We start from the raw sequence: 144,179 nt of genomic DNA on the forward strand, positions 1-144,179 counted from the left end.
CCAGGATGCTAAAAGTAGTTTAAATACCATTGGGAGGTAATTGAAACCACTGCGTGTTTCCACCTCAGATCAATAAAACCCACCTTATTTGTGAAACAGTGTGTTAATATCAGCTTGAAAGGGACCGGAGGGTGCTGGCTGATGGAACATCTGCTCAATGGCCCACCCCAAATCCAAACCCAGTGTCTGAGCGCTGCCCAACCGCTCCCTGAACTCCGGCATGGGGCCGTGCCCACTGCCCCGTGCAGCCCGTTCCGTGCCCGCCGCCCTCCGCTGCAGCCCCTGTCCCTGACCGCCACCCGCCCCTCCCCTGACGCAGCTCCATGCCGTTCCCTCGGGCCCTGTCGCTGTCACACGGAGCAGAGCTCAGCGCTGCCCCTCCGCTCCCTGTGAGGAGCTGCAGCCGCCATCGGGCCTCCCCTCAGCTCCTCTGCTCCGGGCTGCCATCGAAAAATTCAGCTAAACCCTACACGAGGGAAGGGGTTTGCCCTCTCCCGGTGATGGGCAGCTGAAGCACACCCAGCTGCCTCAGAAACACGGGCACTGCTGAAGTTGTGGCGGTTCCCATCTGTGGCAGCACTTCCTGCTGCTCCTCTCACAGCCTCTGCAGGCAGGGCACTTCCAGCCACTCAGCCCCTAAAGCATTCGCATCTCAAGAGCCACTCCGTAAAATGACTTCCTATAAAACACTATTAAACTTCTCTCGCAGGCAGCACCCAGGAAATGGGATTACTTTGACAAGCCCAGTCAGTCTGTGAACTATGTAAGAAACGGGGCATCACACCCCTGTTGGTTGCTGCTGGAGGACAGGCGCTGGCTGCAGAGGAGCAGGGCTGTGCTGGGGCTGGCAGCAGGCAGAGTGGTTGCAGGAGGGGATGGGGTTCTGTGGTTTCCAGTGCATCTGGAAGAAAAACTTCTTTTGCTGTCATCTAGTTAGCCAGACGCACTGAGCTATGGAGCACCATGTGCCTCAGTGTGTGTGATACACCAAACAATGACAAATACTTTTCACAATGATTAGGAAACACGTTTTCCAAGAGACAGCCCTTGTTTTAAATCTTCGGCAGCTGTGAGAACACTCCTCAACCCAGAGGCAGGTGGATGAGTTCCCCTCTGGTGGGGATGGCGACGGGTGGGAGTCAGTTGACTCTTGGAGTTCCTGGGTCTACAACTCCATTCTGCACTGGCTGAGATTGCTGGTGAATTGATTTCTTCCCTCATCGCCTGGGAATCTTCTCTGGGAAGAAAGGAGGTGTTGAGGTTGGCTCTTGCACAGCAGCTCATTCCAGCCAGGACTTGCCCTGAGCAGGAGGTATCGGCTCCGATCTCTGCCACCCTGCAACACAACACGGCTGCCCCATGCTGCTTTCACAACTGATGGGCTTTTGCCTCCTAGGCTCTCATTTGTTAAAAAAAAAAGATAAATGGTGGGAATCAAAATGGTTTATGAAAGTGTTTTACTGAAAGAGGCATGGGCCAGTATGCATCAGTGCCTTGGGCACACGGGCACAGTGGGAGCAGATTTGGGTGCCCCATGCTCACCAAGGTGCTACTATCAGAATTTCCACTGGGTTCCCAGGACGCTCCAACATGCCAGGAGATCAGGATGGGAGAAAGTCAGCAGCTCACCTTTGCCTCCATTAAAGATGTCTACCTCTGTGTCTCTCCACTGACTGTAGGACATCAGTTCTCCTTAAACGAGGTGCTTCTGCTTGGTTACATGAACCCAGGCCACTAAGTCCAGCCAACAGAGGAAGCAGGTGACCGCTTCTCTTTTGGTTGTACCTTGATGCAAAATCCTGCTGATATGGAGAAACCTATAAAGGAGAGGTGATCTGAGGGCTCCAGGCATGCTCAAGCTCAGCCTGTGTCTTTTGTAGACTTGCTGCAGACTGCCAGGGAGGAAGGTTCTGCCCTAAATCCTCTCAGGAGTTCAACTCTTCTCCTGATTACTTTGCTTGAAGAGCCAGATCTGGTGCATCAAGAGGGATCCTCTTTCTCACCCACTTGTTTGAGATCAGATTCCTCCTTCCACTTGAGAGTTTTTGCATTTGAATAATTAAGATAAGTCTGATAATCCTGCCCCAGCACTCTCGTGAATCCTTCCCACCAAAGTTGGGCAATTTCACATTGACACTTAAACATTCTGCAGAAAAGTGGTGAGGAAGTAAGAAAATGTGTACACCTAGGAAATGGAAGACTGAAATACTACTGAAGTGTACAACAGATTAATTTTCCTTCCTCTCCCTATTAATCTCAAAAAATCCACTGAAGTGTACTTCCTCTGTTGGGATTCCTCTGCCAAGTTTGTTTGGTTACAGATTGAAAATCTGGGGCAAACAAAGGAAGAGAGAGAATGATTAATAAACTCATATCCATTTTGCTGATGGAAAGCTGACCTGAACCTATCTATTCCAGGAGAGCTGGACTGGGGCTGAAGTCATACCACTACTCTTACACCACATTTGTGTCACCAGCAGGCACTACCCAGAAGTGTAAAAGCTGTATGCACTGTTTGCTGATTATTTTGTTCAGTCTCTGCACTTGTTTTCTTGTAGCACGGGTTCCTACTTTCTTCTTATTGGTACACTTTCTGGGCTCACTCATAGGAACTCCATCCCCACGCCACAACAACAGAGATATTATCTCATACATAGGAATATTTATTTTTTTCCTTCTTAAAAATGTACAAAAAATAAAATAACTGTATTTACAGTTTATCAAACCCCTCTCCCAGTTGCAACACTATTAAGTTACATGAGCTATTCCTTAATATAAAAGCACACTATTTATACATAGTTTGTTGTTTGTCAGAGCGAGGGCTTGTTACAAACTTTGGCACAAACACTCGTTTGTATCTTGTCTCAATTCATAGGAAATGGAAGAGCATATAAACATTTCATAAGCTTTACATTTAAGGCCCTAAGATACTCCTTCCCAGTTTCATACCAATCAACATACAGCTTCTCTGACAGCTGGAGGGCTGAGTTTTTACCAATCATTTGAATTCATTTATAGCATTTAATCCATCCACAGACTGAAAGAGGAAAATGTACAAGAAAGGCTCTTGATCTCTGAATTCCACTGACCAATGACTTAATGAGAACACACAGAAAAAAGAAAAAAAAACAAAGGAAAGAAAAAAAGAAAAAAAAAAAAGGAAAAAAGAAAAAAGAAGCTATTTTCTTTGTAGTTAACATTCAGTGATAAAAAGTCCTCCAAATACCCTGATGGGAACGCTGCCATACATCAACGAAGTTTCGCTGCAAGGAGGCACTACATTTTGGGGATATAAGCACCTGACTGTGTGAAAGGAAAGCAGAGTCTGAAATTTGGGTTTCTATAGCAAATGATCAAAAGGGCAGACACAGTGCCAAATGTGCAGCAGGAACAAAGGCCACAGCTTAGAAGGCTACTCTGCCTTTTGCACCACTGTCAGTCTTTCACAGGACATCTACAGACACTGCACTGCTCTCTTTGTATGGAAACAATGCTGAGCAGCCTCGAGGCTGCACTAAATTCCAGCCTGTCCTCTTGTAGAAGGAAATCGGTTTTGTTCTCTTGAGTAAACAACCATAGCAGTGCCACAAAAGGAGGCAACAAAGACGTTCCTGTCTCGTGCTAAATGACAGCCAAATCTTACTTCCATTTAACTCTTCATATTTGGAAGACACAGCATTAGTCAGACTTCTTCATGAAACAAAAGCAACACATACATTTTAAACAACAGACTGAGACTTTATGCTCCTTGTGGCCTTTGAATGGGTCCCTCCTTCAGAAGTCTGCATTTTTGGTGCTGGCCCTTCCCCAACACTGATGTCCTGATTTTGAGCAACAAACCCTCAGAAGTGGTGAACCCTTGTAGCTGCCATGACCAGCACCGAGGTTCAGTGCTACTGAGGCAACTGATGCTGTAACTACACTGACCCAGTGCAGGGTGATTTCCTCTTCATAATTATTTACATGCTTGTGATGCATTTGGCATATGGAGCAGAAAAACAAAGTCCTCAGGCCCTGGCAGGTAAATGAACTTAATGAAGATCATCCCTAACTAGCTCCAGTAGTTGTTCTAAAATATTCTTAGTGCCTGGATAAGTGCTATCCATCCTCCTCAGCCCTCTTCTCTACAGTGAGACTGTAAGATGGAGCTAAAGGCAGGGGGATCAGCTCTCTTGCTACTGACCAGGAATTTGTACACTTAGAGATATATTTAGAAAAGCTTTCAGTTAATCTTGGAAACAACTTTCCTTCCCTGGACAGTGCCTGACCTAAAGCTCCTAAAATGGCATTGGAAAGGCAGCTCTGCTCCTTAAGCTCCAGCATTTCCTGAAGCATGGCAGCTTTTGCTGATCCTATACTGTGGGTTCTGGTGAACAAATGTTTGACAAGCCAGCAGTGTGCCTTGCAGCCCAGAAGGCCAACTGTACCCTGGGCTGCACCAACAGAGGGGAGGACAACAGGGCGAGGGAGGGGATTGTCCCCTTCTGCTCTGCTTTCGTGAGGCCCCACCTGCAGTACTGGATTCATGCCTGGGGCCCCCAGTACAAGAAGGATGCAGAGATGTTGGAATAGGTCTAGAGGAGACCATGAAGATGCTGGAGCACCTCTCCTATGAAGAAAGGCTGAGGGAGCTGGTGTTGTTCAGCACTGGCACAGCTGCCCAGAGAGCTGTGAGTGCCCCATCCCTGGAGGTGCTCAAGGTCAGATTGGATGGGCCCTGGGCAGCCTGAGCTAGGAGGTGGTAGCCCTGCTCATGGCAGGGGGCTGAGGATGGGTGTGCTCCAAGGACTCTTACAATGCAAGCCATTCTGTGATTCTACAATACTGCTCCTCAGAGCTGGACGTTGCAGCATGTAGCAGAGCCTAGCTCTAATTACCAAAGGGAATTCCACCTCTATGTAATACAAGGATAAAATACTAACAAGGGTGCTGGTGCTGCCAGGACAGTCCCATCCTTCTCTGTGAACCTCAAATTCTCACTGACATCCCCTAATGCGGCACACCACAACTCAGCCCCAGACACCACAGTCACTGATAGAGGCAGAACCTGGGCTCAGATCTTGCATGTGATTACTGCTGAGCTTAGCACACAGCCTCTGCTGGGACATCGTGACCAACTGAGAAATCTCAGTTAAATTCCTTGGAATCCCAAACACCATTAAATAAGAGATAAATACAAGAACCAACAGCATTGCTCACAAGTCTTGTGTACTGGCCCCGGTTCTTAATGCTGCCTGTCAAAACTGTCCTGTTTTTTGGGAGTGGAAAAGTATCTGGGCCATGTCAGCAAAGACTTTTTATCTGAGTCTGAGCCAAGCAAAAATAAATGAAATTACCCAAATCCACTGTATCCACTGTATCCAATCTAAGATGTCCATCCTTAAGCAATGTAGCAAAAGCATTTTACTGGGGTATGTATCCATAAAAAGACAATGGAATTACTACACAAGACTGCATCAGGAGCAGAAAGAACACACAACAGATGAGTAGAAAAGGAGAGAAGACAGACAAAACAGACACTTTGCTTTCCAGATGCGTATGGATTCTGAAGTGATAACCCTGACACAAGTAGCAGAGAGCTTCCATAGGCTCTGACAGTGCAGGAGCTTTGACAGGTACCTGACATTTGTGTTTGAAGATCAAATTTTAATGGGATGCTATCACTAATGAAGTTAAGAAATTGCAAGAGCTTGCAAGACAATTGATGCAGAAATATGATAGAATCAGATTGGTTAGCTTTTCCAACTACTTTGCTTGGATGTAAATAGCTCCCACAGCTCAAACCACGAGAGAAGGAGCCCCATTAAACTCTGCAGTGTTTCTTTACGTCATTAACCAGCTAATGAAAAAATACTGTGACTAAGTGAAAAAGAGTCTTTAGAAGGAAGAACCAATAAAACTCTAAAGGTTGTTCGTAGGAAAGGCCTCACATTTCTGCCTGTCTCATGGGATCCCTGCACAGTGCATGGGAAATGAAATGCTTACAATTGAAAACCACAGGATTGTTCACTGTGTGAGGAGCAATCTAAGACAGGAAGAGGAACTGAAAAGTAGAGAGACAGGTGCCAGGTTTGCATTTGCTGGGGACATCCAGGCCTTGGACTCCTTTCCTGGTATGATTAGGCTGTAGCCTTTCTCTCTCAGAATTCCTGTGACAGATGTGGAACTTGATGGTGTGACTGCATAGTTCACCCCGGGTTCAGATCCAGCCTGTAAAATATTTACATCAAGCCCAACTTTTTACCTCATTGAACTGCACTAGGAGTCAAAACAGAATCATTCCTTGGAGATACAAGAGCAAACTCCCTTAAGAAGATGTCTGAAGTTTCTTGCAGTGTAGAGGAATGCTTTAATGAGCAGTTTGTTGGGGTTTGAGACAGGCTCATTTTGAGAGCCCTCGCTTCACTAAGAGAACAGGCCTCTAGGCACACCAGACACAGGGGTGCTTCTATGATTTGGTGAAAGCTGGACGGAGTACTCAGGTGTCTGTGTTTGAGACCTGGGCACCAAAGGTGGGTCCCACAGTGTCAGTGCACTCCAAATGCTGTAGCACTGTTTGCTCCAATATTTCAGTATAAAACTGGGTGGGCAGGGATGGAGTGCACAAATGCAGACTCAGATTCTCAGTACACACTCCTTAACAGATTGCAGAAATCTAATCTTCTAGGAAATATTCTGTTAAACCCTAAGCCCAATACATACAAAAACATAGTGGCAATAAACGTGCCCACATACAGTAGTTAAAATATATTATTGCATATTATAAACATTATATACAAGGTTAAAATGGTTTCTTTACCATTTACTTACAAGTGACATTTGTAGCTGAATGCCTTACTTACAAGTCCTCATTGCTACATGCTGAGAACTACCAGAGGTATTTGGCAAGACTATACACTAGAGAGAGATATGGATTGGTCTGAGCAAGTGAACTCTGTCAGCCACTTTCCCCACCTTTAGCACTGTTTTTAGCGAGAGGAGAGAACTACTGGCAAAGAGATTTACATAAGATTTCTGAAGCTGGACCAGCAAAGTTCCTCACTATATTTTAGAATGAGGTTATCCACACTAAAGCATGGACTAAAATGCTGCATTTCACATTTGCAGTGGGTCATCTGATTACAAATCTGGGGGCTGGTAACTGCTTGTACAATGGAGAGTGGGGAGCAATAAATAAGGGACCAGGTTAACATGAGTGGCCTTGTGCTTGACGAACCCAAGCCTGTATGCAGTAGGTGTGCATGTGCAGAACGGACAATATTTTCAAAGCAGTCTTGTAACAGTTTCTCTGATCAATGTCTGTCAACTTCCATAGGCATCTTCTGCTTTCCAAGAAGAATGAAATGCTGTGGGTTCTTTACGAAAGGGCTCTGGTCTGAGGCTAGATCTCAGTCAGTGTGATCTTGAAGCCTTCAACCATGCTTTCCATGTGCAGGATGAATGTGTCCTCATTGGAGTAGTGCTCAATAATGTTGTCATCCATGTTTACCAGGATACTGGTGACAAAGGCAAAAATCAGTATTTTCACATACCAGAACAGCAAAAGGGAAAGCCATGCACTCCACTGCATGCACACACTCCACTGACTTCAACATGAAACAATAAGAGACTCCAGCACGTGCCAGTACAGGGACAAGATGGGAAATTATCATCAAGGTCTGCCCCATAGTCCCTTCTAGCCTCTGGATTACAGGTTGCAACTTGTGAAAGTATTTAGACATGTGTCAGGGCTGGGACTTTACGACTTTACCCACTTCTGGAATTGCCTGCAGATGCACACCAGATTTGGTGCAGACTCTGCCAGCATTTCCTATGTGCAGTGCCAGATCCCCCAAGTGCATCTCTTTTTCTACTCCCCAGCCATGCCACAAAAAAGCTGCTCCTCCTCCTCCATGATGTGAGTCACTGACATGGGAAAGTAGTGTAATTGGTGCTGTGCACACAGCTCACAGAACTCAGCTCGGGTGCAAGAGTACTAGTACTGGTGGATAGGAGTGTCATCCTCACTCTTTACCATAAAGGATTTCTTCCAACAAACACATCTCTTGGAAACAGTGTAAGAAAGAAGCAAAACATGACAAGTCTCACCTGTATTTTCAAAAGCAAAATAAATCATCAGACAAAACACTGCCCTAAGTTACAGTTAGAGCCAAAAATAAATGACTGACTTAAAATGATGTTGCTAGAATATTGATGTTATTTAGCAGTAACAAAAAGTTAGAATAGAGAGATTCAGATTTATGATAAAGCATAGTAGCCTAGCTATTATAAAACTACAGCTGTGATGCTCATGTCTAAATTTACTCAGTTGAAACCCTGCAGCAAACAGCGCTCTCCCTTGTGCTTGCCTGCCTTTCAGATTCAGGCAGCGGCCCATTTCTTCTTAATGCTGCAGGGAAACTCCATGCTGCATTCACAGCAAAGGCTGTGCCTTTCCCATAGCACTCTCCACAATGTTGTTAAGTATATAGCCTGTAAAACAGGCTTTACGCAAATACATTTTCCAAACATAAATACTGCTCCTTCACAGTAAGCCTATGAATGCCAGTCAGAGACAGGCTGGATGTTTCTTCTTTTGCCACCGTTTGCTTTTTCCATAGACAGTAAGATTTTAGGGTTGTGGGCAGGTCTCCTAGAAGTGTTTGTACTGTCTAGTATAATGATGCCCCAGGCATAGTTGGGATCCCTGACTGTCACAGTTAGTTTACTTATGGCTTACTTACCCCTTTTTGCTCTTCTTATAAAGTTTTGCAATCTTTTCCACTGGCAATCCATATTTCTCAGAGATCTGAAATCATCAAAACAAAGGAAATAAAGACTAATGAGGAATAGCACCTCACCTCTTCGCTTTACATAAGGCAATTTAAACACTGTCTCTGCAAACTTCGACAGGATAACTATGAAGAAAAGTCTCAAGAGAAAAGTTACGACGACATTATATCTTTATTTAAGGATGATTCGGGGAGAAATAATCCTAAAAATCTTCATTAAAAATACTAACTTTTCTATCCAGAAACTTGGAGACTACAGTTTTCACAGATATGATTTATCATTGCCTCAGCATTTTCTACTGATCTGCTTGAGAATTAACACACTCCCCAGGTTCAGATGCTACCCAGGAATTTCAATCCCATCAGCAATCTTTCTGCCTTTCCTTACTCTGATTTTCTGGACTCATGGAAGCAAATACACCTCACCCAAGGCAGAAGACAGGTGAGCAGCAACACAACAGGACACCTACTATTTCTCAATGGCATTTCAATATCTGTTAAGCTAACAGGACCCTTCGTGGCACTCCTTTGGCCTGAAAAGTATCTTCTGGGTCCCTTTTCTGGTGGGAGGCCATGGTACTGCACAGACCATATTGCTGGGGAGGTGGCTCAATTACTAGGGTTGCAAAACGAGAATGCTGTATCACAGAGCATCACCTGAATGTGCTCATAACGAGATGAGATGCCTCAGAGAAGTCTGTTAACATGGTAAGGGACTTTTAAAATCAACCCCTTTACATCCACTCACATGATAAAGTAAACAATATAGCAAAACTTTGAGTGAAGAATATAGCCAATAAATTGCCAGCATCAGCAAGCATCCTTCACTGCAATGTTTTGGCCTTAGTTTGCATCAGTGTGTTGGCTCACTCTAAAACAAACCTATGGTGCATTCCTGGAGCTGATGTTCCTGAAAACTGAGAGCTTCCTTTCTAAATTATGACTTTTCTTTGAGGGAATGGGTCTCACCACTCACACTTTAGAACAGGATTGTCCCAAGAGGAAGAATAATTATGGAAAAAGGACCTTTTAGTCAGTGATTAATGAACTGTGGTATGCTACTGCCAACAAAAGTAAGCTTCTTGCTCTTCCCAGGTTAAATGAGGTTGCAGCTAAATAGCTGACTCTTTTCTTCTGCATCAGAGAACTGAAATGCACAATTAAAAATCCACTAAAACCTGTCAAACATCAATCACTGTGAAATCCTTTCCTTGTGTTTGTGCTCAGATTGCCATTGAGAAAAGTCATATTTTAGAAAAGTAAATGAAAGCAATTATGAAACAGAAAATGAAAAGCAAGCAATGGATAAAACTCAGCATCAGGGACAGACTCAAATATTCTCAGGTTAAATCTCGAACATGGCTCTCATCCAGACAGCTAGAAAATTAATTAGCCTGTACCTGCCTACATCACCTATACTTGTATAACTGCCATCTTGCCTAACACAGAATTTTCTATTTAGGAAGTACAGCATAACTCCCAGATATGACAAGCCAATGAAACTTTGACACCACCAACAGTTTCCTCTGCTTGCAGTTTCTATCTGTGGCTAACAGGGGATGATGTATTTAAGGAGCATCTGGTAGGGTTCACCAGACCCACCCACTCCATACCTCACTTTTACTTGTGCCAACATGTTTCACTGCCCTCTTGGATACTGTGCTGGAGATATGTGAAAATGTCACAACTCCTGTGTGAATATGAGGAAATGCTGTATCTTCTTTGGCACGTTAACCCTGAAGCCTAAGGATATTGTAAGATCAATGCCGAAGACTTGATACAAACATTCTTTTCTCAAAGAGGCTTACTAGCAGTTAATATACAGCATTCTGCACGTTCCAGCATCAAACTTTCCTAGGATACTTGCGATGCCTAACACTCTTGCATATCAAATGTTGCTCAAAGTGGTTTGGGACCCTGGGACACCACTTCCTACACAAGCTATGAGTGGTGGGGCCAAGAAAGTCTTGCTTGTCACACTGCCTGTGACAGGTGTGGGATTTATATGATATGAAGGGATTAGTGAGCTTTGAGAAAGACTTCCAGCCAACTGACTAAGCACATTTCTCAGGAACCCCTAAGGATTCAACCAATTATACTAAATGGTGAGCTGTGGAAGCAAGGCTTGAAGCAGGAGAATGGGAAAGCCTCCCACTCAGAGGCTCAGAAAGCAAGTCTCCAGTACAAATGTGCTAAGTCCTGCTGCAGAATCTGAGAAAGCAGAAAGCTAGCATCTGCTAGGGCATCTCACTTAACACCCTTTTCTGAAACAGGTTTGTTGCCAACTCAGGGGGAAAAACACTACTGCCAACCTCCACATAAAACAGGATTTCGTGTCTGATCACAAGCATGCTACAATACAGAAATAAAATATATCTTTATTTGGAGTATTTTCCCTTATAATCTCTATTGTGAAATATTCTGAGCAGAGAATTCTCTGCTTCCCTTAGGATGCCTGAAGCTGTGGGACATCCTTCAGAGTGGTACTGAAATGACAGGCTGGTTATCCCTTTGGGCTGCAGCCCCCTGGCATGGCAGCTCTGTCTGTAGCACACATCTGATTGCAGAAGCCACCAGAAATGCTTTTTCTGCTCAAGTCAGGATGACACAAAAGACACAAAAATGACCTGGGCTGGTAAAGGAATGCAGGAAAATATCTCTGCCAATTTATTCCTATGGATTCCTCTGTTGCCCTAAATAGGTTGGAAGAACACATACATATAGACATGTACAATAAACTGTGGTCTAGCAAGCTCTGTTGAACTCAGCTGGTTTTAATTTTAGAAAAACATTGGAAGATGCTTGAATTTCCCAGTTTAGATCATCCTCTGTCATGTTAGACTGCAGCACCTACTAGATCCAAAGAGTTAACCACTTTGGATGGAATTTGGATGAGTCTGAAAGCAGGATTTGGATCTGGGCAGTCACCAGATCTTCAGTTTCTTGAATCCTTGCACTGAACTTAGAATTGAGTATTTAGGATGTGCACAATTACAAAATTGCATTATTTGCTGAAAAGATTGCAGAGAAAGTAGTTAGGAGTATATAATTTGACAGCTTTTTGGCATTCACTTATCTACTATATCCTACCAAAGAGAATTAAAATTTTATGAATGTATTCCTTCCAGTGATCTGGGACATTTTACAACAGATTAGATTTCTCTGGTGCCGAAAACATGCCACTGAGTTAGCAGCTGTGCTGACAGAAGTATACAGAAACCTTTCCTGTTTCTGGACCAGCTTTATTTTTATGGTACAGAGTAGCTGGATACAGGCATTAAGAGGCACAGAATACCAAAGATAAAATGTTAACGTTGGCATGAAGTGTTATGGAAGAATTAAAACTTTCTTTTAACTTTCATATAAAGACAAGATAACATCATGTTCCAGTTTCACCATAAATCAGATTGCAGCCCCTTCAAGTGAAGCCTTCCTATTATTATACATGTGCATTCTGCAATGGTACAGCTTTAGCAAAAGAATCATTAGGCCATTTCTGTAACGCAGCTGACTCACCTCAGAGATGCCCTGATCTGAGTAGGTGCTTGAGACAATCCCAAAATCCACAAGATCTTTTTGTCTTGTACTTCTGGCCAAGTAACTCAATCCTTACTGCACTGTATTTGATACGTGCTACAAGACACTGATGATTTTATGCAAGCACAAATATATATACTTATAGCACTCAGCTGAGCTCTCTAGAGGCATTTTCCTCCATTCCCATCTTCTCAGGCCAGGCAGTTTCTCTCTACAGGTCAGTCTCATATTAGTTCCCCACCTAAGCAATGAGACACACAATTGCTTCTTCACCCTTCCCCCACCAAATTCCACACAGATACTAGCCACCAGCTCATATAAACAGTATTAACTATAAAAATATCCACTCACAACCACACATAACACGTAACAAAGAAAAACTCAAGAGAAAGATGCATCTTGACAAAGAGACAGGCTTGAGCAGGTCACAGTGGGAGCTAGGGCTGGATAAGGCGTGTGAGACAGGAGTATGAATGACCTGCCTGCATTGGCTCATGACCTGTCCCTTGTGTGCTGAGACAGCACTGCACAAAAGCCAGATGAAATTCACATGGAAACAGTGCATCTTTGGTCCTCTTCTTTAAAAGATGGCTCTGAATGCACCAATGAGCACTGCAGAACATTCAACAGGTTCTGAATCAGCAGTTCAATAAGAAGTGTTTCAGAAAACGAAGCCTTTATTTCCCCGCTTTCTTGACATTGGTTAATTACTGCCATTCCTCAAGGGTTGGCTCTCCAATAAACCAGTTCTGTGAGTCTATTTTATCTCAGTAACTTGCTGACAGCATTCAGTTTAGAACATGTCAACATTTCAGAGATGTGCTCCGAAAAGCCCTTAAGCTTTTAATATATCTGAGAATAGCTTCATCTCTCTATTTTATTTTATCTCAGCAACACATTGAGAGTCTCAAAATTTTCTTACTAAGAAAGATAAAGTAAGGACATTGGATACTTACCGCTTCCATTAGCCCCTTCACTGTGGGTGATTTCAGCATCAAGGCATCAAACACCTCATCTGTCTCCTTCCTCACATATAAAAGCACTGAAACAGAAAAAAGTCAAACTTGGAGCAAGTCCAGCCAACTAAACAGATGAAACACCTCACATTGAGTAGAAAAATGAAATGCTGAAAATGGTTTGCTCTTAAAAAGAAAAGAGGAATTCCCTATCAACAGTGATCCAAACACGGAAAACACACCATGGCTGCTCTGAAAACACACAAGGGAAATGCAATGAATTTAGTTCAATGTGGGAAATCTAGGCATTCAGGAATTTAAACCTCCATGTACGCAGAGAAAAGAAACCCCAACAAAAAATGTTTTGTCCTGTGACAAAACGTGCAAGCAAGGACTTCCTTTCTTGGCTTGCATCTTCTCCAAACTTCATCCAAAAGACTGGGAAAGACATTAAAAAAAAAAAAAAAGGCAAAACTACATGGCAAAAGCAAACTAAACAGGTACAAAAAAGGTGACCTGTAGCCAATCCTCACAGACAAGAAGCAATAAGAAGGAAAATAAATGCTAATCACTGACAGAGAGACTTGCTGGTTATCTGGCAAAAGCAAAGCAGGTGTGTATAAAATAAATAGAAATAAACATAACTGAAGACTGTACCAGCATGAATTCAGGCATATTTGCAGCAAATTGTAGCTTTTTTGCCCATGTTTTCAAATGATTGGAATAAGGCTTAAAACATGGCTGCCCAGATCAGTTTCCTGTCTTGGTCTACAAAACCAGGTGTCAGAAATAATGGCAATTTTTGCATCTTCAATTTAAAAGTATTAGCCTCAAATTGGCTCTGCATACCTGTTGTAGCAGTCTTTTTACCTGTATTTGGCATTTGAAAGAGTCCTTTTTGGTGTCAAAGAAGCTGAGATAACTTTGGCTCACAAATTAAACAATGGTCAGAATGTAAAGGAACAAAAATTTTCACAGCAGTAGTTAAAACTTGATTGGTTTTGATATTCTTACTTGCATGAGCAAGCACTCTTTTCAAATGTTATTTTTATTTGTACTGACATATTTACTGTTTCAGTAATACTTTTCTTGCAACTAGAGGGCTGTCCTGTAACTTCCAGCTTTTCAAACATCTGAACCATCTGCCAACCTTAGTAACTAAAAACGTGTCTGAAAAGAGGAAAAATCCCTCAGTCTGAGGCTAAAGATGGGGTCACGGTACAAACCAAGCACTCAGCTTTAAATTGCTCTGTTGTGTTTGGCATCTCAGGGAATGTTATGCTGAATGAAGGATCCATTACAAGGATAACAGGCGACTTGAATCACTATTACACACACAGAGAGCCAGGATTAGTAAACATATTGGAAGGGAGGGGTGTTGGTTTTCTTTCCCAATAACAGGTGTGAAAAGCCCAGTTTTGATCCACTAGCACACTTTTCAATAAATGACTCCTGGCAGCATCAGTGCCTTAAGATCCTGCCTCCTCTCTGCTCTTGTGCTCCATTATTCTGGCCCCTGTGAATCCTCCTGTACTGTGAACAAAAAGAGCAGATGCATGTGAAAAAATAGCCCAGTTCTGTGAGCTGTTCTTCAGACTGCCCTCTGCTCCAGTTGCCAAAGCAGCCCGGCAAACCTTTGTGTGATGATGTGACTCAACCAGCACTAGCAGCCTGTGCACCTATTGTCACCACCTCCATGCCACCTTGACAATCTCACTTCAAAAGCAGAGACTGCAATATTTGGGGGAAAAAATATCTTGCATCAGGCAGTGAGTTATTTTTGACAGAGTAAGACAAATTCAGATTTTCCTAATCTCTGCACTACCTGGACTTGGCTTTCAGTGTTCTTGTCAAAGCTGCGGCCCACAATACTCCCTAATGCTCTTTAGATGTTAAAAGGAGTTGCAAAAGGCAGAAGTGACAAATTTATCTTCAGGTACTTAAAAAATAGCACTGATTCACAAAAACACACCAGTAAGCAGCTTTCGTTGAATGTAAGGCAGGCTGTTGTATCTGGGAGATTTCTGGAAGTCAGGCCACTCAACAGGGGTTTTAAACATGAATGTGAAAGAACAATGTCAGACAGCTCTTCTGAAAGTGTCAACAGCTTGGATCTCAATTGGCAAATCTGCCAAGGTGGAAAACCAACAGCAGACATGGCAAAAAGGAAACTAAAAACGTGATGAGAGAGGAAGTCCTCTACTCAGACTGGCAAGCTGAGCACAGGTGTCACCAATGCCCAGCCTCACACTGAGCAACCAGGGCACTTTGTCAACACATCCCTGCATGGAGATGTGGCACATTTCAGACAAGGAAAGTAGGGCTAGTAGCTGTCACCAGGCTTTCCTTTTCTACACTTGGAGTTTTCATTGATCGGCCAGATACCAGTTCTTCAGCTAAAAGACTTAGAGAATGCATTCATAGGGATGGTTCACCAAACCTTATCTTTTTTGAACCCAAAATGGTTTAAAGTGTTTAACACAACACTTCAGAGAGAAAAAAAATATGACAGGCTGAGAATGACGAGATTGGAAACCAACCTGATTTGTAACAGGGCTGCTGGATTTATAATGGGAAACTTCCATTGAAATCTGCACATAGTGCACATTAACATCCTCTACATTTCTGTGTTGGACACTTGTACTTTCCACAGAGACCAAGGACATGAAAGATACATTCAAACAGATGCAGCTATCTGTGTGAGAATATGAAACTTGTCTCACTGATGGTTTGTAACCCCCTTCATAACCCTATTCTCTTGAGGGCTGTCCCTTGGTACTTAGCTCCAAGAGGCAGAGGGGAAACAACACACTGTCACTCTAACTCTTCATTTGCACTTGAACCCCTCACTGGGCCCAAGCTTCTAGAAATGCTGGACTGGGGAAAACAAATGGAAGAGTAATGCCCAGAGACTCCTGTGGCAAAGACAGTATTGATAAGTGGGCAGACTCAGCTGGAGCTCTCCATCAGTACAATCCCAGATGTAGGGTTCCTGATGGCAGGAAGCTCACCAGAGCAAAGGCCATGCTGGAGGAGGTTTGGCCTCCCGCCAGCATCGACCAAGTTGCAACAAATACTGAACAGGAAGGGGATGTGAAGAGAGCATCCTCCAGCTTCTCTGACTCCATGCCTCTCCTGGATTTAATTATTTAGCATAGTTTTGTCGTCAGCTGAAAAACATTTTTTTCTTTTGCATCTTCCCGTTGAAATAGTTGCAATTCCTGGACAATATTAAAACAACTTACCACAGCAAAGGACAGGAATATTCAAAGCAAAGCAATATCTCCCTGCAGGCACCTCTCCAGGCTTCCAGCTGGGAAACCCAGGTGAAACTGCAGTAAAAGACAGTTCTTAATGCAATCCTTGTGGCTGTCCCCTTCTGCTTGATGTAGCCCAGAATGATAATGTGAGTTTCATCAAGGCCTTGAATCAACCAGATGCAAGCCTGTGGTGAGTGCTGATCTCATATTATTCATTGAAAGGATTAATTAAAGGAATTATGCTTACATTCATTCTAGGAAGACACTACTCTCTGTCCTGTAATCTTGTATGCTTCCCTTGGTGCAAGCATACTACCTCACCAACAGAAATAATTTGCAAATACAGGATTATGGGAAGTTGAATCTTACAAATGGTGTAGCTGAGAACAACCGAGCTCACTTCTATACCTTGTTACCCTGTTGTCTCACAAACTGATAGGTGAACCTCAAAAAATGAATAAGCTTGATCTACATGGGTTGGTCAAACCCCAGGATTCTCCAATAATCTTACATTACAGAACTAATGAGATTGAAGGAATGGCAAATATTCTTCAGAGTGCCTAACTATGGCAGAGCAAGGCATTATCACATATAACTTTGTGTTGTAAAATACAGCTCACAAAGCATATCTTGTGGACAAAACCACCTTACATTCATCCTTATCTTCTCGCAAAGTTGACAGCTCTATCTAAACCACTGTTTCAATGTTATTCAAGCTAACTTGCACTGGTATGAACTTGAAAATGGGTTAGACTGATAGAGCATATGAAATGAACACAACTGTGGTAGTATTCTCTCAATGCAGCGAAGAACAGTTAAGGGAAACAAACTTTTAAATAACTTAGCTATGTCAACTGGAGGATGTCTCTCCATGCCTTACATTTCGAATTGGGTAGAAAAGTTCTGAGATTTCATTCAGGCTAATCTCACTCTGCAGACAGCACAAGCTTGCCTGTGTAATGTCTCTGTATCTGACCCAGTGCATCTTGCATATTGCTTGTGATCCCAGCCAGAACAGAAAAGATGAGCAGAAGTTAAAAATAAACAAACACAGACTCGCTACTGGAACATTTCTGAACTATGTAGTTTGGCCGAGGGCCAAGAAACCTTCTAATTTTTTTGCATCTTCTACACTTGTGTCCTGATCCCTTCTCGAGATTGTGCATGGTTCTGTCTCTTTTTCTGCTTTTACATCATTATTAGCAATTGCTGAAGTGCCACCTTGTATACTGGGCAGGTGTGATGATATCTTCTCCCATCTGTACTATGTTTGTATTAGCATCAAACAACTGTCTTTGTCTAAGCCAGACGCACCTTTCATTGTCTGAGAGTAGGACTCCCAGAACAGTAGTTTTAACCACTAAGAATTGATAATTACCTCTTTTCAGGCCTTCTTCTTTCATTTGTTTCAAAGGGGATGGACCAAACTCCTCCTCCACAGGTCGGAACATCCTCTTGACCAGGACACTGCTACTAGAAAACACACAACAGGTGCCATGTCATGGAAAACTGTGCTCCCACCAACAGGAAAGAGACAACAGCAGCAGTTACACTCAAAGTACAAAGGTACTCTGGCAAAAGCCCTGCTACCTACTCAAGTAACAGACCAGAAATTGCATGGATTTAGCTTTTCATGCATATCTGAACTCTCCAAGCTTCTCAAATTGCCTAGACTGACTGACTGGGACAGGTGACAGGAAATAATATATTCAGTGTGACACATTATTTAGAAAACATTCAAGACTCTTAACTGTTTAAATACACATTTAGGCACTGGAAGAGTTGGTGAGGAAGAAGCAACTGAGTAAAGAAGTGAATTCACATTTGTATATGCATTCATCTCTTTTGGGAGAAATGCACTTTGCATTCTCTCTTTTTGGAGAGAGCCTTAGAAAATACCAAAAGCATTTCTAAAGTCCAAGGCCACACAGCACAGTGAGTTTCAAAAGGAATAACACCTGGAGCCAGATCCAGCCCACAGCTGTGACAGGCCCTGCCGGGGAGCTGAGGGCTTATAGCATGATGGCCATGAGAGAGCTAAGGCTTACATGGTTAGTGCAATAACACCCTTTGTTGCTCAAATTCCACTGTGAGTCTTATGAAGAACATCAGATTCACAGAAGGAACAGAAGGGGCCTCGTGTTTTGAAGTCAATGTTAGCTGTTGGTGCTCAGCCACCACCAACCACAGTCCACCTTTTGTGACCACTGGTGAGTTCAGCTGTCTGTCTCCAAACTCTCTGATTGGAGTTTGCTCCCTTGAGATTCAACCAGCTTAGAAAGGCGTGAGGGATGCATGCCTCATAGTTAATACTGGCTGAACTCCAGCCACACATGTTCAAGTCCTTGTTTTGTGACTATTTTAGCGACTTTCTGTAATTCTTCCAGTTCCTCTAAAGCCAGACAGTGAGCACTCCCATTTCCAGTCTTCTCCCTTCCCAGGATCTCCCATTCTATTTCCTTTCTCTTCTGATATTGGGGCGTTTGCTCTGCGTTTGCTCTATTTGTCACATACACAAGTGCTGTTAAACAGCTTCCAGGAATGTGAGTGAATTTTAGTGCTTCATTAAACAATTCATGGTTTTATGATTATTTGAAGACCATTACATAAAAGACTCTTTATTATCAAATATATTGCCCTAACCTTGTGTTGAACCTTACAGCTCTTCAAATTGTTTTACACAGAAATGTAAGAAAAAATAGGTATGAAAAGAAGACAGTTCACATAAAGGGAAATTAAGCTGCTATACATTAAACCTTCTCTCTACTATTTCTACACAAAGTATTCACCTATCATTGGTGATGAGAGAACATGAGGAAAGGGGGAGAGTGGGATCAGTATTAGTTCATATTTTTATGCCTGCTTTCTGTGAATTTGTACTGCTAACTGCAAAGCTGATGAAACAATAAATGTCTTACCCTTCTCTCTCATCATCTGTATTATAGTAAACCTAGAAGGAGAGAAAAAGAATTATTCCAAAAACTGACACATGCCTAACAAAGTAACTTTGAATGGGAGAAAAGAAAAGTGGTTTGCAGGTTCTTAATCTGTTAAAAATCCATCTTCTATGAAACACACACATCTCCAGTTCTAATTTTGGCCAGGATGAAGTGCAGCTTTGAAAAATTGCTGTTGAATATCATCTATTTGAAATATATCTGAGTATTTTGACAGACTTTGTCCTCTCCTCTGGTTTACATAATTTTTCCATTTATTTTTTTTACAATTTTCTAAATCAGATCACTAATCACCCAAATTATCCTTAATATGATTTAAGCCACAACACTCAAAAGCTTTTTATACGTATTTAATATTGTCTGAAAACCTAATTAAACAATCAGAACCAATATTAAACCAGAGCCCAAATGGAAATGCAATTGCTAATGGTACAGATGATCTTTTTGCGCAGGCTGTGGGCAGGAGAACAAGTCCAGATCACAGTTTTGTGTAAATCAGTGGGACCAGATTTACAACAGCAACAAATATGGCCAACAGGAGCAGCAGAGGTATAAAATCACAGCCCATGACAGAAGGCTTTACACAACAGTCAGCCAAATTCCTCATATGATGCCTGCAGTGTGGGTCTGTACCAAGAAGAACACCCGTATTTCAGCTGCTGAACTACTGAGCCAGTGTGGGGTGAAGGCAGGGCATTGGAGCCCTGATGAGATGCAGCACACATTTGGCTGTCACTTGAAGGTTTGACTTCTGAGCCTGTACAATTTGTACAGATTAACACTCAGAGGTGTGTGCAAAGCTGAACTCTACAGTATCTGAAATGCATTTTAAGTCCAGGAGCTACAAAACACTGTCACAATAAACTGTTCTAATATTAACCAGCATGCAATACAATTTTAAAAGTTCAGGCTAGTAAGAACACTGATATTACAACTTATAGAGCAGAAGACAAGGATGAACATTGCCTAAAGCATCTTCTAGTTATTTGGAAAATTATTTACAGGATTACATACACTGAAGAACACTTCCACCTTCTTCTGTTATGAGACAAATCCACTCTCTGTTTTGAAAGCCATGAGGACAGAAGGTACCAGCACTGATATGTGAGTGGGCGTCTTTCCAATTTGGGAGGGCGAGTCAGTGACAGCTGTGATTGCAACGTCTGCACTCTTTGTGCTCTGCTCTACCGCAATCCTCTCAGCTTTACAACAAATAGCAATTCAAACTCAGTATCATTTCACCTTCGTTATTTTAATGTCTTGCTGTGAGGTGTCTGTAAAGTTTCATCATCTACTATTTATCTTTATAAACACATATAGAAATGTCTCATTCCACTTCCTGAGAAGCTAATAAATAACAAGCTCATATTTGAAAAAACTGTCAGAGCTGACCCGAAAATTCAGGTTTGCAATTTCCCACCAAGTAATAAAGTAGGTCTTAAAAAGTCAGGTCAGGAGACTTCCTCATACTTACTGGTGATAATGATTCCATGACTTCAGCACTAAGCCGAAACTAAATATGTTTTATTATGCATCAGTATGATGGAATTTTACTTCCCATACTACACTGTATACTTCCTTCTAAAGAATTGCCACATCTCCAGGTGATGCCTATAGAGAATGGGCAGTCGTGTTTCCTAAGTCTACCCTTGTACAATGAGTTTAGTCTTTGTTTTCAGTCTTTCCAGACAGGGAGATCTCTTCTGCCACCAGGTGGCACTTCATCTCATCAAGACAAATCAAACGTTCAAAAAAGACTTCTAGTCACTCATACTACTAGTTCCAAAATTCTTGACTTCTTCCATTCCTTACTAGCAAAAGAATGTCAAAATCATAACAAACATAGAATAGTCTGTTATTAATGAAGTATACATTTATTTTTGGGCACCCAGAACTAAGAAAAGCATTTGTCTCCTGCAAGCTAAATTATTCACCAAGAGCTGCATTTACCAAAACCAAGAGCTGAAACAAGCAACCACCAATAACAGTGCTTTGTATTTATACAGTCTGCCTCAGAGCACATGCAGTCGGATGGCAGGTGGGCACCTGCTCGTCCCATTATTATTTCCTACCTGTCCAGTTCTTTGTAGGTTTCCAAAGTGAACGTCTGGTATGAAGAGAACTGGCTGGGAATCCAGGTCAGTCATTGTTTTGAAGAAAGTTATATCACTCTTTTTTTGCAGAGGGAGCGCACTCAGCTTTCCTTCAGCTGCTGGGAGGATCACAAAGTAATGCAGCTATGAGAGAGGGCATGCGAAGCATGACTTAGCCCAAAACAGAGAGGCCCATCTTACTCACAGTTATTACAGGAGGCTTGGGATGCTTGGCCCTTGCCTTTCTTCCTATTCTGCTTCCTTTCTTCATCTCGGATTTTCCTTTCTGCTCCCTGATGCAGAAAAGACAACCCACAGATATTATTAGCCTAAGAGGAACGAACCACTGAGAGCATCATGCCCTGCAATCAAAAATGCACAAATGGAGAATGGTTATCCCATTACAGCTAAATGCAGCCAGGCTGTTGGGGAGTGTGGATGGTCAGCCCACTCTCTGTTAAGCACCTGTATCTGAAATTTAGGCTGGCACCTAAATCCAGCAGCCCCCAGGGTTGAAGACAGAAAGAGGAATAAACCAGTGTGCATCACTGCTATTGGTGTGGAGGAGATAGGACCAATGGCTTCAGCAGCATGAGGTCTGGAGGAGGCCTGTTGCCAACACCCAGCACAAAGGGCTTTGTGCATCCAGCATCTCAGCAAAGGATGGAGCTCTCAGGCCACATAATTCATGCGTGTACATAAAGCATCTGCAGGATTCTGTCATCTTAGATCACGTCTGTGCTAAGCTTTTCCCTAAATTCCCTTCCACCCACTTTGTTTTGGGAGTAGGATTGCTTTATGCTGGCCAGCTCCATAAAGTCCTTTGAGATTAGCCAGTACAAGAATACTACACCAACAGCTTGTTTTCAATGCAAAGGCTCATTACAGAAACCTACAGGCATTTCAAACAGGGAGAAACCCTGGAGAAACTGGAAAGCATCATAACATTACCCTATTAGGTCCCAGGAACTCCTGGGAAGTTGCAGGCCCCTGTTGTGTAAATACTTTCTTGGTAAGTTTAGAAAATAAAAGTTGTTATTGAAATAAAAAGCAGTAACACCTCCTTTGAAGTTCTCCTAATTTACATTATAAATATGAAAACAGTCATCTTGTGAACTGTATTAAAGATCCATATGCTCCCAGACTATCGGCATGCAAAACTTAAGGATTTTTTACGAATTAATATTAGAAGTTTCTCTAAAAGAAAGCAAAACATTTTTTCTCAAGAAGGCAAAATTCACACATAAGCCAATGAATCAAGCTCAAAAAGGATTAAAGAAAATATCTGATTCTGGCTTTAAACTATCAATGACTTTCCAAAGGAAGAGTGGTGGAAGAAACATCTATTTAAAAAACATGAAGGTGTCCAGCAGAAAAACTGCCTTTGGACCCAGGCCCCAGCCCAGTTCTCACTGAGATCAGCCACAGGTGTTGCGTGAACTCCGAGGGATTCAGAGTTCAGCTCTTACCAGAACTGCTTACAAGGCTTCCTGCTATTTGACGAAGGCAAAAATATGCCCCACTGCCAGTGTTCTGAAGGCCTCAGCCCTACCTCTCAGTGTCACAGCTGACTGCTCGCAGGTGTTGGGACAGGCTTTGAAAGCAATTTTTTTTCACACGGCAGCAAGCAGCTGTTTCAGGAGAGCAGAAGCTGAGGAGGACTCAGCTTTTTATACACAATAAATAATGCATGTTTTCAGACCTTCCTCAACTGTCTCTTTAACTATGAGCCCAGGAAAGTATGGCAGCTTTGTCCTCACATGCTTAAGATGCGACACCCTGCATGTGACCGCCAAGCATGGCAGCCTTCCCTGCCTACCAGTATTATTGGTCTAACTTCAGCAACGCAGTGACTGCGATTCCTAAGAAAGCCAACAATCTGAGGCAGGCTGGATATGAAGCCTACTGACATAAATGGAAAGGTTCTCACTAAAAATGCTGGATAAGATAGAGAAGTGCTTGGCAGTTTAAAAGATTTGCATAATATAATCCACTGACACCACCATTAGGAGGCACAGTGGGAGGTGAGACAGGATGGAACTGCTTCTGGACCCCCAAAACCACCTGCTGGCCCTTCAGAGCAAGGAGCAGCCTATAAGGCACTGTGCAGGGCCAGCCAAGCCTGCACAATGTATGTACTTGCTACAGGTGCTGACACAATGGACCACATCAGGATTTTTGCATACCAGTATTCTTGCTGGACCATTTTCACAGCAGAGACATACGACATATTGAATAAATCAGAAATTGCTTATCAGGACAGAATAAGAAATAACCCTGTCATAGGGGGCTATAAATCAGGCTGTGACCAGTCAAACTACATAGGGAGCTTTTCATTTTTCATTGGTGTCTGGAATGTGTACAATGCAACTCGTTCTACCATCAACAATTAGCAAAACCCAGCCTATGAATTTCTGCTGATTCAAAATATGGTGGTTTTTTTTTCCCCCCCAGTCTTCAATTCCTCCAAGGTTATGTCTTTCAAGGTGTGAAGCACTCTAGCTCCAGCCCAGCAAAGCCTTTACCATCGTTAGGCTCACTCCCATCACCACCACAAACTCACATGTACACCTTTTTCTAGATTAAGGCCAAAGAATTCGCACCTGGTAGGACAGACCCATAGACTGCAGCCTTTTTCTCTCTACAGCTGAAGACAAGCAGGTAATTACAGTTGCTCAGTACCCTTTAACAATCCACGGAAAACAACTGCAATTTTACTTTGGAGTGTTTGGATATTTGCCCAATCAAGCGCTTCTGCTGCTTTTTAGCAAAGCTAATCACATACAGAAAATCAGAATGTCCCTGAATTACTAGTTCCTTCACACTCAGTGGCTAAAGCATCTTGCAATATATAAATAGGGCTGGCAGCAAGTTTCCTTGACAACATACTTAAGGAATAAAAATTATATTCTCTTATCTTAATGTAGCATAAGAGATCTGCATGTGATAAAAAAGACCTCAAGGGCAAAACGGATTAGCACTGAGAAAACAAAATGTGCACTGTAACAGCTGCTTTCAAGACTGTCTACTAGAAAATAAACACAGAAAAAAGGTTGGAGAATGAAGAGGGAACAAAAATGATTACACCACTTGCAGCCCTCATCTGCATACATTTATGTTACATAAAGAATACATTGGATCTGTGTGGCTTTCTAGTTTAAATGTAAAAGAACACTAAATTTCAGTAAGTGCTCAAGTGAATACTAATAGACAGAAAATATGTGCTACTTAGCTAGATGCAGTTCTATTTCTTCAGATACTCTTTCCACAGCGTGTGTGCTATGTTTCAGCTGAAGGATGTATTTTATCAGCAATGTTTTCCTTAAAACTTACACACATCTACCTGTGTTTTAACTAGGATAAACACATCCACTGCTCTGAAAGAGGCACCACAGCTGCAGACAGACCATTTATAAAAACAGACAAAAACAAATACTTCTTCGTCTCTGTTTCAAACTAAGATACATTTCAGAACTTCAGTGGGAGGAATTTACTGTGCAGTTCCCCTAATCCAGACAATTTTAATAAATCAATCACTTTTCTTACCAGCTTCTCTTTGTGGTTGCCACACTGGGGTATAACGGTTCAATTCAGACTTTTAGAATGTATCAAATGATCATATGCTTGCTACTTACAATCCCTCCATAGTATTTTTTTTAATTAATCACAACAAATTGGGCAAAAAATTGTCTTTGCTCTGTTGCCTTTACCAAGCAGACACTGAGTCCTGTCATTTTCACTAAAGGGTGAGTATAAGACCTGGAGGAGCGACCCTCCACCCAGCATTGTGTCAGCCACTGCCAGGATATATTCTGGCACCTTGAAAAGATGGCCATGTCCAGCTCCATCAGCTGTCTGCAGCTGAGTGCAATGTGCAGTTGTGAGAAACACAGGATGGCTGCCATGTGGACAGGAGTGCAATTGCCACGCTGAGCTGGCACAGGAGTTTTGATTCTCCAACCATTTATTGATGGACAAAAGCATAATGAGAAACTGATGTCAGTAAAGATAGGCCAGTGTAAAGTGAGAGGAGAATTGGGCTTCAGCCTCTTTCCAAGTGCCAATGAACAGAAGTTGTCATATGAATTGACCTAGATAATTTTCATTCAGTTTTATTTACTTAATTCATTTTCAGCCTTGCATTAAGTTGAAAAGCCTCGTGTGTGTGTGTATGCATGTATACATTTATTTTATATGGATACACATCTCATTATCAATACCCTTGAGCCCTCCAGTTCCCAGTTTCAATAGTTTTGATACGCATAATGCTTTAATTACCCCTGTGATCTCTTCTTCTACTTTGAGACAGTTTTGATTAGAAGTCTTAACATTAATTTCCTGCTTCCTCATCTGGATGTTTGAAGTACCAATTAAGCCAGTAGATGCAGTGAGCATGTATTATTCAAAATCTCCACCAGTTGTGTCTGCGGGTCACCCTTGATGAGTTTGTGTTCTGAATTTCCTTCCTTTCTTTTAATAATTCAATTTTTTTCTAATTGCTTTTCAAAAACAGGTAGATGAAAATGACTTTCTACTTTGGTATTTATGGAGCTTTTAATATCTATCTGCAGCTTCAAATCTCCAAATATTTGACATTCAAAGTTACAATTAAAAGTGTAACACTTTGACTGCAAGAAGACCTCGGTGCATACATTTACATTCATTACTCTCAAATTTTTTACTCCAGTAATACAACTGACCAATTAGCCCCCACGATCCCGTTGTCAAGACAGCAAGAACAGAACTAACTGAAAAAGGGGAAGGAGCAGTAGCAAAGACCTGGAACAGTTGAACTCCTGCCCTTTCCATTATAAAGTTAATTCCACCTATTGCCTGGGGGCAAGGCCTTTTGACTTTCTGCTCCCATCTGTAAGATAGGAAGACTAATTTGGATAAATTTCCAAGTCACATAAAAAGATGCAAGCTCCTGAATCCCTGAACCTTGACGAGAATCCAGGCATCAACCCTCCCTAGGAAGATCTTTCCCAGCAGGGATGCCAAGCGTTAAACACAAACGAAACGTAGTCATGCTATACATTAAGAATTGTCATCACAGAGATAACATTTCAGAACAGCTCTTTCTATCTGGTGATAAACAGCTGACTATGACGTTGTCAGACTCATTAAAACATGATCTATGTTTTGATATTGAAAAGTATCCTGCCAAATTTTACCAATCCCTACAAAGGAACGAGAAAAAAACCACTGTAAAGGAATAAATTACGCAAAAGAAATGAGCAAGAAACAAAAGATACTGAAACACAACATGACAATGTTTAACATATTTTTGCAGTTGGTTTTGAATAAGAAAATTCCAGTGATGAAAATTTTCATTCAAGCTCTCAGAATAACTGTTTGTAATCAAGCAGTAAAGAAGCCATCAGTTACATCACTGGGTCTTTCTAAAGCATCATTAAAGACAAATTAGCAAACCTTTATTGAATAAAACTCTATCACAGTTCTCTATCACAGATCTCTCCACAAAGTTGCCTATGCTGACTGTTAGAAGTAGAAGGTATAACACCATTAGAATGGCACTTGCATAACCCTATGGTCAGTGTTGACTTCTCAAGCAGAGATGCATCTTAGTGCATTCTGTGAATATCTTGATCTTCGTGTGCCATGACCTATAATATGCTGTCCCTGCACAGTCCAACTACTGCTCACAAGCCAAAGAATCAGGGCCAAAGAGGCTGCAAAGCAGTAAAATAACTGGGTGAAAACCTCCTAGATTTGTGATACAGCTGGTCCAAATTCAACCAGAAACATAATTTACTGGGGAGAAAAACTTTTTATTAGATCTAAAATACAGCAATAATAACAAACTGTCAAATGAGGTGCTTCCTTTATCCATGGTAATTGTACATTCCACTTACCTTATCGCAGAAAACCTTGATCTGGCAGTAGGCTCGGTGGATGGGTTTATTGCTGCGGTTGTTGTAGCTGTATGTATCTATCTGAATCATCAAAGGAAGCCCCTTTACACCTTTTTGAGAAGAGAAGTCTGTGCTCAAGCAGTTCACTGTGATGAAAATCTGTGTGACAGAGAGATGACCTTAAATGACGTGCAAACAACCACTAAACTTCTGGAAACAGAGAAGAGCAGATCTCCCCCCCCAAAATATTAATTCAGACAGTATCTCCATTCTAACAACTCACACATTTATTTATTTTCCACTTCTGTCCTAAGTCCAGCAAAGGTGCTCCCACGTTGAGAAAGGGAATTTTTAAGGCATGTATCAATGCTTTAGTTTGGTTCAGTTCCCATCTGAAGTGAATCACTTGATTGCCCCAACTTACCATGCCTTGGATCAAAGAGCCAGTGTGCATAAACTGGATTCTTTTGGGAAGAGTCAGAGCAGAAGTGACCCAGGAGAACACCCCAGATGCTCCAGCTGCTAATGGCCGCTCAGTTTGTGGGAACTGACTAAAGATAATGTAAGATAAAACCTCCAAAAATATGTCTCACGTGGATGTCAGTTCTTTAGCCCTGACTTGTTCCACTCCACAAACCTGATGTGTACATTTATACTATTTGTTAACACAGACACAGTGAGATGACCTTGTATTGTCCTTCCCAGCCATCTTTGGGTCTTCTGACACCTCGCAACTCACAGTCAGTGCGCTCAAGCAAAAATCCTACGCTTTTTCAAAGATTCTTTCCATGCTCCTAACACCAGCACTCTTTCCTCCATCTCATTAACAGATAGCCCTCATCTTCATTGTGAGGGTCCTTCGCAGTCTCTCTTCAGTGTCCAAAAAGCATCTCTTCTTCTCTGTCAAACTGGGAAAAAGCTCCTTAAATATTTCTAATGCTACCTCCAACCTCTTCTCAGAAGCCCACCACTTCCATGAAGCATCTACGAAACCTGACAATGCTTTCGATCCCTGACAAACTCTGCCTGTATGTTCTTCAAAAACCTGTTCTCATGCTTTCCTACTACACATACTTACATCTCTTACATTACTCAGGTAACCAGTAGTTATCTCCTGCTTTCTAAAACATATATTTTATATATGTTGCGTACGAACTATCACTTCTGCCTTATGTTGATATAGAAGCTGGCAGAAGGGTCTCCCACCTCCAAACTTCTTTTGGTGTAAAGAAAGCTGCTACTGTGATCTGCATTATCACTAAGATCTTTCAGTCAGGGCAGCGTGCATGAAATATGAGAGATGAAACTGTATTAAAAAAAGCAATTTTTCTTCCCAGGGAAGAATTTGTGCTTTACATAAGAATTTTTACCAGTTGTGTGTTAAAATAATTCTACTTTCCACTTGTGCTTAGTTAAAAAAAGAAAACAAAAAAAAACAAAACACACAAAAAACAAGCACTGGGAGGTATGAAAAAGGACAGAAAAAATTGTCAGTGTTCATTCCCTGAGCCACATCGATGTGCAGCTGCTCCAGCAGGATGAGCACAGTGAGACGGGCTTTGGAACACCACAAATGCACACCCTGCCAGGCAGAGGTGGGCCAAAGGCCCCCAGAATCTGGGAGGACTCAAGAATGAAGGAAGTCTTCCCGCTTGACTATAAACAGGGCAAAAACCCAAAACGAATGAACAAAATGCAAACATCCCCAAAAGAAAGGTGAGCTCAGAATAAAGGTCTCTGGTGCAACTGGTGGGGGATACTTTACCCTAATGGCAGAAGGTACATTACAGGCAGGTTTTTACGATGGAGCCAGAGCAAGCTTGTTTGCCTGACTGAGCTAATAGCACCTCTGCATTTCTGCTTCAGATGGTATCGCAGAGCTGCATTTACAAATGAAATAGTTGAACTTTAACTGTGGGGAGAGGAGGGAGGTGGGGAAGGGCCCTAGGTGAAACTCTGATTTTGAAACTGATAGTGTTATTTCTGTTTCAAATTACAACTTGGTCTCCTCCAGATCCAAAGGTAAGTGTGGATATGGGTGCATATGCCTTTGAAATACGATGGCCTGAATTTTCATTTGCCTTGAGACTCCTTTACAGCATCAAGGCAGTGCTTTAAAATGTGTGTGAACACAGAGCACTTGAATGAGGTCTGGCATGAAACAATCCTGCCCCGCTGTGCTTTAGCATACTTCTACAGTGGGATTTTCCAAACCGTATGTTAAAGTGTGAGGGGACAGACAGGCTTTGCATGCACCACCCCTACTGCACGCTCAGCCAAAAGGCAAAGAAAGGCCTTGTCCTACCTTCATCAACCACATCCTCTGTGTGTCACCTCTCCCACTGCCTCTAGGCATACAGGGCACAGTAGGAGCGATGGGGCAAGACAGACTTTATGGATTTGAGAGTCCTCACATAGTGGATTACTCATTATGAATAATAGATTGGTGCTGTGAGATTCAATATCCTCATCGTGACACCGCAATACATCAGGAGCTCTCTGAGGAGCAATGATCACTTTAAGTTCACATTCACAAAGAGTACACTACTTTCTGTCATATCACTTGTGCCTCATGGAAAGACAGATGGATTCGAATTTACACATATCATTTATTGTTGGAAACATTTTCTCTCTCTTCACAGTCTACTAGCTTTTCTTTAGGGCACAACACTGAGTGAGGGTTTGGAAAGGGGAGGGAGGATGCAGAGGGAAGAGGAAGATGACAGAAGTTGTGTTACTTGAGTGAAGTATTTTTGCTGCCCCATCCTTAGCCCTCCTCTCACCCCCCCCAGTGCAGCCCCTGCCACCAGCTCACAGTGAGCTGAGCCAAGCAGCACAGCACGTGGCCCCACGGGCAGCCTCAAGCAGGGGAAGGCCCTCAGCTCTGGGAAGGCACTAAGCTCTCAGAGCCCTCCTGCTCTGGCCTCCTGCATGGCAAGCTTATGTGGTTAGATAGTGTAGAACTGACACTAGCAGGGGTAACAATTGCTGCTTTTTTTTCTCCAGGGCCCCATCTACACTTAACTTAGAACTATTTTAATGGATGCGACTACGGTTATATCTGAATTCATTTTTTTTTTTCTTTTTTTTCTCCTTTGCAAATCAGATTTTAGCAATGTTTTGCTATCAGGAACAAGTTTGTGTTGTCACTATAATGATGTCTTTTTTACAATGTCAGCATATCTGAGATTAGAGCAATTAATGATAGCGTTCCTCCCATCGAGTTCCAGCTCAGACATGCCATTAGCAATGAAAAACTAATTTGGAGAAACATTTGGTGCCTGAGAAAGCTTCAAAAATGACCTAAGATAATGACAACTCTTCTGATTGTAAAAGAGCATGCCAAAAAAATGCACTCTCTTTTGAGCTCCATTACATGTAGCTGTTATTATATGAATTACTGGCTGTTTGTTAAACACTGCAGTGTAATTAGTGATGTACAAGATCCAAATACAGTAACCTGCCTTAAGAAAGCAAGGTTCAGAAATGCATTTCCCCTTTTATCATTTAATCCAGCCAACGTGACTCCTGTTGTGGTCTCTCAGTTTACACACTTTAAAGGTCTGCAGTTACGAAATTTCTAATATAAATTTTTATTACTATTTACACTTCTGACTTCCATCAACTCAGAAAGAGCCATGGGCAGAAGGGAGGGAAGAGTGTTATCCACAGAATCAGAAACTTTAAGCAATTTCTCTACTGAATGGTGATAATGCATAGAAGCTATGCCTGGTGACCGGTCTCTGCAAAATCCTAATGGCCCTGTTTTAAAAGGGTTCATCCCTCCAGACTGTAGCAGGAAGAGGTTAAATGACTTGTCGCTTTGATTACTAACATCAATCCCATCGTTCCTCCTATATACAAAAACTGTGGTTTTATAGTTTCTCCTGCCAGCCGTTACCTTATAAATCCCATACAAAGGTAAGATCTTTGTTTTATTTCAATACAAATGTCTCTAGCAAATGTTTACACTGCTCTTTTGAAGCTTCCTCAATCCACACCACACCCTGGCAACTACATAAAAATGCCATTTGCCTTGAATCCCAGATGCACACTTACTGAACCATTTGTCTACAGCGAAATTTCAGCATCATTTGCTAGCATGGGTTAACTTGTCTTTAGCATAAGGAGAGGTACTATGGAATGTGGGTTAGTGGGTAATATTGGTGGTAGTTGGATGGTTGGCCTTTTCCAACCTCAGTGATTTGATGTTCGATGTTTAGATATGTTTGCATGCTTAAATATATATATATAGTAAAGATAAATATGCACATTTACACACGCAGATATGATTTATCAAAGTAGATGACAAGTACAATACTACATGGTACTAATTCCTCCCAAAAAAACAGTTTTTTCTTCAGCCTTCCAATTTTGAGAATAAGAAAATATTAACTTATCCCCTACTAATGAAAGCCTTTGCACTTCAGCAGCAAGGAGCATTGCACTCACAGGCTCTCATCCTGATGGGGTATTTCAACCACCTGGATGTCTGCTGGGAAAGCAAAATGGTAGACTGCATGCAATTCAGGAGACTTCTGGAGTCTGCTGAGGATAACTTCCTGATCCAGATACTGGATAGACCAAACAGAGAAGAAGCATTACTGGACTTAGTGCTCACCAATGCAGATGAACTCATTTAAGAGGTTAAGATTGGAGGCAGTGTGGGCTGCAGTGACTGCACCCTGGCTGAACTTGTGATCTCGAGGAATATGAGCCTGGCAAAGAGCAAAGTCAGGATAATGAACCTTAAGAGTGAAATTCTAGATCCCCTGGGAAATTGTCCCTGGGGGAGCAAAATCCCTCCCACTGTGAGTGATGAGTGTGTTCGAGATCATCTGATGAAATGTAATGTGTACAGATCTATTGGGTTGGACAACATGTATACTGGAGTCCTGGAGGAACTGGCTGATGTAGTTGCCAGGCCACTTTCCATCTAGTATGAAATACATGACTCTCAGGCAAAGTCCCCAGGGACTGGAAAAAGGGAGATATCACTCTCATTTTTAAGAAAGTGGAAAGGAAGATCCAGGAAACTACAGTTTAGTAGCCTCATCTCTGTACCTGGGAAGACCATGGAATGGATCCTCCTGGAAGCTATGGTAAAGCATATGCAAGACAAGGAAGTGATCTGAGACAGCCAGCATGGCTTCACTAAGGGCAGATCATGCCTGATCAATTTGGCAGCCTTCTATAATGGAGTAACAGCACCACTGGGCCAGGGAAGATAGATTATTTTATGTCATCTACCTGGACTTTTGAAGGCCTTTGACCTGAATGGTCCCACACTACATCCTTATCTCTAAATTGAAGATAGATGGATTTGAAGAGGACTGAATATATTCAATGGATAAGGAACCAGCTGCATGATTGCAGCCAGAGAGTTGTGGTCAACAGCTCCATGTCCATGTGTAGCCAGCAGGGTGAAGGAAGGAGGGGACTGTCCCTCTCAGGTCTGCCCTCATGACGCCCCACCTGCAGTACTGCATCCAAGTCTGGGGCTTATATAATCTTATATAAAGATTAAAAAAAAGATAAAAAGATAAAAACGTCCCTGATTTTTTACACGGTCTGATAGAGACAGGACAATGAGAATGGTTCTGAACTAAAAGAGGGGAAGTTTAGATTAGATGCTAAGGGGAAACTGGAAGGTGATGAGGAACTAGCACAGGATGCCCAGGGAAGTTGTGGATACCCCATCCGAAGGCCAGGTTGGATAGGGCCTCAGTAAGCCTGACCTAGCGGGTGACAATCCTGTCCACAGCAGAGAGGTTGGAACTAAACGGTCTTTAAGGTCCCTTCCAGCCTAAGACATTCTATAATTCTAAGAAAATTTTTCCTACATATTCCTACTGATGTTAAAGATATATGAACTGTCACATTACAAATTGCTGCTACAGACTGTACTGTTTTATCAACTCCGTTCTACATCTGCACCCACTGGAATCATATCTCACTGCAGTCCACGATGTCTAGGAACCCAATCCTTCAAATCACTCACTCTTTGAAAACACAGCTTATTACTGTATCAGCTGTGCCAAAAGTCATTAAATAACTGGAAAGATTCCCATGGGCTTCAGCGCGTTTTGAATTAGAGATCTACATTTCAATACAACTGCACAGCACACAACTACCAAAAACTAAGTGCCAGCATCTACATGAATAATACATCCACCAACATATCTGTTTACTGCATGTCCAAGTTGGATGTCTTTGCACAAGTCAGTAATTTTCTGCTATCACTGAGAAGTATTCTTTATCTGCTTTAAGTGAGTTTTCTTCACCAACTGTTCACTGAAGTCACATCTTAGAATTAAAGGTTGAAAAAGCACTGTCCAGCAAAATATACAAATAATGTATTGTTTCAAGGCTACATCATCCTCACCATTTTAAATTAGAAAATTAAATTAGAAATCATGAGTTAGAAACAAGGTATATCTCAAAGAGCTGGTATGATTTACTACAAAAATAACCTAATTTTGCTAGGAGTGTTCTGCTTCTTAATTCCCTTCTTTGCAAACTAAATTCTGCCAGCAATAAAACTGTAAGCGGGCAGAGGTATGTCTATCAAAAAGCAAGCTGAGCTCTCTGTTCAAAAGCTTCCACTAAAACTTTGTCAAGCAGCCAAATATTCCAGCAAAACCTTCATTACAGCAACAGCAAGGCAACTACCTACCTCTTAGCATATCATAAAAAGTCTTTTAAGAGATGATGAAATTAGTCAGCCAGTTCTTGTTAACTGCTGTTTGTTTCCTTACCTTCCTTTAAAGAATTATTTTTAAAATAACAAACATGGTGCTCAGGTTCAGCTAAAGGGAACCAGCAAATCACTGTGCCCGTAAATGCTGAGTACTTGCATACATAAGTAAATACATAAGTGAAGCAAAGACGGACCGTACAAAAAATGTTCTTTACTTCCTATCATTGTTTCCTTATCGAACAGTATTTTTGTCTCAAAGAGTCTGACAGCCGTAGATCCTTCACTTTCCTATATCCCAAGTCTGAATGATAAGCCCCATGGTAATCTCTAGAAAGAGTTTACCCCTTCTAGAAAGAGGCAATACCCTCCTGCCATTCTACTGAGGCAATAGAGAGACCTCTGCCTGAATTAATTAAACACACATTTCTTCACTTAAGATGCAACTGAAATGCTGCCTTATAACTCCTAAGCAGACTGACTGCTAACAGGCAAATTCTGGTTGTCACTCTCATCCTGTGAGGCTTCCAGGAAGAAGGTACAACTCAGCTTGAGTGTCAGAGGAGAAAAATATCTGGCTTTAAATCAGCTGCCCTCCAGGTGGAGCACTGAGAAATCTGATGCTTGAGGTAAGTCCTCCCAGATATAGGATTTGGTCTCCCAGGAGCACGGATATTTGGTTAGGTGACTTCTGTTCCTCCTGTTAGATTTTTGAAGATCACTCCCTTGTGCAGTTCTAAAGCCTGCTCTATTTTTTTTATTTTTTCCCAGGCCAGCAGAGCGCTTCATCACATCGCATCTCAGAGGCCCTGGAAAGAACTGCTCTGTGCTGCTTTTGTCTGACTCAGAAGAGAAAGGTCTTTGTGCCTGGGAGGTTACCTTTAATCTGGAAATTGTGGTGAAAAGGGAAAACAACACTGAGCAGAAACAATGGAGCCAGTTTAAAGATCATCATTCAAAATGCTTAAGCAAGGAGAGCCTGTAATTAGGGCTTCAAATTCTTCATCTCTCTCGCATGAGGTAATTGCTGGAGAAAAATCTGCTTTCAGTGACGTGACTCCAAGTCCATACCTTCCAAACACTACAGGGGGATCCTATGGGAATCCCCAGACTGACTGCAGTTGGTTATTTTATTAAAGTCTCCAACAAGAGCGTGCATGTCTGCATGTATACGTGTACATGGGAAACTCTTCAGCGCAGGATGACGACAAGCTTACTGGTACAACCTGATTTATGCTTGATAACCAAATAACGTAATGAATCCTCTTACTTTTATCAAGACTTTCGCAGTTAAGCACCTAAAATATTAAGTATCTGATAACTACCCCTCAAAATAAAAGAAGTATAAGCCAATTTGCATTTTAATCACTATTTCCTGCAGAAATGCAAATGGCAATCTCAAATTTTACTCGACACTTTGTTACACCAGCAACAATAAGAGTCATTGTTTTAAAATCCTCCGATGTTATATTTCAGTGATCATAGTGAGAGCTGTGTTCTGTGTTTTGGCAGACGAGGAAGGAATGAACAGTGCAATATTAGAACAAAATGGATGAGGATAATACCTGACATCCGTGGCTGTAACTTTCTCAATTCTAGACCAACATAGTTTCTTGCTAAATCTGGAGGCTGAAAATGCAAATATATTTAGAAATGGCCAGCTTGGCAATGGGACGGTGATCACTGGTGGGAGGAAGAGATGGCACTGCCATGCTTTAGCTGTTAGTGCTTCTGTGAAGGTCCTTACGAAAGTCAATCATGTTGGAAATCCCAAATGAACTGCTGCATTTGCTGGCATAATGACCACATGCATACAATGGTCATATGTTTTGACTGGAGGACAATGTACCTCTGTATTTGGAAATGGAATCACATAGCAGGGGAGTGTCCAGGGCGGTGAAAATGCAATCACTATGCAAGTAAATACAGCATTATTAGCAACTGGGCCAAGTACAACTGCTCATAAAGGTTACCTTCTGAAAGAGCAAGGCAGTTTTCAGAACTACTGCCTTTTCTTTACATAGTGCTCTATTCTTACAAAATTTACATTGACAATGAAAATCCCTGTTAGTACAGAGTTCAGCACCTTCAATCAGCAGGTCAGGATAGTGAGTGCTAGTGCTACCACACTTCATTTTCTGCAGTCTCACAAGGATGACACTGTTCTGTTAGAAATTCAGTGGGGAACTGTGCATGAAGATGTCTCTGTATTTGATTGATCCTTAGCACATCTTGACTGTTGGACACTTTGGCTGGAATAGAAAGGGATCTCTAGGATCATTAAGTTGCAATTCCACAGCCACAGGCAGGGTTAAAAACAAAAACAGTATCAAGAGTGACAGTATCGTCAATTTATTATGTCTAAGTCCTGGAGAGTCTTGCCATAGCCCCATTCATTTTACACAGCCTAATTTCCCTTGCTATTTGCTTTCTGGAGGAAAACTTGTTCTTATAATTATCTGCAGCTTTTCATTTCTCCTGCAGTAGTCTCTGTAGCTGAAACACTCTGCTACTTTTTGGATGCCTTATCTGTAGGGCACTTAATAATATGCTTTGCTGGTCTGGTTTACAGGTTCACTGTAGCAGTCACAATCCTGAACGCAGGGTATTTGACCATTAAAAACAAAACAAAACACAATGGATTAGTCCTCAAAAATATGCTCATTCCCAATTGCAAGGATGGTCTGTGTAACACTAACAAAATTTGCAGTTATCAGTGTTATCCTGACAGCTTTGACAAACCATCTTCCCTATTTCGGATGGCCAGAATCCCTCTGGTCAGAGAAAGACCGTTTGACTGGCTTTCAGGAGACCTCCACCTTCCCTTCCCTTCTTATTCTCCTTGTTTAATAGGAAAGAAATGCAGCAGTGACTGAGGATGGATGATACTTATAAAGGGATATAATCTGCATGGATTTTCCTTACCTTTGCCTCCTCATTGACATCCCAAGTAAAGGACACGGCATTGAAGGCAATTTCTTCAATATTCCCAATGGTATTAAAACTCTCTTTGTAATCAGCTGCAAGAAATAACAAAGTCTCACAAAAAAGCTTTGAACTTTCTCTTTTACAGTTCATAGTACAACTATAGAACAGCCCTTTGCTTTTCAGCTGGGTTTTCTGTTGGATCAGAACTACCTACTGTATTATTTACATCAAGTTATTAATAAGCTTAATTGCAAAGAGGTAATATATTGCAACATGAGCACATTACTTGCTGCTGTTATTGCAAAATACTGTTTCTTCTAAAAAGAACCTGTGCATTCATGATCTTGGCGAGGGAAGGGCCAAGAATTCAAAATTAACTGAAAGTTATTAAAACATTTAAAAGGATGTTTAAGGCTTGCTATCAATAAATGACCTCATAGTAAATTCTAAAGAAGCTTTCTAACAAGCTAACAGCAGTGCACTTTTCTCACCCAACAATTTCAGCTTACCCAAGAATTACTGCACTGGGTGCTGCATCTCTACTAAAACAAAGCAAACAAAGATCCTTTCTCCAAAGTATGTATGTATCTAAAGTAGACAACAAAAAATGTAAAAGATGTACTGTCTGAATACAACTGTCTGCATCCTCTCCCTGTTTACTTCCAAGTGGCAGTTGATGTTATATTACCAACTAAAGCAGCTTTACAGAAGGAATAAAAAGCAAGAGGGAAGCAGTCTGAATTTCAAACATGACCAAAAAATTTAAATAATAATAATAATAAAAAACAAACAGTGTAACAGTGAGAAAAGCATGTAAGGAAGAAATTTGCCACTCTTCTTTAATTGAAAACAAAGACAAGTCTCTTTTTGTGTTCCCTTTGCCACTTTAAACACATTTTGTTCTCTTCGACGGCAGATTAAGAGAAAGATCCTGTTTGTAAAGAGGTAATGTCTTCTCTATTAAAGGAACCTCCAGATTTGGTTAAAAAATGCTCCAACCTTCTCTGGGATCCACACATTTCCTCAGAATCCCGTGAGGGCTTTAATCAGACTCAGTGCTGAGGAGCTGAAGTTACATAACCTGGCAATCCCAATCACTCTAACATTTGCCCAAATCTGTGCTTCAGAAGCATACTGATTCTTAGCTTTGTATTCAGTTACATTAAGGATATTTTTGTATTCAACACATGGAATGCATTTCTCAAGTAGTTTCAAAATTAATTTCCTTTGCCCTTCCAAAAATGAACTATTGGTCTCTAAAAACAATGTACAGGTAATAACTGTTTTAAAAGCTTTTATAACAAAAATGCTGTTGTAGGAATGATTTAACACATGGCAGTCACTACCATACTTTCTCTCATCTGAAGCACTGGCATTTCAGTGAGCAAATGAAACTGTCCCTGGGATCCATAAGTGATTTTGGATACAATGAGAATTCACCGCTCTGACCACAGGCGGTGATGCAGCAACTGCGTGTGGTGTTTGGGAGGTCTGAAGTGTTGTTCATTCCCATTGTGAACTCAGATCCCCTTTTTAACCAAAGTCAGTGGCTTCACTATCTAAATTCAGTGTGGGAATGCAAATGAGAGGAATTAGAACACACAGTAGTTTAATATTCATGTGCACACGTCCACCCACCCCTTAGATTTATGATTCACCAGAAAGTGTCTCGTGCAGCTGACTGCTGTATACGAGCGGGCTGTGTAGGTGCACTTTGGAAAGACATGAACAAGATGTCTTGTAAAGACACATGTTTTCTTCCCATAAAAAGCTGTCAGAACAGAGTATTCCACCAGCCCTTCCCTTCCCCCAGCACACACACCTGCTTCCTCAATTGGCACACACACACATCCCATGGACTGTGTATGTGACATGCTGCTGAAAGCAGAATGCCTTCCCATTACCTTCAATTTGCAGATAAGCAAAGAAAAATCCTCAGCAGATTATGACAGCATTTACACCCAAGGACATGTAAAAGTTATTAGAGTGACTACAATTTTCATCTTCTACTGCTATGAGTTACCAAAAACAGAAAATTGAGGTTCTTCAGTAAGCAAAACAGCTCTAAAGGAATTATTTCCCATTTTGGTGGGTAAGCTGCATTTTAAATAATGACAGATTTCAACATTAACAGCTAATGTCTGTCATGTGTTACATACCACTCTAGTAGCTCTTTTTTATACAGCACATAAATAATACAATATTTCTTGGAAAATACATAGGTAAAACACTGGAGCACAGATAATCCCAACCTCAGGCTTCCATAATCATTATTTATGTTCATGTTGGAAGCTCCAGTATTTGTCAATTTACAGTACTTACTCTGATTTGATGTAACCTAATATTGTATTCTTTATTCATTTCATTTTAAAAGAGATCCAACATCATAGCACAGCAGTGTGGAAACTCAGCAATATCTCTCACTCCTGCTGGTAACAAGAACGAAGTGCTGCTCTCTCCACAAAAATCCAAAACAGCTTTAGCCTAAATTCCTTCTTGCTTAAGTCTTCAAGCACTAAGGACTTACATTTAAGTATATACTTATCCTATTAATAATAATGCATCTGCAGATCCACACAGAATCTAAGCCATTCAATCACCATTCCTATCCAAAAGAGCACCAGTCTGCAAAACAAATACAGCAGTAACTCCTGCATGTTCAAACTGAGGGAATAAGCCTCCTTATTGCCTCTGATCTCCAGGATACAAAGAAGGAAGACTAGCAGACCTGAATCACTGAAGAAGCAGCACAAGCAGCAGAGTCATTCCTGCCTGAGGACTGAATAGATGGACTCCAGAACTAGAATATTTCAAATTCATGTAATCCTTTTGCTGCTAAGTCATGCTTTGGATGTAAAGTGCACTCTTAAACAACTAAAATGGACTCGCGGATGTTAAATATATGTTACAAATGTGAAGTTAAAATAATATGAATGTTTATAAACTTTGTGAAATAAAGTATACATGTTAATGGCTATTCCCAGATATAGAGTTAGAAAGGCGCCTAATAGCTGTGTAACCCTCTGCATACTGCTAGTTAATGAGAGCTCAAAGAACCGAGAAGCAGGGCTACCAGCAGAGATCATCAGGTCATCCTCTGAGGATAAGACAGATTTGATGCACACCCCTGCCCTTAACAAAACTCCGACACTGCCCTTTAAAAGGCTCCTCAGGGAGTATCCTGGTACTTGCTAATCTGGCTCATGAACACCTAATTCTCTCCTTTAACTACACAGGGTGTGGCCATTAATGGCTCTCCCAGTACCTTGGGCTGAATTCTTAACTCAAAGGAAAATCTGCATAAAATGACACAAGGATTTAGGCTAGGAGGAACTCTGGAGGTTAACGGTATCAAGCCTATCCCTCAGAGTAAAGTCAATTTAGATCAACCCATAAGAAAAATAGAAGATTTTGCTAAATGCAGGCTGATGCTTATACGAAAGATGCATTTGGGGCCATCATGTCCTAACAACATCCACAATGCAAGTCATAAACGAAACAAAATGTGCTTAAAAAACAGTGTACATAGTTAAATTAAAGCTGGATCTCAGATGTTCTCAAGATAGCAGTACCTGAGCAGCATTCAAGCCTTTCATCTGAAAGTGCTGAACAAACTGTGCTCTTACAGTTCTCAGGTCTGTATCAGGAACTCCTCCACTGCACTTTGCTCATGTTTGCAGTTCAAATAAAGGAAACATGCCACAGTGCCTCAAAAGTCAGCACAGATCTATTTCATCTCAAATTAATGGCAACATAAAAGACATTTGCTTTAAGATGGGTAAACACACAGCTCAGAGCACTGTTTTACAGAATATGTATCATAAACTGAGCTGCTGGATATGGGGACTGATGTGTGCTGCACACCACAGACAAAACACTGATGTGGCAGTGCCAGAAGGTGTTGGCACGGCAATGGAAGGAGCTCTCTGGCACATCCCTTCAAAGGTATGCGTTAGCACCATAAGCTTGTAGGGACTAGCACAAAGGCAGCCTTCAGAAACAGCTGTGACATGACATATTGGCTCTTTTACCACGTGTCATGACAGGAGTCATTTGGGCTGAGGTGGAGTTTTCGCTGCCTTAAATACCCCCACAGGAGAAAAACAGAAGTTGGGGAAACTGTTCAGCCAGAACCATGATAATAAGACAAGAGGCAGTGAGGAGATGCTGGAATAGAAGACCAGTGGCTTTGACCAAACACATCTGATTTATGCCAACTTCACTGGAGGGTGCAGCATTTGAAAGTCAAAAGGCACTGTATGAGTAGGACCATTCTGGGAAACACTTCCCAGTGCTGGAGGTGTTTGGTCCCCCATGAAGTCGTACAGTATGTTCATCAGTGTCCTCTCTCTGTTTCCCTTCCCGCCCTGCTCCCTCTCATTCCTGCCATTCAATGGTTTGGTTCCCTCAGGCAGTGAAAACAAGATAGACTTTGTCTGCTTTGGTCTCACCATCTCCTTTGACAGGGATCAGCTGCAGATGGCTGCGTGTGTAAACTGTCCGTGGGAGGGAAGAAGTGCTTGATGTCTAGACACTCCCACAGATTTCAACTTTAGGCTCCTGTGCAACAGGTACGTGCTCTTCTTGTGTTCTAATCTCCCAAGCACACAGACAGAGCAGTTCTGATCAAGATGGGCTTGCGAATTAGACAGGATGAACAGTAAACAGGTCTCTCAGGATAGCACACCAGAACTCAGCATCTCTCCCTCACTTTACTCCAACACTGACAAGACTCAAAAACAGGTGGTGGAGGAGACCTGGGTGCTTATTTGCAGTCATCATAATGACGGTATCTTAAGTCTCAGGTTCCACTTACACAACAGTGAGGCCCTTACAGCAACACAGCCCCGAACATTTACATCTTCCTGCAAGCCTTTCTGTTAGATTTGCTAACTTAACTATTACGTGGGCTGGTACTGGACTGAAGAATGGACCAGTCATAGAGAAGCAAAAGGAAATGCTTCAGCCGCTCCTGAGAAGGCACAGACACCAACTTCCCAGCAAAAGAGGGAACACTGTTAAAGTACATTTACAAGTAGAAGCTTTACTCCATGACTGCTGAGGACTGTTCGTCTGCAAGTCTCCTTCCTACTTCACAGACCATACAGTCTTTCCTAGCAGGGATAAGTCACTGCTAAAAGTTAGGGCGTAACCCACACAGCCACTGCCAACATATTCCACCACATCTCTGTGAAAGGCATCAGAGAATTCCACACTCTGCAGTCTTCTCCAAAACATCCTCTCATACTTACCGATGTCAAGGACCCTCTGCTTTGCTGTGTGCTGCCGGGAATGCCAGTATTTCCAGTACTTCAGCTGCTCGTCTCTGTTTTTATCCTCACTAAAAACAACCATGACCACGCTCTAAGAAAATCAACAGCAGACGGTGCATTAGTTAATATGTAATTAATAGTCAGAAACACAACAGTTCTAATCAGTGCTCTCCCACAGTGCTTGGATTGTAAAAGATCACTGGTTTTATTGCAGTCCAATACTGCAATTGCATGTAAAATTTCACAACTAAAGAAATGTAGTTTTAAAATAGTGGTTGTATTTTTATGGAGCTCAGACTTACTAGAAGTAAAGGTAGGACATTTTCAAAAGGCAGTTTAGTTGTGCATGGGATACTGATGACAATGCAATGGAGGAACAAAAACTTCAGAGAGAAGTCTCATTCAGTATCTTTGTGCTGTTGGGAGTTAAAAGGAGAAGCCTTCTGTGGGTTACATAATTATGTCCTGACAAAAAAGGTAGTAGGTAAGATCCTGCAACCACCAAAACCTCAAGCAAATTTTATTCCACAAAATGTAAGTATTTGAGCGTGACTGGTGATAATGTTGATGCTTTTCTTCATATTCTTACATGAATATACAGTTTTAATGTCCAAATGTCCTTCTTAGGAGCAAGACTCTTGCATACAGGTATGTAATGACAAACTCAGCATGAATATTTACTGGATTTCACTGAGCTTTTCTGTTCAAGTTCTGGATTCCCCCTGTTTAAACTGTGCGGTTCAAGGGAAACAGATTGAAACATTATACAAAACTGCACATCAGTAACAGAGGCTTTTTTAAAAAGCCCTGCTGTAGTCAAGGAAAATAAAAAATACAAAAACAATGAAAGAATGCTCATGCTAGGAAACCTGCAAAGAGAAGAAATAACGGAGAACAAAACAACAAAGTCGCTTCTACACATCTTCTTTTGTTCCTGTTCTTCCTTTAACCCTGAGTCACCAAGCTCATAAAAACAACAACAAACTGTTTCATAAGCAAGGAACTGGATCACAATTGATTCATGACCTATGTCCCTATGCACATTCACCACTGTAACCGTTCATGTGCTCCGTGACCTACAAAAGCTAACTGACATCATTATACATCTTCTGTGTCGTACTGCTGAATGGGTAAAAAGCAGCACATGACATGGATGAGTCTTGAGTTTGCATACTGACTGGCCAGCAGGTATGTGCTAGTTGGCCAGCCCACACACTAACCAGAACTGGCAGCTCAGAGTGGAAGACTGTAGATTTTCATCATCAAGGGGAGGTGCTATTCTTTTTTTCTTCTAGGCACCATATACGTTGAACTTGCAGAGGCTTAATACCTTCAAACACCTTGCCCTTCTGTCAGGTTTGGATGAAATTGGCAGTAAATTAATCAGTTGCTTGAATGAGTGCCTGGTAAACACAACAGGACTGTGAAAGTTGTGTGTGATTTCATGATCTTCTTTAAACCACATATTTGCTAGAAGAAATCTCTCCTTTACAAATTCCATCCCTTCTGCTGCTTCAAAACTCATGTGTATATGTAGTGAATCAGACTTACAAGGATTGGCTTACAGCCAGATCAGATCCCCAACTCCTTTTTCAGCTGCAGAAATGGCAGAGCTGGCACCATAAAGAGGGGATGTCAAAGGCAGAGACTTTTCAGCGATAGGGAAGTCTTATACCAGCTTCAGTCAACAGTGAAACCATCATCAAGCTCATGCCCTTAGGAAACCAGGCCAAAAATTAACTATTGTTCAGGTTTACAAATCACTGCCTTTAGAAAGCGTGTCTCTAAACTTCATGTATGACAGAAGCATACTGAACAGGTTGCCCAAAGATGTGGTGGATGTCCAACCCCTGGAGACAATCAAGGTCAGGCTGGATCAGGCACTGAGCAACCTGGTTTAACTGTAGATGTCTCTGTTTATTACAAGGGAGTTGGACAAAATGACCTTTAAAGGTCTCTTCCAACTCAAATGATTCTATGATATAACTTTGCTGTCTGCTTCACTGCTCATGTTGATTTTCATTGGTTCCTGTGACTAAAGTCACAACATTTTTAAGGAACATTTATTTGGATGGAAACACTTTTGCAGCCTCATACATATGCAGCCCTTCCAGCTTCAGGGTGAAATTTGCAGGGCATCAATTCTGAGGCTCAATTGCTCATTTCAAGGTTACTGGGTTAGGATTTGCTTACTCAAAAACATCACCAGGGAAATGAGGAGTCTTGCTCACTAGGCAGATGTTGCTGAACACCCGGCTTCAGTTTTGCTTTCAGAATCTGAGATGCAAATCATCTATTTTGGCATATTTCTAGGTGAACATCAAGTGACAGCTCACACTTAACCAGTGCAACTATTTAAAAATTGGTGTCACAGAGGATGGCTTCAGTTCTTCACATTTTATCTGAAATACACTGGAGAGCACCTGCTGAAGTACACAGATAAAGATGGACTTACATAGCAAATGTGGCAGTTCTCTGATTTTTCTTTTTAATCTGGGCAATGATAAGTTCACCCATGTCAGCAGCAATATCTGTGCAATGATCATTCTGCCAAAATCATACACTAAGGTATGTATATATCTACTAAAGTAGATCGCTCCCAACTCATCAATTAACTCCAACACTGAGACCACCAGCAATATCACTCTCCCACCTTTAAATCAGACGTAAGAGTACGCTTTTTCTGTCCTCTTCCACCAAAAAAAAAAAAAAAAAAACAAAAAACTAAAAACCAACCAACCACAACTATATTTATATGAAGAGCTCCACTCCCATCTAGGAAAGAAGTTGGAATATACCCTGACTTTGCTGATCGGATGCCGGAAACATTTGTTGTCACCCGTCTCGCTCAGCGTAATGGCGTAGAACTGTCCTTTGTTTAAGTAGGTCATAGGCCCCTCCCCTTGCTTTTGACGCAGAGATTTGGTAGCTTCTAGTGTATACTGAAAAGTGCTGTTGAAAGGACAGGGAAAGAAACAACAATAAATTCCATATCACTTTCTCCTTTTCTCTTTGTCCCCACACATTTCATATCTCATACAGTACATATACATGGCAAAGGGCTTAGGAAACAAATAAAATGCTTGGAAAATGTCACAAGTATTGAAAAATGCAAATTTCTTCTTTTGAGTTCATCGGGTCTGGCAAGCGAGCATAAAACTATCTGAACTGTAAGTGTCTCGGATCAAAGACCTCGTCTTTACTTTCTCTGGAAAGAACCAAGAACCATCATAAAGAACATGGCTACGTATCCCACCGAAAGTGTCAAATGCCAAGAAGGAATGAAGCATAATTTATGGTATTAATCAGGAAATCACCTACCTCCACAGACATTTACACTTAGTAGTGCCACAGAAACAGAAATTCAGTAAGAACAGAACAAAACTTGCTGCAAAAGATGCACATGAAGAACAGAAAGTCCAACTGCTATTTTCAAGCACTAGGCAGAGAAGCAATACAAAGAGGAGTGGCAGGAGTTCATTTATTTGAAGAAAATATGCAATTAAGGTTTTACAAGTCTTCTTTTAAAAATGAATCAGAAGAAAACACCTAGCTTTAGTTCTTTTCACTTTCAGGAGCAAATCTTAAAGCACAAAAATTTTAAAGCTCCATTAACAGCAAACCCCAGACAGGCTGCCCCTGGCCAGTTGTGCAATCTCTGTGTTACTACTTGGGAAATTTCTCCTTGCTCTCAGCTGGCAAACCAGAGCATGTGCTATAGCAGGAGTTTCCTTCAGCCACTCAAACGGTTAAAATGCTATTCTAAATCTCACGATGGATTTTAACTAAAGCCCATGTATTTAAGGACTTTTGTATCAAGTATTCAATTACTTTCACATTCATCACTTTCAATCTGAAGCATTAATGTCTGAGCATCTACAACTTCCACAGAACTCCTGGGAAAGAAGACTTTTCTTTCCTTAGTGCGTATCTGGAGGTTACAGTACAAAGTGGACCTGCATCATAGCAGAAAAGACTGAATGCCTGAGAACTGTTAGCAAGGCCAATGCTTCGGGATTTGATTTTATAAACAGCCAGTCTAAGTCTGTAGAACTCTTTGTTACAGATCTCCTCATACGTACTGCCCACACAGCAATTCAGTTCCAAGCGCACTGAAGTTAATGATTGTTTTAATATTGCTCAGAAAAAAAGATCAGGCTCTAAGAAACCTCTGCTACAGAAGCAGCCGTGCCTACTCCAGGAAAAAAAAAATAATGTAGGCATGTTCCTGTTTTTTAAAACATGTATAATCTCTCAGATATAAACAGAACTATTCACGAGATTAAAATTAAGCATCGGCTTATAAATGTCATTGATAACAATCTGCCATAGTTAAGTGACTGTGCAGCGTCTGCCCTTTCTGTGCAGGCATTTTTTCTGTTCTTAGCAGGGAGGTCAGGGCTCCTTTCAAACTTCCGTTTTTAAATTTTTTTTCCAAAACTTACAAAAACTCTCTGTTTTTTACATGGCTTTAAATAACTGCTTTACTAACTTTATAAGTAAACTTAAAATATAATAACAAGCATTGTAAAAAGACAGAGGGTTTCCCAGAAAACCTACAAGGAGTAACTAAGAAAGCTGGAAGGAAAAAAAACAAAAGACAGAAATTTCAAAAGGTCAGTAGAGTTAATTGAGCCACCTTAGACATCAGAGCTGTGCAACCTGCCATCCTGAAAAGGTGGGGAAGATTTTCCATGACTCAGCTGTCACAGCCGCGCCCCTTTATCTGGAGAATTCTTCTGAACAGATTTAATCTCACATAACTTCAAGGGCTCGAGAGAAGTTTCAACCCAAACCAAGGTAAGATAACAGGTGAAGATACACACAGATTTGAAAACTAGCATGCAGAGAAGGGAAGGACAATGCTGCTCAGTGTCAAGAGAGGTCTGCAAGTGCCCCAGGTTGACAAAAGGAGGGTGGGAAGTGGACAAGGGAGCATTTCCTTGATAACCCTTATATATGATGCCTGCCAACATATTTCAAAGCTGATGCCATACCTTGTTTGTTCATAAATGTATTCTTCAGCCCCCACTGACACGCTGCGATACTTCTGAAAAACAAAAACAATAATTAGGTATAATTTGATGCAAACAAACAGAAAACAGCAACAAAAGCAAAACTGTGTTTACTTGAGAATCCTTCAGAAAAAAACATCAGTCATTTAAAATTGAAATCCCTAAAAACCAAAGTGAAGACTAAATGGTCCTCACACTAGAATTGATAAAGTTCATTTATACCAAGCTTTTAGAGTTTTTCATAACGAACAGAAATGCAACTGAAAAACATCTTCTGCCTTGTTGTAGTTCTTGCTTGTACGTTAATTCGTTCTAAAACAAACCTGTAAAAACATACCCCATCTCAAAGACAAGCACACTTTCAGAAGAAATCAGTTTTCCTAAAGATTTCATGGTGACTTTTGTTTTGTTCTGCTTTATTTAAAATTATATGTGGCCAGCTGTCCATAAGGTTTACAAAGAAATGTTGATACAAATTTAGATTGCTGCATGCTATTTTAAATAGGTGTAGTGATGCAGGCTAAGGCTTTGATCAAGGGCCTGGAGCACCTCTGCTATGAGAAGAGGTGGAGAGAACTGGGGCTACTCAGCCTGGATAAAAGGAGGCTCAGAGGGATCTTATCAGTGTCCATAAATATCTGAAGGGAGGACGGCAATGAAGACAGATTTGGGCTCTGTTCAGTGGTGCCCAGTGCCAGGAGGCTCCCTCTGAGCACCAGGCAGCACTGCTGTGCTGTGCGGTGCCAGAGCACTGGCACAGGTTGCCCAGAGGCTGTGGGGTCTCCTCCTTGGGGATGTTCAGAAGCTGCCTGGCCATGGGCCTAGGCCCCCTGCTCTGGGTGTTCCTGCTGGACCAGGGGTGGGCCAGAGGGGCACAGAGGGTCCTCCAGCCTCAGCCATTCTGTGGTTCTGTGAAGTATTCTGCCTTCAATACAATATTTCCTTTGAGCAAAATGCACACTTTACAAGATGAAGTAAAACTTTCACTCACTCATTACAAAATTAAAACATCTGTCAAAACAAAAATTATATCAGGAGAATTCTCAAAAATGAAGTCCTTTTGTGAAGACTAATCAAGGATTTATACTCTGCCTTCCTGAACATATGAGCCCATCTATACTCTACTATGTGAGTAGTGATTCTCAGTCACTGATGGATCATTACATTTAATTTCCAGGACTTCTTTTGTGATCACTGCTCAGCAATAGAAAGCTGTTTTGTTTCCAGAAGCACCACAACAAATATCCAGTAGGACAGAAGTGAAATGCAAAGTTATTATGTATCAGTCAGGAGTATTTCCTCAAAATCAGAAGTCAAGGATCCACATGCACTAGCTACCACAGGAAATCTAAACCGTGAGGGGATAATTACAATGAAAACTGTCCCATATTAGCACAAAAGCAGCTACAGGGGAGACCTGGCTAAAGCTGTAAGAGGTGAAGTTCACCCCCTGTAAGAGGTGAAGTTAAGATGGAGGTGTGGATGCCACAATGGAATTCATGCCAGCCATTTCAAGCAATCAGGTGTGAGCTGCCTCCTTCTCCACAGGCTGCAGAGAAAGCCTAGATGAGAAGCACCGTACTGCTTTAGAAGACATTGCACAAACTACCAGCAACTTTAAAAAACATTAAACAAAATTTTACTGACACCATAACACAGAGTTTGGGATGCAAGGCAAAAGGTAAGTTCCCTTTCTGCCCACCACCACCTGTGCATGCTTGATATGACAGTGCACAGCATGGACTGCCTTTTAGGGTAGCTTCCAGCACAACGTTCCCTAACAAATCAGCATAATGGAATTGCTGGGCTGCAGCTCCCCTGGAAAGCCATGTGTGCATTATCACCAGACTTCTATAAAGAGTGATTAACCAGTAACAAAGAAAAATAGCTGAAATCACATGCAATGTGATAATGCAGAACTGCGTTTCTAATCCCAGGTTTGATTCTACTGATTTTTTACTGGCAATCTAAATTCTCTCATTAATTATTCATTTAGTTGACCTAAATGGGTTTCTCTATCTTAAAATGGATGTCATCTCCAGATGTCGTCATTCACTGTGCTTATGTGGAGACAATTTACTTTTCTAACAGACATGTAACAAACATATAACAAACTTCTCCAACATTCAAGTAAGATCAAATTACCCTTAACGTAGCTTCTTTCCTATTTTCATTTGTTACTTGTACCATTTCACAGAGGAGGAGCAGAAAATCTTAGGAGAGTTTTACCGCCTAATACATATAATTATTTACATAAGCAGAGTCAGCCTTAAACTATTTCTACCTTTCTGCAGCTCTGACTTGTTTGGACTACTCTGCTGCAGGCAGAGGTACTTACTATACTAAGGCTAGTTTTATAATTACTTTGTCTCAGCAGAACAGTGTAAAATAGTGACAAGACAGCTCCTTCTCTCTCTTCTCCTCATCACTCCTCTTCATTTACAAGCATCTGAGTATTTCCTTGCTTGTTAATCCCTCCATTCCCCTAATCCCACTAGTTTCACATCCTTGCTCATGTTGCAGAGCAGAGCTTAGTGTAATGGACAGCTTTTGAATAAATTAGGTTTATTTAGCAGCAGACAGACACTGCTCATTTGCACTTTCAGAAGAACATCAAGAATTTCCCAGTTACAAAATGGGTGCTGTTTCTTACAGTTAGGAAAAGGTCTGAAGGCAGATTTAGTTAATGGATAACTGATCTTTCTTGGGAATGGTATCTATCTTCTACTTGCTACAATATCCTCCAAGACAAAACATCAGTAACTGTTACTCTTCAAGTTTCCGCTAAACAACTTACAAACTGTCTTCAGAAACACCTCAGGATTGTCCCCTACAATCAGCAAAAACAGGTATCAACATGACAAAGAGGAGAGTTGAATTTGTTAAAACTAACATTACTGTTCTTTTAATGGCCTTTGTGGACAGCTCAAATCTCCTTATCTTGTTTACAAGCTCAAATCCCTTATCTTGTTTACAGCTTTTTATTGAGTTCTTAGATGCTAATTTGAGATCAAAAACTTACTTCTGTTCCTCCATCTTTGAAGGTGTCACTGTAGGTACTGTCAGGAGTACTGCGCTGATCATCTTTGAGATAATTGGTGTGGGGAGCAATGTTGGACACTTCATACGGTTCAAAGATAACCCCTCGGTGCTCCTCATTTTCTCCTCTCGTATAGTGTGCTTGTGGGGTCATGAAAACAGGGGTGAACTCTTCTGCTTTTATCACAGTCACTGCAGTCCCCGTAATTGGCGTGGAGCTGCCAGACACATTTGTGTTGTACTCCCTCTTGGATGACTCCAATGGGTCTTGGTTCAAGGAAAGGTTAACAGGCACTGTCTTCAGGACTTGCACACGGTTTTCTCCCCCACTCAAATTACTCTGAGCTTCCGTGGAACTGAGACAATTTCTGTGAGACAAAAACAAAAACATTACAAACTGTCCAGATAAAGTAAATCTCTTCCTTAAATAGCTTAATGACCTTAGGTGGCAGGGAAGGAGATCTGTGCGCTTTCGACTGCGATAAGCCATTGCCATAACAAGTAGTACATTAACAAATCCTAGGCACACGACATGGTGAAGCAGGCGGAGAGATTCCCAACTCTTCAACAGCTTGGGAAAGACGGATACACTTGATTTGACCTATAATTGGTAGGACTTGTTAGGATCAATTATGCCTATCTGGGATTACACTTGCCTTGGCTTATAATTTGGATGGGAAGTCAACCTAGGAGTGCAACAACCCTTAGGCACAAAAAGGCATAAAGAGTAACACAAGGTATGGACTACTAACAGTAGATAATTTGCATGTGAAAAAGCAGGAACAGCAAAATCCACATGCTGTATGCTCTTTCCAGACACTACTGCTTGTGTGACTCGGATACCAATGCTCTTCTGAAAGAACAAGCACAGGAATCCTATTGTATCAGAGTAGATCAGTAACGAGATCGTGGCTGCAAGGTAACCTCCAGCAGCATTCCCACGTCTCTGCCTGTGGTCACTGTTGAAAACAAACAGATTGTTCACAGGAGTTGCTCTGACACAAAATTGTTAACCTATAAACCTTGCAATAGATCTAACATTCTGCTTTGTCTTCAACCCAGGAAATGTGCTTCTGACATTAGGGATCCTCTCTCTTCAAGCTCTTCACTTGAGGCCAGTTTTGACAACCACACTCAACTTTGGAGCTTCTCTGAGGTTAGTAGAAGTAAAACTGCTCCTCAAAAAACGTTAATTCTGTTCTGAAACAGTGGATTTATACTACTACCTATTTTAAAGTGTCACCTAACGCATACTAGTACAGATGGATAGGCTTGTACAACATCAGCTACACTGAGAAATTTTGCATAGCAAAAAATTAGTTATTTCTCCTTAAACACACTCTCCCTTGTGCACAGGTCTAAATTAAAACAGGAATCAGGCTCCTCTGACTCTACAACTTTTAGCCTGCTGAGGAGGGCTGAAATCTGAGAAGACAGACAAGAACTTCTCAGGGAACAATTTTAATAGTTACTTTGATTATGGGTAGACAGTTATGTCAAATAAAACTATACACATTGGGTTACTGAAGCCAAGCCATTCAGTTTCTGCCCTAAGAAAATTGAAGGAAAAGCAGTCAATAGCCAACTGTCAATGTAATCCGACCTTACTAATCTCAGCAGCAGTGAAAGAACAAAACACAAGCCATGAAAATTCTGCTACTTTGCGTATGTAATTGTGTATTACATACAAATTGCATATGTAACAATCCTGCTCTATTTTTTAATAAATTAAAAGTAATAAGGAGTAAAGTTTGCTTTCCCAGATAGCCTTCATTCTCGTATCTTTTGGAAGAAAACCATAGACCTTCAAGCTATCACTGCTCCTGCAGTTCACAACTGATCAACACTGTTAGTATCTGGGTGTATGATTTTGAATAATACTGTACCTTTTATCTTGGTCTTCTTGATTATCATTCACTTTGTTAACAGACAACAGCCTTTTATCTCTGGGAACCTGAGAACAACATCAGGCATGGGGTCAGGTAAATGCAACTGTCAGGTACTTGTAACTTCAGTTAGCTCTACTGTAACAACTAGAAAGACCAAGAGTTGTCTAATATACAGATGCAAGGAGCTGTTTTTCTTTGGGAGACTTACTGTGAACAAGATAATTTTCAAAGAGAAGAAATGTAGAAGTTGTGGGGCTTTTTTCTAGTTCTTGGGTAAATAAATCTGGAGCAAAGCTCTTTCTTACATGTCTATCTCTGGAATATCAAACTAGGTTAAAGCAAGTCAAAATCTGAGCTTACATTCCCAAACACACAGACACATGGGCTCTTCACTGCTTAACAAATGATGAGAATGAAAAGGGGATGCTTTGATGAGCACTCTGTGAAGAACATTTAGAGGAAGTTTTCAATTAAACCACAAGAGCCAGCTGTGAGGTCCTCCTGTTACAGAGCAGTCAGAAAGACGCAGAACTTGTATCAGGGGAAGCATACACATCCTTCTCTTCACTAGCATGAGAAGAGGTCAGGGTGTGCTGGCATGTCATCAGAGAGCACTGACTTCTGCTTTGCTGAGTGCAATGGCAGCCATGAGAATTAAGGCAAATCTGGCCCCCAGACTCAAATCGACACCAAATGGCTTACAGATTCCCACATGCTGGTTTTCTGAAGTTAACATAGAAATGAAATCACCAAGGGCAAAGTTGCTGCCATGGCTGTGTTTTTCTTTGCTGAACCAGCAATTTTGGAACTAACGCTTCTCATTCTATTTTTTCCACGCCATCACAGCAGTCAATTCATGATTAAAGAACAAGAACAGACCTAAGGATGGGCTAAACTCATGCCTGTTATCTTTAATTACTTTATTAAAAGATCAGGAAAACACTTGTATTTAGAGGGAACAAAATGATATTACAGTGCACTACAGTACCTAAGGTTAACATCAACTGTATCTGCAAGACCACAGTAGTGTTAGAAGTGCCAGCCAGAGCCTTTCCTCCTCTTAGAGACATCCTCTCTCCCTGTCCAGTGTCCTTCTGGTTAACAAACTGCTTTCATGAATTTTAGAAGTGTGATCCAAGCCACAGCTAACACCTGTTGATTCCCATTCACATATTTATCATATATTTATCCCCAAGGGGGAGTCAGTGTTTAGACAAATATCAGTAGAAGGAGAAGGTAGAAAAAAAAAAGTATATTCTAATAATTCCTATTGACAAGGAAAAGCACTTCAAAAAAACCACCATTACCAGCACGTCAGAATAAATGAAGCAGATGATAAACAAGGGCAATTCAAGAGTCTTGTGAATAGGAAATCCTCCTCTACAGTGCAGCACAGGGCTTGAAGCTAGGTTTCAACTTCCTGTATGAGAGCATCATCAAGAACAATCCTTTTCTCTCACTTTAAGACAGAAGTGGCAATTACTGAATGCTGGAAATGGCTTTGAGATTAACACAGCTTATTCCATCTGAACCCCCCGGGGCTCTTGCAACTGTCTGGAACTGGGGACAGACATATTTCCTGAAACATTGTTTTGGGAAGGGAAAGAGCTGTTCTCTGTTCTTATACAAAAAAATCCAGCAGAGTAATGAACTGCTAGATACAAGGGTATAGCTAGGACAGAAGCCAGTACTCCAGATGGTCGTACACATCCTGAATTGTATGAGTCCACATTAACTTCACAGACTCTGGTAATTCTGCCAAGCAGAGAACAGGACCGTTCCTCTTTCTCACTGGGAAATACCCTTCCCTACTCATTGCAACAGACAAAAGAATGGAACATCTCTCAAAATGCAATCAGTAATGAAATAAAACAATGTTTAACGCTAATGTCGGCATATGGCATCTTGTGCATAAATTCCCCTGAACACTCATCTAATAATTGTAGCAGACTGAGAAACCCATTCTCCAAAAGCATTTATGCTAATAAATACTAACAGCAGAGGTTTTTCATTTTCAATTTCCATTTCTGCCACCTCTTCATGAATTAAGAGCGGAGCTGGCATTATTCTGTTGGCTTTCAAAGAAGGTCATCTGTTCACGTCACACATCAGTGGCTTGAGGAGTACGAAGGCAGTTTAAGTGAAAAGCCCAATTCCAGATTTTAGCATTTAGTAGGTATCACGGATTTTGTTTCCAGAGCACAAAGAGGTCAGCCTTGTTTTCAGAGTGACATTTCTGCATTACAGAGAGAAGTACCCTGTAGGGCTCTCCTCCAACTTCAGCAGAATCCTTTGGTATAGCCCTAAATTATGAAATACATGAAAAAGAAAGGTGGTATCAAAGTGGAAGATAAAGCCCTAGGCTTAAAATCAGGTAACAGACTGAAATTATACGTAAATGCCTACCCTGTACATTGAGTCAGCTCTGTGTCCAGCTCCATTTCTGTTCTCCACCTTTCTATTTAGAGCGCAAACTCCAAGTGCAAGGGCTAGACCTCACTGTATGTTTGTACACAGCCTACTACAATCATTGTACAAATAAAAATAACATGGGAAACTGTCAGATGAGAGATACTCCAGCCAAAGAACAAATTAAAACATCTGTAGAATGAAGCAAAAAAGCAGACAAACCTACAGATGGACAAGGTCTCATTTTTTTCCACTTTTAAACTAGTATTGCAAGTATAGGGGCATCAAATAAAGGGGGATTATTCATCCAAGGCTCTTCCAAGGTAAGAGGAAGAATGCAGTACTGTAGAAGAAACCATGCCTGCACATTTGATATAAGAATTCTGATTTTGTTCTTTCTCTTCAGAACTAAATACGTGAAAACAGCCTCAGGGAGGCTTCCTAAAGTGGCAAGGACACTTGATGTAGTATCGGAGACAAAACAAGGTGTAGCAAGTTGAAAACTGGCTCTTTTGATGCCTCATAAGAGTGGGCCCCTGCCAGTGCAGCAGGGAGAGATACCGATGGAGTTACCTACTTTATAATAGTCATATAATAGGCCAAGGGCAGCAGCACTGTCCTCATCACCATTTATGCTCATCATGGCCTTGGTAGCTGCTGTTAGGGGATTCTCCAAATACGACTTCCACGCTTCATCTTCGCTGGTGTAGGCTCGTCTGGTGTTGAATGAAGTGTCATTTGGCACTAAGGCCACAAGTCGCTTGTTACTGCATAGACAGGAAGAATAAAAGGTGATCCAGGAGGGATTACTTTATTCGTAATTCACAAGGCATGTTAAAGAACATCACATAGCTAAATGAAAGTGATATGTTACATCAAGCAAGTGCCTCTGTAATAAACACGGTGACACAAATATTTAACAGTATTAGGTATCTTAACCCCTCATAATAATGCAAATGTATTTTTACAATTAGTTATTGAGATATTTTAAAACTAATTGTGAAAAAAAAGGAAGTTACAATACAAGAACAATTTTGCACCAATATTTTTGTTAGCTTACACTTGATTGGGAAAAATAAAATTAACTAAAATCCATTACAATAAGACACAAATGGAAAAAAAGTAAAATGTATGTAATGCTAGTCTGGTGTTCACCTAAACTGAGCCTGGTTCAGTATTTAATAACAGGGTACACCCAATAACTGAGTTATTTTCTGCTTGTGGAATGTAATGCGTCAATAATTTCAGACAGGTTTTCAATAACAAAGGTACGAGCAAAGGGTCTATGGATGGAACATAATGAGTCAACATATTTGAACTCAGTTCCCACTTTATCACTCATCAGATGCAGTTACAGATCCATTGTAAATATACTGAAGACCATTAGTAAGTGGGATTAGCAGTAGAGCAGTTTCCTCCATCCGGAAAGTAGTACAAACTGACCAGTGCCAGCAAGTCTAATGGGAGAGGTTATTCTGCTGCAGATGTAGCAGGAATTTCCAGTGTAATGGAAACATAAATGAAGATAATTGTATCTGCTTTTGAAAAACATTCAATAATCTCATGGATTAAAAAAAAAAAAAAGCAGCATTCCTATTACACAAGATAGCAGAGCAACAGACAGACGGAGCAATAGCAGAAAGAAGTGGGTGCTTGCTGCACATATAAGAGCGCTGCCCAGATGTACGGCTCGAGTTACACAGATCCCAGTGAATCAAACTTTTAACACATTATCCTATATAAATCCAAAAACAGCAAATAAATAATTGAATACACTGTAGCTTTTTATAAGCCATTTCTTGCTATCTTCTGCATAGGAACCATTTGGTATCCAGCTTTCCCTTTTTGCTCTCCTCTAGCTATTGCAGTGCCAGCTCGGCAGGCCACACCACGGCAGGGAGCCCCAGGACTAACAGCCCACTGCCTGACCTCAGCCACAGGAACAGTTGTGGGCTCCACGTGAAGCAGAGCGTGACCCCTGGCCTGTGGGGAAGAGGAGGGGGTGGGTGAGATCTCTATCTCCATGGTGCAGGAGCACTGGCTGCAGGCTTCTTTATTCAGTGAAAAACAAAATGATCTACGTGAGATGTGGAACAGTTTTATGAATTCTGGGGGAACAGAGTACGTCATAGCTGCACAAAATACATGCAGTGGTTACAGTTCAGATTATATTCTCCTTTCATCTGAAATACCTGGAGTTTTGGAAGTTCCCCTTCTTTCCCGAGGGCCTTTCTTTCTGCCTGACCTTTTGCTGTCTGTTCTAAGGATTTTCACCCTCCCTGTACTCACACGTAGATCTGTGTTGCCGTGGGTTTGCTAGAGCAAACAAAAGCTTAAGTACAAAGTAGGGACCCAAGGAAAGACAGAGAGACCTGCGAGGTCTGCTTTCCTTTTCAATGCGTTATTGTTAGCGGCTCAAATCAGATTTGCAGCAGCCCCATTGTTCGTGCCAGGGGTGGCAGAAGGCCCGTCCCCACTCTGGTGTAGCCAATTCTCTCTGGCTCGCTGCTCATTTTCCATGCAAGGATTCTCCTTTCCTCAACAGAGCTCCCCTTCAGTTGCAGCACTGGCACTGCACAGCACACAGTGTCCAGCTCGCACAAAGTGCCTGCAGCTCACTGTCAGCACTGCCTTTGGTTGCACTGAGCTCTATTACCCACACAGCAGTCATAACTGCTTACGAGCGCTGCAGGCAGACAGCAGATACCCTTTGGAAGCACCTTCTAACAACCACACAGCGCTCAGATGCAGAAATGCTGGAGGGGAGGAGCTGCTCCACACTGCCCCAGCTCAGCAAAGTCAATCCTACAGCAATCAGAAGATAGTGCTGTCCCACACAGGTGTCATGGGTGACTGCGTTGGGAAGTGAAGGTGCAGGAGCTCCAGAGCAAGCAGCCTGCACGTCAGCAGGCGGGCACCACAAAGCCACGCATGCAAAGGCCCAAGGCCTCTCAGCAGTTTTCCCTAAACCCCAGGTTTTCACATTTAAAAGCTCAGTAACCTCCTCCTCTGACAGGAAAGATGGTCTGCAGCTAATCAACCCACACGTTTGTTGTGTTTACTCTGCAAACAGACTGAAACAAAAGCACTAAGAAAAATAGAAAACTTCCTCTTCCTTACCCCCTCCCCCCCCCCACCTGCCTCCAGCTGTAATCAGCTTTGTGGGAGGTTAATGGTCAGACCTAATTATCATGATTTAACATAGTCAATCATTTCAAAGATTGTATGCAAAGCACTCAGCCAAAACAACCGAGCTCGCTCTAAGAAAACTTCTCTATTAATTAAGGTCGTTTGTATGGAGGGAATGTTTGCCTGGAGAACGAAAGCTGCAGCATGTGCACGTGTCCCCTCTGCTGTTCCACAGCTCCCAAACCTCCAGGATCGGGTCAGCCAGATGTGACAGAGGCACAGCTCCAAGAAGACCAGCCTCCCCCTAACCAAAAGAGCCATACTTTATAACATCCCCTTCAATTGGCTAGAAAGGACAGCAAGAGCAGCAGATACCAGGCACATCAAAGCCTCCCGAGGCCTACCAGTGCAAGCCAGGAGCCCAGCCCCAGCCATGCCCCCACCACATTCAGGCCTGCCCACTGCCAGGACACACACTAACCAGCCAGAGCCAGCGGCACGCCTGTGCGCTCTGACATCACACCACATTTACTGCAGAGATGAAACTCAGGGAGGAGAGCCAGTAGGTGAAAGCCACAAGCTTCCTTTCCAGCTGTCCCATGAGCTCCTAGTGAATGCTAAGTGCTTTTCTTGCCTCCTGTTAAACAGCAGTAGGCAATTTGTATCTAAACACATAGATGTGTAAGGATGGAGCCATTTCCCAAGGCATGGGCTAGCTGAGGGGCCAGACTGCCTGACACTTCACGTGTGTTCATGACTAAGCTTCACACAACCTTTAATTTGCAAAATCCTTCTCTCCAAACAGTTCAGTAGCAATGTTCTAGTTTGTATCAAGCTTATAAAACTAAATTCTGTGAGCGTAGCATATAGAGACACCCAAACTTGGGCTCACTTTGCCTCATTGCAATACCTGGAATCCCACAGTACAAGTTGGAGAGGAACACTGGCACAGGACCCAACCATCCTGACGGCAGCACTTTCAAGTCCTCCTTCTGATTGGAGATGAGCAACTTTCAACAGCCAGCACATTTTGGTGCTACAAAATCCTATTACAGATGAAACCCCACACAACTTGATGCAATTTGTAAATTAACTTAAGATGGAACCATAAATGTTCATCAATACACTCAAGAAAAGTGTTTTTTTTTTTTTTTAAAAAAAAAAAAAGCAGCTTGGTGAGCAGCTTGCTTTTTATTGAAAAACAAGATTTCCTGCCAGTCTCCTTTCCCTTTTTGATGAACACAAGCTTTCTAGTGGATTTGCAAAGCTCATGCATACTCAGTCTCCTTTTTCTTAAATTCAATGTACAAAGATGCCAGGGGTGGCTGAGAGCAACCCTGAATCCAAGTGCATGGATGGACCCAGATGCAACTTGCCTGTAGGAACTGTACAAACATCCCACTCACTCTACCATATGCTCAGCATTACACATTGTTCTAGACAGTGTTTGTGGGGAACAAAGACTCCTGAAGATGCCCCCAACTTTTGTCTTATCTGGGAAATTCATTCTTGAAACAGAAAACAGTCACATCTTGGGCATTCCTTGGGATTTGACTGCTCGTTTGACACTGCATTTGTTCCAAGAACAAACTAAAGAAGAAAAAAAAAAAAAAGAATCAAGGTGCTCTATTACGTATCCCTACAGACTCGTTTGTTCCCCCACATAAGATACGAGGGTTTCCCCCACCCGTGCTTGCAAGGTGCTGGATGGGAGCACACCAAGTAACATATGCATGGCAGTAGAGGACTGGGAGGAATCCTGTCTCAGAGGTCTGCCTGTTCTGACACCTGTGAGATAAGAGCACCAGGTACATGTATGCAGCACCTTCTTCAAAAGGTTGCTTTAGGAGCTCACATATGAGCTTTGGTCCACACAGCTCTTATGAAGTACACAAATTGTAATGCCAGTCAAATAACTGGAAAAGGTAAGACAGACTGCTGTGTCCTGGCTCGCAGCCCAGCACATCAAGGCCACAGAATACTTATCATAAATTCATTTTTTGTTGGATGATAAGAAAGTGCACAGGGCAATTGTCTACAGCATGGAAACTGGGGGAAATGCAAATTCTACTAGACACAAGCCAGAGAGACTGCTTCTGCATTGTGGGCAGACATGTACCACACTGCATCCTGGGTTCCTGATCCCTTAACTGTCCAGACCAGAAACCAGGCTGAAGAATGCTGTGGCTGGGGATTTTATGGGAGGAAAACCTACCTGCTTCAGCTTTCCTCCTGTGCAAAGAGGCAGAGATCTCCAGCAGCACCCATGTGTTGTTGGCTATGACAAAATACGTGGGAACCCACTCCAGCCACATCCAGGAGCTGCAACTTGCTCCTCCTTCAGTTTTTACATAATGAAGGAGGGCAGAGCAGGATCATTTACTGTGTTTCAATAGTCCTGAAGCCCTCTGTAAGATTAACTTACACTTGCACAACTCTCCAGGCAGTTGTGAGGCCACTGCTATAAAGCAGATTCAGAGCAGCTGTCTTACAAAGTGTACTTACAAATCCATGGCACCAATTTGACTATAGTGACCACATTAAAAAAAAAAAAAAAAGAAAAAACCTAATCTAAAAGACAGATACCCAAGCTGGGTAAGTTAAAAACCTTTAGATCACTGATCATACACTCCTGTCTGTGCTCATTACAGAAAGATGTGTAAATGAAACATAGCCCTAGTCCTCCTAGTACTCAAAAGCATTTGTTTTGAAGAGGTGAACCCAAATTCACTAACATCTGTATGCTGCTCTGCCTACACATAGGCTTAAAAAGAAAACTGTACATACACATTTGTCTCACTGCAAGTTTTATTTTAAAAAAGTGTTGACTCCTCAGAATTTATTGCCAAAGTCATAATTAAAAGATCAGCAACATCTTCACTTCAATTAGACAGTTGTTTAAGCTACAAAGGAAGGTAAGTGTTTAACGAACAGGAAAATCCCAGCCCATGTCTCCTGGTATTTCATCTTCCACTGCCAGCAATCACATCCTCCCCAGAAGCATGAAGTCTCCAAAATGCACTGCACCCAATCCAGGGGGGCTGTTATCAATACACAGATGATTGGGAGTGAAGGAGAACCAAACCAAGGAGCCCATCTGCAGCCCAGAAGACACAACACGTGGCCCAAGCAGCCGCCCGTACCAAGGAGCTTCCATTAAAGAGGCAGAGTAATTTTGCCTACTAATGACTGCAGGTTTGGGACCCTCACAATTTCTGAGCAATTATTCTTTTTGAGTGCAAGACCAACCTGAGCAAGATCATGCACGTTAAATGACTAAAATGGATTATTCCTCCTTTAAAAAACACTCAGAGAGGAAGTGAAATTAATTGTAAGCACAAATCAATGGAAAAAAAAGACTAATTCAACAATCAGATGCTTTCCAGAAGTTTTGTTTTTACTCAGAACTAAAATAACTTTAAGCGATTAAAAAGATTAAAATAAATTGATGATTCATTAACATTGAAAGAAATACTAAGCATGCCAAAACAGAGGTTAAAAAAAAAAAAAACAAAAAAAGAACACACAACACTGTGACATCTCCTCAAAAACCGAAGCTTAACAAAAAGGACAAATGGAGCTCACAACACACAGTTGAGCAGAAGGTAGCAGTTACTTGGCAGTTTCAGATTGGGCCACACTGGTTTTGTTCAGAAGCATACTTCAGGCATGCACAGCACACAGGCTGTTCTGGCTGCCTATAAAAACAGCAGCAGACTTTAAAATTAAGAACAGGTCACGGCAAAGCTTCCCTGACCTGCTGCAGTTTAACCTGCCCACTGACCCCACAGCCCTGACTCATTCATTACCCCCATGGGAGTTAATGGAAATGGAATCGCTGCACTGACAGCACAGATTGCCAGATTTTCAAAATACAAAATCTTTTATATGGCCAGGAGGAAGACAAATTCAACAGCTGAACAATCCTGGGAGGTAAGATTACCCAAAGTATCAAAAAGTAAACTCAGAAGTATACTTTACAGAGCAAATAAAATACAGAAATATGAAATACACCATTGTCTCAAACTACTAGAAAATGAACAGAACTATGCAGATGTGTAATCTTCAGGTTGGAGACATTCTCAGCTTACCTGTATGTTGCAATGTTTGACTTCTCCTCAGTTCACATGCACTTAATAGTGTTTCATTGGTTAAATATTTCATAAGCAACAGTTCTCTTCTTTATGAAGCTGGTGCCATTAAGGTACAGGACAGCATCCCTGTACACTGGGCCAGCCAAGCCAATTAGTCCTTTCCTTTCAATTAGCTACTACTGTCCCAATCACTGATTAGAAACCTAGTGAAAACTCATCCCGTGATTAATTCCTAATCAGCATTTCAAAACATTTTTTGTGCATTTGCAAGAAAGGTAAGTTAACTGGTTGATCCCTAATCACAGAAAAAAAAAATACTTCTGGGAACCATCACGGTCTGCACTGGATTAATATTTGTGAAAAATTTTGACAACAAATGTCAGCTGGGTTAATATTATTTCCCCTTCACATGTCCCTGCAAACCAAGAATGATGTCCCTACTGATCCCAGCCCAAGGAGGAGGTTATGTCACCACTGTAGCCATGGAAGTGATCTGGGAACATCCCCTCCTCCCTCCTGTCCTGACCCCCAGCCGGTCTCACCACTGAGGGACACCTGTGTTACACTAGGTTTGTACCCCTACTCCACTCAGCCAAGTTGTGGTTGCAAGTTCTGCAATGTTATGCATGCTGACTTTCCACCTTCCCTACAAAGAGGATATTTCCTGGGGAATATCCATGAGAACAAGTCTGATATCTGAAAAGTACAAGCTTTTAAAACTTCTAAATTCTCATTTCTCCATTAATTCCTTGATGATTAATACTGGAAAACTCATCTCAATACATGCTCTATCCAGACTCTCAGCAGTGGGGGGGAGAAAAAAAATAAATTAGCAGTCTGCAACCTAATTGCCATTCCTCATGAGCTGATGGGTAATAGGTTTGGCCCTCAAAGAAAGAACTAAGTATAATTCCCAGAATCACACAGAAAACCATAAATGCCCTTTGCTGTTACAGTACTGGATGCTTAAGCTAAATAGTATAAAGGCAGAAACTACATCCAGGAAGAAACACAAAACCAGAACAAAATTACTCTGTTAAGAGTCCAAGATGGACTTCAGTCATGCTGCCAAGCAGGCAGGCAGGATGGGAACATGTTTCCAATGACACACAGGAACAGGTCTGAACCTATTTCCACATTCAGCGTCACCTCCCTCAGTTCTTTGCCCACATGGACACGCTCAGTGCAGACCTGGGCTGCCCCCAGCCCTCCTTCACATGATTGGTCTGAGCATACCCCAGCCCCATCTGCCCCCTGTCCTCAGTCACTCCTTTGCATCCTGGAAGTGTTGCAGCCTAACTAGCTGGGGCTGAAGCCACAGGGTCAGCATGCACAGGCTTGCTTCCAACCCTACTCATCAGGCAGCATCAGTGCCAGCCGCTGAGGGACTTGCCACTCACCTAAAACTGGGAACAGATAGGACAGCAGTGTGGCGGGACTACTGTTGCTCCTCATTCACAGTGCCAGCAGCAGTCCAGCACCCTGTTAAGTCTCACAAGTACCAAGGTCACCAAATCAGCTCTAGCTGTGTTCTGAAGGGATTAATGGTTTCTGCACACTATAGCAAGCACAACTTTCAGCTTGCAAATCACAGAATCACAGAATTGTAGGGGTTGGAAGGGACCTCCAAAGATCAGAGTCCAAATGCAGTCATGAACCCAGGAATGCAGACATCTTGCCAAGTGGATGCTCCTTACCCCTGCCAAAAAAGCCCCCTTGCAATAGCTCTGAGAAATGGGTGACAACAGGCAGCCACATGGGTCTCCAGAACACTCACAGAAAGGCAAAAGCATATTTCCTTCCGCAGAGCTTCTAGCTTAAGCAGCTGTCTTTAGCTCCAGTCATTTGCCTGCCCTCCCTCTGCTGCCCTAGAACATCACTGGATGGCATGATGTAGCCAGATCGACAAGAAGCTGGTCAAAAAGTCGTCAAAAATATTTGCCAATGGCAGGCCGGGCTATGCTGGCCTAGCATTCCCTTAGCCAGCTCTGTTGCTGCACAAACACCTCTACTCACACCGCTGGGAGGAGGAGGCAAAGGGAGGCAGCAGCAAGTGGTCACAGCCTGCTTAAGTCAGTACTACCTCTGAGAAATGCATGTGAAACCATGTCTTATCTCCTCTGACTGATAGGAGTTTAGGGAAGAAAGCAGGCCAGACCCAGCTTAAGCAGCTCAGCTAAGGGGAAAGATGGGAGATATGCACAGTATCTTAGGGATAATCTCCCCTTCCAAGCCCCCTCAGTTAGCATTAGAATCCAGTGACCTGCTCTTTAGCATTCTCACCCCACCACCACCTCCCTCACTTAAAGAGGATGATGCAGGGAGCACTGCCAATGGCCCTTCCTGCCTTCTGCATCCCTCCTGACCACCTGCCTCCAGCAGTGCTTTACCAGCACAAACCACACAAAGACATGCCCACCAATACTGACAAATCAACTGACCATTAAGTGATTGACCTCCCTGTCCATCCTTGTCTTAGGGAAGGTTTGTTTTTACATAAAGAATAGGCCACATGAAGGAGCACAATGTCATACTCCTTGGATTAGGTTTTCATATGACATAAGAGCCTTAAAAAAAACAAACAAACAAAAAAAAAACCTACCCATGCACCATCTCAGCTTAATTTAATTCCTCATTCCACTCGGTCATCTTTCTATTTGTCTACTTTTGAATCTTGAATTTATTTGTCTACTCACATTACACTTGTATACAAAGAGCTCGGGGGATTTCTTCACTTTTGATTTCCTTCCCAAACCCTCACCTCTAAGTTTTCTCAAGCTCTCCCACCAACTAGAGGCAGAACATGGGCCCACCTGCACAGAGGCAGTGCTGCTGTCTGGGTGTCCCTTCGGTGGTGACACCATCGGGGTGTGAGAACAGAGGGAGCGATACTACCATGTGCGGCTTACATTCACGCCATGCTGCGCAATGAAGGGCGGTCCTGGGACTGGCTGCGTTCGAAAACCAGAGGAAAAGCACTTTCGCCCTCATTCCTGTAGTCTCACGCGTGAGTTAGGCCTCGCTGCAGCTTCCCACAGCTCCCGGCTGCGCCCACAGAGATGCGTGCCCGTGCCCCACAGCTCTCGGCGAACCCGGATCCTCCCCGCCCCGCAGCAGCCCTCGGAGCTCCGTCCTCGTTCCCCTCCTCGCACTTGAGTCGCCGCGGCCCTCACCGGAGCCTCATGCGTTCGTTCCCGCTGCCACTCGCAGAGCTCCAACCTCCGTTCCCAGCTCCTGCCGCCACGGGCCTCACTTCACACCAGCAGCGACCGTTCGAGGAGGCCGCGGCCGACCTCACGTCGCCGCCGTGGCACGGCAGCCGGCCCCGCTGCTGCCCTCTACCAGTAACCCCTCCGTCCCCACAGGGGCCCCGCGCCCTTCCCCAGGTCGCACGGCCACAGGCCCCTCCTCTCCGCCTCCTCTGCCACAAAGGCCCTTGGGGCGGGCGGCGGGAGCGCCTCGCACCTTCCGCGGCCGGACCGGCGGCACCGAGCGGCCGTCCCGCCGCGCCCGGCCTCCATCTTCCCTCCCGTTACCTCCCGCCTCCATCTTCCGCCCGTTACCCGCCCGACGCCCGCACCCAACCAAGATGGCCCGCGCCGCATTCCTGCGCCCGGGCCTCAGGGCGTCCCCTGGCAGCGGCCTTACGGGAAAGAACAAAGCGCGGGGCGGCCGGGCACGAGGCCGGGCCGGCAGTTCTCGTGAGCGCCGAGGGGCGCGGGGCAGGGCACGGCAGGGCCCGGCGGCGCCTCGTGCTCTGTGCGGGGCGGCAGCGCACGGCCGTGCCCTCGGCGCCCGCAGCCTTACGTGGGGATCCTCGAGGTGGGGGGAGGAGGAAGCGGGGAGAAGACCGTCCCCAAAAAAAGACCAAAGTCAGGCAGAAACGAAACAAACCAAACCGGATCCGCACGCTGCGGAGCGGCGGGCGCCGCGCGTCGCTCGGCCCGGCGGAACACATCCAACCGGTCGGGCCGCGCCGGGCGCACTTACTTGTCCGTCTCTTGTGACATGTTTGCTCCAATGAACTCGCTCCCCTTTCCCGGCGCTCGGTCTCCCCGGTGGAACTGGACTTTCAGGTCTGTGCAGGTGAAGGTGCGCGCGAACGCCCGGCGCGGCAGAACCAGAGCTACAGGTAATTCTGCTTGCCGTGCCCCCCTGGCCCCGCTCCGCCGCCGGGGCAGCGCAGCGCCGCGCAGGTACGGCCCCAGCCCCCTCCCCCTCGCATGTGGGGAGCGGCGCGGAGAGCGGCCGGGCCGGGCGCGCGCAGGTAACTTTCCGAGCGGCGTCGGATTCTTTCACTAAAGGAGCGGGGCAGAGGGCCGAGCCGCGCGCTGATTGGGCGGGGCGGGCGGCAGGTGCGCTGCCATTGGAAGAGGCGCGCAGGTACGGCGCCGCCGAGCTCCAGGTAACGCGCCGCGCCGCGCCGGGAGGCACCGCGGGGCCGCCGCTGAGCGAAGGGAGAGAGCGAGGGGAGGGCCGGCGCCGCGCTGGCGCTCGGGTGGCGGCCCCCCGGCAGGCGGCACGGCCGAGGCCGAGGGGAGGCCTCGCGGGCGGCCGGGCGTGACGGGGCGGCGGGACTTGGGCAGGTGGCGGCCGCTCGGTGGCTGCCGACGGCCGGCCCCGCGGGCGCCGCGGCCTTCGGGGAGCGGTCGGCAGCCGGGCTCCTCGTGGGACGGGGGGTTTGGGGTCGGTTTGGAGGGGTTTTATTGCCGGTTGGCTTATTTCCGACGGTTCCGTCTCAGCCGGGAGCGGCTGGGCTCGGCGGTGCCGCCCCCGTTGCTGCGCGGTCTGAGCGCGGGCGGTCGAGTCCCGGCTGCCCGCAGCAGCTGCCCGGCGCCCGCACGGCGCTCACAGCGCGGAGCTGCCGAGCAACTGTGCGCTGCGCCGGCGTCTCGGTGCTGTCCGAAAGGACGGATGGAGCTCTGGGGGCGGCGGCTGTCATCCGATGGTGGGGAAGTGTAGGAAGAGGGCTCGTCGGGTCAGCTCGGAAGCCGGAGAACAAAACGAAGCGCCTGCGCTCTGTCGCTGTGCCCCCAGCGGGGCAGGTCGGCATCCCGCCCGGACCCTCACCTCGGGGATCTTCCTGGGCTTCATCTCTGCCTTACAAATAGTGCTGCATAGAGGGTAAATGGGCCGTTATATCGCACGGTGACCTTCGCAGGAGAGTTAAGTAGCTGAATGAATTTATGCTGGCCTAGCAGAAGGATTTTTCTACCTTTCGTTTCGGCTGGTGAGGACAGAGCAGAAAGGTGCCCACAGAAATAAGCATCTGTATAACCAAGTGTGAGGGCTGCTCCAAAAGTAATGCCTCCTATTTTTGATTCTGTGATTTTATTATTTTTTTTTAATTTTTTGTTTTGTTGGGCCACAGCATCAGATATGAATGTTGGTATGGCAGTAGAGGCTGAGCCTTCCCACCAACATCCATTATGTGTTTTTGCTATGTGGCAGATAGCAGCAGAAGGGCAATTTGACAAATGGTGTCTGACATGAAAGTTCATATGAAGCAAAGGTATGGAATTAAATTCCTCCACGCAGAAAAAATGGCACCTGCTGACAGTGGATGTGAGCACAGGGAGGCGATAGGTGGTGCGTTTCAGCAGTGACGTGAAAGCCACGTTCTGGATGGCCATGCACAGCTGTCAGCCCACAAAAAGAGGAGTGTCTCAACCAGCTCATCCACTGGATCAGCTACTGGTGATGGCTGTGTTGAAAAATAGTGTTTTGTAGCTGAGAATTTGGTCTATAAAATAGTGTCATCATTCTGTGTTGTAGTTTCCGTGGAAATAAATAGGAAGCACTACTTTCAGAGCAACTTCAGTATGTTTGTCTATGAATGTGTGTCTGTAACCTCACAGAATTGCATTCTGGGGGTCTGATCCTCTTTCAATGCAGTGGAAATCAAGACTGACGCTTTAAAGTCTTTGATATTACAGAATCACAGTCAGGCACAAATGATTGTTACTATTTCTCAGCTTTTGCCTGTATTCATAGTAACAACCAAATAAAGCCAAATCAATATAGCTCAGTTTTAAGTCAGCTCAAGTGCAGTCTCATGAAGATCACAGAATCACAGAATGTCAGGGATTGGAAGGGACCTTGAAAGATCACCTATTCAGGTCCCTCTCCCAGATTCCCTGTTATGTTTTTAACTTAACAGAATAAGAAATGTAGTTTAGCTAGATTATTGATGCTTGGACTGAGCACGAAGTATTACTTAGCCTTCCTTAATTTTCAGTCACAGGAAAGAAGAATCATTATGCAATCTGTAAATCCCATCAAAAGTTGCTAATGTGGCCTGAACTGTGGATAGCAAATACTAGTATTGAACTTCTCAGTTTGTAGGCCGTTATTCATAACAATGCCTGTATAAGTCAGTTTATAGAATACATTTTGAGGAAGCCATAAGACTTTGCAAAGCAAAGAAGACGAGTAATTTTTTCACTACAAATAGTGCAGTTGTTTTGTATAAAGTATTACTATGTCATCTTAAAGCAAGTTGAGCCTCCCAGACACGTTATCATGAGGTACTGTGAGCTGTTCTGCAGGAATAATGGGAATCCTATCACGGTTTAAATTAATGAAACCTTACGACTAACTGCAGAAATGATAAGATTTCATTCACAAATATTGATACTATGTTGAAAGAGGCTTTTGAGACCTGAAAAGGCTACCTAATTGAGTGCTGTAAATAGGATTAACCTCAATTCAGGTATCCTCTTTCCCTTTTTACTTTTTTCAAATTATGGGAAACGTTTGGATGTGTGGCTTTCACTTTTTTTTTTTTCCCTCTATGAAATGTATAGGAAAAAGGAAAGGAGGATCAGCAATGAGCACCTTTGAAAATGTCACCTTCCCCAAGTTAGCAATGCTGCTGATGTACGATTTTGCAGGGAAGAAAACAGCATTTGATGCCATCTGCAGTCCTGGACCAAGCCCAAACTGTAACTCAGACTGAAATGGAATTTGTTGTTCTAGTACTGGGTCAGCTACAAAACCGCCTTTAGCAGCCTGCTCTCAGGAGGGATTGCTTCCAGTGTAGCAGTTGGGAGACTGAATTGCTGCTCAATGGCTGCAGAAGTGGTCAAGGTCAAAGGAGGAACAGAAGTGGAAAACGCAGTAATGAACTTTTGATTTGAGGTTGTTGAAGATGACAGCTTATTTAGTTGAGACTTGCTTAGGTGAAAAATATACCCTGAAAATTATTTTAAGTAGATAGTAGACATTGGGCTCATCATTTTCTGGATGAGCATTTTGTTCCAGACTGCAAACTGGAATTCAATTGTGAGCGTCCAGCTGAGCAGGTCAAACAGGTCCTGTCTCATCCAGCCCGGTGCTCATTCTTCATGAGCTCCAGGATTGTTATAAACTAATCTGTTAGTCACTGAAAAAATCATCTAATGTTATTTCAGGCCAGGCCAGTCTTGCTTCTCATAGAATAAAGGCTGTATAGGCCAAAAATAAAATGGTCATGCAATACATTTTTATGAATCTAGGAGTTGTCTTTGGAGTGTACAGGAACAATCTAAAAGACCAGATCACTTTTTTGTGTTGTTTACTTCTTTGCTTCTTTGCATAGAAGCCGGTAGGGTGTTTCTTTCTTTCTTTTTCTTTTTCTTTCCTTTTTTTTTTTTTTTTTTTTTTTTTTTTTTTTTTTTTTGCTTGTTATTGCAATTATTCAGAGTAGAATTCAACCATCTACCTTGTGTTTACATGATGTGTTCCATAGCAGCCAGCATCAGCGCTGTTTGGACTTGCCAGCACTGGGCAGAGGAAGTAGGGTGCACAAACAAGGTTCAGCTCAGCTTGCTAATTGCAGTAAGTACCTAAAATATCTTTCAGAAGACTATTAAAAGAAGTCTGTCTGATAAAAGATGTTAGAGAAGTATTTATGTCAAAACAGCGTTGTAAGGCAGCTCAGTGAGAGCGCAGATGTTTGAAAACAAGTGTTTGCAGTAGGCAGTGATTACCACGTATTTTTATTTGTGTGTTTCTCTGTAATTGATGGCTGTTGATATAAAATGCTCTCTTGCAGTAAGTTCAAAGCCAACCACCTACCTACTAATTTTGTAATGCATTTACTGTTAATCCTCCCCATAGCCCTCCCTTTGTAGTTATCTTCTATGTGAAACTACATTTACTGGAATTTGTACAGACCTTGATCTTCAACTGACTTCAATGACGCCGTCACATACATCAAAATAAATAGATTTTAGTGCAGGTCTCCTATACTCCAAATGGATCGCTTGTATGTTCTGATAATGGATTATCCTACACTATTAGCATCTAACATAAAGTAATCCTAAGTAACCAAAATCGTAACAGCAGGTTACTTGTATTGTTTCACAATGAAACTATGGAAGTGCTATCAGGATGGAAGGCTCTGTGACTAGTGGCAACTGCCTGCTGCCTGGAAACTGCCAGTTACACTTCCCAGGCAGCTCAGCTGGGATCTTCATAAGAACCTGGAGCTCTCCAATGCCTCCACATCATGCATGGCAACAGCAGTTGAGCAGCACAGAGGACCATGGAATACGTGGCTCTGGGCAACATGGTCTAGTGGTTGGAGACCCTGCCCAGGGCAGGAGGGTTGAAACTAGATGATCTTTGAGGTCCTTTTCAACCCAGGCCACTCTAGTTCTATGATCGAACACTTCTGGCCACAGGGTAGGGCATGGGGCTGCACGTGCCACTTCAATCTGAAATGCTGATCTGCGTGTTTTATAGAGCCCTCAGAGCAACATGGAACCATGTAAGAAGAAAAGGGGGGGGCTTTGTTTGCTCATTATGAGCATAGAGTTCATGATTCTGAAAGATGCCAGAGTTATTATGTAAATATCCTACATATCTGCAATGCCTGTCTTAGGCAGTATGGCACACAGAACCTTGTTTCAACTTAAAACAGAAGTCATTTTTAGTGGTGAAAATACCTCAGAGTGTGGCACTCCTTTCTGGGTTGAGACATGGAGACGTCTGAGGAGGTAGCTAAGTCTGACAATAGACTGGAATATTAGCTTCTTGATTAGTAGTACCAATCCATTTCATAAAGATTACTCACCAGTTTGAAACCAATTCAACAGAACGTAATACACAGGGACGGCTTTTCTGCAGATGCTTTGATCTCTGATAGCATTTTCCAGTGATTCAGCCAAGCGTTTTGAGACAAGGGGAAACTACGGTTAGGTCACCTAATGGCTGTGATTTTGCTTTTAGTGAAAAACTCTGCCTGAAAAAGAATAAGAAAACATCTCTGGAAGACAGCTTGATGTGCTGTGGGACCTGGGACTCAGAAATACCTTAATTAAGCTGACATTGATACTGTGTCACAATGGGGTAGAGCTGTGGGACATAAACAACCTGGCCTCCGAGAAGAATATCGAGTGCATCTTTGTGATGCTTTGTCTGACTTCTTGTGATAGTCACCAGGATCTCTCCATCATCACAGAACAAATCTGCAGCTTCACAGACACATCTTGAGTAATCCCAACTTGAGCTGTTTGGGGAGAAAGGTGAAATGCTTATAGTTTGTTTATGACGTGAAGAGTTCTTGAGGTATGTCAGAAGAAAATTGTCCTAATAGTTGTCTATCCTTTTTTTTTCCCTTGAATTGCTCATTGAACACACGTAGTGTGTTGTATGCTTGGGTTTTTTTGGTTGGCTGTCAGCAGTAGTACTTTGAAAGCCATCTTTATTTTCATAATTAAAAGCTGCTTTTTCTTTTTTTCAGTGTCACAGTTGAACAAACAATTGGATGGATGATTGCTCCTGCTGAAGGGCTCTCACAGGGGAGCAGGAATGGCTCTCTGCTTTGGCTGCTGGGGCTTCCGCTCCCAGCCTTCCTTCATCAGTCTGTCTTGAATCATTATGATTTGCAGAGCATCATTTGAAAGGAATCTGAAATAGGTTTTCACATGTTGATCACATCTCTGAGAGCTTCATATGTCTCTGCATCCATTGAGTGTTTTTAAAAAGCAGAGAAGCTCCACAGATCTGTCACCCCATCCTGAAATAAGAGGCAGTCAAAAGCTGATTAAGAGTGCATCTCTTCTTGCTGCAACGGTATGTCCTAAAATAGGCTCTGGTGTTCCAATGTGCAGACGGTGAAGGATGGGATATAAACAATTGCTTGTTTACTTTTGCCACACTCGGAAACTAGAGTAAATTCAGCACAGATTCCACAGAAACACTTCCGATCAGGGCAATGGGAGCTGGAAACAAAGCTTTGGATTTGCTTAGAAGCAATGTGTTTCTTCCTCAAAATGAATCGATGCCTTAATCAAGTAGCAAGGTGCTTAAAGAATCACAGGGAATGGAAAAGCAGCTTTCCAGGCTTGCTGAGAAAAGGGGGGGAGCTGATGCCCTGAGGCTGCTGCTCAGTTGTCCCTGTGGCAGAGGACAAAGGGGTCTGGTGGCACAAAAGGAGCCCCTGCTGGAGCCAAGAGATCTCTGCTGTGCCTTGTTCTATGGAAGGGTCACTAGGCCACTTGTCTCTGTTCATGTTAAAGCACCTTTACAGACAGGCATAGGTCCTTCTGCTATTTGCTGTCGTTCTCGTTTGAAATAGAGCAATATTTCAGAAGAAAGCAGTGAAAGCACTGATCTCGTTCATAAATATAAAGGCAGTATTGTGAGTATGTAGTGTTACTCCATCAGGCTTTGGGGCAGTGTAGGCTCAGAGCTTGTCAACATAATCTTTGTCCTTCTCTGCTGTCTGGGTTTGGTTCTTCATTGCTCAGGAGCCTCAAGGATCAGCTCAAGCTGTGGCGTGGGGAAGACCCCCGTTGTAGATGCGTGCAGTCACTCCATCAGCCTGCACTATCAGGCGCAGCATCTCAGCAATACCGTGTTTGTACAGCGCACACGCCCTGCATGCACCTACAAGCCTGCTTTATCACTGCTAAGTCTCTGCTGTGAAAGTAGATTTCTGCTGGTGGATCTGCCCTGCCAGACAGGGAGGTGTGCTGACTGCTCTGTCCTGTCCTGTGCTACTGTGCTGGGAGAGACAGACCAGGAGCTGGGCTCATGGAGCATAGTGAGACATGCAGGTCCCAAGTTCTTCTGTACTTCATTTTGCTTTCACACTATCACTGTTACCTGTGTGCATTATTACGCTGCCCAAACCAGTATTGATTTTCATATTGTGTTTTAACAGACTGGAGTTTGGAGCTTATTCTGTCTCCTTTGGCTGTGTCCCATGACTGTGGCATATGCTGCTTTTTAACCTTACCTTTGTTTCTCTGAGTCCCTTCTTTAATAGCAGGATTTACAACAGCTGTGTTTTTTCTTTACATTTTTATTTCTTTTTCCTTTTTCCCAAGTGGATGGAAATCTTAGCTTCTTCCTAAGCAAGGCGAAGAAGTTTTGTATGGCTCCAGCCACAGAGATGCTGAGTATTTGTTTCTCTTTATTTGACTAGAAAACAGAGTACCTGGCAATGGCTGTTTGTTTATATGGTGTGCTTGGGTGTGAGGGGCAAAGCAGGCAGATTTACATTTACATTTCTTTACTGCTTTTTTCTTGAGCTCCCACACATGAGCAATAGCCCTGCAGGGTAGGGAGGGAGTAAGATATGTGTGTTGCTCTTTATTTCACTATAAACTTCGCTCTGATTACTAGAACTTCTCAGGGGAAGATGAGCTCTGCTTTACCATTGCTGGGAGTATAAATCACTCCTAATTAATACCACAGTTGAGCTGCCTGGAAAGGGAGGCAAAACTCATACGCTTTGGCGGTGTCATTCCAGTAAACCTGTGTGAGAGGGAGGCCAGGCTGACAGCCTGCAGGCTCTGTGCTCCGGGGCAGAGACACGGGTTGGTATCAGGATGAAGTTGCTCAAGCTTTGGTGAAGTTGCTCAAGTTCTGACCCAGATACCAGCTGTCCACGACAGTTCCTGACCTGTGGAGCTCTCGAAGGAGGAGCACAAGGCAGACATTAGGAGGTAGGTGCAGCACCTCTCCATTTTGTACGTGAGGTTTTTGAGCAACACACTTGCCAAAGGTTTTGTGAAGAATCTGCAGAACTAGGAATTCAGTAGCCCTTGCCCATCTCTCAGGCTGGTGCCAGAGGCAGACAGGTAGTTTGCTAAATGCTTCAGCCCAACTGCTCGAAATTATGCCTGCATTCCCACTGAAACCAGCAAGTTCTTCAGTTTAGAATGCATTTATTTTTAAACTGTAGAAGCAGAGCCTACATGTTTGGACAAACTAGCGCCAGAGCATTGAGTGCCTTGTAGATTCTTAGCCCTAACTGACTGCTCGCTGAAAGCACCGCCTCAGCCTCCTGTAGCCTCCCAGACAGAGCCTGACAGAGTGCACAGTGCCTTTTTTCAGCCTGACCTTGCCCTTTTTAGCTTAAATCAATAGCAAAGACAAAGATAGAGTGCAAAGGGAAAGAATTCAGAATGAACAGTGCTCACTAAATAGACAATCCACATGTGAAATGTAGGATTTTAAATGCAAATGCCTTCATCTTGTCTTATCAGAGCCAATTGCTTTAGCCTCTGTGCTACACAGGTTGAATCTAAATGTTTCATGGATAACTCTGAGCTGACACCAGTATTTATGCAGGACAGCTGATGATGCAATGTTGTAGTTGGCTTCAAGGAAAGGTCTTACCCCAGGCAGAATGGAGTCCATCCCCACCAAGGTTTTACTTTCTCATCATTATTTCTCTCCTGTATGAAGTGTAGGCAGTAAGCACTGAGCTTGGCACCACAGCACAGTGGAGCAGGAAGTCATGGGGATTTCCCTGATAGCCCCAAGGTCACAGTAATGAACATGCAGCAACTTGGGAAAAAAGCAGCACACAGGAGAATGCCAGAAGGTCCTGTCACCTGGCTGTCCTGCAACCTTGTTTGTAAGGTAAGGGATGAGAATGTCCTGTTAACAACATGCTTCAATCCCCCTTCTTACAATGAAGTTGAGCAAAGCATTGGTTTTTCTGGGAGGTCTAATAGGTAGAAAGCATTCCGGTTTCCACAGGTTGACTTTGCTTAGTGGAAGAATATGTGACTACCCAAAGGAGCTTTCTCCTTACCCTAGAGAATGCATTTCTCCCCTCTTCTGTCATATCAGCAACCTTGCTCTTTCACCCTCCAGAGAACTGTTCTGTCTTTGCTTTCAGTAGGGTTAGTTTTCAGGCAAGTAAGTAGGCTGGTTTGACCCTGTAAAACTCCATTCCCAAAGCGTGGGAGTGATGGAGACAACAAAAGCAAGGGAACAGGAGTTGTAGGGCAGACCCACCTCTTTTTGCTGTAACTCGGTTTTAGCTTTGAGTTTTAGCAGTTGTGAAAGCTCATGAAAAGCAGTCTTTTCTGCTTGGGATGAATGAAAGCCTCACAGGTGTAAGCATGGGGATTTAATTGCAGCATTCACCCAGCCCAGTTCTTCTCTTGCAGTCTGACATGTGGCTGCCTCATGTGATGTCTCTTGGCATTGCAGAGATATAGCATCACCCACGGCTCTTGCAGCAGCAGCTGTTTCTTTGAGCCTGTCAGCCTCCTCCAGTGGCTGGAGTAGCAGTGAATTTCTGCAGATGCACAGTACTGCATCGCCATAGTCCCAGTGAAGCCCCCGAGTTTCATGGAAGTCTATGAATGAGAGCAGCTATCCAATCAAGCAGGTATTCTCTACATTGCAGGTTAAATGGCCGTCTTTCCTTCAAGAAGTGTGTGTATAGAAGACGTTCCTGGTTTTTATGACAGTACTATGAAGAATGTCGGTCGTTCTGAGTTGCCCTTTGCACTGCATCACTGTTCTGTGCTTTGGAAGTGGTTGTAGGGCTGGCTCAAGCTCTGTCGGCTGTGCCTGGGGTTAAAGCAGGTGCTTTGGCCCTCAGAACCCAGCCTGGCAAGATGGGGGCAGATAGGCAGGATTTCCCCTCTGTTGTTCCCTTTGGGTTCCAGAACTTCCAAACAAGACTAGGAGAGGGGAAGGGAGACCGAGGATATCTGAGCATCTTCTCAGGCCAGTTACACACACGACAATTACCTCAGTGTAAACAACCCATCGTACCGGGATGGGGAGAGCCTTTTGAGCCTGAGGAGGGTGCTTTGAAGTGCCTCTGCTCAGGGAGTGTCCGTTAATGCAGGGAATTGCACCGGCCGCAGCCCTGGGCTGCGCTGAACGGAATTGGGCTGCGGTGCCTATTGAGCTGGATGGGATGGCTGTTAGGTGCCCTCGGTATGACAAAGCGGTCGTTAACATTCCACCAGCTATGGGGCAGTAACCAGTAGCAACGCTTGCCTGTCTCGGCCAGCCCAGCTTGCTGCCGCTAGCGGTGCCATAAGGGGATTTGTCTCTTGTACGTGCTGAAATTCCACTTTCCTAGCGCTATCTGCACGATTTCTCGCATGTTCTGTGGAAGAATCCTAGCAAGTCACACCGAGGTTAATATAAATGTATCTATCTCTCAGCAGGGAGGAAGATTATGTCAATTTAGGCTAATAGCTGCCAAATGATAGACACACAGATGCTGTTAAGTTGGTTTAATTCCCGTTGGCCGGTCCTGACAATTGGGAGCAAAGATAAATATACACAAAGCATTCAAAGCTCGGGGTGTTATGATGCTAATTGAAAAGGTACCAAAGGAAGCCCTCACGGTCTGTGGGAACCTCGGTGCACAGATTAGCGGCTAATTAGTGGCTAGGAGCTATTTCACCCCGAGCACAGGCACCTCTGCCCGTGCAATCGGTTCTTGCCCTTGATACCAGCAATAAAGAAACTGCTGTGGGCAGCAGGCAGTGTGATGGTAGGAAGATAACATAGTGTTAGCAGTGTAACGAGCTCTCCCATAATGCACAGAAGCAATGTCAGAGATGCTTGCTGTGTCTTGAGCCACAGCAAACATAAAGGCATTTGAGGCCTGAGCTCTTTTTCCCCTCACTTTTTAACACATGCACAAGTTTATGTGACTTTTTACCTCTTTCATGTCATGTTTGCAGCAGATGAGGGAACACGCTCTGCAGACCCTGAGCCTCAAACTCTGCTTTGGACTCTGCAGTGAGTGCGCACAGGCAGTCACAGCCCCTTCCTCGCATGGTGCTTTAGAATCATGACATTTAAAAAATATATAATCTGTCTGTCAGCATCCCAGTATTTCCCTCTCAATCTGTTCCTTGGTGTACAACTGGAGAATCAAAGAGTTCTTCAAATAATGTGCCTGTGTTATGTGAACCCAAGGGCTCGGTCTGTGGAAAAAGAAAGATTTGCAAAATGGTACAAATCAGTGCATCACTGCCAGCACTGAACTAATCAGGGCTTTGTTTAATGAGGGGTGCATCTATTTTGCTCAATTATTTCCCGCTGGTGAGAATCCTTCATTTATACTTTCATTTGGGAATGCTGGTTTTGGAACTCTCTGGAAGGGCATGTTTCCTTGTCCTCACATTTACTTTTTCAAATCTGAAACAGTTTAAAGCTGTGTTTACAGTTACACACCCTCTCAATTAAATCAACCAGTATTGCACTTGACAAAGACACCAAGTAGCAATAGCAGGAAGGTTCACTTGTAAGCTTTAGAGGAGTTAGAAAGCTTTTTTTCCTGTGTTGCCAGCTCTAATGCTGTTCTGCACAAGCTGAAATCAGAAGCAGGTAATGTGAAGAACCCGTGCTGGTAGGCATTGACCTGCAGTGCATGGGCTGGTGGCTTAAGTCTGCTCTTCTGGCAATCACCAGATGTGCGCTTGTAGCCTGGTTTCCTTAATCCTCCAGTTGACCAGCCCTCCAGACAGCTAACTCTCTTCTCCAGCTGCTGAGAAAAAGCTAAATCATAGAATCATTTAGGTTGGAAGGGACCACTGCGATCATCCAGTCCAACTGCCAACCCATCCCCCCATGCCTGCTGACCACGTGCTTCAGTGCCACATCTCCACGGTTCTTCAACACTTTCAGGGACAGTGACTCCACCACCTCCCTGGACAGCCGCTGTCTCACCACTCTTTCTGAGAAGAAATTTGTCTTTATATCCAATCTGGACCCCTACTCCCCAGTACAACTTAAGGCCATTACCTCTTGTCCTGTCACTATTACATGGGATCCCTAGCAGCTATGTTGTAGAACTGGTGATCTGGGAAGAGGATTGTGAAAAGTGAACAGACTTGTAGGCACAGAAGTTCTTCTATAGGTCTGAAAGAAACCTCAGATTTCAAGCTATTTTGCCCCCTCACAAAATCCTTAGGGAAAAGAGAGACAACAGCCCCAGGCAGCCACCTCTGCTGTGGATAAGCTGCCTAGCTTGCAGGGCAGCCCAGAGAACCCAGCTGCTCTAGGAGTCCTAATAGCCCTTGTGGAGCAACAGATTGCTGAAATCATGCTCATCATTCAGTATGTTTGTCAAAATAGAAATGAGATACACAGGAATAACATTTTTTGGCCAAGGTATTTCTAACTGGTTCTAGGTGGGTATTAGTAATAATACAGCTGTCAGCTTTCACACAGTGTTTTTTAAGCAGCAGTGCGTTGTATCTTTTAAGGTATCTTCCCTTTTATTTTAAGCAAAATACCTTTGGGAACCATTAGTCATGGTTTCAGGCACTGCTGGACAGTAGTAGCGTGAAGATACAGAGTGCAGCAACCCATACAGCGTAGGAAGCCAGTGACAGGGCTGCAGGCTGGAAAGGCACTCTGTGCCAGAGCCTGGCAAGAAGCAAGGAGCAGATCAGACAGCTGCTTACCTGCTGTGAGTTGAAAAGAAGGAGAAATCCCAAGTCAAGAAGGAGAGAACCATAGAGAAGAAACTGCAGAGGAGTTCCTAATTTTGATAGGAATCTGTGCATGACACACTGGGTCTGCAGGAGCCCAGAGCTCAACTCAGCGCCTTGAAACCCAGTACCACAGCTGTAACTCTCAGGATCTCTTCTGAGCAAATCTCGTGCCATTTAGGGAAGGTGCTGGCCTGAGCTGAAGCTGTGCAAATACAGCTAAGAAAAAATAAAAATCAGTTTAAAGCATTAGCCTGTTCCAAAAAAACAGTGCTAAACCTCATTCCAGAGCTGCTGTTAAATTGAAAAATATATAAGTGCATCTTCAAATAAAGTGTAAAAAACCATTTGCTTTTCTAGTGGTCTGATGACTGCTTTTGCCAGGTTACTTCCAAAGTAGAATTCACCTACAGTCTGAGGCAACGCCTGGGAGATCCGAGCACTCTGGTATAACCAGGGTAAAGTTGAGGTGAGAGACAGGTCAGAATCAGGTGTACCATGGAGGTACTGCGGCCTTTTGGGGGGAAAATTGCCATCTTGCTGGGAAGACCATGTTTCTGTTATTACCAGTAACAACTGGTTTCTACCATTTACTCTCCCCTTTTTCTTTGTCAGGTAGGCCCTGACAGCTGAGGGTCTCAACGCACCATGCAGGTGAAGCTGTCATGTTAGGGGCTCAGAAATGCCGTCAGGTGGTGTCACGTGTGTGGGGATATGTGGCACCACGGCCCTGGTCAGAGAGCCTGCAGTCCAAGCCGGGAGCCTGCAAGAGGGGGGCACAGAAAAGCAGTGACACCTGCACTGTTTTTAATGGGATTTGTAGCTGTGGGGTTTTCTTTCAGTGCACTTTGACGCAGATGCACATGAAATGTATTACCGCAAGAGCAGGCTGCCTGCTTGTGAATGCTTCTGCGGGGCAACGTCTGTTCTGCAGAGGCAGACGTGGGGAGTGAGCTTTAGGTGGGAGCAGCTTGGTTGGCACCGTTTTCCCTCTGTGGTCTTGCAGGAAGCTGACATCAGCCATCTTCACAGACTGTGCGACTGTAACAGGCCGCTGCCTGCGCCCGGGAGCACAGACCCTCTTGCTGCAGTCAGCAGAGCAAGTCTGAACTGGGTGCATGGAGCAGGAAATGCCAGTTCGCAGCCCTCCCACGTGGCTCCAGGCTGCATGCACACTCACTTTTCCAGCCCCCAGAGCTTGTACATATTAATCCCTTCACCATCCAGATGCCGTTTTGGGATCAGCAGAGCATTCTGTGATCTTGGAAGGCTGCTCGCGTGGTGTGGGAGCCATTGCACACATCATGTGCATTGGGTGCCTGCTGTGCCCTGCTGCAGGTATCGACGTGTAGGAGAGCTTCGTCACAACAAACAGCCAAACGCTGAGCTTTTTTTCCACCCGTCATACTTTCTGATTAGTCTCAGGGAAAACCATCAGTAGGGCTGCAGAAAAGTTAAAGTTTTGCAAATTTAAGATTTGGTGGGAATATGTGCTTGTTTGGACTTGGCCCAAGAGCCTCATTTACCTGTTTGACAGGTAACAATTAGTGAGCAATAGCTCTGCTGGCTGGAATGTGGCTGTGAGGGCCAGCGGGCGCTGGGTTAGCGGGTGGGCAGGTGTGGGTGCAGCGCCCAGATAGGTATGTGCATGCACAGCATTCCTGGGAATCAGCTTTCCCCTAAAGATGGAGCGATGACTGCAGGGCACAAAAGGGCTGGGCTTAGCTCAGGCTCCAAGAGGTGAGCTGTTTGCAAGGTAAAGAAGTAAGGTAAATAGTGGGATAGGAGGCGAGCTGACAAAGAGGCTGGAGGAAGCAGCTGCCTCTTTTTTTCATGGTCCAGCAATAGGAGAGCAAAGGAAGGGTTTATAGCAGGTCTGAGAAGCTCACTTGGCACAGTATAAATGCAAAACGGGAAAACCATGTGGCGGTCAGCTTAGAAACGGTTACACTGCTGATGTGCTCGTTCCTCAGTTCTGCCATTAGCAGGAATCCAAGTGCCAACAAGTTTATCAAATAAAACCATTTCTTGACAAACAGCCCCGATTCCAGCTTCTGCCAACAGCCCCTCCAGTGTCCCCAGGGGGAACTGGCGTGATAAGTGATGCTGGCAGTCAGGGACGTGGCAGGTGTTATACAACGTTTGATACTTTGTCCTCACAACAGGTAACCCTTCTGTTATAGGAACAGAAAAATTTGCTGATTCTTTTTGTGTTTTATTCCCATTTGTGAACAGGCTTTTGTGTTTGTGTATTTCCACTCAGGTGTTTTGTACTTGACAAGCAAGCCATTGTGTGACTGGAGAAGCCACATCCTTCTTCCTGGTCTCTGTAGTTCCACCTGCAGAGTTAGAGTAGTGTGTCCCATCTTCTCAGCCAGACAAGAGACAGTAAGTACTATTAGTTACTTGCACATTACTGATCTGTTTTTATTTATCCACACAGTCTTTCACTGTAACTTTTATTTCACAAAGATGACAAAGCATTTTTTTTTCATTTTCAATAAAAATGATGTATTTTTTACTTATAAATGTCTTCCCTGGCTGAACTGGTGTACTGGTCAATCTCATTTGAGCAAGAATAAATCCAAGTATGATTAGAGACCATTTACCTTGATCTTAAAGGACTCAGCATCACTTTGAGCCATTAAACATCATTTGTACACTGTTATTTACTCTGACCTTCATTAAGAGGGAGTCTCTTTGCTCAACAGTGCATGGGCCAATAAGTGGTCATTAAGCCTAACACAACAACAGGGTTCATATTACTTCTCCCAAGCTCCTCATACCACAAGCAAACACCACAGTAGCATGGAGGCAAGGACTGATGCTGCTATCCTCAACCCAATGCCAGCAGGGTTTAGCAGGAGGGCCCCCCTGCTGACACTACCCAGCACCACTTGTGTGGACCCTGTACCCACCAGTGTGCCGTACTGATGGCATCCCAGCCCTTTTCCCAGCCCCTGGCTTCCCCTCATCATGTAACTATGGGGCAGACAGGGTGGGGGCAATGTGATAAAGGTGTAGGGAGTGAAAATTGACCATGCATGCACGTGAAGAGGCTGTATTAAATGCATGTGTGCTTGCTCCAGAAAGGGGCCTAAGTCATCATGTCAACTGTGTTGGTGAGGGAAAGAGAATAAAAGGCACCCAAGCACCGAGGCAAGAAGTGAACAGTGCCATTCCCTTCCCCGCATCTCCCAGTCTGCCCCAGACTTCCTCAGCTGGAGCTTGAATCCACCTTGACATTTCAAACCTCTAAGTCAACGTGTTTTGCCAAGTTGTCTGATAACCAATTGAACTCCTTTCTACTTTTGACATCCAGAGCATTATGGTTTTTGTTTGTTTGTTTGAATGCCTGCAGAATGTGACAGGTACCTAGAAAAATCACTTTGTCCCGGTAGCATCCCTTGTTAATGTCAAAGAGAGCTGCATGGAGAGGCTGAGTTGTGGTCAGCGCTGAACTCTGTGCTCCTTTGGTGTCTGGAAATGGGAGATGTACTTGCAGAAAGACCAGACTCAGGGGCAGTGAAAGAGCGTTTCTTCACCCTTCACTTTTTTAGGAGTGTGAACACAAGGAATTTAATCTTTCCATTTGGTTACTGCTGCTCTCTGCTATATCAGCACAGCCGCCAGAGCCGTTGTAAACATTTGAAGAGTGGCATTGATTAAAGGTGACTCAGGAACAAATGTGATATGAAGAATTTGGAAAGATTGGAAGAACAGCCAGTGTGCCAAATGCTTTTCTACACGGACACCTAAAGGGATGAAGAAGAGGATGGTTTGGCAGTCACCCTTCCCACTTCAGCTCTGCAGTCATAGTCCTGTTAGAAGCTCACACTGACTCAAAGGGCCATTGTCCCACCAGTGCATGAAGCTTGCAGTGAGTCAGCCCCTGCATGTTACGAGGCAGGATAGCTCCAGCTGCTATTTAGGCTCTGTACAAAGTTTGACACTACTTCAGGGCAGATATGGGGACTCCAGAGAGTATGACAAGGGCTGTGTTGCTCACAGGTAACTACCAATAAGGAGCCCACCAGATAAAGTGAATCAGAGATGGCATCTGAAATAGTCCGTCACCCCAGCAAAACATATTCTAGAAGAGTAGTGTTGAAAAAGAACCAACTCCAAGGAATTCACCACTACAGGTTATTCCCAGGCAGCGCTACCTTACGTGAGGAGTAACAGAAAACACATGACCTTACTCTCTGTGAAGTGTTTGTGGAGCTTTTGTCACCATAGCACCGAGTCACCAGATACAGGAAGGTCCCTCCCATGATTCATAACTGAACCCACAGTGGCTGTTGCTATTTTCTGCAGTACTTCTCACTCTGCAGCGTGTGGCAGCTGAGCAGAGTGGTACTGAACACTCGCCAGCCTCTCCCTCTTCCCAGTGCCTTGCAAACAACTTCCAGTTCTCAGCAGCTTTTTGAGCTGTTCTGGGCACCTGAGGAGAGCTGGCGGTTCTGCGGTCATTTCATACAACTGTAGGTGTGGGCAGAGTAAGGACACAAAGTGATCTGCATGGAAGGACTTTGGGTTGAGTTGGCAATCACCAGACTTCAGCTCTTTGTGAAGAAGTTTTCTGAAATAGTCTGAGACTTTCAGATTAAGAATTTTGTAGCCAAAATACGTCTGCTACATGTGCCAGTAACAATAGATAAAAATACAATATTGGTCCAATCTGTTTTCATATTTATGGACATGAGCCACATTTTCTACCTTCTGATGCTGGATTGCCCTGAGATCCCAACATTAACTGGAGGTCTTTTCCAACCTTAATGATTCTGTGATTACATTTTCCTACATCACTAGTGGTAGGACAAGAAGGAATGGCCTCAAGTTGTGCCAGGGGAGGTTCAGGTTGGATATTAGGAAAAAATTCTTCTCTGAAAGAGTGGTCAGGTATTGGAATGGGCTCCCGAGGGAAGTGGGGAGTGGAGGGGGACTCCACTGTCCCTGGAGTTGTTCAAGAAATGTTTAGATGTTGTATTAAATGATGTTGTTTAGTGGGGAAAATATTGGCGGTCAGTGGATGGTTGGACTGGATGATCTTAGAGTTCTTTTCCAACTTTGGTGATTCTGTGACTACTAGGAAGAAAACAAGCTACCAGGAACTGTATCTGCAGGAGAGTCGCTTCCTAGATGTAATCTGGACCACGAATGGCATTTCATTTGGCAGAACTAGATATTTTGGGTGGGACATGAAACTGGAGAAGTGGAATGGCAGAAGTGGGTGTAAGTACAAAGTTGGTAGAAGTCTGGGAGCTCCTCAGCAAGAGGTGGTGGCTGGGCAGCAAGGTCTGCAGGCTTGGCAGTGAGAAGCCCACCACTGGACACCGATAAAAGGCACCTCCAGGCAGAGGAGATGCAGAGGCTGCTGCAGAATGGGTGGTGGGACTTGTGGGCATAGCCTCATGGCAGCAGGCTCATGGGGAATGGGAAGGGCCCCCAAGAAGACTGAGAGCACAGGAAGTCAACCTTAGGAGGAGTCCTGGGTCTGCTCAGTGCAGAGAGCGGAGGAGGTATTCCTCAAGGAAGTGGCTACCAGGAATCAAACAGAACAATTTCAATTAAAGGTCAGTGGTAGCATAGGCCAATAGCAACCTTGCACATTGCAGGTGATAAAGAATAGATGGCCTCCCACCAGCAGAGGAGGAAGTTACTGGAAGAGATCCCTGGGAGGAGCAGTGGGAATGGGCGTGTAGGGGCTTGAGATACAGCATGGAGGGGAGGCCCTGCCAGCACTGCCTGGAGCTTGGTGGGTACATCAGCCCTCCAGGAGCACCTGCTTGAGCAGCTTCTGTTTTGGCAGCTCCCAGCTGTCAGAACCACCACTCTTTCAGGGCACGTGGGGAGTGTGACAGCAGATATTCTGCAGCATCAGTTGTTTTATTTCAGTGAATAAGGTAACTCACGTATGCAGGGTGCTGAGGGAGCTGGCGGGGGTGATTGCTGAGCCCCTCTCGGCCATCTATCAACACTCCTGGTTAACTGGCAAGGTCCCAGAGAATTGGAGGCTTGCTGATGTGACTCTTATCTTCAAGAAGGGCCGTAAGAAGGATCTGGGGAACTACAGGCCTGTCAGCCTGACCTCAATACCAGGGAAGGTTATGGAGCAAATCATCCTGGATGAGATTGCACAGCATGTGCACAGTGTCCAGGCGATCAGGCCCAGCCAGCATGGGTTCGTGAAAGGCAGGTCGTGCTTGACCAACCTCATCTCCTTCTACGACTGGGTGACCAGACTGGTAGATGAGGGAAAGGCTGTTGATGTAGTCCACCTAGTCTTCAGCAAAGCCTTTGACACGGTCCCTCACAGGCTTCTTCTGGGGAAACTGGCTGCCTGTGGTCTGAACAGATATACACTTCTTTGGGTAAGGAACTGGCTACAGGGCCGTGCCCAGCAGGTCGTGGTGAATGGAGTGAAGTCCAGCTAGCGACCTGTTACAAGTGGTGTCCCCCAGGGGTTGGTACTGGGGCCCATCTTGTTTAATATCTTTATTGATGACCTAGATGAGGGCATTGAGTGCATCCTCAGTAAGTTTGCAGATGACACCAAGCTGGGAGGTGGTGTCGATCTGCCTGAGGGCAGGGAGGCCCTTCAGAGGGATTTGGATAAGCTGGATTGCTGGGCTGAGGTGAATGGGATGAGGTTCAATAAGGCCAAGTGCCAGGTCCTGCACTTTGGCCACAACAACCCCATGCAGCGCTATAGGCTTGGGGATGAGTGGCTGGATGAGTGTGAAGAGGAAAGGAACCTGGGGGTGTTGGTTGATGCTCAGCTGAACATGAGCCGACAGTGTGCCCAGGTGGCCAAGAGGGCCAATGGCATCCTGGCCTGCACTAGAAATAGTGTGGCCAGCAGGAGCAGGGAGGTGATCATCCCTCTGTGCTCAGCACTGGTGAGGCTGCACCTCGAGTACTGTGTTCAGTTTTGGACCCTCACTGCAGGAAAGATGTTGAGGTCCTGGAACATGTCCAGAGAAGGGCAACGAAACTGGTGAGGGGTGTGGAGCACAAATCTTATGAGGAGCGGCTGAGGGAGCTGGGATTGTTCAGTCTGGAGAAGAGGAGGCTCAGGGGAGACCTCACTGCACTCTACAACTTCCTGAAGGGAGGCTGTGGTGAAGAGGAGTTTGTCCTCCCAGGCAACGAGCAGGACATGGGGCAATGGCCGCAAGTTGTATCAGAGGTTTAGATTAGACATAAGGAAGAACTTTTTCTCTCAGAGAGTGGTCAGGCACTGGAATGGCTGCCCAGAGAAGTGGTGGAGTCGCCGTCCCTGGCAGTGTTCAAAAGGCGTCTGGATGATGTGCTGCATGATATGGTTTAGTGCTTGTGGTGGCAATGGTGATGAGGAGATGGTTGGATTAGATGATCTTGTAGGTCGTTTCCAACCTTGTGATTCTATGAAATTTTATGCTAATTATGTATTAGCATCGGTAGTAGAAAACCTTGAGTACTATGTTCAGTTTGGGGTGCTTTGCTACAAGAAAAGCAGCAAGGACCTGGAATGTATCCCGAGAAGGTCAACAAAGCTGTGAGGGGTTTGGAGCACAAGTCTTATGGGGAGTGGCTGAGGAAACTGGCATTGTTCAGAAGAGGAGGCTCAGGGGAGACCTTGTTGTACTCTACAATTGCCAAAAGGAGGTTGTGGTGAAGTGGGAGTCAGCCTCTTCTCCAGAGTAACAGGGATAGGATGAGAAGTGATGGCCTCACGTTGCAGCAGGGGAGGTTGGATATTAGTAAACAGTTCTCAAAAAAAGAAGCAGTGCATTGGCACAGGCTGCCCAGGGAGGTGGTGGAGTCACCATCCCTGGAGGTGTTCAAGAGACATGTACATGTGGCACTGAGGAATGTGGTCAGTGGGCAGTATTGGTGGTAGGTGTTGAACTGGATGATCTTAGAGTGATTCTATAATTCTGTGATTCTACGAAAAGACAAACAGAAGAGAGAAGCTATCTGTGTTTAACAAAAACAGTACAGTGCCACCAGTGATTAAATCCTGACATGCAGAACGTGTCTACCCAAGGCTTGTAGGGACAAAGCAAACAGTGCGCTGTTTGCCTGCAGCCCAGCTATTGAAGGCAAGGGTTAGTGGGAAATAAACCAATAAACCAGCACCCTGGCTCAGTGGGTTCCTTCCTTTCAAGGAATAACAGGTTATAATAACAGGGGGATGAGAAGCATCCCTGGGATGGTCACAAAAGCACAGCCTCTCCTTCAGGCCGGGATAGATCAACGCAAAGGAGTAATGCCTTCACAAGGAATAGTTTGTGATGGAAGGGTTCAAGTTGTAGAGGATTCGTTACTCCAAGCAACACGCATAATTTATTAAATCCTTTCAATTCTGTGAAATAAAGAGCAAACACAAGTCCCCACACCCAAGCAAACACACAGATAGGTTCTTGTGCAACTCCACCCCCCGTGGCTGCTTTCTGCCAACTTCCGCAATTACTTAATTTAAACAAAATCCTAGGACAGACAAACTCAATAACACCTCAGCATAACCTGAGCCTGAGCTTCCTTTTAAAGTGGCAGGTCCCTGGGTCCTCCAAAGGTGTGTGTGCTTATCAGCATCACACCTTGTCGAATGGAAGCCAATGAGACCCATCTCATTTTGAAAATTGTGTAGGTGTTCATAATAACTGTGCTGCTTGGGTCTGTTGTCCCAACACAAGGGACAGGGGATCAGCACTGCCATCAGTATTCCTCCCCTCTCTCCCCACCACATGTCCTGCACACATAGTGGACACAGACACTACCTTGCACAACAGTATTCAATACTCAATGCAAGATTTTGTAAAAACACCAGCAGCTAAGAAGTTTTATTACACAATTATCAATAATGCTTGCATAAACATTCCTTCTGACTATAAGCAATGCGTGTGACCCCGTATGAGAGTGTAAAGCTGGATGACAGTTATCCCAATTAATGCCTGTTCCTTCTTCATCATTAAAATGGAAAGGGCAGTTCAGAGGTACTTCTAGTAACCACCACTGCGTGTTTCTTTCTCCTTCCAAGCTCTTCTTAGGGATATGGGTCAGTGGAACTGTTGGCAGTGGGTTGATGGTTGGACTAGATGACCTCAGTGGTCTTTTCCAACCATAACGATGCTAATGATTCTTTCCAGAGTCCCTAAGCCTTTTTCACTATGGGTGCTCCAGCAGCTGCTGTGACGTTTCCTGCTCTACAAGTGCAGAAGTCCATGGGGTCGTTGAGCATTTATTTATTGGTCAGGTTTTGAGTACTCCCCCCAGCAGCAACTGGGATCCTGGAACAGATCCATGCCAGTGTGAGCCCTTTGGTAAACAGTACTACAAACAGTAGTACAGGGAAGTTTAATGGAGGGCTGTCCTTGAAAGCAAATACAAGACAATATGGAGTCTCCAAAGTATTTATAAAGGATTTATAAATGAAAAGACTCCTTTGTCACAAAGGAAAAAATAAATGATGTATTTTTTTTAGAAGATCTCACTGCTCCACTCTCAGAATATGGTGTTAAAATGCAACCTGAAATCACATTTCAGATATTAAGCTAAAAAACTCAAAAATATTAACCTAAAAGATGTAAAGATGGAGCTGACCCAAGAATTAGGGGCAAGAGTTTATCCAGTCCCAGGCTGCTGAAACTGTGGTTGCTGAAGAAACAGAGCACAGTTCAACACGGTTCACTCAGGCTGGCAGCTACATGATCCTGTCCAGGAATCTGGTTGTTCCTATCCTGTCCTTGGAGCTGGAAGAGGAGCAATAGAGCAGCCCAGACTGAGTGATGGCTATGGGACATGAAGGTAGGTTTCTGTGGAGCATTAGAAGCATTACAACGTCATGAAGGAGAGGTGAACTACTTACTATTTTTCTGTTGGAGCCAGCATTAAAAAGAAATCAGTAAGTGCTTTGGGTAATACTCAGTGCTTCTGTCAACACTACCCAAATTACCAGAGTACATTACAGAGTTTCATGGAGGCAAACGTTGGGAAATCGCATCAGGTGTTCAGCAACCAGTGATCTCATAGTTTGTCTTACCTGAGCAGCACAGGATGAAAGCCTCCAGCAAAGCCCAAGCAGACACCTGACATGTCCCAGCCTGTTTCCTTCAATGGCTGGAAGAAGTCATGGAAGACTTTTAATTACAACTCCCTCCATAGATGCAGTTATCTGTGAAACTACAGCGTGTCCCCATGGACAGATCGCCCAGGCAGAGAAGATATTTGATGTCCTATGCAGCCCACGTGGTTTTAGAAGAAATTTCAACTGGTCTTGGAATATCTCACTGCACTGATTTGAAGGAGGTTGCTTACTTAGGGCTCCAAACTCTTAAGGATGAGTTTTGCAGTTAGCCCTCTCAGGGAATAGCAAATATTTGGAGGAGGAAAATCCGTGTACTTCTTTACAGAGCTTCATGTTCCAGGTCCTCCCAAGCCTGTGCCAACCCCAATGCCTATCCCAAAGCAGCTGTGAAGGACAGTTATGTAAAGAGAGCTCCTGGGCAGTAAACCAGCTGCACCCAATGTCGCAGGCACCCACAGGCACACACTGTGGGATGATCAGGTTCACCCTCCATCCCAAGCCAATGGTAACGTGACGCTGGTGAACACCTCCATCATCCCCCTCCTCCCCTTTCTCAGTGCTGTTGCATAAATCAAGCCTTAGGACTATGAAATAGAAAACACACTAACCATCTCAGCTGTGTTCTAAGTACCCCATTAAGCTTCTCATAGTCTTTATCAATGCACTCTGTGAAAGGCAGAATGAAGCCCCACGAGCTGTGCAGCTGAGAAGCTAAGCTAAGCTAAGATCACTTTGAGAGTATGTCATCTTTTTTTTTCCCCAGATCATGGGCTGGATGGTTTTAAAGAATGTTTATATTGTTTACAATGTTTTTATTTCAGTGTGAAAAAAAATCCTGAGAGCTTTTAATTCATGACCTAATGATTCAAATACACTTAGTGAAATGTCAGCTCTTTTCAGACAGGTTCTGTAAATAATTTGGCACTAAATCTTTGCAGCCCATCTCTCCTTATGCCCAGGAGTGCAGCCAGAACCCTGGAGGAAAGGACTGCTCTGCATTGTCACAACCTTGCAGCGGCGTAAAACAAAAAATAGCCCCAAACAATTAATGCTATACCTGACACTTATTTATAAGTACACAGAAGCAATTTAAAAGCTGTAAAATCCATCACCAGTCTTGTTTAAACTCAACCTGTGAAAGACATGGGTGCCCATCATTTTTATTGCTGGGAGTGCAATAGCTTTGTAGAGCTTGTTAGATAAGTTGGGTCAGATGCACAGGTGGTGTAAATCAAACTGCGGTGGTTAATTCAACACATGAGTGGTCACGTGGGACTCAAGGAGGCCTTGTACAGCCAGCACTGCTCAGGGAGCTCTGACAACAGCCATAGGCTCTATAAGCTGCAGAAAGGACAGGTTCTGGCATCCCATCTCACTCTCCTGAAGTTTCTGCTGCAGCCCTTTTGTCTGCTCCATCCCTCCCTGTCCCCTCCCTGTTCTCATGTCCCGTTCATGGTCGTGGAGATGGCAGCTGCTAACAGATTTAGTCAGCGGTGGAGGAATGATTGTTTTTACAGGAAATGTCAGGGTAAGACCGAGGGCTGTGTTTCTCCCCACTGGGAGCTGGAGGAGGAGCTGGGTTTTGGCAGCAGGCTGTGTTAGCACAGTGCTTCAATATGAGTAAATAGCTCCAGGTAAAAGGGTGGCAAGGATTTGCGTTGAGTTGCTGTCACCTGAGAAAGTGCACTTATTGCTGACTTCTCTCACAGTGGAAGGAAGAGCCTGTGCCTGAGCTATAGCCATCCAGCCTGGCTCTTCTTGTCCATCTCCCAACCCCACAATGTTGGAGCAACAAGAACACAGCGCTGCTGAACTTGACCAGGGATGGCCAGGTGGTCTGCTGGGACCTCCTCCCCTATATCACATCATCTAGTCCAAATCCCCTGCAGTGAACAGGGACCACTTTAGCTAGATCAGGTTGCTCTAGCTGTCACTTGGCAGCAGCCATGTTTGTACCTTGGCCTGGGCTGTAATCAGTGGGACCTCCTGTAGCATGTTTCACAGGGTGGTTAAGGCTGGAAGGGACCTCTTCTGGAGGACGTCTGGTCCAGAATGGCTTCCTGCATAACTCCACTGTAGTTCTTCAGTGAGATGAGCTTCTTGCTACATCTGACTTTGCAAATCTGCAAAGCCCCAGTGAGTACAACTTCAGCTTGCAACAGGCTGAGCAGGCTTGTTTTCAGTTTTCTCTTGAACAGCAGCATCACGGGTGACAGTTCCCGCTGTGCCAGTGTCATCTCATCATGAAGTCAGCACAGAGTCTGACTGTACATCTTCCCTCCTGGATCCTATCTCTCAGATCTCGCTTTCCCAGCAGCTGCAGGATGAGCAGCATCAGCAGCTGTGTGAAGGCATGTCTGAGCCTCAGGTCGTGGCTGTGGGGCCATTTATCAGCTATGGTGCATCATATAGTTCAGCCTGGCTGACAGGAATTCTGCACACAGGCCCCCTTGTGAACCACAGTGCTTTTCAGCACCTCCTTACTTTCACATACTCCTACAAGGTCTCAGTGGTCCAGAGCATGCTGAGTTTCTGTGCTGGATTTACTTAGAAATGCACCACCGCAGTTCTGGCCTTTGCTATCCTGCTGGAGGCTCCTTCCCCTGCAGCCCCTTCCCCGGCCATGTCCATGCTCTGCAAGCTGCCAGCTGCCAACAGCATGCAGGTGTCTGCCTCTGTTTGCAGAGTTCCTTTGGCTGGGAGACAGGGAGCTCCCAGCTGCTGCCAGGTAGCACAGCCCTCTTGGCCTTAAAGGTGTGTTGTCTTTGTCACCCTTGGGTTCTGCAGCGCAGGAGATGACTTTGGCTGCAGCACGTTATGTGAATGGGATGCAAGTCAGCTACAGAACTGCTGTGGGATCCATCCACACCCATCCCTGCAAGCACGCTCTGTTAGGCCCTGGCACCATGGTGCGCTTTGTGTCAGGTTAATTATGGGCATTTGCATGCACAGGTGTGTGAAGCCTGCCAGGACATCAAGGCTTCAGACATAGAATCATAGAATCACAAGGTTGGAAAGGACCTGCAAGATCATCTTAGTCCAACCACCCTCCAATACCACTGCTACCACAAGCACTAAACCATATCTCGTAGCTCCTCATCCAGATGCCTCTTGAACACTGCCAGGGACAGCAAACTCCCTGGGCAGCCGTTCCAGTGCACTGTCTGAGAGAAAAAGTTCTTCCTTATATCTAATCTAAACCTCCTCTGGTACAACTTGTGGCCATTTCCTCCAGTCCTGTTTGTTTCCTGGAAGAAGAGGCCAAACCCCTTCTCATCACCACAGCCTCCCTTCAGGAAGTTGTAGAGTGCAGTGAGGTCTCCCCTGAGCCTCCTCTTCTCCAGACTGAACAATCCCAGCTCCCTCAGCCGCTCCTCATAAGACTTGTGCTCCACACCCCTCACCAGTTTCATTGCCCTTCTCTGGACATGCTCCAGGACCTCAATGTCTTTCTTGTAGTGAGGAGCCCAAAACTGAACACAGTACTCGAGGTGCAGCCTCACCAGTGCTGAGCACAGAGGGATGATCACCTCCCTGCTCCTGCTGGCCACACTATTCCTAATGCAGGCCAGGATGCCATTGGCCCTCTTGGCCACCTGGGCACACTGTTGGTTCATGTTCAGCCGAGCATCATCCAATGCCCCCAGGTTCCTTTCCTCTTCACACTCATCCAGCCACTCATCCTCAAGCCTATATCGTATATCTCAGGCACCTGGAAGCCAAGTGAGTATCACATCCCAGCTGTTCTAGCAGGTGCTCCAGGCACAGAGCAGCAGCTCCCTGCAACCCAGGAGAGGCCCATGGAAGAGCAGGCCGTCCCTCTGCAGCCCACAGGCACTGCACAGAGCACATCTCCACCTGCAGCCATGGAGGAGCCTGCGGTGCAGCAGCGGATGTGGTGTGAAGGAGCTGCAGCTCATGGATGCCACTGCAGGAACAGCCTGATCTGGAGCTGCAGCCTGCAGAGAAGAGCCTGAGGTGGGGCAGATGGGCTGAGGGAGCTGCCACCCCTGGAGACCCGTGTAGAGCTATTCTGGAAATAGTTCTGCATAGCATCATGTCCCCCCCACGCCCCATGACAGTTTAGGCCCCCTCCCTCCATCGCTCACAGGCATTTTCCTGTCTGCCAATTTTCCTTCTTATTATGCAGAGCAGGATTTGGCATGCTGCAGCACAGCTCCCGCTCCCTCTCGCCCCCTGTAAGCTCTGCTGTTCCCCAGCTCCTTGCAAGCAGCACCAGACCCACAGGAGCCCCACAGTGCTGCTCCACATCTCCCTGCTGGGCATCCATGTGGTCTACTATTGCCATAGCCGTGGCAGCCGCTATGAAGAGCACTGAGCTGTACCACCTTCTCCTTGAGGACTTCCCACAAGGCTGCTGCAACTGGCATCAGATGTCTCTTCCCATGTGAAAACCCACCAAAACCCAGCCAAGTTAGAAACCTTTTGAAAGCAGCCCCCAGCTGCACAGCAAACCTGACCTCCTGTGGGCTTTGCATTGTTAATAACCAATCTGGCTTCCAGGAGTAAGTGCCAGCTGGAGGCTTCTGTGAGACAGGGACGTTTTGAAAACCATTACCCCATGTCTGCCCCCTGATGAGTGACAAATGGCAAGCGTCTTTGGCCACTGCTGCCACATTTTGGGAACTGCATTCATTTTCTCCCTCGGCTCACTTACTTTTGCAAAATGAAAAAGGGAGTTAATGATATTTCGGTGATGAGTCCTGGCACAGGTTGCCCGGAGGAGCTGTGGGTGCTCCATCCCTGGAGGCATTAAGGCCAGGTTGGATGGGCCCTGGGCAGCCCTGGTCTGGTGAGAGATGGTGGACTTTAAGGTCCCTTCCAACCCAAACCATTCTGAGATTCTACAATTCTGTAATTCCATGATTGTATGATATGTGATGGAGTCAGCCGGTGGCTTCCAGGCATCCCGTGACACACAGCCCATGCATGTACACGTGCACACTTTCACATGACTGCACAGGACTTTGTTTCATTTAGTAAGACTTAGGAGGAGTGGCTGAGGGAACCAAGGCTGCTCAGTCCAGAGGAAAAGAGATGAGGCGAGATCTCATCACCCTGTACAACCACCCAGCAGGAGGCTGCAACAAGGAGGTTGTTGGTCTCTTTTCTCAGGTGATAAGTTACAGAATGCCAGGCAACAGCCTCATGTTGCACCAGCAGAGGTTTACATTGGATGTTAAGACGATTTTCCTCATGGAGAGGGTGGTCAAGTCTTGCCCAGAGGTGGTGCTTCTCAGCAGGCTGTCCCCTAGCCCCGGTGCCCCAAGCCCTGCAGGACCTGCTCCAGGCTCCCAGGTTTCGTAGCCCAGTTCAACAAATAGCTGGCAAGAGCAAGGAGAAAAGCAAAGGTGGGCAACACATTTTCAAGGAGGCCTTGGTTGCTTTGCTCTCACAAGCACTGAGTTGAAAAACCCCAGTGAGCTTCACACGCATTGGCTGGAGATCTGTGAGGGCCTCATCATGGTCACATGCGAGCAGCCTCTGCCAATGCGCTTCACCTTTATAGGCAGTGGAGCAATAAGGCACTCAGTCACAGCTGAACACACTGTATGAGGGAGACACCAATGTGTTGCACTATATTTAGATCAGCCTGGATCATCCGAAAAAGAAAGCAGGAAAAAAAAATGAAGATGACAGAGAGGGCATTTTCTTTCATAAAGATGTTAAAAAGTAATCGGAGATAAACGATAAGAGCAAAGAAAATATTAACACTTTTCATCTCTGCCTACAAGAGAACAGATATTTTCTTAAGCCAGGATCTGATTACTGAGAGCAGATGATGAGGAATTATGAAACCAGGAGATAAGAACAGAAATAGTTAATAAAAAGCTTGGGATCCATAAAAGTGGAAGAAAAGGAAAGACGACATGCAGGCATGCTGAAGGAAATGGGCAAAGAAATTAGAGATGCTTAACAAACCTTCTCAGAATTTCAAGAGAAATTTCTTAGGACTGGAAAACATAATTAAAAGCCATTGCTGGAGAAAAGCCACCCAAGGGCAAGTGACAGCTACATCCAGTCAGCCTGAAATCCTTTCCTGGGAAGTCTTAAAGCTCTTCAGAAAATCAGTTTGAAGAAGCACATGGAAGAGCACGGCATTCCCAGGCACCTCCGAGTGGCCTGAATTCACTGATGGCTGCTCCACTGATAGTGGAGCAGAACACCGCAGTGGCACATGGCAGGAGTTCATGAAACAATGGCTGGCTTGAAAAAATATTTTTGAGAAAATGGAAGAGGTAACTTAGTAAAAATCAGCTGACCTACAGTAAGAGAAAGGACTCATGGAAACAGATTTGTCACAATTGTCCTCTCCCAGTCCCTGGACAAGTTATGTGGCAAATCCAAGTATCATCATAGGAGTTTTGTAAAGCAGCTGTTAGTTATGTTAAACGTAACAATGTTGTGATATTACAGAGATAAAGGTGCACATCCAGCCCTTCATGACATGCACAAATATCAGGCTGGTTCTGCCCGTTGGATTGGCTACATGTGGAAAGAAACCCCCGTGTCTACCTGGATGACAGCAGGGGTGACACAATGGGGACTGCAAGTTGTGCAACTGCCATATCATTAAAAAAAAATAAGTATAGAAAATTCTGGTTGTAGCAATAAAAACAAATAAAGGCAACCTACAGATGAAAACCTACACACTTTTCAAAGCACTTGAATACTGGTAAAATATTTAACTTGGACATTGCTGTCTCAAGCTCCCCACCAGGATTGATACTCAGGAAGCGACCACTGTTGATGTATCATTAATTTATACTTTTTATTATCTGTGCTCTATGAAATGATATTTTTAATTTGTTTTTAATGTCTTTCAAATAAAGTGCTGCACTTCATATTCTTGGTATTCATTGTTATAATGCTTTGTAACTTCTTCTGCTTGTGCCAGAACTTCAGAAGTAGCTAGCTAGAGGGGGAAAAATCTACCAGTATTGTACTTCCACACATTTTACTGGACAGCAGCATCTCACAAACCAGTGATCCCAATGACTCCATGTCCCGCTTCATGTCCTGCTAACAATGCTCTTAGAGAGCTGCCATGCTTGCAGCTGGCCAGGAACAGTGCAGCCAATGTGCCTGCAATTTGTAGCAGAGACATGGGGCAGGAAATGAGAGAACCCATAAATGCTCCACTTCAAATACTGAAATCAGAGGTGAACAATTGCGGGCAGCTTTGGTCACGTAAGTTTGCTGTTTACGGAGCTGGTGTTAATGATTTCCTGCATGAGGAACTACTACAAGTCTTGCATGCAAGTTGGCAAGAGAAGGGAAAACATGATGACTGTCCATACTTATGTCTACACCTGTGTTATCTATCAGAGTATTGAATATCCAGGAAGAAGGACTGATTTTTCAAGATAAGCCAAGAACAGAAAAAAACAAACTTCAAAATCCTTCAGGGGCACCACTGGAAAATCCTCTTAGAGCTTTGTTACTTGCTCGAGACACACAAAGACAAAACAAGCACTCCAGCACTGGCATCCTCTTCCATTCCTCTTCGCAGATATGGAAGCTGGGTGAGCTCTGAGCTCTCTGGAATGGTCCATGTTGCTCTGAAGGACAGCACAGCCAGCTGGGGCATCAGCCACTCCTCCCAGTTTCTGAGAAATGCAAACTTGTGTTATGGTAGGAGGTTGGTCAAGTATGACTTTCCCATCATAAATCCATACTGACTACTCCCAATCACCTCCCTGTCCTTCACATGCCTGGAAACAGTTTCAGAAAGCGGTTTCAGTAGTTGTTCCATCATCTTCCTAGGCACTGTGGTGAGAGTGACTGTCCCACAGTTCCTGGGTCCTCCTAACCTTTACTGAAGATAGGAGTGACATTTGCTTTCCTCCAACCTCCAGGAACCTCTCCCAGTTGCCACACGCAGACTGAGATACCACTCTGTTTTTGTGTCACTCCAGAAGAAGGCATGGAGCAGATAGCAGGAAAGCCCACTTGTTTGGTGTTTCTCATGTGCAGAGTACCAAGAGAAGATTTTGTATCTTGGACACACATATGAAGAGACTGAAATGGTAGTGGGCCTTTCTGTCCTTCAGAAAAGGACAGAACCTTGTTGGTTCAAATCCAAAGCAAGTCCAGCATTTCCATGCTGGCACTGTAGATGAACAGGTTTCGGAAAGGCGGTCAGCTCCTGCACATAAGCCACACCACAAGAGGCCAGAACTGCTGCTAAGCAGCCCTACAATGCATGATGCAGAGGGCAAGAGTTACTTCAGGTGCCAGTATCAGATGTGAGTGCTTCCCATGAAGCGCTTGTATCACCTGGAAAATTGTCATGTCACTATTTGTGCTGTTGTTGAGAAGCCACAGGAGCATCTTGTGAGTGGATATGGCTATCACAAAAACATGTCCTTAAATGCTACTCATGGACTTGATTTCTGTATAAGTATCTCAGATAAGTAGGTGATTTCTATAGGTAAAAACCTAGGCAGATAAACTGGTTGCAGGAAGAAGGTGCCTTACACTAGTCCAGCTTAGTTATCCTCCAGTGTGGGGAAGGTTTGTAGCAGAATAAGCAGAACTTCACATTGGTAATTATATCTGTGAGATCTGTGTTACTTCATCTTTACCAAAGAATAGAGCCAAATCACTGCATAAATCCAGAATTATTCTCTATGCACTGTGTAACTGAGAAAGCAGCTTCTTTGTGTGTGCAGCTTTTTGCTTCATTGCAGTCAGGTTTCTTTGATCAACCTACAAGTTACATGCCATCCTGCCGGGGGAAGCCAGGCAGAGGGTATCAAGGTCAAAACAATAGATAGCAATGAAGCAATGGTCTGTCTGCATTTGCTTGTGCCTGGTTTTACATTATTACAAAACCTCCCACATTCAGCTAAATAAAACAGAAGACTCACCGGATGCACATACCTCCAGCTCGACCTGTCTCTGTTGGAAGTATGTGTTGAAATAATGTCTAGAGGTCTGGCTTGGGGTGTTCTGGGGAAATAGATGTTATATCCTTGTTGCTTCCTAGGTAAAATGGGAGTAATTAAAGGATCAGAATAGGCTCTTTTATACAGAAATATGAATGTTGATCCCAGTTTTGAAGTTTGCTACCAAAAGGGATCTGAAAGAAGCAAGTCAGTGTCTTATGGACCCTTTGCAACTGCTGAAACCTTTCTCCCACCTCTTAATTCAGAAGCACACTGGCAAAGAGCAGGACGGAGCCTTGGTGTTTCCCTCCCATGCTCTGTGCCTATCCTCTGATCTCTCCTTTCCCTCCCTGCCACCCTACTCCACTTCCCTGGAGTGCAGTCTGCTCCCCAATCCCATTCACACAAGCCCATCAAATGCCCCGGCATTTCCCCAAGTTGCCTCCAGTGCCCAGGCGTTTAGGAAGGAGCCCTTTTTCCTACATCCACAGCCGACTGGGGCTTTACAGAGCAAAACCACAACTTTACACTGCAAACAGCAAATCTCTGACAGATCGTGGAGCCTTTACCTTCAGAAGCAGTACAAGATATATGTGTTAATTTGTGGTTAAGGCCTATTTATCTGGAGTGGTACAGGAGGGTAGCTTGGCCTTTCCTGTAGCAGAGCAGCTAGAACTGCCAGAAGAGGCATTAAAAGTTAATAAAAAAGTCTGAAACACTCTCATTAAAATACTTGGAAAACTTCACAGTTTGGCTGCATACCATAGAAAGAGTATATGAGAACTTGACTGGGCTTGCCTGCCTCCTGAGCAGACTGTCTTGTCTTCATACTCAGAGAAAAATTTGCCTGGCGCCCGCTGCAATGCTAAAAAGCCCCTGCTATGTCAGATGCTGTTGTAATTTGCCCTGGAAATGCATCTGAAGCAAAGGAATGCGTGAGCACAAGTCCAGAGCTCAAACAAGGGGAAATACTGATTGCTATATAGATCGGTGGATAAAGATAGTATTTTACTCGTTTTAACCCTCAGCCCGAAGTTCCAGGTGCTGATAACTATTCCAGCCCCTTCTGGTTCATCTGGTCTCTGGAAGCTGCAGGCACTGGTCCCTAAGCAGGCTCTTTGGTGACCACAGCATCAAGCAGCGTGGCCCTCTCTGGAGCCATTTCAAGGAAAATCCAGACCTGTATTTGACCTCATTCTTCTATTTACTCACCACACTAATTAGGACAGGCAGAGTGAGGGCCAGCAAGACAGGTAGGATGGACTATTTGCATAGCTGCAAGCGGTTTCTATCTGATTGAGTGGAGTGGATTGAACCATAGGTGGATTGTGGGTCAAGAGGTTGTTTGAGTTTCACATTCATGGACACATTCTATACAACCAGCATGCTTGTCACACTGCTCTGTAGCACGTGGCAGGTCATGAACTCCGGCCAGATATCGAGCTGTTGTGGCAGCTTTCAGGATCTGGACTGCTGTGGGTAAAGACTCATGTAGCAGCACCCAAAGAACAAACTCTTAGCTCATCTACTGAAGGCTGCCTGATTTCCACCTCAGCAATACAGTCTGCCTGAAAGTGTGAGCTTGGTGGTGCTGGAGCCCCCAATTTATCAATAGCATAAACCCTCTTTGACCTAGTATTGATTTCTTTGATGGAAATTAAGAGATATACCAAGTACCAACTTGGGATTCTTACCTAATCCCTGTTCTTTTTACCCTACTCTGTTTTCCCATGTTTCAGAGCCTTTGGCTAATATTCCACTATTACTGTCACATTTGGGATTATCCTGCAGAACATCATGTTTATCCTGCTTCATTCAGAGTACTATGATTACCTTTGGAGCAGGACATGCTAAGTAGTGAATTTTGTACCTATTATAGCTTGTGTTAGTGCAAGATGACCACAGACTTTGGGTGCCTTTGGCTCTGTGGTCTGTTTCTTCACATGATATCACCAAGAAGTTAATCTGTCAGCACTTCTCCCCTTCTCTCATTGCTTCTTATTCCTCCAGCAGTCCTGCTGAGATCTCACACATCACTTCCGTTCACATTAAGGGAAATTCCAGCATCCAAACATTTCTATACATTTTTAAAGCATGTTTCTTACTTGCTCTGAATCTAGGTAAATCTGGCCAACGAATCAAGTTACATTACTATATTTGTGGTTGGTCCTCCTAGACCAATTTCCAAATCTGTCAAAGTTTATCTGCTGAGATAAATTGTCTGAGGGAACAGAGATTATTCAACCTGGAGAAGAGGAGGCTCAGGGTTGACCTTATTGCTCTCTAAAACTATCCAAAGGGAGGTTGTGGTGAGGTGAGAGTTGGCTTCTTCTCCTCTGTGACTAGTGATAGGACTAGAGGGAATGGCTTCAAGCTGTGCCAGGGAAGATTCAAGTTAGGAAATAATTCTTCTCTGAGAGAGTGGTCAGGTGCTGGAACGGGCTGCACAGAGAGGTGGTGGAGTCACTGTGCCTGGAGGTGTTTAAGAAACATTTAGATGTTGTACCGAAGCATGTGGGAAATTCTGTGATGGGTGGATGGTCGGACTGGATGATCTTAGAGGTCTTTTCCAACCTTAATGATTCTATGATGCTATGATTCTGTGATTCTAAGATCAGCACTAAGATTCTCCAAACCTCCGTGCCCTATCTCCTTTCTTTGTAAGAAGCTTTCCGAAAGACTTCTTGGTAGATAAAGGCCACTGCTGAAAGGATGAAAAGGAGCCCACAGAGTAGAAGGTATGCACATGCCTTCCTTCTACAATTTCTCTATTATCAGTAGAGAACAAAGAAAACACAGATGTATATCTGATATGTTTACATGAAAACTGCAGTATTTACTAATGCTTTTAAGGTCATATTTTGCTTCAGTCAAGCAATGAGAAAAATGTCAAGAATATCTTGCAGCTAGTTAGCTAAACACATTCTTCTGCCTCTGGATTGGGTAAGACATATACTCACAATAAACTTTATCTGAGGGACAGTTCAAGGAACTGGCAAGAGAGTCCAAAATCCAGTAACTCAAGGTCACTCATCCACCCAGGGAGATCAGGCGGGCTGAACAGTGGTCATAAATCATTACATTCAATACCACCTCAGTGGCTTGTGTAAAACGTGTGAGTCTGCACTGAGTTCCTACGGGAGCAGCATTGTATCACGGTGGCCACATTCAGAGCAGTAATGGCTTGCTTCCATCGCAGGTTCAGATGCCACTGAGTATAGAAAAATAATGTTCTACCTAATCACTGGGAGTTTTAGTTGAAGCACGTATATACATAGAATATATGTTACCTAAGTGTGTTTTAATGGAGCTATAAATAAAGAAACCACTGTCTGAAAAAGCAATCAGGACACAGCCCTGGTGCTCCTGCCCATCACACTTTGTCCTGGCAGGAAAGGTAACATCATGGCATTGTGTTTTTGCTTCCTAATAACTTCCTGGGAAATACATGGGCACCATCACAACATCCAAATGTGTCCCAGTAACCCAAAAAGACAGCAAATTTTACAAATAGGAAACAGAAAGCGGATTGCCCAAGGCTTTTTGACAGTTTATGGTTCAGAAATAAATATTCAGTCTCTTGAATAGAAGTTTGTATATTCTGAAACAGTCTTCCTAGCATGCACAGTCAGAGGTGTTCAAGCCCTCTTCTTGCTTCTTGGAGTGTCAAGAAACTATTTCCACGGTCCAGTTGCTCCCACAGTCAGCTCTGAAATGAACAGCCCTGGTCAGTGTGTCCTTAAGAACGTAAAGTTCACAGTCATTTTGCATTGTCATATCAGTTACGTTTCAAGACTGCCCACAACATGAAACATAAGATGTACCTTGAGCTAAAGCAAAGCCTATTGGGAGCTACTTAAATAGCTCCCCAAAATAGTAACCTCCTACAATAAAAAAAACAAACAAGAGCTGAGCATGCACTAAGACATGTGAGGGAGTGCTTGTAAATATTCTCCACAGTCTGTGTAGGAGTTGTGTGGAGATAGCCTGAGCACCTCCAGCAGCAGAGGAAGGAGATAAATGGGAATCTATTTGGAAGAAATTCTGGGGAGAAGAGTTGTAATTGTGCTGAAAGAAGCTAGGGATTGAAGTCATCAAAATCCTGGTGGACTTAAATAATAAAGGCCACAGATGTACATGCTGTCTTTTATAGTTCCTGTCCCACCAGAAGGATTGTAGAGGTAGGAAAGTGTATCATCTCATACATATAATTTCTCATATAATCATATAATCATCATATAATTTCTCTTTTCACCTTGCCTCTTTCTGTGCTTCAGCTAAAATGTTGGGGGAACAAGTCACACATTTACTGCGTGTAGCAAACTTGAGCTAGTTGGAAATGCCATTCCCAGTTGAGAGGATCCATAAAGTATTGGCAAAATAATTAAGTTATGTAAACAATATTCTTGAACTCTGTCCAATCTAGGCAGATGCCAGCCTTGGTCTGGTAGCTGTTCTTACACAGGCACAAGTGAGTTCTGCTGCATGCACACACAGGTGAACACACGTGCACACACCCAGATGCATGTGCATGATAAGATGCCTGGTAGCATCTTCTCATTAGAGGCTGCTCCCAACTTCCTCCTATATGGCTCTCTCACAGCCCTGACAACATCTGCCTCTCCAAGCTGAAGTGCTTCTATGCTGCCCCTGGCTGTTTCATCTGCTTTTCCACTTATCTGGGTTTTATATTGTCAGCCAAAAAAGTTCAAGGGTTACCAAGACAGGCAGAAAGAGGAAAAAAGTTAGCCCACCCTAATTTTTCAAAATTCGATGTAAGTAATTGCAAAAGCTTTATAGCTTCTGCAGGTGTGAAGGCTTGTGAATACCATCTATTGGATTTAGTAGTTCATCTCACTGAGGCAAATGTCCGTATTACAGTTCATCTTCATTTAGGCATGGCATGGTGAGAACTGGGAGCTCACAGAGGTGTCTCTGGCAGCTGTACAAGCGGCTGCACCAGGGCAATGGGAATATTATGATTTGTCTGGAAGAGGTTGGGAAAACTGATGCCAGCCCTAGAAAAAAGGATCTCTACTTTGTGTGTGCTAGGAATTGGCCATCTAGCCAAGCTAGCTACAATGATACAACAAAGCTTGGCAAGTGTGGATGCAGTGTAAGTAAGCTCATTAAACTAAATAATGGAGTATTTTTTCTTTTTTTTCTTTTTTGTGTGTGTGTGGCATAATTATGTATCACACTGTGGATTTGACATGTTCACTTGAAAGTTGGGTCTTACTACGATCTGCCCGGATATAATCATGTAAGTACATTCACCTTTTCTTACTCTTTGCTGCACTTGTCCATCAGGCTATCTTCACAGCACACTTTCCAGGGTTGCAGCTCCAGAAGGAATGAAAAAAAGATACCCACCATGACTTCTCATCAAAAGCTTCCAAAGAGGAGCAGGTAGGCCTGTAACTAACAAAAGTATCTAGGGAATACAAGAGTGGCTGCAATCTGATTGTAATTTTGAGGAAAGCCCAGCTCTTCCAGCCCATCCTGTAAACACAGTGTCTCTCCAGATGAAGAGGCAGTATAATTATTGGAAACATACTGGGAAATGTCCCGTAACATCAACATGTAAAATAAGTGTATCTATATTTGAACCTAAGCGTCTTCTTCTCACTCCCACATTAATTGTAGATATCTGTACAAGTAAATATAACTGTGTAAAGATGTATGTATGCAAAGATACATACACGCTCTGACCAAAATGGGACTTAGGAAGAACCAGAGTGAACATGTACAAGTATTGGTATGGAAAAAAAACATAGTATGTTCCTTCTATTTCTTAAGTGCCAGTTTACTGCTGAAATGGCAATCCAGCGTGTGCGGGGCCATTACCAGTCTTGCACATGTACATGGGTACATATGTACACATGTCCAGGCAATAGCACTGGCTGAACTTGGGATAAAATTTATGAATTAATGGCCATGTGGCTTTTTTCAGTGACATTAAATTGGGAGATGCATCATTTCCTCCTTGCCTCTGTGATATTCCTAATGACTTTGGTGTCTGAGGAAGAGAGGAATATTTCTCCATTTTACCTGAGGTCAGCCATGAAACCTGTTTGTTTGAAATCTCACATCTTCAACAACAAGCACAACTGGAAATAACAGCAACGTGCAAAGAGCCAGAGCAGGAAGGGAACTTTGTCCTGAGCCCTGTCCTCAGCTTTGAGCTGTAGTACAAACTGTCATGAACAAATTAATCTCTGAAAGAATCCCTGTATTTAAAACACGTTAAGTTGCTTGCCGCACTGTTTTATTAAAAAGCAATCCTAAGGGGCTCCACACCTGCTATTCTGAAGCCTTGATTTATCTGTGGTCAGCTCTGTCTTTTACTTTTGGTTTTATTTCACCTCCATCCGGACTGCAGATGCCCAGACTTTTTGATGGGCAGACATCACATTCCCTTTCACCTCTTCCTGCTAACTGAAACAAGCCTAACACTTTTGAATCTCCTCTTACAATGGCTTTTCCATCTCTTGCTCATTCATGATGCCCATCTCTGCAGTTTGAACAAATCCATAGTGAACACAGCCTTCCCGATGAATATCAGGCCACCTTCTCTCTGCTGATGTCTTATATTTTGTAACACTAACTAGAACTAGAAGCTAGAACTATGCTTCCCATATACTGGTGGCTCATAGTCATGCCATGGCTGACTAATACAGCATGATGCAACCTGTGTTCCAGATCACAACACATAGCATACTCCCATCCATCCAGTCATCTCTTCCCCACAGGAAATGGCTGTTTTGTAGCAAACAGTGCCCAAGAACTGAACATCTTCCCCCTTACACAGCCAGCTTTGAGCCCTTACCACTGCTCCATCCCCATGCATTGGAAGCAGGAGCTGGCAAAAAGCCAACTGTCATACCTGGCTAAAGTTTCTGCCTCGTTCGTGGCACCCGAGGGGAAGGTGACATGTCAGCAAAGGCCTGAGCCACAGCGACTGCTGTAACAGCCTGTGAGTAAAGGGGAGGGACAAAGTGTCCCAAATCTTGGTTGCATCTGAGTTTTAACACATAGATCTTTTCCCCAGTAAACCTGTTTCCAGCAGAGGAGCAGCTAGCTTATAGGAGAACTTACTAGAAAACCTCAGATCAGGGCCTACCCTCTTCCCCATTACATTTCACCTAACTTATTTTGCTACTCACCACTGCTTATTGCTCAAACCAACAAGTTCTCTGTGGGTAGCATCTCACATGCCCCATTACTGACAATTACCTAACACTGTTTCATCAATTAATGGCACTGTCTTCTTTTGGCTTCTTTTGCCACAGCTGGGAATGAAATATTAAATAAGTCCAAGTCCAGTCCTGGAGGAATTCTACAAGTAATTGTTTCTGGTGTGTTTGTTCTCATTTCATCATAACCCACCATTATCTTCCTTTTTGTCAGTGCTCTCCTCACCTTAAAATTTCCATTTCTTCTGTATCTTCACTTTTCTGGTATTACTTTAACCTCTTAGAATGGACTGACTTCATTTGCCTTGTTTGAAAAGGTCAATTATCTCAGAAAAAAAAGGCACTATGTTAATTTGGCATGACTTACCCTGAACAAATTCCTTCATATTTCATCCCATTTCCAGTTTTTCCTTTCTCTTTTCTTCAGCATGGTTTTTATGTCCAACCAATATACATACCTGATATATGAGCAAGATGGGAAAAAAAGAGGAGAGCTTGTGCTTGTTTCCCTTCTGTACTCTGTGATTATTGTAGCTCCTGATGCACATGCAGGCAGCCTAAAGCAGAAGAAAGAAAACAAGGAGTCAAATCATGAGCTCTCCCAAGGAGGTCTCCCGTGGAGCAGGGACTGTGCATCCTTCCTGACAGAACCTGTAGCCTCATGAAACTCAGAGCCCCAGGGGCTGAGTCAAATATCTCAGATAGAGATGAAACACTAAGAATTATTAAAAGACAATTAACAGGATTATCTTTCCTCATCCTCCATAAACTGTTCTCTATCTAGGCTAGGAGGACATGAACTCCTCCTAGATTGAAGAGCTCTTGATTACGTGCACAACATAAATTTAACAACTTCCTCTGTACTGCTTGGCCACCATCCCACAGAAGATAAGAATGCAGAAGAAGCATTGCTTTCCTCCACCAGGGCTTTAATTTCATTATTGCCTCCCCAGCAGACCTCCTCTACAGAGAGAGTCTGTTTCTGGGGAGCTTAAGGGTGTGTGGATAAGAGTTTGCTTTCCACATACTGCATTTGGAAGTAGACAGCGTGGGAAAGTTCTTGTGTAAACTCCATGCCAGGCAGGAGCATGCCTGTGTGGCACGAGTGCTACACGCAGTGAGCAAGGAGGCCCTGTATCAACTTGTTGATGCTTAAAGAGAGGATGGTGCCTATTGATTAGGGCATGTAGGCAGATGAGCAGACAAGGAGCAGAATTTAAGGATTTGCAGCTTGCTGGGAGTGGCTTGCTTGTGAGAAAGCAGCTGGTGAACATACCATGCATTTAGCCAGCTCTGCAAGTAAGTATAGCACTGGTGCACCAGGGAGGCCCTTCTCACTCTGCCCTTCAGGGAGGCAGGCAGGCAGGCGTGAGGCACAAGCAGTGTAGAGAAGTGCCAAGACAGCAGGCGCCGGTGGTTAGCATGGTTAGCACACCGCCAGCCTCCCCAGCACTGCAGGAGCCCGGGGCTGGGCGTTTGTAAGGGTGCAGCCCAGACAGACAAATCCTGCATGTCCCACAACAGGGCACCAGGGTAGGGGACAGTATTTGTCACAGCCCATGTTTCTCCACTGCCCCAGCAGCGCAGAGCTCAGTCTGCCCTTCCCTTAGCCAAAGCAGCCCCAAAGGTTTCTTGTCTTGGCTGCTGCCTGTTCCCCTTCCTAGCAGCTGGGAAGGGAGCAGGATCTGCTGAATGGAGGCTGTGGGAAGGATTTTTTCTGCAAGACCTTTTCTCTAGTGGACACAAGATTGACTCACAGACTGTCTCCTGTACTTCAGGAAACAGGTCTCATTTTCCTCTACCAATTAAGCATTTTGGAGAGACAAGACTCAGATCTTTAACCAACTCAGGTTGCTCTGCACATAACTTGGGCTCTTGAAATAGTGAGGGAGGCAGTAAAATCCTCACTGTAATGAGTTTGTTCTCCCTTCTCCCCATCCCACTCCAAATCTTCAACCAACATTCAGGAACAACAGCTATGCTACAAGAAGATGCAGGCCAGCAGGTAGAGAAAAAGGCTCTCAGAAAGAGTGTAATAAATAGAAATGTAGCCTATAAGAGAGCTAAGTGGCCAGCACAACCTCCCAGCAACTGGAATAGAAAAGCTCATGCCTGCCTCTCTGCCATTTTGCACATACATGGCTCTCCAACCAGCTGTTGATGCAACAATTTGGAGAACAGATGATGAACCTGCTTTCAAGCACCTCTTGGCCCCTGCTGGAGTCAGGTTCCTTCCAGGAAACAGATCCCGGGAACAGTGATATCACATCCTTTCGTTTGGCATGCTGTGCACATTTCTGATTCTCAAGCTGTGTGTATATTGTGCATATTGCATGCAGTGGAACTCAAAATGCCTGGGGAGAACAATTTAAAGACAGGTTAGCTCTTCAAAACTACTGCACATGTATTTAGCTGGCTGATGTTTCCTAAATCAATAGGACTCTCTATTAGCATAAGCCTTTCTAACATTTGGTGAATTCAACAAGAAAAAAAAAAACACAAAACAAACCAAACAAAAACCACACAATTTTCACTTCATCTTTTTATGAGCCTGAATGTTACAACTAGAGCAAAACAGAATAGAATCTTTGAGCACTTCTGATATTGGAAAATCTATAAACTTTTTATTTAGATAAGGAAAATGTACAGAGAAGAGAGTATTTTCCTTCTTTGCTGTGAAATTAATGGATTGTTTCCCACATGGTCAAGTGATAAAGAAATGTAAGAGTGATTTTGCCCAGATACTATTTTCTCTATTGCACTTTGTTCAGTAGAGACTATACATCATTCATAGTATTCTCTTCAGATAATGTCAAACAATAATGAGGCAGAACATGCAGACTTCAAATAAGGCAGGACAATAACACGAGCAGAGCTCCTAATAAAACAGTCAGCTCTGGGTTTCTTTAACAACATTTATCTTTAAACAACTGCACTGAGATACATCTCAGTTTACCAGCTTTTAAATGAAATGGCTGAACAAACAGTCCCACCACTGTTGACATTTTGACTATGACTTTTAGCAAAAGGACATAAAAATGCATGCATCTCCATGAAGATTCATCTAAAATACCTTGAAAGCTCCCTCAGTTTATTTCAGTTTGTTCCTGTCCCCCTGGCAATCAGGTCTTAGTTATTCCATATAAACTATGACTCCTCAACCCCAGATTGTTAAGAAGATCTTATCCCTGTACAGACCATGTTTAGTAGCAAGGGACAGTCATGTTTTTCTCAACATTTTGCACAGTTTGGCATTTCAGAGTAAAAAGAGCTGGTTAAGCAGCTAGGAATGACCTTGCAAAGAGAAAAGAGTGGGAGAATAAAATCTACATAAAACTTGTATTTTTTGTATGTCATCTTGGGTATGCTGAAAAAGGATGGATAACAGCATGGAGTTCCAAAGTACCAACATCCTCCCAGGCAAGCTGTCAGGCTGACTTCTGTATAAGAAAACATTTCATGGCCAGGTCCTACTTAACTGCATACTTTCCAAGAGGTGGTGTCACACACTGACTACCTTGGATGCCAACAGTGACACTTCAGTGACAATCCCAAGTCTGTGCTGACAGTAACAAAAGTTCAACCCAATATAGGATTTGGTGGCAAGGAGAAGGCATGTCTTAAGCTGAAAAGATGAAAAAAAGAATGGAATCCAGTATGTGAAGAGTAAGCTTCTGGAGATGGAAACATGGCTGTGTACTGAGACCAGTCAGATCATTCAGGCATGCTACCACAAATCCAGATCATGTCCTTCCCAGAATATATCCCATACCTGAGAACTTAATGCAGATGAAAACTTTGGAGACCAGATTCTCAGCTGGTATTACTGAGCAGAATTTATTAATAGAACCATTTAGACCAGGAGGTAATTGAATAGCTAATCTCTGGTTTCTGCAAATTGCATCTGTGATGCTTCTTTTCCCATTCTTTGCTGGAACTAGCATCCTTCTGCACCACTGTCATTATGTAAAGCCCAGGATGGTGTTTTTCCCCTACACATGTTTTTGCAGCTGACCAGAAGGCCATAGATGAAAGAACCAAGAGGAGCCTCAGGAAATTAGCTAGCCCAAAGGTTTACCTTGCAGCAGGATTAGCTGTACTTAGACTGTAGGGCTGCTCCACACTTCCAGATCACACAGCCTGTGAAAAAGGTTAGTTTTTAATGACAGGGCAAGTTTGCCCACAGAGTAAGATAAAAATCAGAAGGAATCCGAACCCCTGCAAATGCACGGCAGTTTTTGAAGCTGCTCCTTGCCAAGATCCTGACAAGATAGTAGAGAGATTGGGCTGGAAAGCAGCGAGGAGCCCAAACTGCAAACTCAAGGATCCACTAGCAGCATATTTTTACATGTGCATAGACAAGGGAAGTAAACAGGCTCTGGCTGCTGGCGTCAGTGATGTTCTAGAAGCTTGGAAGAAGTGGAAGTTGTCCTGTGTGATTAGGGCAAAGGATTACTTGAGTTCAGCTGATGAACATGGTGTGAGGACTCAATAGGCTGCTGAAGCTGTGGGCTCCTGCAGGCTCTGTATGGGACTTTAATCACCATTATCCATGCTTTGCATGCTGTATTTGTCTGTTAGTCCAGCTAACACACATCTGTTTTCTAGCTCTCTCCAGACCTTTTCTTTAAATGCGCCAATATGTTTCTGATGGATTCATGCAATGATTTATCAGGCACAAAATAGCCAGAAGTATAAGACAGAGATTTACAGACCATTTCTTCAAGTAAAACCAATGAAACTGAATTATTGAATGCAGAGAGTCTTCCAGGGAGAGTGTTTCTGTACAGAAGAAAATAACTGCCATTTTTCATTTGTTCTACTGACTTTTTTCCCTTAGGCTTGAGAACAGTTTGCCTAAACCAACACAAAGACACCAAACCAAATGTTCTGACCATCCGACTGCACCCTTTCAGTCACACACCTACAGCTGAAAAACAGAATTCAGTATTCCAACTGCACTAATGACAGAGAAACAAAAACAAAAAGCTCTTGCCCCTAGAATCAGCATCATGTGCCTGTTAATTCACTTTAAGTTCAGCAAATCATACTCCAGTAACTTCTAGCATAATCTAATCTTGTTTGCCTTTTAGCACCCAATTAAGAAGACAGATACCACAATAAGCATAATAAATCAACCAACTTGCAGAAGTACCAAGCACATAAACACATCCACAAACCTGAATGGGGAATAACGGCTGATGTTCTCAAGATTATGTTATCTGTCATTTCTGTTGGAGCTTCCCTATAACTTAAATTAGGACAGATCCTACATGGTCTTGGGCATTGTCCCAACAGATAGAAGGGCACAAGTCTTGACGAGAAGAATTCAGTCTTTTTTCTTTTTTTTTTTTTTCTTTTTCTGGAGCATCCAGAGGGAGATGAAATCATTTGTCCTACATTGCTGTAAGGGCTTGGTGGAGATATTTCAGTGGAATTATTGTCCTTTGGGACTTTTTTAGACCAAAGCCTGATGTAGATAGTGGAGCCTACTGAGGCACACTGAAGAAATGCACCTGGGTATTTATGTGAACATGTACATGCTTGTCTGTGGAAGGAGAAGGCAAATAAAGTCAGAAAATAATATAACGTCTCAAGACATTATTTTTTTCCAGCAATTACACAAAGTCTACACCTTTAATTAAAATTAAATGAAACTAGCTCTATACCTTTGACCCATGTCAGAAAAGAGAATCAACAGCTGCCTTCATGGCATAATATCAGAGCAGCCACGGATTTTCTGTTCTCCGAGGGAATCAGTTGTAAGATGAAGATCTCAGCTGGACCGCCACTATGTATTACTTCAAGGCAGCACACTTCTCTTTTGGTGCTATAGAAATATAACATATGGCAATTCATAAAAAGTTTCAGGGCACAACAGAAGTGCCAGGCCCCTGTTCCAGCTGCATGACATGAAAGTACCTAGAGGAAAGCATGGGGTCACCTTGAGATGCCACATTTTAGCATCCACCATAGACCACACATCCCTAAAAGAAGTACCCATGGCCATTACAGTGACTAACAGCACTAGAAGTAGGTGTGCTGGCTCCTGGCACAGTCAGCAGATGGCACGGGACATCTCCTCAGGTGATGCAGTGCTCCTGTGCGTTAAATAAGATTCACAAGGCACATTCTGAGCTCCTGACCCTCTCGTCTTTCCTGCACTTCTTTGTTATCTTGAAGTTCAGAGTCTTCTCCTAAAGGAGACATCTATGCAGAGCTGAGTACTGCTTTTGCCAAATCAGACAAAGAAGGCATAGGTGACAATTTCCGTTATGTGATAATTCAGTGACTGGCGGGCGCGCTTGCCACAGAATGGGAGAAGACGTCTAAATGCTCCCTCCTCAGCATGATGATAATCCAGGTTTTCCTCACCCACCCAGATAAACCCTCAGGCTTTCTCTCTTCCTGCTCCAGATCTGTGTTCCTGTCTGTGCCCAGCTCTCCTTTTGACAGCCCCAGCCCTAGTGGTTAGAGAATATAAATATTAATGGAAACTGTGGGTTTGAATGCCCTTGGGCTGCACAGAGCATTGGATCTAGGTGCTTCCCAAAGCTAAAGCTCATTTTCAGTGGCAAGCAGAGGTGTCACTGCCATTAAGGGCCACATTCTCATGATGGCAGCTGCAGTGCTTTGTGGTGAACTTGAAGCTAGACATACAGGCAAAACCAGAGTGAAACCTGGTGGATTTTAATGTTCTTCATGTTAAAAGTTTACCCATGCCTTTAAGTGCACGTTCCCTTCATTTCCTGCATGCATAGGGAATATAGGTACTTTAGATTAAGGCTGTGCTCAAGAAAAGGTATTTTGCATTGCATTCTGAAGCTAAGGGACCTATGTTTCATCAAAATCCTGTTTCAAGCATCCTGAATCTCTCTGAAAGTTGCTAGTAAAGCAGATACCTAAGAGCATTATGTGACAATAGCATTTAAGCGCCTTGATTTATTGGAATAGGAATTACAACTGGAATTAAATGAAATTTTAAGTGAATCCAAACTAAACAAATATTCTAAATCTTCCAGATTGCTTCAAATAGTGTGCTTCATGCCTTGGAGCTTAGCTGTTATCCACTGCCATAGGACAGTTCAGCAAATCCCCTTTTCTAAAAGGTGGTTCATATAACAACACAAATTTAGCCCTGGTATAATTCAGCGGCTTCCAATCCAAGAGTTTATTTTGCTTACTGTGTGCTTCCAGACTATGAAAAGACTGAAGAAATAAAATGAAAAAAAAGTCTTTCTGTGTGAAGGGAAGGGACAGCACTAGCACCTCTATGCTAAAACTCAGACACACCCACAAGAGCTGTGGTGTATTTACTCTACCGTGGCCTAAAGAACTGCATCGTCCAAGGAATCTCCCAGTATTAAGGCTCATAGCATTCTATGCAACCTTGGGAAAAGCACTGTCTTTCTCTATTTCTGCATTTATAGCATAAATGGAACACTGTCAGGGGATGTTCCAGGGCATTGGAATTCAATCTTCTATAAACAGTTGACATAATCTTTGGCACTGGTTTTGTTGAAGCCAACTGGCAGAGCTGCTCAGGAGTTAGCACAACCCCAGGACGTTCCCAATAGACGTGCAGATGGCAGCCATTCTGCTTTGGAGGGAAACACAGCGAACACAAACTGCTCCATGCCCATCAGCGTGGGCCCAACAGTGAGCCTGGGCATGTTCTGTTGATTAGTATCAACACAATCAGTGCACCTAAAATGGGGATAGTGTAACATTTTCTTTGTAAAGTGCTCTGTGGTTTGAGTATCCAACTACCATTATAATCCTTGTGAAGAGATAGCCAGAATTACTATAAGATTATTTGACAGTATGTGTAAGTATAGGTCTCTTTCCCTTTCCCCTCCTGGAATACCATAGAGGGTAATCATATAGCTGACATCAAACATATCCTACAGGAAGTTCCATCTCACGCCTATACACAATGCCTGCCAATAGAAAAAAAAAAAAAAAAAAAGGAAAAATAAAAAAAGTAGCATGGTGGCCCACTGGAGCAACATTTGTAACTCCCTGTTCTTTCTAAATACATAAGAAAAGATTTTCATGTATTAATCTCTCTCCTGTGAGAAGGCAAGGCGGCTTTGTTCATCTCCACAGATCCTCTGCTTTAGCTGACACTCTCTGTCCCACCTGGCAACCTTGCTAAAGCCAATGTGCAATGGATGTTAATCAGTGCACTTTCGGCACTGGAATAGCTTTGAGCCAAGCATCCTCTCTTCCTAAAAAGGCTCAGCTGGAAAGCACATGGTGATAACATATGATAATGCTGCTGCAGAAATGTTTTAGAAGCCAGAGAGCAATAACCTGGTATTAATACAACAGGAGTGGAGAGGAGCACAGGTCTCATCTTCTGATATCCACAGACAGAAAGCACCCTTCTCTTCCTTGAGCTCCCTTTCATCCTTGGCTAAGTACTAGCTCCTCTACCTATTTGTGTATTTCACTATAAATCGTATTTCTTATAGTGCCTCATTGGGCCTTCCAGCTCAGTGAGATAATAGTTTGATTCAAAAAAGTCATATGTCATCTGTCATATTTCATTCCTCAACAAAAGCAGTCACTTACAGACTGGGATGCTGGAGCTTTCTAACAACTCATACTGACATTATACACCAGTGTCCACAGTCATGGGCTATTTCTGTTCTCAAGTGGACACTCAGATGATCACCACTGCTAAGCACCTTCTGTTTGCTTATCCTGAAACAGAAGGCTCTTCCATCACTTCTCCAGCCAAATAAAGCAGAACCACTTGCTCTTAATTTAAGTTTGTGCAACTTTACATACATCTTCCTAATGAAAAATGCATGCATACATTTGCTTACTAATGTAGGATAACATGTTGTACAATGTGATACTCTGGAAAAGCCACCCTATTTTATAAGTAGGTTCTTCGTAAGCCTTTTATTCACAGCAGCTTCAACAAAATCTTTCTAGGAGCTGTTAGCACTACCCCTCAGTGCATGCTGTGTGTGTGCAAGCACATTACAGCACGCAGTTGGACATGTTTTATATGTAATACATTCTGTGTTAAAAAAATAATAATAATAACTGTACTAGTGGTAACTACAATGGCAGCCTTTCTTTTTCTAAGATTTTGGAAGAAACCAACCTCTGACATAGGGAAGCACCCCTCTGTCTTCAGGCAGATTTGGCTGTTCAGCTGCCTAAGTTCACTGGCATGTTCTAAGAGAGGAGGTGTTTACAAGAGGCTTTCACCCTGAAATCATGCACCTTCCATAGACGACTGTATGGTTTTCATCATTTACTGTTCATTCTTCTCTCTTCAGAATGAAGGAATAAAAATACACTTGTACATTTTTAACAGAGGACCAACTTCCAACAAAACTTAACTGCTGGAAACTAGACAAAATAGTGCATCTGGTAGAGAATTGATGATTTGCTATAGCAGAACTTACTCAACATATCTCTCTTTAAATGTCAATGAAAAGAGCACAGCAAAAGAGCAATTCTTGCATTAGCTTTGTACAAATAAAAAGAAGGATGCTTCATTTCTCACAGTAATTATCAGAATATAAGGATTATTGACCGCTATGCTAGATTTTTATAAATATTCCCTTGGGCAAGTGACCCTACAGACTATCATGAATTATCCAGCTCCAAATCTCTGTCCTCACTGTTCTCAAAGCTAAGACTCTTCTACAGCTTTTACAAACAGCTCTGCTTTGGAGAAAAGCAGAAATACTCTGAGATGTAGCTAAATTTATCTCAGATGTCCACACACTTTTTTCAGTTCTCAAATAGAACTGCTTTGACTGACAGCCTGAATCTACATCCAACTCAGCGCTTTCCACAGCTAAATCCACTGCACAGGTACACAAAGCACACGGCCAGTTGGCACTGGCTCACTCCTGCAGCGTACGGTCGATCTCCCAGAGCAGAGTAACCACTGCTTCACACTATTCAAGACCTTTTTTGTTCGGGTTTCAATCCCCAGCCTGAAATAACGTGAGCTGGAATGATGCCACGTGGTACCATTCACAAGAGATTCTGCACCTGCACACTCAAGCTTCGAGGCGAGACGGGTGATTATGGGGAAGTAATTTATGCACAGAGCACGAATAGCAAGTGGTAGTATGGAGGAATGAAGTGACTGGTTTTTCTTCTTCATGGAAAAGCCAGTGAGGTGATGGTTACTGTGCCACTGAAGATACTACTTACTTCCTCCCGATGAGAGGAAGGCTGTGGCAGGGAAGGAAAAAGGCATGCTGAAGGCAAGGGAGGAACAGAAACAGATCTCAAGGCTTCCTGCACCTCGTTGAGCCACGCTGCCCAGGGAAACACACGACAGGCCGTGAGGGCAGCACCAAGTCCTGCCTGCTCCGCTTCTCCTCACAGAGCTGGGAAGTCGCCCAGGCAGCACTCGGGCGTTACAGCCTGAAGTGCAGGGCACGACCCGCGGCCGCCATGTCGGCCTACCCGGCCCACGCCGCCTCCTCGGGCGCCCTCCATTGACATCTGCCCCAGCCCGAGGCTCCCGACGTGAGCCTGCGGCGGCACCGCGCTCGTAGCGGGCGGCGCAAGGCCGCCATCTCGCGGCTGAGAGCGCGGCACGCCGCCGGCAAAATGGCCTCCGCCATTGCCGCGCACCTGGGGGCTGTGCCCACCGTGCGTGTGAGGAGAGCTGCGTTTCCCTGAGTAAAAGTGCCGAGCTGCACGTCTCTGAATTCTCTCATACTTTGCCTGCCTCAGGCTGAATTGCATCTTGAAGATAGTTCCTAAGAACCGTTGAGCCAGGGCCAAGCAGTTGAGGGAAAAACCCTTGTTCATGTGCACTTTCTGATGTCATCCAGTTATGGAGTACAAGCTAGCACACAGACGTTTGTGCAAACTGCTGTGCCTTCATGCACTGAGGCATGGGTGTGACTGAGGCCAGGGATGGAACTGGATCTTTCCTGTATTTGAGCCACCTGGTCTAGAGGGAGGTGTCTCTGCCTATAGCAGGGGGTTGGAATTAGATGACCTTAAGGGTCCTTTCCAACCCAAACCATTCTGTGATTCTATGATTCTACGATTCTACGATTCTATTAACACATGAAAATCTGTAGAAAATGTTCTCAGTAGGGATTGTTTGAAATTTATCAGCTGAACTCATTGGAGATGCAATAACCCCAGCACAGGGCCACCGTGGGTGAAGGAGCTGCTTGGGCTACTATGGGCTACTGTGTTACTGGACATCTGACCCGATGGCAGAGCTGCTGGCAGCACTAGTGAGGTGCAGGAAGAGCTGTGGGAAAGACAGTATGGACAGGTTTGGGCTGAGGGTGAAGGCACCTGTTTGGCAAAGCAACCTATAGGATGAAAAGGGGCAGGGAACACAGCAGCCAAAGTGACAGCTCAGTGCCATCAGCATCACACGTTCTGCTCAAGCAAAGACGTGAGTGTGGTTGGGCAGATGATCTGATCCTGTTTGTGCCCGTACAGGTGCAGGTATGAGGCCATGTGGCAGATGTGTTTTTCATTTGCTCTTTGAAAACCTGAACAGTTAAACATTCACAGAAGTTAATGTTAAGGTCACAAAGCCAGATAAGCTGCTGCAGAACACAGAAGATGACTGTACGAGCATCATTCCACCCCTTGTACATGTGCATTAAAGTAACTGATGTCACAGGAGGCTTGTTTTATTTAGGTGCAGAGTTCAGTGGGGATTTTGGGGAAGGAGGAGGCTGTGTGCTGGGAGCAGCTCTGTGCAAAGCAAAAGAGGAAGGAGGAAAGGCAGTATTTTGGATCCCGCTGGCTTGGAGAGCTGCCATTTGTTCCTGGCTGCACCACACAGCTGTGTCACCTACTGGAGAATGTTGCGCTGCCAGCCTTCGTTTTGGCAGTTTCTGATTTGAGATGGACTTTTGCATCCTGATCTGTGTTTGGTTAGTACTACAGCTCCCGGGCCATGAAGGGTTAGTTCAGGTGTGGGGCAGAGGAGATGTTAAGTACTGCCATGACTCCAGTCATGGATAATAGAAGGAATATTTAGGCTTTGTCCTGTGTTGTTTCAGAGTCCCTTCTGCCCCTTCGCCTTTAAGGCTTTGTGTGCCCTGCTGCATGATACTCCTGGCATGAATCCAGTGAAGCTAATACCCCAAATTACAAACAAGCTTTTGGACAGTCAGTTAGGAAGTAACCATGCTCAGCCTTATTCAAGGCCTGGTCCATGCTGACAGCTTTGTCACATGTAACATGGAGTGCTGCAGCAGTCCAAATGAAACCAAAGTGACATAGTCAGGGAGCTGCATAGCTTAGTATTGTTGTGTGGTTGAATATCAGGAGATAAGCATGCAGCCAGACCATGGTCCTGCTTCTCAATAGCTTGGCAGGATGTTTTTTTTTCACTGCCTTGGGAAGCTGGTGCTCTTGGTATGCATGTGCAGGGCAGGTAGTTTTGCAGTCTGAGATATCACATATTTGCAAACCTAAGGTGTGCATTAAAGACTTACAATTTTCTCCTGTTAAAATAAAAATGCTTCCTCAAAATAATAGTAGTAAAAAATCATAGTAATTCCTACAGAATTCTTACAAAATGGCTTTCTTTTCAGTTTGCAGTGAACTCTGCTGTTGAGACATCTGTGACTGTCCTCCAGGACATCTGACTTCTATCAGGGAAGCCAACTTCCTTTCACCCACTGCAGGTACACAGCAGTACAAGCCTTAGAAACATCTGCCAATCCATCCTGCTTCTTTTCCACCAAGAAACAGACCAGACACCTGCGGGGATTTCCATGTCTCAGAAGCAGAACCCGCTTCTCTTGGAGCCGCAGCAGCTGAGGAGCTCCTTCCCTGCGCTGTCAGAGACCACCACCTGCTGGGGGGTTCAGCTCAGTTCTGCCTGAGCTGCTGCAGCCTCCAACCCTTGCTTTCAGCCTTTCTCTTGTCAGGATCGCTACATTTGTATCCTCATCACACAATTCCCATCTGTCGGCACAGTAAGCAATTCTTTGAGTTTAATAAACACCCAGTTTATAGTTGACAGCATGCTGCTTTCCTACACCCAGCCATACTCTGCTGCCTCTAGCAAGAAGCAGGCAGAGACTGTTGCTGTTACATCCAGCTTTCCTTACTCCTCCGGCCATTAGTTTTGAGAACTTCTGACTAAATTTAGATCAGAACAATTCCTCCTCTTACAGTCTTTGTTGTATGCACTCAATTGTGGGATTTTGTGTGTGTATGCATGTTTTTTTTCCTCCTGTGTATTTCTACTGCAGTTTTGGAGTTCCCTGGATATGTATTTGACAGCATTGCTACACATTTGGCAGGGAAACATCTGGAAGGTTGGGAAAGCGCCAGCTTGATTTCTCTGGTTCGCCTCAGTAAAAGGGGAATACCAAGGCAATGAAAATTCACAGAATCACAGAATCACAGAATCACAGAATCACCCGGGTTGGAAGGGACCCCAAGGATCATGTAGTTCCAACCCCCCTGCCTAGCAGGGCCACCAAACATACACATTCAGATCAGGTTGCCCAGGACCCCGTCCAGCCTGGCCTTAAACACGTCCAAGGACGGGGCATCCACAACCTCCCTGGGCAGCCCGTTCCAGGGCCTAACCACTCTCCTAGTAAAGAACTTCCCCCTAACATCTAACCTAAATCTTCCCTCCTTCAACTTAAAACCATTTCCCCTAGTCCTGCTGTCGTCAGCCCTTTTGAAGAGTTTACTCCCCTCCTGGGTGTAGGTTCCCTTCAGGTATTGATAGGCTGCAATGAGGTCACCCCGCAGCCTTCTCTTCTCCAGGCTGAACAAGCCCAACTCCCTCAGCCTGTCCTCATAGGGGAGGTGCTCCAGCCCCCTGATCATCTTAGTTGCCCTCCTCTGGACCCTTTCCAAAATCTCTATGTCTTTCTTGTACTGAGGGCTCCACACCTGGACACAGTACTCCAGATGGGGCCTCACAAGAGCCGAGTAGAGAGGGACAATCACCTCCCTGTCCCTGCTGGCCACCCCTCTCCTGATGGAGCCCAGGATCCCATTTGCCTTTCGAGCTGCCAGAGCGCACTGCTGGCTCATGTTCAGTCTCTCGTCCATCAGGACCCCCAGGTCCTTCTCTGCCGAGCTGCTCTCAAGGACCACTCCTCCCAGCCTGTACAGGTGCCTGGGGTTCTTCCGGCCCAAATGCAAAACCTTGCACTTTGCCGTGTTGAACCTCATCAGGTTCACCCGAGCCCAGCCCTCCAGCCTGTCGAGGTCCCTCTGAATGGCATCCCTTCCTTCCACCGTATCAACCGCACCACTCAGCTTGGTGTCGTCAGCAAACTTGCTGAGGGTGCACTCAATTCCCTCATCGATGTCATTAATAAAGATGTTAAAGAGCACCGGTCCCAAGACAGACCCTTGGGGGACACCACTTGTTACCGGCCTCCACCTGGACATAGAGCCATTGACCACCACCCTCTGTCTGCGGCCTTTCAACCAATTGCTTATCCATCGGGTCGTCCACCCATCAAATCCACTTCCCTCCAATTTGGAGATGAGGATGTGGTGGGGGACCATGTCAAAGGCCTTGCTCAGGTCCAGGTAAATGACATCGGTCGCCTTCCCTTCGTCCACCAATGCCGTCACTCCATCATAGAAGGCCACAAGATTAGTTAGGCATGACCTTCCTTTGGTGAAGCCGTGCTGGCTGTCTCGGATCACATGCTCATTCTTTATGTGACCGAGCATGTTGTCCAGGAGGATCTGTTCCATGATCTTCCCAGGCACGGAGGTGAGACTCACCGGCCTGTAGTTCCCCGGGTCCTCCCTGCTCCCCTTCTTGTATATGGGAGTGACGTGACCCTTCCTCCAGTCGTCCGGGACCTCACCTGACAGCCACGACTTCTCAAATATGATGGAGAGCGGCTCGGCAACCACCTCGGCCAGCTCCTTCAGGACCCTGGGATGCACGCCATCCGGCCCCATAGACTTGTATTCATTCAGTCTAAGGAGGCACTCTCGGACTTGCTCTGCCCTTACAGTGGGGAGGGATTTATCTCCTCGGTCCCCACATAGAGGTTTGGGGATGCAGGGTTCAGGGACGTGAAAAAGACTAGAATCCTGGCCACCAGTGAAGACCGAGGTGAAGAACTCATTCAGCACCTCGGCTTTCTCTTCATCTGTTGAAGCCAGTTCTCCTTTTAAATTTACCAAAGTAGGTACGCCCGTTTTGGCCTGTCTCTTCTGGGCAATGTACCTGTAGAAGGTTTTCTTATTGTTTTTCACGTCCCTTGCCAAGTTCAGTTCTGCCTGCGCCTTGGCTTCCCTGATCCCACGTCTGCAAGTCCGGACGGCATTCCTGTACTCTTCCCAGGTGACACAGCCTTGTTTCCAGAGCTTGTACACCCCTTTCTTCGCCCTCAGTTCTCTCAGCAGGTCCTTGCTGAGCCATGCCGGTTTCCTACCTCGCCTGCCCACTTTCTTATTCAGCGGAATGGAGACCTCTTGTGCTTCCAGGAGGGCATCTTTGAAGAGCCACCAGCTCTCCTCAACATCCATGTCTTTGAGGGCAGTGCGCCAGGGGATCTTGGCCAGCAATCCATTGAGTAGCTTGAAGTCTGCTCTTCTGAAGTTCAGTGTCCTGGTCCTGCTCTTTGCCAGGCCCACATAGGCCCACAGGCCCAATTCGTTTCTTTTTGTCACTGGAAATCTTACAGGAATAGCCTGGAGAAGGGAAGGCTCCGGAGAGCCTTTCAGTATCCAAAGGGGGGCTGTAAGAAAGAAGTAGACGCACTCTTTAGCAGGGTCTTTTTTGATAGGACAAGGTGAAATGGTTTTAAACTAAAAGGAGGATTAGGTTGGATATAAGGAGGAAGATTTTTACAGTCAGAGTGGTGAGGCACTGGAACAAGTTGCCCAGAGAAATAGTGAATGCCCCATCCCTGGAGACATTCAAGGTCAGGCTGGACAGGGCTCTGAGCAGCCTGATCTAGCTGTAAATGTCCCTGTGTTTGTTGTAGAGGGATTGGACCAGATTACCTTTGAAGGCTCCTTCCAACTCAAATGATTCTATGGCTCTATTTTTGGAGTCCACCTTATATAGAGGGGATAAGAAGAAAGGAGTTTTCGGTTAATGTGGGGCTAGAAATGGACAAACTGAAAATGATAGCAGAGCTCTGGAGAACCTCTGTTATAGGTTCTCTAGGAGGGCCAGGAGAGTGATGAGAAGACATAGCAGATGGTTGAAATATTTGCTTGTTTGAGTTCTGGAAGTGATTTTCCTTTTAACACAGCAACAATCCAGAGCTCGTCTTCCAGCCTGGAGAGACAGCGCTCAAGCCCTCAAACCCAGGTTCTTAGTGAGCTGCAGGTTTTCCTTCATGTACAGTCATGGTGCACATGAAAGCAATGCATGCAGTTCAGGAACAGATTGTTGGCCAGAAGAAGGTAGTCCAGATCTGCTTCATGGAGCATGGAATGAAGAGCTTACTAATTCTGTGTCCAGAACTAACAGCTAAGACAATGCTGTCAATTGACCAGTTTCAAACAGATTCATACAATCATGTTACCGTGGAGTTTTCAGGCCAAATCAGTAGCATGCTGTGGAGAGAACTCCTGAGAGTTCCTGTCTTGTCTATTCAATAGCACAAGAAGTCTACCCAGGAGTATCTGGCTGGGAGACCACTTTCATTGTAGCCTGGCTAGGAAACAAGGCTTACAGAAGGAAATGCTGCTTGAGGAGGTCCCACAGAACAGCTATCCAAGCCCAGTGGAGGCTTTTTGCTTTAATTTGCTTGCAGTGTGCTTCAGCAATGCCCATGTTTCAGACAAGCTTACTGAAAGGAAGGCCTGCAAGGATTTGACCATCAGTTTGCACTGGTTTTGTGCAGTTTTGGACCCACAGGATATAATTTCTGATCCGCTGTCAGTGTAGCTTTTCCTGCATCCGTGAGACCAACACATCATAATTTCTGGTAAAATAAATAAGTTCCTCTCTTTTTTTTATTAAATGAGTCAATAAATGATGGGAGCTCCCGTGTCAGGCATCGTTGTGCAGTGCCTGGAAGGTTGAAGTGACAGCAGTGAGGAAATTTCATTTGTAGAACTCATCTGACCTTCTACTTCTGTTCTCATCTTTGGCTCTTTTGAGTATAGTATCTCTGGGGCAGGAGCTGACTTTTACCTTGAGTTCATCCTACATCCACAGCAAAGGAATCCTACTCCCTAGGCTTAAACAAAAGGACTTCTGGATTTATTAACATATGTGAATAACTCCATGGAACGCTCAAATCTAGCTGGGGCAAGAGGTGCCATATGACCAAGCAGCCTGTGATGACCAGGCTATGTGATGGTTTGTTTATTGGTACCAAATTACAGGGTGAGCTGGGCTGATCTGAGCCATTGACTGTTACTCCATATGCAGTCAGGAGGCCTGCAGTATTCATTCCAGATGCTCTGATTGTTCTGGTTTGGCAGGGTTCAGCTTTTTTTGGTAAAATTTCAGCCTCAGTTGATGGTCGGAACTAAAATAAATAATATAAATTAAAACTAGATAGAATGTTGGCAATTCTGTAGTTAAGCACTGATTTCAGCCTTTGATTTTTAATAAAAGCAAAACATTAAATTCTACTTCACTTTCCACCAGGACAGTTAGCAAGAATCAAAATAGTGCATAACTCAGACTGGGGATGCTTGTGCATAGATAGGAACCAGATAATGAACAGTGCTCAGCTTATATCCCAGTGCGATGGAGGCGAGCCTTCAGAGGAGCTTCAGGGCACTGCCGTAATGTCAATCAGAGGACGTTACGTTCCATCTCCTCTGTAAGTGATAAGCCATGGAAGCAGTAAGGTTGAATTACGTCATTCCTGAGCACTGTACGCTCCCGTTACTGCACTGAGATTTATACTGCTTTACTGCTGTAAGGTATACACTTTGGAAATTAGCCTGCAGGTATTTCACACTGCTCAGCTAACGTTTTGTTAACTTTTGGGATGCCATGTGAATGGCCTGATCCCTATCTTCCTTTCTCAGTGTTTGACAGCCATGTGGGCTGTGACAGAAATATGGCCAAGACAAACAGTTTGCTCCAGATGTGGGCTGCCCCTGATTATAACTCCTGCATGCCGCTAACTGGTTTCAGTAAGTTTGGAAAGCAGCATAAAACACATTTCTCTGAACTGCTGAATACTGGCGAACAGTGTTACAATTCTGGCAGGAAATTAGGATGAGATGCCAAGCTGATAGAAAATTCAGTATCCCACTGTAAAAAGCTCGTTGTTCAGTGCATGTATCCAGGTGCCCTTTCTGTTGCTAAGTTAACACAGTTAAACAAATTCCCCATCTGAACAGCAGCAGAGAATCAATCATCCATCCAGCTGCAGAATTGAGTGAGATGACTTTCAACAAACAGTGCAAACATAGGGGATTCACTCCTGTAAGGGCCTCAGCTCCAGAATACTTTCCAATACCTTCATCAGGACTTCAGTGTGTGCTGATATGTAGCCCCCGGATTTATTTATAAATAATCATGGGACCATTCAGCAGGGACAGGGAGGTGATTGTCCCTCTCTACTCGGCTCTTGTGAGGCCCCACCTGGAGTACTGTGTCCAGGTGTGGAGCCCTCAGTACAAGAAAGACATTGAGATTTTGGAAAGGGTCCAGAGGAGGGCGACTAAGATGATCAGGGGGCTGGAGCAGCTCCCCTATGAGGACAGGCTGAGGGAGTTGGGCTTGTTCAGCCTGGAGAAGAGAAGGCTGCGGGGTGACCTCATTGCAGCCTATCAATACCTGAAGGGAACCTACACCCAGGAGGGGAGTAAACTCTTCAAAAGGGCTGACGACAGCAGGACTAGGGGAAATGGTTTTAAGTTGAAGGAGGGAAGATTTAGGTTAGATGTTAGGGGGAAGTTCTTTACTAGGAGAGTGGTTAGGCCCTGGAACGGGCTGCCCAGGGAGGTTGTGGATGCCCCGTCCTTGGACGTGTTTAAGGCCAGGTTGGACGGGGTCCTGGGCAACCTGATCTGAATGTGTATGTTTGGTGGCCCTGCTAGGCAGGGGGGTTGGAACTACATGATCCTTGGGGTCCCTTCCAACCCGGGTGATTCTGTGATTCTGTGTGATTCTGTGTGATTAAGAAAACCTTGACTGGGTACACTGGTTGCTTTTGCAGTGTTAACCAGTAAGATACAAGCTTGATCCCATGCTAACAATGCCAGATCCTTTGCAGTTTTTATATTGCAATCATAGTAATAAATAAATGACAGACGTCAGATTTCTTTTTTTCTCCCTCCAAAAATACGCTTTAATGATTTTGAGAAATTATAACATTTGCATATCCATTTTAAAACAGTGTATGTGTCTGAGTTTCACAAAACGGTGCATCTTGTCATTTTGGATAAAGCTTTTCCATAGAAATATTACCAGAACTGTAGGGTTGCAAAAAAATTATCTTTACAAACATGTTATCTTCACTCATAGAATCACAGAATTGTAGGGGTTGGAAGGGACCTCCAGAGATCATCGTGTCCAACCCCCCTGCCAAAGCAGGTTCCCTACAGCAGGTAGGGATATTCTCATATTCTATAATGGCATGCTGTGACATCTCAGTTATGTATACAAATATGCAAAACTAGTGTATAATCCCCAATTAAATAATCTTTTTATTCCATCAGCAAGAACCATGTGATTTTCCTTTTATTAAACATACCTATTCCTCTTTTACTTCCAAAAATAATGGCTCTGTTATAGAATCCAAAATAATTTTTAGCAGGAACATCCTTGATTTCTGTTTGTTACCCATTACTACCTGTTTTAATAGTGAGTATCTTAGCAAGGATGCTTGGCATTGCAAACTCCAACAAGCTCACTTATACATGCATGAAGTGGACTTCCTTGCAGAGCTGTGATGTCTTGCTGGATAAGCTAAATCTCCATCAGCCACCGGGACTCCTCTAAGCCCTGATATCCTTTAATTTGGTGCCTTCAGGAGTTCCCATCTGCTGTTCACTATCTCTGGTCCTGCTGAACAGTGATTGAGGAACAGACCCGTGATGACTGTAACTCATGGCTGCATGTTGGTTGTGCCATCCTGTAGCCAGCATGCTGCTAACAAGAGGTCACCAATGACAGTGCACTTGGTCCTGTCACAGTCCTTTTTCATGCATCTCAAAACCTCTCAAACCTCACACAGAGCACGGCACATTAAGCAATCAGCTGAGCAAATTAAGCCTAGGAGTGCAATAGAGCATACTGTAGATAAAGGCAGCAAGCCGCTGGGAAAGCTGTGTGTGTGACCTTATCCAGCACTTGTCCTTTTCCAGCTGGCTGAGGCCAGTGATACTCTCACGAGGACTGCTGCACACTTGCTCCTGGGGTTGATGCCAAAGTGCTGGAATTCTGCTGCTGTAACTGATGGACTCATCTAGGTACCTCTGAGTTGACTTTAACACGTTTCAAAACAACTAATTTATTCCCAAATACATTGGTAAGAATGTCCAGTTGGTGATACAAGACTTCACAGTACACAGATGTTACATAGCCAAAGACTGACAAAGCTAGGGAACAAATTTAGAATCACACTGTTTCCACCAGCTGATTACACCAGCTGATGTAATCTTCCACCAGAGTAGCAATGGATGACTTGGTCTGCTACCTTGTCTTACAGAAAATCTGCACCTGAGGAAAAGAGAAGACTGTTATGTGTTGTAAGGGCAGTACAGAACATGTGATTTGGGAGCGCTGCTACCTCATGGCTAAACAGCCTAGATGAGAAAGTAAAGTACAGGTTGCCCTTTTCAGCAAAAACTCAGCTAAAATGCTTGCCCTAACAGTCTTTGCCAAGTTCTCTAAAGCTGTAAGAATGATCAGTGAGTACAGAACATGGAAATACACTGTGTGCATTTAGAGCATTGTGTGCTTTTAGAAAGCTGTTGCAGTGTAATTAGTAACTGGATAAGATCTTGTATGACAGTCCTTGGTACCAAGACCATTTTTTTGGCATTAAACAGGCAGCAAAATCTGTGCAAAAGTTCATGTAACAAAAGCAACAAAAAACACTCCAAAAACACAGGATGCTATTAAAACCAAACAGGGCTTTGCTGATGACCCTTAGAGGCATAAAAACAGATCCTGTGAATAGAAGAGTCACTCTGCAGTGAAAAGAAAGAGTTCTCCTAGCTTTCCTGCTGTCCACATTAGATAAATTCACATGTTTAAACCTCTGCCTAAGCCAAAGGCTTTAACTGAACAGTTTTACCTTTATTCCCTAACATAAGTGCTTCTTCAGAATCCTTGCCAGCAGTTCTCTTGAAGTTTAATGTACCATTCTAAGCCTCAGATTGGCAGGACTCCTCATTTCACCTTCAAAGTCTACCAATAACAGAGGTCTATGCATTTGTAAAATGTCAGGGTGCTTTAGGTGGGTGAAAGTAGCAAAAGGTGGTCTTGCACTATTTTATTATCTCACTATCTTATTATCGTGTTTCTCTTTTTGGAGGGAACCTGCAGTAATTTGTAAATTCTCACCCCCAAGTCAGAAGGAATACTTATTTTTCCACTCCTGCTACACTAGAAAATAAAGCTGGAGTGGTTGGTTGAAAAAAAAAAGAGGTGGAGACACAAGAGTAGCTGTAAGTGAAGTGAGAGAGAAACAGCATTTGGTGTGCTAAGACTGGGAGAAGAAATGAAACCGTCTACATCAAGAGTTTGGAGGAACTGGTGTATAAAACTGCCATTCCAAGAACGGAGATTTTAGAAATCTCTCAAGCTAGCACTGCTCCAATGTGACAGCAGAACAGTAGGCACCGTACCCATGCTTATTAAAAAGACTAAGATTGTCTTGGCAGTCAGAGACTCATCAGTCTTTCTGCAATCGTGGGCAATCTTTAGAACAAGTTTTGAAGAAAAGAATAATTAAGACCTGCAGGTAAGTAGAAAATGATAGAAGATAAAGTGATTATGATAAATTCAGCTGGTATCTCTGTTGATTTTCCAGACATAACTCATCTACCTGGGCACTGAATTGAAGAGCTAACTTGTTAAATCAGGTTGATTTGATCACTTGTGATCATCTTGGCCTTGGAGTGGAGGAGATGGACATAGATCTGGATCTAGGGAGTAAGGAAGGAACCAGCACAGATCAACCTGAAGAATTACCGAGTGAGAAGGAAATTAATATTGGCATTCTTCATGGCTTTGGACCTGATCCTATTAAAGATTTTCATTTATTACTTGTTAATGAAGTTTTGAATTATTGGCAGCATGGATGAGGAATGAAATGTAAATGTACTGCAAGGCAATGGTGACCAAAGCAGTGGAAATAAGATGGCATTTTCTGGGACAGAATACAATCCATGTTGTAGCTGTTTGGATGTCAGATGTAAAAACCAAGGAGTTATCAAGGCTTCTTCTTTGTCGGTAATGCAGAGGGGGAATCACTTCTGGAAGGCAATTCAGCCTTACTACCTCAGGCAATGATCTGAAGTGAATCACTTGTGAAGGTGTTACTCTTCTGCACTGGAGGCATCGTTAAACCCAGTTGGTCAGCTAAAGTTATGTCAGATCTGTCCCGACCTTAAGAAGAGTGCCTGCCCCAAAAAGGTCACCTACAGATCTGAGAGGGCTGCAGAGAGAAAGAATGAAGTAATATCTGATCGTGTCACGACTATGATGGGTTGGTCATGAAAAAGGCAACTAGATAATGTATGTATTGGAGGAGACCTTTCTAAGGCAGAGTATTGATATTTTCCAGGAACACACACTCAGAACTCAGTGTGCAGTTCAGAGGACCTACACTAAAGACAAAGGAACTTCATTGTAACATGTGCAGAGAAAGCTTCAAAAGTCAGCATGAGAATGGAAATTAGATTTTATTAGCAGTACATAAAGCAGCGGGGCTTGTTTGGCCTGACAGTATGAAGGCTGAGAAGGACTCTGCTGACCTCTTAACTGTATTCATGCAAAGGAAAGCTGTTAAAATTCTTAATACCATGTCAGCAAAGACTTTAATCTCGTTAAGAATACATTGAGACTCAAAATATAAAGGTCTGTAGCTATCAAAGTAGTTGATAGTGCCCAAGGAGTATTTGTAAAATGTTTCTTGACATGCTTAGCAGATGTAATACTACTCATTATAAGAGAGAGTCTTTTTCTACCAGACTGTTCATGAGTGACCACTTTTGTCTCTGTATTTTTTTGCATTCCCTTCTGATTTTTCCCTTCCTTTTCAAACATGAGTCCTTTAAAAACAGACTGTGAAAAATATCCTTTCAATGTTTGTAATCCAAGATGCTTCCTGTTTTTTGTTGTTTGTTTATTTCCTCAAATAAATGTAGTGGAGAGTCCTACAGAAACCATTTTTTCCCCTGTTAATAAGACCCTTATGATGAGATGCTACAGTCCTCTGCATTTCTAGCTCAAGCTTCAATCTTGTGCATATTCCAGCATGCTCTCAGTATCAGCCTGTCAAAGTAGATTTAATTGTGAAGGTTATTTTCTATTGGTATACTGTCAATCTTGCCCAAGAAATACCAGTGGCTGAATGCCAGGATCTCCTGTGCAGAAGAGGCTGTCAGGGGAGTTCTGGTGCTGGGTTCTACAGAAATAACAAAGTGACAGACAGAGGAAATACTCAGTTGACAGTAAAGTGGTATTTATCTATGACAACATAAATGTAAAGGAAAACTTCCTTTCCCACTTCAAGTCAGCTTAGATTCTCCTTTACCATAAAGCCAGGAGATGCTTTACAAATAAGCCTGTGGTGGAAGCTGAGTAAGTGAGTGATGCTTCTTGACTGGTTACAAACATGCCAACTTGTTGTTGTCTTTAGGAATCAGCTCCACATCATTGCAGTCTGGCTTTGATGTGTAAGAGCTACTTCATATTGCACTGGCATTTTTACAGCATTCTCAGATGGAAATTTGCAAGTGCAAATAGGGAAGAAAAGCATATTAAAGATTTGCATTAGAGAACTGCATTTGAGTTATTTTTGTGAGCTTTTAAAGATCTTAATTTCAGTGGTACAAGTGGTGCCTGATGTTTGATAAAAATTAAATATGCAAACAAATTAGAGTTTTGAATTCAGAGTGGTTGCCACAGATTGGGAAATGAGGACTGTGCCTTCCCAGCAATATGGTCCAGTTGATCCTCTCTGCTGTAGCACGGAATTCCATGGATTTGAAAAAGTAAGAGAAGATAGAGCAGATGGAGCCAGACTTCTTGGTGACAAGGAGTGAGCATAGATTAAAATAAAGGAGGTGAGAGTGGTGGAGCACTGGCACAGGGTGCCTTGGGAGGTTCAAGACCCTGAATCCTTGGAGATGCTTAAATTCCAGCAGAGATTGTTCTGTTATGCTGGGAAAGATAGTGAAATTCTGAAATGAGCTAGTTTTTTGTTTCTTTGTTTGTTTTCAGAATCGAGTGAGGCCAGTGTTCATTTGACATCCAATCCTTTTTGCTGGTTAAGGACAGTCAGTGTCTCAGGTGTAAATACAGAGTTTTAGGAAAATCAGCCAGGTTTCTTCAATTTATGCAGAGATTACCTCAGCATAAATCAGGTGGGCAGAAAATCTAGCAAGTCCAATCTGGGAATTTATCTTTCATTAGAGTTTGTTTGTTTGTTTGTTTTAAATCCCTAAAGTACAGATTAATATGCCTTCAAATGAATGAGATTGCCTTCCAAGTTAGGAGTAGAGACTCTCATCCTCCATGCCATCCCCAGATTCCTCCCTGCTTTGACTGACTGGAGGAGCAGATAGATTGAGTCTTCAGGGAAAAACACAATAGATTTTCTGTGAAATTCACATAGGGTATTGTTTTACTGTAGGTGAAACTGTTTGAGGACTCAATTGCTCTGAAAGGATGGATGGTTAGATAAGGCATGGTAGAACAAGTCATTCAGTCTTCTGCTGTTTTATCACGATACTTCCCTATTCCCATCACTGTCTCACTAGGCACAGGTGTCTTGCAACCTGTAGGATGAAAGTCTGCAGCCTAGATCAGGTGAGAAGATCAGCTAAATGCTACGTCACCTTTAAGTGTCTGACCATACAAAAAGGAGGAGGTCTTAGAATCACAGAATAGTGTGAATTGGAAGGGACCCGTAAGGATCATTAATTCCGGTTCCTAGTCCAAGATGTAAAACAACTCAGGGCAGTGATACCATGGAAAGGCTGGGGTCTCAAATTCTCAAGTGTTGTCCTTGGTGGATCTCCTGTTGATGCCAACAGCTTTTCTGGATAAGTACAGGTGGCACAGTGACAGAGTGTGGGTGCTGAGCAATAACAGAGGCCACAATGGACAACACAGAGTACTTCCACATCCTCTCTACTTTTTCTGCACAGAAATACAAAAGAAGATTCTGCCTTTTACACTCTTGTGTGATTCACAGAGACTCTCAGATATGCTCCTTCCACAGAACTTCACACAGCCCAGGCTCAGCTCTTACTCATACAACGAGGAGTGCCAGTGAAAAGCACTGTCTGTCATCTTTAGATTTCTCTTTGTGTTGCTGATGGCTTAATGAGTGCTGTGATAGTGAAGATTGCTGAGACTTGCTGTTATGGGCATTATGAGAATGCAGTGAACTTCTGCAGCTTTTCTAGAAAGTAGGACAGGAGCGAAGAGGAGGCAGCGAGCAGTTCTGCAAGACACCAAGAGGTGCGAGACTCCTCCGTGGGGGCTCTTCCTTACTGACTCATCTGAGCTGTACTCCCACTTTTCATTTGAAAATGAACCTCTACCTCACCTGTGTCTATAGATGTCCCTACCAGTATTGGTGTCACCTCTGTACCTCTTTCTCACACAAGCACACGTGGGTAGTGCCAGCTTAGCACATGAAAGCCCTGTGGTGTGGTCAGCCCTGCTCTTTTGTTCTGGTGGTGATTACCATTGAATATGTGCTTCCATTTGTGCTGTTAGAAATGTTTCCACTGTAGCAAACAGAAGGAACAACAGTGCTGCCTAGGTGAGTTATCCTCCTACCACACAGTAACTAAAAACAGGCAGTGGAGCTGTTGGTTGAATGTCTGTTTTGGAGTGCTAGAAACCACCTTGCTATTTGATGCCTTTTAAGCCTCCACAAGGCAGCTTTCCAGTATGTGTGAAACAGTGTGAATCAATGGTAAAATGGTGGCAGGTAAATATGGATCAAACTGACAGATGGAACAAAAAGGCGTACCGACAAGGCATAGTGGTATCAAGAGTGCTTTAGATGCACACTGACTTATATGAAGGCACTGATTATCAGCTGTTCTCTACAAAGATGTATTGATAGTGACAACACACTGCCACACCAGGTAGGTGACACCTCTCTGAAACACAAAGGGAAGGAGTAAAAAAGACCTGGAAATAGGAACTTCTGCAATACTTACCCTTGGGTTAATACGGTTCTTTACCTCTTATTTGGGTGCACCCTTTTCACTGTCTTCCTCTGAGTCCTCACATGACATGAAGTCCGGAGCTGCCCAGGTTTAGCTGTTTTGATCCTAAATCCTGACTGCAGGCATATCATTTGCAGGAAGAGTCTTGGTGCAAAGCTTCTACCCGTTCACGTCTGTTGTTTCTTGGAAAGTTTCTGAACAGTGCTTAGTCATGATGGATCAAGTCCTGTATGGAGAGATGAGAAGCAGGGATTCCAGGCATCTCCGGAATTACAAATTCCTGTTTCTTAACCCCAGGTCTTTTGCTGTTAGACACAACAGGCATACCAGGAGCTGGTAACAAAACCCAGCCTCTTGGTTCTGCATAAACAGGATGTGGCAACAGACACCCAATAAGGTTTAATGGTAATTTACCTGAAAAATGAGTCAACAGATCAGCATCTTGAGGACAGAGTGGAAATTTCCCGTTCCCTGGACAACAGTGCTGAGCAGGGCTGAAAACTAATGTTTTACTGTGGAAATGCAGTACAGTTTGCAGCACCAAGGTTGGAATTGGGCTGGTTTCAGCAGCACAGATAGAGCTGATTTAATCAACAGTAATTCAATATGCATCTCAATTGCTGTTGTCACCACTGATGCTTCATCCTGGCAGGGATGTCACCAGTTCTTCTCAGCTGGTATGGTGTCCTCAAAGATGAGCCCTACTCAGATATATTCACTGCCAGAAGTGATGAACAAGATCAGGGTTGAGATATTCAACATGAAAAATACCTAAGAACTCAAAGATAATTGGAGAGCTATTTCTGTCAACAAATGTTTCATGGGTGTTTGTTTTCTCTAAACTATAAACATTAAAAGCATGATGCTGAAGAAAGACCTACTTGTCGTAGGCACTGGAGAAATTATGCTACAACAATTAGCTTTTATACAAAGATTAATCCTTAAAAAGAGATATGGGTCTCTTTTAACACCGCTTGATTTTTCCACGGGAGGTTTTTCATTTGTGACTGTTCATGCTCACACAGAAAACTTCTGTCTCTTCATCTGCTTCCCTGGAGACTTCTGAACTTGTCAACAACCCGATCTCCCAGCCAGAGAAACGCTTCCCCACTGCGCAATGAAAATTTATCAGCTTGTCCTTCAGTATGTCTCAACAACTCAGAGATTATTAACTCATCTTTCAAGTGATTAATACTCCTGGGTGTTTGAGAGGCTCAGCTCTAGTGCTTGTGAGGTGCTCGGAGGCCCTGGAAAAGACAGCACAGGAGGAACGCAAAATGAGATAGTTTGGGCTGAGAGCCAGGCTCACCCCACTCTTGCTCAAGTCCTGCACCACCACATCTGGGTTCCCTTTTGTCTGGCATCTGTAGGTCCCACAACATGGAAGCTGAACAGCCCTTTTTATCTCCTTGCTTTATGAGACGATCCAGATCTGCAGATTCTCGAGGCAGTACATGTGAGCAGGAGCCATTTCACTTAGCGCTGTCTAATTGCAGTCATGTTGACAGCCAGAGTTGTAACTCCTCTGCTAAGAGATTTTTAGTATTCAGCAGCAGGCTCCTCATTGGTGGCTGCAGAGTACCTGTCAGTCACGGTAATTACTGATTTGTTTTAACTTGCCTTGGAAGCATTCCTAGAATTTACGGTTGTGCTGTGAGTTGACACAGGCCTCGTTTTTCCAGCTTTGTCTTGCACTATGACAGGGGAATGGTATAAATGCAGTGTATGTATAATCTTCATGCTTTGTCTCTAAGACAAGTGATGCGCTGAGGAAATCCATGATTGTGATACATGTGTGTTTGTGCCACTGCCAATGCAAGCAGCATCCTGCTATTAAATCACTCCTAGGATTTCTCTTTGGCTATTCCTGAACTGTGAATGTGCACACTGATGGGGACATGAATATAATCTTCCAGGAGATCTGCTCAGTCTGTCCTTGCACACAGGCTGAGGCAGCTAACAGGGCCACTGCATTCAGGCAGGGTCAAGCTGAGGAAAAGGGAATGGGAACCCTCCCAGCTTCTTTGCATGGCAGAAGAAGGGGATTCACATGCACCTCCTCAGCTCTGCTGCATTACTGCCACAGTCCCCATGGAGACGAATCCAAAAGCATAGAGCATTTTAACCAACAGAAATTTCAGAGTTCAGAAGAGGTTTGATCACTGTGCCATACTACAACTACATTAATAATGTTTGGGAATACCAAAGCAGTAAGTTCCCTGCAGGTGGAAGCTGCTCCAGCAGCGCTGCTCTGGCTTCTCTTGCTGCTGTTTAACTCACAGACCTGTCACACAGGCAGTCCTGCTACTAGTCCTTGAATCCAGGTAATCTCCCTTTCATCAAAAAGAAATTTTAATTTGATGAACAGGCTGATGTGTGAAGTGTGACCTTTCCCTGGGTGAAGCACTCACTTGGTATATTACTTACTGGTTTTCAGGGTGTTTTTTGTGTGTGTGTGTGTGTGTTCTTTCCAGAGGCACACATGTCTATTCCATCAGGAAGGTTAAACAAGAAGATGTTTAAAAATTCATGTAAGTGCAAATGCAGTCCCTATGACTGTAGAAATTCTCTCTGTTAACAGCACATTAAACACATTAAAGAGCAAGATGTGGCTGTATTAGAGGATAAATGATAGCTTGTCTGATGCCGGACTGACAGCTTACAGTTTTCCATTGCTGGCTGAATGTGCATTTGAAGTGGTCTCCAGCACTCAGGCTCTCCTGTCATCCATCTGCTCTCTGAAATTGGTCTGTCCTTTCCTGTAAATGTAGGGCACCTCTATCTGCTGCACCAACCAGCAGCTGAGCTGCATTCCTTTGAGTGGACATTATCTCACCTTGGCCTGCCCTTCCCTCTGTTCCGGTGTTTAAAAGGTGGCTTAAAGCACAGAAGAGATGTTTTCTGTCTGTGAAGAAGAGGGTCACAAGGGGCATGCTGGGGGATTAGGTGATGCCGGGTGCTTGGAACAGCTTGACTCTGCAGGGGCCTCGCTGGGCTTCTCAGAGCCTATTGTGCAGAGTACAGGCAGAGAGTGGCTCTTCATTCTAGAAGCATCTTGCTCTTCTCTCCCTCAGGGCAATGCTAGAGATTGCATTCAGACATGCTTATTCTTGCTCCAAAGGATCTTCATATCTGAGAGTGGATAATTCATGTAGTTTTCTCCTCCCCTCCCTTCTCCCTCCCCACTCCCTTCTTCTCCTCCCCCAGCCCCCCCACTCCCTTCTCCTGTCCTCTCTTCTTTCAGAGGGTGTAAATAGATCCATGAAGCTGAAGTTTTTGCAGAGATTGGTTAAATAATAATTCCAACAGATGCAAGAGAAAAAAGTGCCAGTGGATTACAGCAAAGCAGAAAAATCACTGAGAAATTATCTCATTTGATTGGAAATAGTACATTATATGCCCTAGTGAATCCTTCAGAACTAGAAAAATATGCATGAATAATGTAAATCAGAACAGTGGTTTGTGCTCATATTTCCAGGGAAATCCATCCTGACAGCCTCTCCTGGCTATTTGTGCGGGTGACTTAGAACTCTCCTGACTGACTGTTCAGTGAAGGAAAAAGGAAGAATAAAACTGTGGGCTCTTAGGTGTTCTATTATAAAAACTGGCAGTGCCTGGTCCCAATGCAAGGCACTGCTCTCCTGCACCCAACCACAGCTCCTATGCAGAACCCCATTCCTCACTTTTGTCTGCCACCGCTGCTCTCTGATTTATGCTGAGCAAAACAGTCATTAATTCATGTTGAGGAAATTTAAGTTCCTTCATAATCAGGTGTAATCAGTAATGAAGGATAAGAATAGTATGTAAAAACTGCAGCCCAAGTGATAAAAATAGGCTGAAGCAGTGCAGAGCTGGAAGGCAGCAGTGCTTGGGGCTGCCAGAGCAGGACCTGAGCACTCCTTCCACATACTCACAGTCTCTGCACAAGGTGCTATTTAACACTCTGTGCTGCACAAAACAGGGTCTCTGCACCAGTAGAAGCTTTTTTTCCATAAGCTTTTCAGGCCCTGGAAGAAAGGACAGATTCAGTAGTGTTTGCGCGCAGGCACTAGAACCCAGATCTTGTACTTCATTTTGCAGAGCCAGTTCACAGGCTGCTCGTCTGTTCAGGTCCAGGTCACAGCTCCTTGCAAGTGTTTAGCACCCATGCCACCTCTTTCTCCCTTGATGAGAGCAGCCTGGTGCCTTTCGGCAGGCAGCTGAGCTCTAGGGCAGCACCCTGCTCCGTGTCCTCAAAGCCCTCCCAGATGCATCATTGAGCACAAACCATTGCCCTCTCCTCTGACCCTGGTGACAGCAAGTGTAATGCCCACATATACTCTTATTACCATAGTAACTCAGCCAAGAGCTGGTGATTGCACAAGTGGATGGCTAAAGAAGAAATCAGCTCTGCTACCTGGGCACAACATCCCTGTCTACACCTCCTTTAAAGGCAATGGGATTCCTCTGGCACAAAGTGAGAGCAAATTATTGCATAGATCCAAGCCCGTGCTTGCAGGTAGTTTTCCCAAGGCTACAACCATTTTACATCTAACTGGAAAACAATGTTCAACCTATTAGAAGAGAGCAATTTTTCAGCCAGGCTCTGCATGACTTCCGTGTCCATTGAAGCAAGGACATGAGATGCCGTGTGATCTGTCCCACCTGCAAGAACACGGGCATATCCTCTGCTCTCTGTCATGGAAGCTGCTCCATGCAGAGAGGCCAACATCAGCCTTTCACTGAGTGTGAGAGGCTGCAGCCTCTCCATGAGGGTTGCCTTTGGCTTCCTGTATGCTCCTCCCCAAAGATCTCTGCAAGCTCTGGTGCTGAAGGATGAAAGGACTTTGGTATGGTCTGTGGGACATCTCCTTGCCCAGGACGTACCACCCAACCAGAAACCTCATGATAGCAGCTAACATTTCATGCATTTGTATTCACAGTGCCCCATGGGCGTGCAGTCACTGCAAGCAGGCACAGAAGAGTTGAGGACAGTGAAGCCCTCCAGGAACAGTAGCACTGGTGAATACCAGGGCACCGTCAGGTCCTTTCAAGCTTTGTCCTTCCAGCTGCCCAAGCACCTGCCCTGGTAATGCAGGAAGAGCTTGTCACTGCTGTAGTGGGATGGCTGATACGGAATGCATCAAGCACAGCGTTGCTAGCTGGGAGAGGGAAGCGATCGTCCCACTTGCACTGTGCAGCTGCATCTTGTGTACTGTGTGTGGTCTGGGGTACCACAGTACAAAAATGTCATACAAATATTAGCATCCAAAGGAGGGCTACAGAGATGGGGATGGGTTTGGAGGGCGAGATGTACGAGGAGCGCTGAGGCCGCTGTGTTTGTGCAGCCCGGAGCAGGGGAGCTGAGGGGAGGCCCGATGGCAGCTGCAGCTCCTCACAGGGAGCGGAGGGGCAGCGCTGAGCTCCGCTCCGTGTGACAGCGACAGGGCCCGAGGGAACGGCATGGAGCTGCGTCAGGGGAGGGGCGGGTGGCGGTCAGGGACAGGGGCTGCAGCGGAGGGCGGCGGGCACGGAACGGGCTGCACGGGGCAGTGGGCACGGCCCCATGCCGGAGTTCAGGGAGCGTTTGGGCAGCGCTCAGACACTGGGTTTGGATTTGGGGTGGTCCTGTGAGGAGCTGGGAGTTGGACTCAGTGATCCTTCTGGGTCCCTTCCAACTCAAGATTCTATGATTCTATGGATCTGTGGTGCAGGGTTGGCAGTCGCAAAGTCCTATAGCCACAGAGCTCTGCTTTTTTGTAACATTTCCACTGAATGGTTAACAAGGGCCAGGATCAGTTCTGCAGGTTTCCTCTTAAAATTTCCAGTCATCCATAGCTTAAGCCTCTTTATACCCTAGAAACACGAGAAAAGGAAATCTCCTCTGTCCAGCGAACTCTTCTCGAGTTCTGAGGCTGCACAGAAAGCAAAATTGTATGTAATGTGGTAGGAGGGGAACTGGAGCATTTATCTGGGAACCTTCTGAGAATCACTCCTGTAGATGAGGTATATATATGCATTTATGTACGTAGATGTGTACAGTGCCAGTGTCGGCACTTGTCTGAGCCCAGCAGCCTCAGTGCTGCAGAGCAGACCAGCAGCAGACATGAACAACCCTGTGGCCCTCCTGCTGGGCCTTCCTGAGCTTTGCCAGCAGAGAGCAACAGCTGACGCTGCTCTCACAGCACGCCTGAGCCAGGACAGCACGAGCTGCAGGGTTAAGTGACGGTCACCCTGGGGAGGAGAATCTGCTGGCTCCCATCATGATGCTGTCATTGCAGTCAGCTGCTGCAGTGCCCACAGTGAAAAAGAAATAAGGGCCTTTCGTTTGCCTTGTACATAAGCTGCGGGGAGGATATTTCTAACTGAAAGAGGAGTAAATAACAAGCTGCTCTTCTATTTTAGGAAAAATTAATAGCAGTATCATCAACATATCCCAGTGATGGCTATTGGGAACTCCTATTGTTCTCTTTAGCTGAGATCTCCTTACAATTGGAAGAAACAAAACATGATACATGTTATTCCCAAGCTTGCTTGTAAAATACTAATGGAAATGGAAAACGAGGTCAGAGACAATGCTACGGCTTTGTATGCCACAGACTGCACTTGATGAAACAGACTGGAAAAGTCCAGGACAGAGGAAAGATGAAAAGGAGAAGAGAGTGCAGATAAGTCAGTGGAGTGGCTGGAGCCTGTGCTGGCACTGGAGGAGTGGCTGCAGCTAATGGCAAGATGGACAGAGAGCAAAGGGATGAGAAAATGGACAGCTGAGCTGGGAAGGCAGATAAAAGTAAGAGCAGGCAGGAGACTGAAAGGTGTGTGATCATGGAATAGAGGCTGGAGAGAGAAAATGTGGGAACAACAGAACAAGAAGGTTTTCTGAAAAGAGAAGACACATCTGCCATTTGTGCTGCCAAGCTCAAAGGAAAGCAGAAGGGAGTAGCAGCATTTCAGCCCTCCCTGCAGCAGGTGGCTTGCAGGCTCCATCCCCAGCTGGAGCTCTGGGAAGTCCCCATGAAATGCAGTGAGGTGGAATGAGATGGGCTGGAGCACTGCAGCGTGGCACTGCCTGAAGCCAGGGAGGTGGTCTCCAAATCCACCTGGAAAATGTTCCTCTGATCTGCAAGGAAAATTGTGCTCACCATCCTGCTAAGAGACAAAAAATAATGTGCACTTTTAGTATGCGTTAAAAACATCTAGTTCTGTAGTAGCAGGGGAAAGAGCTGTGGGTTCCCAAAGACCTGAGAGTGTTCAGCAGGGAAATTGGGTCTCAGCTGTGTGGAATCAGGCAATTAGACACTCAGCCTTGTCTAGTAGCATGCCTCTGGTGTCAGCTTAGCAGGTTTTCCTTCATCACCTGCTCCAGCCCCACATGAGAGGTAAACCCAGCCCTCACCATTTCTCCTGGCATGGAGCTACAACGATGCTTGCTGTGTGCCATGATTTGCAGAGTTTCCCACAGAGGTCAACATCGGCTTGCCTACAGATCAGACTCTGAGCTTCCTTCTCCCGGTCTCATAATGATGGGAGCAGGATAGGTGTAGTCAAGCCCAGCCATGCTGCAGGGCCAGAGCCTGTGCCCCAGCCCATCTTGCAGTAGGGCCAGCTCCTGGGTCAGGAGCGACAACTGGTAGCATTTTACCACCATCAGGGACAACAAAGGAGGGTGAAGGTCAGCCCTGAGGCCAGGTGTTCCATAATGGGCAAACCTATATGCAGCCATGCTGGCACCATTCACTGATGCACCACAACTTCCTGTATACGTACAGAAGAAGCCCAAATTCAAGCCCTCATCAATATGAGCAATGAGCAGTATGTTTAAGCAACCGCTGAGCCAACATTACATGAGCAACAGCTCCTGAGGATCTAGTTGCCAACTTCCCAACAGGAATATGCTGAACTAGTTGCATTTGCTTTTGTTTCCATTAGACAAATGTTTCTATTTATCTCATTACATGACAACTCCCACAAAGCCACCAAATAGCTCCTGCAAGATGCTGTTTAGTTGCCTCATGCTGGTAGAGACGAGTTGTACTAGTCTGAGGAAGTCAACCTGCATCCTTTCAGCTGTTATTATTCCATCAAGGAGCAGAGCAGAGGTTGGCCTCATGCTAGCCAACTCCTGCCCTGTCTTGTCTCATTCCATCGGCACAGCGACTCTTTTTATCAAGGATTCAACTTTCATTTGCATAAGAACGTTCATTTCAGAAACAAACACCCAGATTAACCCTGCTGTACCCTTAGGAAAACTCCGCTGTGAGGGTTTGGGGCATTTCTTTTCCCTTCTGCTGGCTTACAAAGGTGGAATCCACGAGAGCAAGCTCCTCTGTGTGCAATCTGCACCTCTGCATGAGGAGGGGCCGCTCACTGTACCAGGTGCCAGCCTGCAGCACACATGTGGCTGGTTTGCTCTTATCCCAGCCTTCATGCTTCTGTTATGAGCTGTGCAGAAAGACTGCTTTGTGAAGCTTAATGAGGTATTTATTCTACATTTGATCTCTCCATTTAAAGCTTAGTGACAGCCCTAGAAAGTTCTGGTTCTCAGAAATCAGTATTTTTTTGTAAGAGAAAAACGGAGCCCTCAGCTAATCCATGCTCCATGAAAAGGAGCACTATGTCAGTTCGTGTTACCAGGCAGCTCCCTTCCCTGTGAGTCACACACTCTTAGGTATTCCTCAAGGCCTTCTGCTCACTACTGTCATCCTTCCTGCTGCTCCCTTTCAGGCTTCTCTCCTCCTTGACACCATGTGAGGACACACAGAGCACACCAGGAGGCCCTCTGGCGCCTTCAGGAAAGGTCTCCTTGCAGTGAAGGCACTTTCCCATTTGGTTGGCAGTTTCTACCAGAGACACTCTCAAGCTGTCTGCATGGCTGCTGTTGGTCCGATCCGATGGCCAGGTTCCCACCTCCTCCAGCACACAGCTTTGGGCTTGGAACAAAGAGAGAAGGCCAAGAAACTCAAGAGAAAAGAAGGTCACTGAGCCCCGCGGCTGCTCCTCATGCCACCACTGCCATGGCCAAATGCTTGGGTGCGCCTGTGGAAACACTCCTCTCTGGGCCATGCAGTTCTGGAGGAGGCAAAGTAAATGGGTCACAGGGAGGTGCCAGCTGCCATTCCTTGCATGTCAGCAGAGAATGTTACGTCCGTTCTGTGAGCTTTACATAATCATTTCTGTAAAGAGGGAAACAGCTATATGTGTGATGCATTTTAAGGTTTTAACAAATCGTTCACCAAGGAGTTTATCTGAACAGTAAGGATTTTTGCGTGAGCTGTGAATATATAAATATAAATGATTACATAATAATAAAAATACTGGAGCTAGTCTGATTTAAAGCTCTTTCTAACATACTCTAAATGGTTGTGTTCAGAATTACCAGAAGACCATGAGGTTTCCTGCAGAAATCTGCTCCACTCTTGGAAAAATAAATAGACAAATGAACTCTTCTCCTAACTATCTTCTGTTGTTGTCCTACCCTGTTAGCAACATTTCCTTCAGCCGTATCATTTTGAGCTTCTATAACCTACAGTATCACAGAATCTTAGGTGTTGGAGGGGATCTCTGGAGCCCAACCCCTGCTACAGCAGCTCCCTGCAGCAGTCACACAGGAAAGCATCCAGGTGGGTCTTGAATTTATCCAGAGAAGGAGACTCCACAGCCTCTGTGTGCAGCCTGCTCCAGCGCTGTCACCTTCACAGTAAAGTTCTTTCTTCTGTTCTAATGGAACTTCCTGTGTTCCAGTTTGTTGTTGTTCTCCCTTGACCTCTTATTGGGCACTATTGAAAAGAGCCTGACCCCATTCACTTGACTCCTGCCCCTTAGATAGTTATAAGTATTGATGGGATCCTCTCTCAGCCTTTTCTCATACAGGAGATGCTCCAGGCTCCTCATCATCTTTGAGGCTGTCCGAGGAGCTCTCTCTAGAAGTTCCCTGTCTTTCTTGAACTGAGGAGTCTAGACATGGCCTCACCAGGGCAGACTAGAGGGAGAGCATCATCTCCCTCAATCTACTGGCCACATTCTCTTACCTCTCTTCTTCCTCATCCCTTTCTTCAGCCTGTCTGTAGCTACAGACTGTCTCATAATGCTATATCCTCTGTTCTTCCCAGAGCAGAGGGTCAGATGACAGCAGGAGCTGGCCCACAAATGCACAACTGAGGTCCTGCTGTGGTCAGGAAGTAAGCTTCTGGGGCATGAGTACTGTGCAGAGGGAAGCTGGCATCTTTCCTTCCAGCAAGGTTTCTGCTGCTTAGTTTGCACTTTTGCTTTGGGCTGCGAGGTAAAGTTTTCCTTAAGAAGAGGAGTTTGGATAATTCTTGAGCCCTTCACCTTGAAGAGAAGGGTCCTGTGGCCATAAGCCTTTGGTACAGGTGCCTACTTGCTATCTCAGATTAAGAGAGTAGTGTTCTTTTTGCAGGTCTCATGTATAGCGAATAAATCCAAACTAAAAAAAATAAATATACAACAAAACCAGTAGTACCAGAGAAATCTTTAATCTTCTGTTGCAAAATGTTAAGTCATTCGAGATGTTATCACTGCTCCGAGAGGTTCCTCTGGTTATGATGCTCTGACGCAGGGATGGGAAACACCTTTGGGAAGGGCCAGGACATGCCCAGCAGTGGTGGTGCGTCACATTTCCTGTTATCTTGGGATCTTTCATTATATGTGACGGGAAAGCAGTGCATGCCCTTGCTGTGGCTGCAGCCTGCGAATCAGTGGGAGGAAACGGGCGGCATTGGGGCCGGGGCTGCGCTGCTCTGTGCTACTCCTGGGGGCTTACATGGGGAAAGCAAAAAGCAAAGCAGATGGAGAATAGAAGCATGTTCAGCTTTCATGTAAGAACTTTCCTAAAAAGGAGAGGGTAAGCTGTCAAGGGGGTTATTTTTATACATCAAAAATAATCAAGAGAAGTGTGGAAAATAAAGTGCATATGTAAGCTAATTTTCAGCACTACGTATTTCAAGGAGGTAAGGCAAATAATAGCAATCTCTTCATGATGTCTGCCAAGAAGATGCCCACAGACAGCTCTGTTGCAATGCAGATTGGCACTTGATCAAACCAGCTCTCCCCCAAACCCTCCCAACCTGCATGTTTATTGAGCTGCTATAAATCCAGAGGGGATTGCTTAAAAAAATTGAGCTTGTTCAGCTCTTCTGGCTAATGCATATTAATATCTTGAAGGAAAGCAATACATTATTTATTCTGGAATCAGTGATCATCCTCTCAAGCTGCAGAAAAACTTTGCTGGTTTGCAGTGAGGTTTCTGGGGAAGTCCCAGCACACAATGCACCCAGGCAGGCAGCACCCTGGGCACCCTTATAGCCATGCACCTAGAGGGGCTAATTCCTGGCAGAGCTGTTCCTCATGTAAAGCAATCTTATATATATATACCAAGTTTCCTGGATACCCTTTTGCTGAGACTTGCAGCGTGCCCCACCTCTGCTAGGATTGAAAGGAAGATCCTGCAAGCACCCAGTTTCACCTTCCTTATATTACAAACTTGTGCTCACAAAGGACTTTAAATCGCAACTGTAAGATACTACTTTGCCCAGTTTGATAGCTCAGCAATACGGCATTTCTATTAGTTTGTTGGCAAAAGAAACAAAGAAAGAGGAAGAATGATCACAGAGTCACAGAATCACAGAATTATAGAATCACAGAATGACAGAATGGGTTGGAAGGGAGCTCAAAGAGCATGAATCTCCAACCCCCCCTGCCACATGCAGGACCACCAACCTCCCTGTTTAATACTAGACCAGGCTGCACAGGGCCCCATCCAATCTGGCCTTGAACACCTCCAGGGATGGGGCATCCACAACCTCTCTGGGCAGCCTGTTCCAGCACCTCACCACTCTCATAGTAAAGAACTTCCCCCTGACATACAACCTAAATCTTCCCTCTCTCAGCTTAAAACCATTTCCCCTTGTCCTGCTGCTATCTTCCCTTTCAAAGAGTTGACTCCCCTCCTGTTTGTAGGCTCCCTTTAGGTACTGAAATGCTGCAGTGAGGTCACCCCACAGCCTTCTTTTCTCCAGGCTGAACAAGCCCAGCTCCCTCAGCCTGTCTTTGTAGGGGAGGTGCTCCAGCCCCCTGATCATCTTTGTGGCTCTCCTCTGGACCCTCTCCAACAGGGAGAGGTGAGGAAGGGTGAAAGGCAACATGAGCACCAGACTTAGTGTATGTCTGCAGCCTGCACAGCTCAACTGTGCCCCAAAGGTAAATGTGTGATTGGAGCTCATGCTGATACACCCAAGTGCAACACACAACATCTGAGCAAAGCTGCTTGTATTGCCTGCCCCTGCTTCTGCACGCCACATCACATTTCTCAGATAACAGTGAGTGAGGTCAGCTTGGACCATCTTTATTGGAGATCTTAATTAACTCCTGTGCAACACGTTCTGCCTTGCCACCAGCTGGGCTTGCTGCAATCACTCATGGAGCTTTGCTGTCCAGTGGCAGAGCTGCCCCTGCTCTGCCTGCACAACCTATGCTTCAGGACAGGGTTCCCTTCACTATGGGGCTGTTGTGTTCTTTCTGCTCTGTATTCCCTTTGATAAATTTCCATAAAGCTGCCTCCAGTAGCCTGGTGCCACCTCCTCCGGAACCGGAGGTGCTACTCCCTAACCCAGTGCAAGCATCAAGCCCCCACCACTGGAAAATGTTCCTGCTCCTGGGTAGAGTCTTGGTTTCTTCTGCCTTTGGAAACCGTAAGTCCTTCCTAGTGGTGCTTTTTTATCTCTGCACAGCACGGTACATTTATAGCAGCACCGCATAATTAACAGTTGCTCTTATTTGCTGATGACAGATATCTGCTCCGATCCTCATTTGTTTCTCTCATGCTGCAGTTTTGGGCTAATGCAGATATTGCCAACAAAAAGATGATTGAGAGTTCATTGGCACATAAGAGTTTCTTTGGTTTTATTTCTCTTAGTTATAAAAAAACCAAAACCTTACCCCTAAATGCTAAAAAGTGGTTAAGCAGCAGAGTTTAGAATGCTTGATTTCCCTTGCACTTACAGTGGGATTCTCTGGTATCGGGCAAGACACATCTGAGGAAACCAGCTGACCTTGGCCAGCCTAG

The 144,179-nt window shown here is 44.3% G+C and overlaps 1 protein-coding gene across 6 annotated transcripts; it reads right to left on the reverse strand.

The window, feature by feature from the left end:
- Positions 1–3,121: 3,121 nt before the first annotated feature.
- On the reverse strand, positions 3,122–66,262 carry GRHL2 (grainyhead like transcription factor 2). 6 transcript variants are annotated; one of them, XM_048940085.1, is made up of 16 exons: positions 65,914–66,262; positions 55,278–55,467; positions 52,289–52,356; positions 50,386–50,770; positions 47,346–47,398; positions 45,147–45,300; positions 42,328–42,439; positions 37,073–37,167; positions 27,451–27,609; positions 21,780–21,867; positions 21,554–21,693; positions 19,443–19,474; positions 17,903–17,994; positions 13,265–13,350; positions 8,724–8,788; positions 3,122–7,496 (listed from the first exon to the last, which is right to left on the reverse strand). In XM_048940085.1, exons 1-16 carry the CDS (start codon positions 65,931–65,933, stop codon positions 7,382–7,384), a joined length of 1,854 nt encoding a protein of 617 aa, XP_048796042.1. In that variant the 5' UTR covers positions 65,934–66,262; the 3' UTR covers positions 3,122–7,381. The 6 variants fall into 6 exon arrangements, with proteins under 6 accessions (XP_048796042.1, XP_048796039.1, XP_048796041.1 ...); XM_048940082.1 differs by having other exon boundaries at positions 17,903–17,997; XM_048940084.1 differs by having other exon boundaries at positions 17,903–17,997; positions 21,554–21,690; positions 65,914–66,261.
- Positions 66,263–144,179: the final 77,917 nt, after the last annotated feature.

Source organism: Lagopus muta, chromosome 3 (genome assembly GCF_023343835.1).
Source record: "Lagopus muta isolate bLagMut1 chromosome 3, bLagMut1 primary, whole genome shotgun sequence".
Lineage (NCBI taxonomy): Eukaryota > Metazoa > Chordata > Aves > Galliformes > Phasianidae > Lagopus > Lagopus muta.

What these genes read in the sequence shown, in the direction of transcription:
- GRHL2 (XM_048940082.1), bottom strand. Translation starts at nt 65,933, where the DNA reads ATGTCACAAGAGACGGACAA. An exon ending in ATGTCACAAGAGACGGACAA is followed by an intron (nt 55,468 to 65,913) that starts GTAAGTGCGCCC and finishes CTGTCTATGCAG; the next exon opens with TAACAAGCGACTTGTGGCCT. An exon ending in ATCCGATCAGCAAAGTCAGG is followed by an intron (nt 42,440 to 45,146) that starts GTATATTCCAAC and finishes TGATTTTCTTAG; the next exon opens with AGCGTGGTCATGGTTGTTTT.